This window comes from Lotus japonicus, chromosome 1, assembly GCF_012489685.1.
Source record: "Lotus japonicus ecotype B-129 chromosome 1, LjGifu_v1.2".
Classification (NCBI taxonomy): Eukaryota; Viridiplantae; Streptophyta; class Magnoliopsida; order Fabales; family Fabaceae; genus Lotus; species Lotus japonicus.
This window is the reverse complement of record NC_080041.1, coordinates 33,133,457-33,256,769: the sequence shown is the minus strand read 5'-3', so window position 1 is coordinate 33,256,769 and position 123,313 is coordinate 33,133,457. Positions and strand designations below refer to the sequence as shown.

The window sequence follows — 123,313 nt, the reverse complement described above, 5'->3', positions numbered from 1 at the left end:
CTTGGGAGATCTACTCTGTATAACTGTTGAGGAGATCTAATACTAAATGAGTTTGATCTATTCATTCTTAAAGTGAGATTTGCTCCTTCTTGAAACAATTCTCTTACTTGAGTAGTATGAATTTTTGGTTGAGGCAGGGAATTCTTGAATACCCATTCCTCAGGGACTTTACTCATAACTTCTTCATGAGTAAGTTTCTTTGAACTTGTACTGAAGATCTTTTAAGGTTTGCTTCTAGCATAATGGTTTCTTGTTTGGGTGAAGATCTTAAAGCTTTAAAATTATAATTTATTTTTGAAACTTTATAATATACTCTATATATTATTGAGAAAGGATCACTTCTTTCTTCAAAAATATCATTGTTTGCTAATAGATCTAATTGTATGGCATTTTTGGTCCAACTATTCTGAAGATTCATAGCATAGTTTGGATAGCAGTTAAAGAAAACAGGACCATCATGAAGGTTTGATTCTAAGACTGCAATTAACGAATCTTGTGGCTTTAATAGCCTCATATCTCTTAACATTACTATTATAGGAGAATTGATTCCTAAACGAAAGTTAGGTTTTGCAGCTACTTGTATTAAACCTACATGGATGAAGTTAAAAACCATCTTTAATGTGTTGATCTAGAACATCTTCATTTAATAATTTTATAGTACTTGTGTGATCAGAACTATGTTGACAACATTCTATTGTAAAAATAGAATCATCTGCTCTATTGAATAAAGTGTGTTGTTTATATATTTCTTTCTTTTTAACTATAGGGATTGACCAATTTTGAAGTGCTCTTTCTATTGAAGCTATTTCTAACTCTGTTGGGCTACCCTAGAGAGTTCTTGATCTTGGTTACTAGAACCAGAGTTGGATGTTGATGGAATCATGATCTGTTTGTTCTTTCCTAAACTCATTTCACTTAGGGTTTTGATTAATCTAGCCATGTTATTTGCTTAAGTAACTTAAGAAGGATAACGCTTCTTCCCAATCTAGCTAAACCAACGGTCTCACAACCTCTCAGGCTTTACTGCCGGGACCACTAGACTCCAGGATACCTCACACTAAGTCTTAAGGACTTGAAGATAATAACAAGGTGATTAATGAAAACAGTAAGAAGAAATAAAGTTGCAGAAAAAACAAAAGATTGAATCCAACAAAAACTACTGAGAATAGGCTCTGATACCAGAGAGTGCGAAGCTAAAAACATGATGGAAAAGTACTTACAGAAAAGCTTTTATTCAAAGAACTGCAGGGATTACACACATAGAGAGAGAGGTAGGTAAGAGAGAGAGAGAGGTAGGTCAAAAAACCCGATGCCTCTTACTCTTACTAAGCTACCTATTTATACAAGTTTTGACCATGGTTACTTTTCGAAAGTAACTCTGGTTTACATAAAAGTAACTACAGAAACTTTAATAACGAAAGTGGATAGTAACTTTAATAATGAAAGTGGATTCTTTGTCGGCCAATATTAGAAAGCAGATTCTTTCTTGATCATGATGAGAAGGGCTGATAATGACCTTTTGTCCTTAAGTGTATGGATGATAGTTGATGCCTAAACAGTCATCTTCATTTTCTTGAAGGTAGTTCTGGCTGTTGACTGATGAAGTATCTGAGCCAGACTTCTGACTCATCATATCTATCTTCTTTTGAAATTCTTGGGGAGAGCTTGCTGCGGCTAATTCGGCTATGAGCCTTGATCTTTCTTGAAGAAATGAACTTTCTTGATTGAGACGAGAAACAGGGGTAGTTGACAGCTGTTTCTTGCTTTGTTGAGTAAGCTGATAAGTCTTTATCCAAGCTTCAAGTTTTCTGTTGAATTAGAGAGATATTGAATTTTGCCCACCATTTTATTTTAAAAATGCGATAGAGCTGATAGAGTTCTGTATCCTCATAAATTTCTACAGTTCTCCAATCCCAGGTTAAAATCCAAGATATGGCTTGCGAAGCTGTGAACATGAGGAGTTTGTCTTCCATAATGAAATTTGACTTTTGAGCAAAGTACTTGAATAATGGTTTTACTTCTTCGGGAAAGATAGACTCATCGAGTCCTACCTTGCAAAACCAAACTTTAAACCATTGAGGGAACTTTAAAGAGATTCCCTTTTTGAACCAAATGAACCAGGGTGTTGATAAGGATAAAGATACAAGGCGTAATACCAGGCATCTGTATAATCAAAGTAGTTATAACTAGGAGGGTCGAACTGTCTAGAAAACTGCTTAAAATAATGAAGAGGAGCATTCCAATCCTGGGGTGTAAGGACTTTAAGGATTTTGATTTTGGAGAACGCTATTTCTCCTTGTTTATCTTGGTTATGTGTGACTTCTATGGAGTCAGAGTCTACTAGAATGAATTCATAAAATAATCTGGTCTTCTTGGGTGTCCAGGGACATAATGAAAGTTGGTAGGGAATAATTGAGTGGCTATTTCTCTAGGACTTAAAGAGAAATGTTCTCTTTCTATAATGAGAGATGGCTCACCTTCTGGTTTTTCCAGATATTCGGTTGGCTCGGGTTTGGCAGGGGATTTTGAAGGGCTTTGAGCTAATACTGTATATTTATTGGTTAATGGGACTAATGAGGTTTTCTGGTGAGGTGTTTTGACAATTTGAGCTGTTGTGAGTTTTTGAGAAGGCTTTGAAGGGGTGGTTGGTATTAAAGATTCAGCAACCTTGATAGGGGTTACTACTATTGCTTTTGATCCTGATGGTGATGATGATGCTGACGAACCCAGTGGGGGTCCATATTGATCCTTTGATTTGGGTTTTGTATCACTCATGTTTTCCCTGTAAAAATTCTCTGGTTAGAAAATCTGGAAGGGAGTTACTATCTCCTTTAATATGAGTTATTTCAAAATCAAAGCAAGAAAGTAAAGATTGCCATCTGGCAAAAATGTGTTTTGAAACTAGGTTTTGAACATCCTTTGTAAAACTGAAGGTGCTGCTTTGCAATCAGTTTTTATCAAAAATTTTTTATTAAAAACATCATCTTGAAATTTTTGAACACATAGAACTATTGAAAGAACTTCTTTTTTGACTGTGGAATATTTCTGTTGAGCTGGGTGCCAAATACCTGAATGGTACCTAACTATTTGTTCTTTTGAAGACTGAGGTTTTACCTGCTTAAGTATCCCACCATATCCTAATTCTGATGCATCGGTTTCTATAATTAATGAAGCATCCGGATCTGGTATTCCTAAACAAGTAGGCTTTGAACTAATCTTTTGACTTCTCTAACACTATGGCTCATTTCTTCAGACCATGGCGGGAGAGTTTTTTCTAAGTCTTTTGAACAAAGGGCACAAATTATCCTTATGTTGGGATAAAATCTGCTACATAATTAACAACCTAGAAATCTTTGTAATTGAGTTTTCTCTTTTAATTCATTTGGAAAGTTTTTGGCGAATTCTAAACGATCTTTGTATTGGGTAATTTGTCCCTGATGAATTCATATCCTAAAAATCTGGTTTTGGTTTCAAAGATTTTATTTTTTTGCTGAAACTACTAATCCATTTTTTCTTAATGATTTCTATAAATTTTTCTAAATGTTGAACATGCTGATCTATGCCTTTTGAGAATACTAAGACATCATCTAGATATACAATGGTAAAGTCCATGTATGGATAGAATATATCATTCATGATGTTTGATATTCACTAGGTGCATTTTTCAAACCTTGTGGCATTACATTCCATTCATAATGACCAAAAGGGACAACGAAGCGGTTTTATATCGATCCTCCTCCCTTGACCGAAATTTGATAATATCCTGACTTCATATCAAATTTTGAGAATATTGTTGCCTTATGTAATCTTTTAATGAGATCTGTTTTATTAGGCAATGGATATCTATCCATTTTAATACTTTGTTTAAGGGTTTGTAGTTAATGACTAATCTAGGGGCTCCTCTTTCTAACTCAGAAGCATTCATGACATAAAACCCTGTGCAACTCAAGGAGATTTGGAGTGCGAATCAGGCCCTTGTTGAGATATTCTCCTATTTCTTCTCTACAATATTTTAAATATTGTTCATTCATTTGAATGGGCCGGGCTTTGGTAGGGATGTCTTTCTCATTAAACCCGTCTATGTATGGTAATGTTATGTATGTATTTTTCTATGATGAAAGGCCATGGGATTTAGATCACATAGATCCTTTTCTATCCGATCTTGAAAATCCTTAATAATCTTTGAATATTGGATCTCTTGAGTTGTTCTTCTAATTTATAATATTTTATTTCTTTTTGTAAAGAATTGATATGATTCTTTTTCTAGAGATTATATTTATTTTGGAGGTGGAGATTTCCTTTAATAAATTTAATTCTTTTACCTGAGGAGGTTTTATAAATGGAAAAGTAATAGTCTTTCCTAAGACTGTTGTGACTATTCCTTTTTCATCTATTTTATCAATAGGGTATAGAAGACAAATGAATGGAGTTCCTAAAATGATTTTTTCTGTCATGTTTTGACTAGGACAAATGAAGATCTAAAACAAACTTGGCTTTTGCAAAATCTTTGCATTTGATAGTTTGTATTGAATATTCATTTTGGATCCATTTGCACTATTGACTCCTTCTTTGGTTTTCTCATAAAATTGAGTGGGACTAAGCCTTCCTGAATACAATTGATATCTGCGCCACTATCAATGAGGGCTATATATTGATTCGAAATCATTATTAATGACTAAAGTTATTTCAGAGTGCCATTTGTGGGTTATAACCAAGTTGAGGAGATTAAGATAACTTTCACTGGGTTTTCTTCTTCTTCATTATGTATTTTCTTTAATCCTGAGGTACTGGCTAGGGTTTCTTGAGATTCTATAATTTTTATCCCAGCTATTTCCATTAATCTGAACTCTAAGCTAAGATCATTTTGCTTTAATTGGTTAACTTCTTCCTTTAATATTTTCACTTCTTCTTGAAGATCTGATAAGGTTATGGTTGGTTTAGGACGAAATCTATTAAAAATTTCATTCATGCTATTTATTGGAGGACTAATTTCCTTTTTCAAGGTTTCTTCCTTCTTGACCAAAGATTTAGTTGTTGTAGAAATTCGTCCCTTAAGGGAGATTCCTCCATTTTGTCTATTATAGAGATTAAACTCATAGTTTGATCTTGGGTTAGCATATTGACGTTTTGTCCTAAGCATCCTGCACAATCACAGAATCCTGAACTATCTTTAACACATTCTCTTTCTTCTTCTGAAGAGGAATGAGAATCAGATGAGTATTCGACCAGATTTACATCTTGGTCTTCATCTCCTTCATATTCATTTTCTGAAGGGTAGTGAGGATCTTCACTATTAATGAGAACACTGATTAGACTATCTTTGAGTTTTGGTCTAAATCTAATTCATTAATTTTTTGTTGAGTTTTGCATTTGTTTGCATAATGTCCTGGCTTTCCACATTTCCAGCAGACATTTTTCTTTTTATTAGGATTTACGGCCTTTTTGTTTATAGGTTTTTGAGTAGTAGGACTTTGTTCATAAGGTTTCTTTTGAAATGGTTTTCTCTTTTTATATCCCTGAGAAGGCTTTGTTTTGGATCTATTAATCCTTCTAGCTTTTGAACTAGGAGCTTGTAAAGGTTCTACTCCATATTGTTCACAAAAGCTACCTACTTCTTTTCTTGAGATTTGCATATCTTTTTGCATTTTGTTTTGAAGTTTGAAGTCAGTACAAACTTGTATTCCTGTGTGTACTACAGTGTTATGCAATTGTCCAAATGATAGTGAACCAAAATTTACTGGATTTCCTTGATTAAAAAGTGATAAATTATCTAATACCTTTGATTGCATTAATCTAGGTAATCCTGCAATAAAGCGTTCTTTCCAGAAGGCGCTGTTGCCATCTTCTCTTAAGGTTACCTTCGAGAAGAAGGTGTCCTTATACCATCTGTAATCGGACATGGTGGGACAATAGAGATTAGCGAGCTGGCTTGAAGCTCTTTCTCTAAATATGCTAGGATCTCCTATGAAATGAAGTATAATAGTATATATTATGTTGCTACAGCATCTTCTTCTCCATTTTCTTTTTTCTTTTCTAGTATAGTTGACTTATCTTCAGGGTCATGATGTTGTCCCACCAGCCTCGTAACTGACCAGTGAAGCCATGAGTAATCATTAATGCTGCATTTCTATCGGTGTTATTATGGACTTTATAGGCTGTGGCAGCCATAATCATTTGATGCGTAATGTCTAATATATTTTGTTCACTAAAGCCATCGATATTCCATTCATCAAGGCTAGTTCCACTAAAGGTATTTTGAATAAATTCTTTTCTTTCTTCAAACCTCATATCAGAATAGGAAGGTCTTGGATAGTAGGCTCTTGTGTTGTTATCTGGCCCAAACTTTCTAATTTTATTGATATTTAAATCTTTATCCAAATGATTTATTGAAAGCTTGTTTAATTTTTCTTTTAATTTTTCTACACTTCCCGAGAGATTAAAGGAATTAAATTCTTCTTTAGTGTATTGAGGAATTTTGAAAATAGGAGTTTGCAAAGGGTTTCCTAAGGTAAATGATGAAGAAGCTTCTTTGGTTGTAATAGAGGGTTTTTGAACCTCTATTCTTTCTAGCTGCTTTGACATGACTGTTAGCATAGTATTTGCAAAATTTAATTGTTGATGAACTTTGTTAGCTTCTGCCATATAAGGAGATGCTTCGATTTCATGACCATCTTTTATGACTATTTTCACTCCAGTTTGTGGAGGGTATTCTGAAGTAATAGTGTTATTATCAGGAGTTTTCCCAGTGGTATTTATTTTTGTGATTGGATTGACGTTTTTTCCAGAAAGGATAATTAAGATTATTTTTAATACAATGGTTTTCGAACCAATCAAAAAATAGATGTTTGTTTCAGAAACTTCCATTTCTTCATAATAAAAGGCCCTAAGAGTTTCAGTTTCTTGTTTACTGTAATTCTTGAAGTACCATAATCTTTTATCTTTATTGTATTCAGCCATAAAATCTTTTTTAATGAAATCTTTGTCTATATTAAAACTAGGTTTTACCCTACTTAGCATGTTGATTTGCGAAGGGGTTGGAGAATAATTACTAGATTCTTCATCTTGATATATAGGTGTTGCTATACTAGGACTAGACGTTGTATCTAATCCTTTAAGTTTTGATGATACAGAAGATCTTGGGAGATCTACTCTGTATAACTGTTGAGGAGATCTAATACTAAATGAGTTTGATCTATTCATTCTTAAAGTGAGATTTGCTCCTTCTTGAAACAATTCTCTTACTTGAGTAGTATGAATTTTTGGTTGAGGCAGGGAATTCTTGAATACCCATTCCTCAGGGACTTTACTCATAACTTCTTCATGAGTAGTTTCTTTGGAACTTGTACTGAAGATCTTTTAAGGTTTGCTTCTAGCATAATGGTTTCTTGTTTGGGTGAAGATCTTAAAGCTTTAAAATTATAATTTATTTTTGAAACTTTATAATATACTCTATATATTATTGAGAAAGGATCACTTTCTTCTTCAAAAATATCATTGTTTGCTAATAGATCTAATTGTATGGCATTTTTGGTCCAACTATTCTGAAGATTCATAGCATAGTTTGGATAGCAGTTAAAGAAAACAGGACCATCATGAAGGTTTGATTCTAAGACTGCAATTAACGAATCTTGTGGCTTTAATAGCCTCATATCTCTTAACATTACTATTATAGGAGAATTGATTCCTAAACGAAAGTTAGGTTTTGCAGCTACTTGTATTAAACCTACATGGATGAAGTTAAAACCATCTTTAATGTGTTGATCTAGAACATCTTCATTTAATAATTTTATAGTACTTGTGTGATCAGAACTATGTTGACAACATTCTATTGTAAAAATAGAATCATCTGCTCTATTGAATAAAGTGTGTTGTTTATATATTTCTTTCTTTTTAACTATAGGGATTGACCAATTTTGAAGTGCTCTTTCTATTGAAGCTATTTCTAACTCTTGTTGGGCTACCCTAGAGAGTTCTTGATCTTGGTTACTAGAACCAGAGTTGGATGTTGATGGAATCATGATCTGTTTGTTCTTTCCTAAACTCATTTCACTTAGGGTTTTGATTAATCTAGCCATGTTATTTGCTTAAGTAACTTAAGAAGGATAACGCTTCTTCCCAATCTAGCTAAACCAACGGTCTCACAACCTCTCAGGCTTTACTGCCGGGACCACTAGACTCCAGGGATACCTCACACTAAGTCTTAAGGACTTGAAGATAATAACAAGGTGATTAATGAAAACAGTAAGAAGAATAAAGTTGCAGAAAAAAACAAAAGATTGAATCCAACAAAAACTAACTACTGATTCCAGAACCCTTCCCTCACGGGAATAGGCTCTGATACCAGAGAGTGCGGAAGCTAAAAAACATGATGGAAAAGTACTTACAGAAAAGTTTTTATTCAAAGAACTGCAGGGATTACACACATAGAGAGAGAGAGGTAGGTAAGAGAGAGAGAGAGGTAGGTCAAAAAACCCGATCCCTCTTACTCTTACTAAGCTACCTATTTATACAAGTTTTGACCATGGTTACTTTTCGAAAGTAACTCTGGTTTACATAAAAGTAACTACAGAAACTTTAATAACGAAAGTGGATAGTAACTTTAATAATGAAAGTGGATTCTTTGTCGGCCAATATTAGAAAGCAGATTCTTTCTTGATCATGATGAGAAGGGCTGATAATGACCTTTTGTCCTTAAGTGTATGGATGATAGTTGATGCCTAAACAGTCATCTTCATTTTCTTGAAGGTAGTTCTGGCTGTTGACTGATGAAGTATCTGAGCCAGACTTCTGACTCATCATATCTATCTTCTTTTGAAATTCTTGGGGAGAGCTTGCTGCGGCTAATTCGGCTATGAGCCTTGATCTTTCTTGAAGAAATGAACTTTCTTGATTGAGACGAGAAACAGGGGTAGTTGACAGCTGTTTCTTGCTTTGTTGAGTAAGCTGATAAGTCTTTATCCAAGCTTCAAGTTTTGTCTGTTGAATTAGAGAGATATTGAATTTTGCCCACCATTTTATTTTAAAAATGCGATAGAGCTGATAGAGTTCTGTATCCTCATAAATTTCTACAGTTCTCCAATCCCAGGTTAAAATCCAAGATATGGCTTGCGAAGCTGTGAACATGAGGAGTTTGTCTTCCATAATGAAATTTGACTTTTGAGCAAAGTACTTGAATAATGGTTTTACTTCTTCGGGAAAGATAGACTCATCGAGTCCTACCTTGCAAAACCAAACTTTAAACCATTGAGGGAACTTTAAAGAGATTCCCTTTTTGAACCAAATGAACCAGGAGTGTTGATAAGGATAAAGATACAAGGCGTAATACCAGGCATCTGTATAATCAAAGTAGTTATAACTAGGAGGGTCGAACTGTCTAGAAAACTGCTTAAAATAATGAAGAGGAGCATTCCAATCCTGGGGTGTAAGGACTTTAAGGATTTTGATTTTGGAGAACGCTATTTCTCCTTGTTTATCTTGGTTATGTGTGACTTCTATGGAGTCAGAGTCTACTAGAATGAATTCATAAAATAATCTGGTCTTCTTGGGGTGTCCAGGGACATAATGAAAGTTGGTAGGGAATAATTGAGTGGCTATTTCTCTAGGACTTAAAGAGAAATGTTCTCTTTCTATAATGAGAGATGGCTCACCTTCTGGTTTTTCCAGATATTCGGTTGGCTCGGGTTTGGCAGGGGATTTTGAAGGGCTTTGAGCTAATACTGTATATTTATTGGTTAATGGGACTAATGAGGTTTTCTGGTGAGGTGTTTTGACAATTTGAGCTGTTGTGAGTTTTTGAGAAGGCTTTGAAGGGGTGGTTGGTATTAAAGATTCAGCAACCTTGATAGGGGTTACTACTATTGCTTTTGATCCTGATGGTGATGATGATGCTGACGAACCCAGTGGGGGTCCATATTGATCCTTTGATTTGGGTTTTGTATCACTCATGTTTTCCCTGTAAAAATTCTCTGGTTAGAAAATCTGGAAGGGAGTTACTATCTCCTTTAATATGAGTTATTTCAAAATCAAAGCAAGAAAGTAAAGATTGCCATCTGGCAAAAATGTGTTTTGAAACTAGGTTTTGAACATCCTTTTGTAAAACTGAAGGTGCTGCTTTGCAATCAGTTTTTATCAAAATTTTTTTATTAAAAACATCATCTTGAAATTTTTGAACACATAGAACTATTGAAAGAACTTCTTTTTTGACTGTGGAATATTTCTGTTGAGCTGGGTGCCAAATACCTGAATGGTACCTAACTATTTGTTCTTTTGAAGACTGAGGTTTTACCTGCTTAAGTATCCCACCATATCCTAATTCTGATGCATCGGTTTCTATAATTAATGAAGCATCCGGATCTGGTATTCCTAAACAAGGTAGGCTTTGAACTAATCTTTTGACTTCTCTAACACTATGGCTCATTTCTTCAGACCATGGCGGAGAGTTTTTTCTAAGTCTTTTGAACAAAGGGGCACAAATTATCCTTATGTTGGGGATAAAATCTGCTACATAATTAACACAACCTAGAAATCTTTGTAATTGAGTTTTCTCTTTTAATTCATTTGGAAAGTTTTTGGCGAATTCTAACGATCTTTGTATTGGGGTAATTTGTCCCTGATGAATTTCATATCCTAAAAATCTGGTTTTGGTTTCAAAGATTTTCATCTTTTTTGCTGAAACTACTAATCCATTTTTCTTAATGATTTCTATAAATTTTTCTAAATGTTGAACATGCTGATCTATGCCTTTTGAGAATACTAAGACATCATCTAGATATACAATGGTAAAGTCCATGTATGGATAGAATATATCATTCATGATGTTTTGATATTCACTAGGTGCATTTTTCAAACCTTGTGGCATTACATTCCATTCATAATGACCAAAAGGGACAACGAAGGCGGTTTTATATCGATCCTCCTCCTTGACCGAAATTTGATAATATCCTGACTTCATATCAAATTTTGAGAATATTGTTGCCTTATGTAATCTTTTAATGAGATCTGTTTTATTAGGCAATGGATATCTTATCCATTTTAATACTTTGTTTAAGGGTTTGTAGTTAATGACTAATCTAGGGGCTCCTCTTTCTAACTCAGAAGCATTCATGACATAAAACCCTGTGCAACTCCAAGGAGATTTGGAGTGGCGAATCAGGCCCTTGTTGAGATATTCTCCTATTTCTTCTCTACAATATTTTAAATATTGTTCATTCATTTGAATGGGCCGGGCTTTGGTAGGGATGTCTTTCTCATTAAACCCGTCTATGTATGGTAATGTTATGGTATGTATTTTTCTATGATGAAAGGCCATGGGATTTAGATCACATAGATCCTTTTCTATCCGATCTTGAAAATCCTTAATAATCTTTTGAATATTGGATCTCTTGAGTTGTTCTTCTAATTTATAATATTTTATTTCTTTTTGTAAAGAATTGATATGATTCTTTTTTCTAGAGATTATATTTATTTTGGAGGTGGAGATTTCCTTTAATAAATTTAATTCTTTTACCTGAGGAGGTTTTATAAATGGAAAAGTAATAGTCTTTCCTAAGACTGTTGTGACTATTCCTTTTTCATCTATTTTATCAATAGGGTATAGAAGACAAATGAATGGAGTTCCTAAAATGATTTTTTCTGTCATGTTTTTGACTAGGACAAATGAAGATCTAAAACAAACTTGGCTTTTGCAAATCTTTGCATTTGATAGTTTGTATTGAATATTCATTTTGGATCCATTTGCACTATTGACTCCTTCTTTGGTTTTCTCATAAAATTGAGTGGGGACTAAGCCTTCCTGAATACAATTGATATCTGCGCCACTATCAATGAGGGCTATTATATTGATTCGAAAATCATTATTAATGACTAAAGTTATTTCAGAGTGCCATTTGTGGGTTATAACCAAGTTGAGGAGATTAAGATAACTTTCACTGGGTTCTTCTTCTTCTTCATTATGTATTTTCTTTAATCCTGAGGTACTGGCTAGGGTTTCTTGAGATTCTATAATTTTTATCCCAGCTATTTCCATTAATCTGAACTCTAAGCTAAGATCATTTTGCTTTAATTGGTTAACTTCTTCCTTTAATATTTTCACTTCTTCTTGAAGATCTGATAAGGTTATGGTTGGTTTAGGACGAAATCTATTAAAAATTTCATTCATGCTATTTATTGGAGGACTAATTTCCTTTTTCAAGGTTTCTTCCTTCTTGACCAAAAGATTTAGTTGTTGTAGAAATTCGTCCCTTAAGGGAGATTCCTCCATTTTGTCTATTATAGAGATTAAACTCATAGTTTGATCTTGGGTTAGCATATTGACGTTTTGTCCTAAGCATCCTGCACAATCACAGAATCCTGAACTATCTTTAACACATTCTCTTTCTTCTTCTGAAGAGGAATGAGAATCAGATGAGTATTCGACCAGATTTACATCTTGGTCTTCATCTCCTTCATATTCATTTTCTGAAGGGTAGTGAGGATCTTCACTATTAATGAGAACACTGATTAGACTATCTTTGAGTTTTTGGTCTAAATCTAATTCATTAATTTTTTGTTGAGTTTTGCATTTGTTTGCATAATGTCCTGGCTTTCCACATTTCCAGCAGACATTTTTCTTTTTATTAGGATTTACGGCCTTTTTGTTTATAGGTTTTTGAGTAGTAGGACTTTGTTCATAAGGTTTCTTTTGAAATGGTTTTCTCTTTTTATATCCCTGAGAAGGCTTTGTTTTGGATCTATTAATCCTTCTAGCTTTTGAACTAGGAGCTTGTAAAGGTTCTACTCCATATTGTTCACAAAAGCTACCTACTTCTTTTCTTGAGATTTGCATATCTTTTTGCATTTTGTTTTGAAGTTTGAAGTCAGTACAAACTTGTATTCCTGTGTGTACTACAGTGTTATGCAATTGTCCAAATGATAGTGAACCAAAATTTACTGGATTTCCTTGATTAAAAAGTGATAAATTATCTAATACCTTTGATTGCATTAATCTAGGTAATCCTGCAATAAAGCGTTCTTTCCAGAAGGCGCTGTTGCCATCTTCTCTTAAGGTTACCTTCGAGAAGAAGGTGTCCTTATACCATCTGTAATCGGACATGGTGGGACAATAGAGATTAGCGAGCTGGCTTGAAGCTCTTTCTCTAAATATGCTAGGATCTCCTATGAAATGAAGTATAATAGTATATATTAATGTTGCTACAGCATCTTCTTCTCCATTTTCTTTTTTCTTTTCTAGTATAGTTGACTTATCTTCAGGGGTCATGATGTTGTCCCACCAGCCTCGTAACTGACCAGTGAAGCCATGAGTAATCATTAATGCTGCATTTCTATCGGTGTTATTATGGACTTTATAGGCTGTGGCAGCCATAATCATTTGATGCGTAATGTCTAATATATTTTGTTCACTAAAGCCATCGATATTCCATTCATCAAGGCTAGTTCCACTAAAGGTATTTTGAATAAATTCTTTTCTTTCTTCAAACCTCATATCAGAATAGGAAGGTCTTGGATAGTAGGCTCTTGTGTTGTTATCTGGCCCAAACTTTCTAATTTTATTGATATTTAAATCTTTATCCAAATGATTTATTGAAAGCTTGTTTAATTTTTCTTTTAATTTTTCTACACTTCCCGAGAGATTAAAGGAATTAAATTCTTCTTTAGTGTATTGAGGAATTTTGAAAATAGGAGTTTGCAAAGGGTTTCCTAAGGTAAATGATGAAGAAGCTTCTTTGGTTGTAATAGAGGGTTTTTGAACCTCTATTCTTTCTAGCTGCTTTGACATGACTGTTAGCATAGTATTTGCAAAATTTAATTGTTGATGAACTTTGTTAGCTTCTGCCTTATAAGGAGATGCTTCGATTTCATGACCATCTTTTATGACTATTTTCACTCCAGTTTGTGGAGGGTATTCTGAAGTAATAGTGTTATTATCAGGAGTTTTCCAAGTGGTATTTATTTTTGTGATTGGATTGACGTTTTTCCAGAAAGGATAATTAAGATTATTTTTAATACAATGGTTTTCGAACCAATCAAAAAAATAGATGTTTGTTTCAGAAACTTCCATTTCTTCATAATAAAAGGCCCTAAGAGTTTCAGTTTCTTGTTTACTGTAATTCTTGAAGTACCATAATCTTTTATCTTTATTGTATTCAGCCATAAAATCTTTTTTAATGAAATCTTTGTCTATATTAAAACTAGGTTTTACCCTACTTAGCATGTTGATTTGCGAAGGGGTTGGAGAATAATTACTAGATTCTTCATCTTGATATATAGGTGTTGCTATACTAGGACTAGACGTTGTATCTAATCCTTTAAGTTTTGATGATACAGAAGATCTTGGGAGATCTACTCTGTATAACTGTTGAGGAGATCTAATACTAAATGAGTTTGATCTATTCATTCTTAAAGTGAGATTTGCTCCTTCTTGAAACAATTCTCTTACTTGAGTAGTATGAATTTTTGGTTGAGGCAGGGAATTCTTGAATACCCATTCCTCAGGGACTTTACTCATAACTTCTTCATGAGTAAGTTTCTTTGGAACTTGTACTGAAGATCTTTTAAGGTTTGCTTCTAGCATAATGGTTTCTTGTTTGGGTGAAGATCTTAAAGCTTTAAAATTATAATTTATTTTTGAAACTTTATAATATACTCTATATATTATTGAGAAAGGATCACTTTCTTCTTCAAAAATATCATTGTTTGCTAATAGATCTAATTGTATGGCATTTTTGGTCCAACTATTCTGAAGATTCATAGCATAGTTTGGATAGCAGTTAAAGAAAACAGGACCATCATGAAGGTTTGATTCTAAGACTGCAATTAACGAATCTTGTGGCTTTAATAGCCTCATATCTCTTAACATTACTATTATAGGAGAATTGATTCCTAAACGAAAGTTAGGTTTTGCAGCTACTTGTATTAAACCTACATGGATGAAGTTAAAACCATCTTTAATGTGTTGATCTAGAACATCTTCATTTAATAATTTTATAGTACTTGTGTGATCAGAACTATGTTGACAACATTCTATTGTAAAAATAGAATCATCTGCTCTATTGAATAAAGTGTGTTGTTTATATATTTCTTTCTTTTTAACTATAGGGATTGACCAATTTTGAAGTGCTCTTTCTATTGAAGCTATTTCTAACTCTTGTTGGGCTACCCTAGAGAGTTCTTGATCTTGGTTACTAGAACCAGAGTTGGATGTTGATGGAATCATGATCTGTTTGTTCTTTCCTAAACTCATTTCACTTAGGGTTTTGATTAATCTAGCCATGTTATTTGCTTAAGTAACTTAAGAAGGATAACGCTTCTTCCCAATCTAGCTAAACCAACGGTCTCACAACCTCTCAGGCTTTACTGCCGGGACCACTAGACTCCAGGGATACCTCACACTAAGTCTTAAGGACTTGAAGATAATAACAAGGTGATTAATGAAAACAGTAAGAAGAAATAAAGTTGCAGAAAAAAACAAAAGATTGAATCCAACAAAAACTAACTACTGATTCCAGAACCCTTCCCTCACGGGAATAGGCTCTGATACCAGAGAGTGCGGAAGCTAAAAAACATGATGGAAAAGTACTTACAGAAAAGCTTTTATTCAAAGAACTGCAGGGATTACACACATAGAGAGAGAGAGGTAGGTAAGAGAGAGAGAGAGGTAGGTCAAAAAACTAACTACTTGATATGCTCCATATATATATATATGGAGCATATCAGGTGAGAGGAGTTGTTTATTGTGAGAGATGAGATTATTTAATAATAGCCCTTTGATCAATATCAACGGTTAAAATTTAATTTGAGTTCAAACACTTATATGTTCCTCTTCTGTATGCTAATTTTTCAACCCACTGAGTTAACTTATCCCCTCATCCCAATTCCTCAGATCTGCTTACATGTCACCCCAAAAGCTTCTCCACTGTGTGCGCCGCCGATGGCGAGATCGAGGCGGGGGCTATCGTCGATGACGGAGAGCGGGATGCCGAGGGATCGCGCCTCTCCTCGGTGCGCTTGGAGGTGGGGACGCTGATGATGTTGGTGACTTGGTTTGGGGGTGGTGGTGCGTAGGATAGCATTGTGGTGTGCGGAGGAGAGAGATGGTGGATTGGTGGTGATGAGAGGGATAAGGACGCCATTGACATTCAAGTTCAGTAAACACGAACAAAATTGATTCAATTAAGATCTCCTATGTATGAATTCTGATGATTATGATATGAACCTATTCCTATCTATCTTGTTTGTTTGGTTGGTGCAGAAACTGAGCAATTCATGAAGTTTGATGCACCAATTCATGACCAGAAGTTGCTGGGAGGCTGCTGCGGTGGAGAATCAGAAGCAGTGGTGGAGAAGGATTGAAGCGCAGTGTAGAGAGTGCGGGAGAGAGAAGAGGAGAACAGGGAAGGGCCCGTGAACTTTTTTATAAAATAACAAATCTGGACCGTTGATTTCAATCCAATGCATACTATTTAATGCTCTCATCTCTCATAATAGACATCTCCTCTCACCTGATACGCTCCCTATATATATATATATATATATATATATATATATATATATATATATATATATATATATGTATTGTAACTACCTAAATCTGCTTCCGAACCATCTGAAAATGGTTTGGAAGAGACTAATTTTTTATCGGGAAAGAGCAAGACCATTTTTCTTAATAGTGGAAATGAAAATCCTGATATGCTTGAAATGTTGATCAATGGATTGGGAGAAGACCAGAACATCATCAATGTAGACAATTGTAAATTTTGGTTTTTAATGACATTAAAATAGTTAGTAAAAGTCAACTGTGACTTTTACACTATTAAGATGTATGCTGACAAAGTTTTTTTTTAATGATTACAGTTATTTTTTATATAACAAATAAAAGTTGAATGGAATATCTTACATTCAAATTGATATCAATTATGTCATGAAAAATTGATATCAAATAGTTTTAAAGGATTGATTTGGAAATAACTCGAATTTTTTGTATTTTGTGTTTTCGTATATACATCTAAAAGATTAAAATAATTTTGTTATATTCATTCAAAGCATAACAAATAAGAAAAAAAGGAATTAGAATGAAACTAGGATTATAAAAAAAAACTTACATAGGTGATATACGTATTTAAAAAAGAAAAGCGAGAGAGAGAAAATATTAAAAGGTCTGATGTGTGCCGACAAAGTACTCTCATTCCATCCGTGCCTTGCGTCGAATCAATTTTTATGTTACTTTAATTTTTATGATTTATGATGCATAGAAAGCAGGCTCTAAAAACAATAGCATGAAATAGAGAATATCATATTTGTCAAACCAAGTAATTATTTAAAGGGAATAAGGGGCTTACTCGGTTGAAGTCAACTCCAGTATATGAGCTTTTCTCTGGATCGCAGCAAACAAAGAATGCCGCAAGCTTTACTCTGTGTCATAACAAACAAAGAACGCAGCAACCCAAATTATAAGTGCTATTAAGCTTTTGGATTGATGAGAAAATACACAAAAAAATTCTGTGCAACCAGTAAAAAGAAAAGGCACGTGATATACAGGGAATTAGAGAGACAATAAGTTGTTAAAAAAGACAAATGTGACTATTTGTGAGAGAGTCAATTATTTGGGTGTCTTGCCCTTCAATGCATGGTAGATTTAAAAGTCAGCCATGTGATTGCAAGCATCAACATAGGAAAAAAGATTGACAGATAATTTAATGATTTTCAAACTTCTTCTCATCAAGTTCCCAACCTCTGCAGAATTCTTAGACAGATAATTGAATGTATCACTTGTTACAGTAAATACTAATTCCAATCCTACAACTTGCAACTAAACAAAATCAAGTAAATAGTAAAGACTATTGATTACATATAGGTATCTTATATAAGTTTAGTCATACTACTAAACTGTTGTAAAATCTTGTCAAACATGAATTTTTAAAGTAAAAAAAAGACTTGCTTTGCTTATAAAGAAGAGAATAAAACAAAAATACTAAAAAAAGTACATACTTTGTTAAGTTCACAACACCAGTTATTGTGATAATATCAGTAGCCAATAGCCAATTTGGATGGTATATACCTGCAAAAATATGGAAAAGAATTGATTTGCTTATGAAGAAGATAAAATAATAGAAGAACAAAGTATACTATGTGCAGACACAACACTTAAGCAAAGATGCAATAAAGCTACTAACACCCAAAGCAAAAAACAAAGCATAATAAATACCCCTTGATTACAATCCGTGCTATAACCAAAACCCAAAAAAAAAAATACCATGTGACAACCCATACCATATCAGCTAGCATCCAATCTCCAGCCAAGTCCAAGAACCACAGCATGTATACTTAGACAAAAATCCCAACATGAGCCAAAACAATATTAAGAGTCTTAAGAACCGCAAGCATCCCCCAAAAGCAAAAATCCCATTGTCCAACATTCCATAGCTAAATCATATAAGCAAATAAAACTGATATATATATATATATATATATATATATATATATATATATATATATATATATAGCAGATTATGAAACCTAAGATAACGCATACCCATTCACAGTTCCAATATTCATAAAGTAATTGAGTGTCACTGGAATCAGATATTACCTAAGTTCTTGACCTTCGCACAAGTCAACGGCTGCGGAATCTAGCAAGGCGCGCGAGAGAAGGGTTTTCAATGGCTGGAGGTTGTGACAACCCAAAACGGATGATTATGAAACCCGTAAGCTTTCCCCTTAAAAAGCCCCAATTTTTTCCCCAAGGCGCTGGATTTTCGAAATTGAAATTGAGAGTCAATTTGAAATCCATTATATCTGAAATGGGAGAACGTGAGGAATAACAGATTCGGAAGTGCAGAAATTTCAGGGATTTGAGAGGAGTGAATCAGAAAGAGAGCGGTTTCAATTGGAAGTGGAGAATGTGAAGACTGTAATGCATACTTGCAGAGTTCAGCGTGTGAGAAACACGAGTGTACAATTGAAGAGAGAGAGTGAATATTTTTTAGAAATGATGACGTGGAATTTTGCGGAGGAGGGTGTGGTTTTTGAGTGCCTCACTTTCTAGAGTGAGGTCTCAAGATTATTAGATAACAAGGTGGATGTGACACGACATATAGATGTTGGCACCGACATCAATTTATCCATCCTTCGTTCCACGTTTTTCTTCATTGCGTTTCTCGTACGAGTTTTCTGATCTTTCCCCTATCTTCCAAAAATGGCCACCTCTTTCCCTCGCTGGCTCTCCTCCGTAGCTAACCCTGCTCTTACCCGCACGGGATCCGAGCAGCTAACTCGGTCTGTTTCCAACTCAGTGACGCGGTTCCTTTGCTCCTCCTCGACTCAGCACCACACCGAGAACCCCGTTACGGAACAAGCGCAGGAACCTCGAGAATCGCTTCCCGATGAGAATAAACAAACCCAAGAGGGAGAAGAAGACGACGACGACGTCGACGTGAACAAAGAAACTGGTGAGGTCGGTGGTCCCAAAGGGCCTGAACCAACTAGGTACGGCGATTGGGAACGAAACGGTCGCTGCTCTGATTTTTGAGGTTCTCCTTCACATAAATTGCACTTATATTATGTGATTTTGCCTATTTGGTTCTTATTTTATAATAATTTGGAAGTTATGATTATGTGACTTCGTTTTTCTTTTGTTTTTCAAGTTTTTATGAATTACTTAAGTGAATGCGTTTAGTTATGGTTCTTTATCATCATCATTATACAATTAAGATTGCCTGAAGTGGAACAGATCAATTTGTTGCCTATATAATCGCGAAGAAGGTGTTGATAGCTGTGATTCTAATGGTGTTCATACCCCATGATTTGATAGTGCCTTATATAGGTTTCCTTTCAGCCGGTTTGGATGCAGGCTTGTTTAGGTACGGGCTTATTTATCTGCTAGAAAATGCACTATAGGCTCCGATAAGTGCTATTTGGTTTGCATTCAACCGGGTACTTTATGTAACGTCTAGATATCTAGGCGCTGATGGGTTATATTAGATGAAGTTTCATTTACTTGAGATTGAGATATTGTGAGAGTTTCTCCCGGTTTTTGGGCATGATATTGTTTAGCTCCCTATTGGGTTTAATAGAGTAGTGTAATTAGTTACCAACTAATACCTTTCTGTTATTGTTAGTTTTCATTGAGTTAGTAGCTATCTGTTGCAGTCTTGCAGATATAGTTAGTTATGGTGTTTCTCTCTTGTATTCTATATTATAGATGCTACAGCTGTAATCTAACCATCAAATCAATATAACAGTTACTATTTTTCTTTCCCTAGCATATTTTCTACATGGTATCAGGAGCGCTGTGATCCGTGGGTCCTGGCTTCTTAACAGTGAGGAGACCATTCATGAAAACCCACACCACCCCCACCGTGCCACCTCCGCCCCTTTTCTCCTCGCTATTTTCTGTTTCGGTAAAACTCACGGATAAGAACTTTTTGCTTTGGAAACAGCAGGCCAAACGTGTTATCAAGGGTCATCGTCTTCTCTCTTTTGTCGAGAATTCCTCAATTCTGCCCATGTTCTGTACTGATGCCGATGGCATCGTCGGAAAGGTTAATGTTGCAGACACTGCTTGGGAAACCCAAGATCATTTTCTACGTTTCTGGTTGCAGTTGTCCCTCATAGCGCTCATTCTTATGCAAATGGTTGAGTGTGTTCATTGGTACGAGCTTTGGGAAAAGATTCATGGTTTCTTTCACAGTCAACCCAGGTGAACTCTGCTCAGCTTTGCATTGAATAGCGTACACTCCAGCTTGGTAATTAGCCGATATCTGATTTTCCTCTTCGACTGAAGGCTATAGTTGATTCTTTATTTGCAATTGGTGATCCAATCTCTCCACGAGAACACCTTGATATCATAATTCAAGGTTTGCCTTCTGAGTTTGAGGACCTTATCACTTTAATTAGTAGGAAGTTCAATAGCCTGTCTACTTAGCCAAAGCAACTCGTATTGATTGTTAGAAAACACCAGTTTCCGCTGAGAGTGTTACTGTTAATCTTGCACAGAAAAATCCTCAAGATTCACGAAATCAAGATTCTTCCTATTTTCAGTATGGTGCTTCTCATCCTGGCAGATTTTTTTTTATCGTGGAGGCAGAGGAGGTCGAGGACATTTTGGGCTTTCTCCATGCAGCTCTACTCCTTTGTGCCTGTCAACTTTGCTTCAAGATTGATCATGATGCATGGCAGTGTTTCCACAGATTTAACAAATCTTTTGTGCCTCCACATCCTCCTCAGCCATGGAAACAAACTTTACAATGGCAATCACAACCACCTTCACAGTGGCAGTCTCAACAGCCTTCTCAGTGGCTGTCACAACTCTCTTTTCGTTTTCCATCTCCTCCCTTATTCTGTGGTTCGAGTTTCAGTCAAGGTCAGAGTAATCCTGCCTTTTGTGGGAAGCTTCGTGAGAATAATAGCTCACATTTTGGAGACTCCAACCCTCAGGCTCAGCTTGTGCATCATCAAGGCTCTGATAGTTTTGTTTCACAGCCTTCATCTTAAAGTACCTCATCTTTTCATCAAGCTTGGTGTCCTGATTCGGAAGCTTCCCACCATGTTACTTCAGTGTTCAAAATCTGCACCAAATGCATGCTTTTGAGGTTCATCTTTTTTGTTGGAAATGGGCAGGGCTTGTCCATAAATGGTATTTATTCTTCCTTTTCCTTGCATACTTTCCATAGGGCTCAATGAACTGAGTTCATGTTTCAGCCATTATGTCTTGGCCTGTATATCTTGGAGGTTACCAACACCCACCATTACTTTTTCTTATGAAGCCCCCTTCTTGTGTGTAGTGACTTTAGCTAGTGCATTCTCCTTTTCAATACATATCGAGGACCGATGTAAGGGACGGGTAGTAAATGGGAATAGGTTTTCTGAACACTAGAAAATTGTGAGCATTTAACTTTATCTATATGGTGGCGGTTTTATGCATTTTTGCATGATATTTATATTGTAAAAGGTATTTAATAATGCTGCATCTGGAAAGAAAAAACACTTCATTATGTTAATCATAATCTGATCACTGTGATTTCTTGGCATAGTACCTTACAATCTCAGGATGGTATGTTCTGGGTAGGTGAGGAGTTATGCATCAGTTACACTTGTTTATTTCTTTATCCTTGGTCACAAATTTTGTCGAGCCACGTGGATCTGCTATGTAAAACAGATTGTCATTTGATTAACGTAGTGTAGTGAATGATATATAGTGAGTGAAAAGAATAGCTTTTAGTTTGTTACAAACTGAAGGGTGTAGAATGAATTATAAGCAGTGTAAATCTTAAGAAGAATGAAATCATAGAAGAGAATATAGTGTCTCTGTTTTTACAAATGTAATCACATAAGAAGGAGGAAATCATAGAAGATGTTAGTGTATATGACATGGTTGTTATATTAGCTTGCAAGTTTGCTATGTGTAATTTCAGTTTGTTACGCCTGGCAAAGTCTGTTAGAGTTAGTTAGTGTAGATTCGTAACAGATCAACTAATATAGCTTCTCTTGTAAGCTAAGCATTAAGCTCTTCTATGTAAGAGCTGCACCTATCATATACACTAACAAAGAGAATATATTGTCTCTGTTTTAACTTTCATATCTTATTTATTCAAAGACTTACTTACTTCAAAGTAAAGAATCCATTTCTTTCTCTACTACAGGTGCTCATAACCCATCCCATCTCTTTGAAGTATTTAAACCGTAGATTTTTGTACTTTTGGGTCTGTTGTTTAAAAATAACTTTATTCAACTTGTCTTCTTTGTTTTACGATGTGAATTTTATGTGATGCAGAATAGCACATATAGGCTTGTGTGAATTACATTTTGTGAACTACATTTTGATTCTGTTTTTGGCTATTATGAGTGGACATAAAACTATTGTAATGTAAGAAACCTCTTGGACTGATGTGATCACTAATGCTTGAAGCACCTAGAGTTTAAATAGGTGGTTATGAATTAAGCTTCACATAAAATTTCTTCATTTCCTATATCTCAATTTGACTACTGATTTGGTGATTATTATACTAGTTAATGTTATAGATTGAAAAACATTTCTTGTATAATGATATAATTATCAAGGGATGAATTTAGCTGAAAGTATGTGTCTATGGCTTCATCAGTATGCATTTTCAGGTTATTCATCTTTGCTGATTTTGTTAGTTTGATCTTTTCCTGGTGATCTTGTCTGGGAAATCAATGGTTCAAATATTTGTTGTTATTTAAGGCTCTAGCTAGCCTATGGTTTTTATGGTATGTTTTATTTTATCTGTTGCACGATATCTTCGATTAAGCATGATGAATAAGATGTTTGATTATTCATCATTAATGGTGTACGAAAAGGATTTAACAGATGAATTATTCTCTTATTTAAAAAAATATGATAAGCATAGAAAAAAATGGTTTATATCTATAAGTCTTTAATTTTTCATTTTGATCTACTTGGTATAGAGATCTGTATTTTCACTATTTTGCATCAAGTTTTGAAATACTTAGAAATAATTTTTTTTAAAAACAAACTTTCTGTGGTTGTTGAGAGAATGTCCATCATCCCTTGCAAGGAGTTGTCTAAATCACTAATGTGGGCTTCTGGACATTAAACCTGAGTCACGACATCGATGCTAAGTCGACGCTAAATTGACTCTAGTTTCTACTTTTGTCATATTAGCGTGGGCTTTTTTCTGATGCTCATGATGACAACTTTTCTTGTACCGTACTCACCTCCGGTGTCCATCTAAACAATTGTATACGACCAGAAGGAAACAGTAGAGACATAAAATCCTTATCGATGTCAGCTTAATCAAGTTCAAAAATCTATACTAATAATTAGAAGTTAAAACTATCCTAGGAACTAAATTAAAACATAAAGCATACTGTAGGAGTTTTAAAATTTATGATTTAATAAACTATGGGGTAACATGTCCCACACAATAACAAGTATTTAAAAAAATCCGATTTTTTCTGTCCTCAAATAACAAGCATCTAAAATAAGTGAATAGTACCATATGGATTCGAGCAGCATGCATTTTTAACATGAATACATATTTAAGGATAAAATCTTAAATTTGGTTACCAATTTTTCTAGCCTTCGTAGACTACAATAAGAAAGACGTAATTAAATATAAAATTATAGAAGGACAAATAATTACGAACATGCAATGTCAAGCTATACCTGCTACCTGACTATCAGCTACAATTTCCACGGGATCAATAGAAGAACTAATGAAATCACTCAGCGTTGTCTGTTCAGAGTTGCTTCCTTGATCCCCTGCAATTGTTTCATGTGGATACAAAGAAGGCTTCGGAGGCATTTCAAGGTTTTCAACATCTCCTTCAAGCATCTCCACTACTTCCTTCATTGAAGGGCAATCATCGGGCTTCAATTGTATGCACCAAAGCGCGACCATGATCATCTTCTTCGCTATTTTCATTTCTTCCTCTTTAACATCTTCCAATTCTATGTCATTCTGTTTTCCAAGCTGATCATAAATCCAGAAGGGGAAGTAAAGTTGGCTTGAATGCTCCACATGGGGATTCAGATTTTTCCTATTGCTTGCCATCTCCATCAAAAGCATTCCAAAGCTATAGACATCAGCCTTATAAGACACACCACCAATATTTTTGTAGAACAATTCCGGAGCCATGTACCCAATTGTTCCTCTTGCTGCAGTCATTGTGACAATGCTATTATCTACTGGATATAGCTTGGCCAATCCAAAGTCAGAGATCTTCGGGGTGAAGTTCTCATCTAGTAAGATGTTGTGGGGCTTGATATCAAAATGCAAAATCTTCATCTCACACCCATGGTGAAGATAAGCAATCCCACGAGCTACTCCAATTGCTATACTACATATTTTTTCAAGGCTTAAATGTATACTTCCTTCTTTGCAGAAAATAAATTTATCAAGAGATCCATTGGACATGAATTCATAAACAAGAGCCTGTTTTGATCCCTCAATACAAAATCCAATTAGTTGTACCACATTCAAATGATGCACCCTTCCAATGGTTGCTACTTCATTGATGAAGTCTTCCCCTTTACCTTTTGATTTTGCCAACATTTTTAGGGCCACACATGGCCCGCTACGAAGGTTCCCCTTGAACACAGTGCCAAAGCCACCTTCACCCAACTTTTCTTTGAAACCTTTGGCCATCTTTTTTATTTCATTGTGTGAGTATCGAATAGGCACAAGGTGACTTTGTTGTAGATATACTTCAATATTTTCAAACATTGACAAATGTCTTTTTTTCCATTTATGTATCAAAAGTGCCAAAAAAAATGTCACCCCAAAAAGAAATCTTGCAGCCAAAATTGATGGTAAAACATAGTGTCCCGTGGTCAATCCTAATTTGTAGTTCGTAAAACCTTCATAATCGTTGTTTCGTCCTTTTATTGTTTCAAGAATTCCTGCAAGTTGACATAAAAAAAATAACAATTTACAATATCAAAGAGAAAAGCAAGAAGATATATGTGTTGGGAATTAATTAAAGAGTAAGTTTGGAGTTCAAAATTTGCTACTTGTTAGTGATGGATTAGATAAACATCATATATTAATATTAGAAACCAGATACCGAATGCTCTATGGTTGATTGAAGGTGTGGTGATGTTGACTCTTATAGTTTTTACTGTACACTATAGCCTCGAGTCTCGACCAGTCTTGACCCGTGTTTCCGGACCATGCATCCAATAAATTAAAGATTAAATTCATACAATCTATTTTATGTTATTTTACATAAATGTATGAGTTGAATAAGTTATTATATGAATGAGCTGAATGGATGATGAACACATGGATTCAACTGCAGAGTGACGAATTCATAAATTATACGTTGTGGGGCAGTACAAATATAAATAAAGGTAAGTTTTATTCCAATATAAAAGAGAAATTAACATTATCAAGAGGTTTAAAATCCAGTATTATGTGTTAATAATTTTGTGTTTTTTTTTAACGTTAAAAAATATCGTGTTTTTAAACCCATATTGTTTAGGGTTGTTTATTCCGGGTTTTAAAACCCGGAATTCTTCAATTTACAAACGAAGTATTTGCCTTCTGGGTTTAGAACCCAAAAGTACAAACACTAATATAATGCATCTTGGAAGTTTCTTCACAACCGAATAAAAGAAAGTGAGGTAGTGAGGAAGATAAGGAGAAGTGATGTGCCTAATAAATAGTGGGCAATGAAATATATGCAACAATGGGTTAGGAAGGAAGAATATGAGGAGAGGAAGTGAGGTAGTGAGGAGGCAAAAGATAAAGATGAAGTAGAGAGGGACATATGTGCGGTTATGGGGAAAGAATGACGTGAGTTATGCCTTTTAAAGGGAGGGTAGTTTTGAAAGTTATAAAAGTGAGAGGGGGCGAGAGTTTTTGGTCAATGGAAAGATGTTGGCTTTCTTTTGGTAAACGCCCTTCATTTTTTTGGTAAATGGTTCGTTCATTCAAATCAAATGAGGGGGCTAAGCCAGAACAAACACCGGCCTAGTGGAACTGGGAAATAAAGCAGCATTACAACGGACCCAAAAAATACATCAATAGAAATAGGCCGCTTGCTGACTATAGACGAAATAAAATCTAAGAAACCCTACTAAAAGGGAAAGACACCAAAAGGAGTGAGAGAGAGAGAGATAGAGAGAGAGAGAGAGAGAGAAGGTGTTCAGCAGAGTTAGTCAAAAGGTAAGAAGAAGATCCAATCCGGGAAACCGAGGGAGCTGAGGAGAGTTCCTTATGTTTCCCTTCTACATCAACTTAGTGGTTGTTGATGGTGCTTGTCGTGCCAAGGGTCTTGTCTCTGTCGATTTCTGAAGTTATTGGGAGAGGTGGGGCTGTGACCCAATCAAGGGGGAGCGCGCGGTGGAGGGTGAGTTGTGCCACTGCATGGGCAACTCGATTACCTTCTCTTTTTGCTCAGTAGAATTCAAACTCCATCTTTGTGTTTATAAAGTGTATATCTTCTATGATACTCGAGATCTCCCCAATTTTTGTCTCTTTCGTGCAAGCTCTGATCAAGTCCAAGTTATCCGACTCAAGGTTCCGGGCAAGGGGGACTCTGAATCTCAGAGCTTCTGCTTCTGCTAGAGAATAAAACCTCCAAGTTTTATACATTTCCACTTCAGATTGAATTCCATCTCGCCTCATCTTTTCGATCTCGGAGAACTAGGCAGTGTAATCCTCATTCTGCCTCTATAGATCATCACGCTTGTTCAAGCTAGCTAAGCTCCTCTCGATTCACCTGGCCTAACCTAAGCCTCTCTTCTACATCTACCAGGGACATACCTATAGCTCCATATGCTTAGCGTTCAATGTCTGTTATCACCCCCTTGAGCTTGGCCTAGTTTTGTTAGAGAGCCATGCAGAATAGCGATGGCCCGAGGACTAGAAGGAAAGTCGTCGGTGAGGTACTAATCTACCTAGACCTGATACTCGCCAACGTATTGATGAGCTTCCTTATGTAAGTGGTTATACCACTACAAGAAAAACAGCATTTAGAGGCGGCCATTCTGCGGCGGTTCCAGGAAAACCGCCGCAAAGTGTAACACTGCGGCAGTCCTGTGGCGGTTTAGCTAAGTGCCGCAGTTTGAGTCAATTAGTGGCAGTCTACTTTCAAATTCTGGCGGTTTTTAAGTATTTTGCAGCGGTTTAACCAGGGGCGGTTGGGGAAGGCGCCGCAAGTTGATTAAGAATTTTAAAAAATCAAAATGGGTCACGTGAACCCTATTTCTCTTGCTTCGCGTTTCATTCTTGTTCTGCTCTGAAATTCATCAACTTTTTTCGCGATCTAGAAACTCATCTTCGTTATGGCTTCGACTGCAGAGTGACGAATTCAATGTCTAGACCTGATACTCGCCAACGTATTGATGAGCTTCCTTATGTAAGTGGTTATACCACTACAAGAAAAACAACATTTAGAGGCGGCCATTCTGCGGCGGTTCCAGGAAAACCGCCGCAAAGTGTAACACTGCGGCAGTCCTGTGGCGGTTTAGCTAAGTGCCGCAGTTTGAGTCAATTAGTGGCGGTCTACTTTCAAATTCTGGCGGTTTTTAAGTATTTTGCAACGGTTTAACCAGGGGCGGTTGGGGAAGGCGCCGCAAGTTGATTAATAATTTTATAAAATCAAAATGGGTCACGTGAACCCTATTTCTCTTGCTTCGCGTTTCATTCAAGTTCTGCTCTGAAATTCATCAACTTTTCTCGCGATCTAGAAACTCATCTTCGTTATGGCTTCGCTCCCCAACTGGTCCTCGCTTTTCCTCACCCATCGGAGCTCGTTACAGAGACTTAAGATCCCGGAGATGAGTTGCGCGGCCTAGGCGAGGTTGTGTTTTTCCGTCGCGGCGGCGACCATGAGGTCACTGAGCTTCTTTCAGGCGGAGGATGCATCTCAGCTTCTTTCAGTTGAGGGGGAAATGAAGAAGATAACTCGCCGATCGAAGCAATCGAGCCCCGTCGTCGTCGACGCCGCAGCAAACGAAAAGCAACTTCAAGAGGAGAGAATTCGTGAGACCAAAGCGTATCAGGTCAATGTTTCTGTATTTTCTCAACTGTTGTTTGTTTCGTGATCTGGATTCTGACCTATCGAAGACAATTGCAAGTCATGGATCTGATTTCTCAAGTTGAATTAAGGTTAACCTTAATTTGCATTTGGTTTGATAATGTGTTTACAAGAGGATCATGCATTTCTAAGAATTTATGTTAAGCTAGCTTCACATCAGGATCATTCATTTAGGGTTTGATACGGAAAGTGCTAATTTCGAAATATTGGAAAATTATATGAAGTGATTTTTCTTCTTGGTTTTGACAATTTGTTAACCGATTGAGCTTGTTGATGTGAGAAAAATCTACATGAATCATTAATTATTAGTAAGAATTTATAAATTGGATTATTATTTCAGATTGTTGTTCTGTGAAGCATCGAAAACGAGTCAGGGGAAGTTATTTCTTACTTCTGGTGCTGTGCAATTTTGGCAGATGGAGATTGCAGAACAAGGAGTGGCGCTGTCGGTAATTTCAATCCCTAATTCCTGCTTTTCTGATTCCTCAACATTAGTAACTATTCCTTATCACATCACAAATTTGTCCCTAGTAAGTTTGTGAACTAGTAGTTTTCTGTCTTCGAATTGTTTGTTATTTATGGTTATAGAAGTATGAAAAACTCATGGTTCTCATAGCTTTAAATTATCAAACAAGGGAATCTTGAATCTTCCATATGTCATGTTTCACACCATAGGAGTTCGGTGATAGGTTTCAAAGAATCCAATAAAAACAAAATTTAGGTTAAAAACTAATTTAGACAAGGGGATTCAAGGTGATTGTGCAGACTTGGTATCAAAATGTCCAACATATTTTCATGCTTTATACAGATTGGTCCTTCATTGTTTGATAGCATCACTTGCTAGTTACTAGTACTACTTGACTTATTATGTCTTCAGGAAGTATATTTTTGTGTAATTGGGTTGTAGCTGATTTCACTTTGTGTTTTCTTGTGAATTATTTAGTTTTTGAAAATGTAAGATTATCTCAACTCATTTGACTCTACACTATTGCCTAATTGCATTTTGCAGTCATTGGTTATAAGATTATCCTTTCCCCCTTACTCTTCTTATCCCCTTTATATGCAGATCTGGTGCCCGCTTCACCCATGTTTAGAGACAATTACTCCAAGCATCTGTACCTGAGGCAAGCTTATGCTTCTTCTCTCATTGAAAGAACTGCAGAAAATGGGGTCGCTAGCTCCAGCATACTGCATGGCGCCTACGAAGAAGTTGATATGTTCCTTCGGGTCGGTATCTCCCTCGTAGATTTTTATCTTGGGACGGGACCAACCCGGGGGAAAAGGATGCATCATGATTTCTGGAGATAGAGGTCCAGTCATGGGTGGTGGTAGGGCCACTAGAGCACCTATATTCATCCGGGTCGGGGAGACGCTTCTTCGTCGGGAGACACTCCGCTGAGGGAAGATTTGGCGTTGGTTTCTCGTTACATGCACCTGTCGTCGGTTATCTTGGTGATGTGAAGGTTCATCTCGGATTGAAGGTGTGCGCCGGTCCCTTCCCGTTTCTCGATCTGGGGACCTTTGGGTTTGTTGTCTGGAACCTTCATCTCGGCCCTCCAGCTGCATGATTTGGTCCCGGAGAAATTGGATCTCCAATTGAGAGTCTTGAAAACGGTACTGTCGTTCCTGTTCGTCTACTGCGACCTGATCCTGCTCCATGGCTCGAATGCGTCCTTCGAGGCGTTGAAGAGCCTCGAGGGTGGCATTCGGGACGATGGTCTGTTGCTCTGCGACCCGATTCCGCGGCGGAGTTGGAGGAGTTGCTCCCACTGGTCCCGGGGGAGCTGGAGGGTGCTGTTGACCTTCGTCAAGTGGCTCGACGTGGCCCTCTGGGGTATTCTGTCGTCTGGAAGTGGCGCGGGTCTCTACCATGTTTGGCGGAAGGAAAAGCAGATGGCTTTTAGACACGATGGGTAGGAAGAAATTTCACCGTTCCCCACAGACGGCGCCAATGATCAGGGAGAACCCTTGATCGTACGGAGAAGAGGTGGTGAGACTGGTTGAGAAAGGTTGGGTTGAGGTCACCGTCCCAGGAGGGGGTCCTACAAAGCACTCTGAAGCTTAAGTTAGTTGAGAGCAACCTTGGATATATTTTGTGTGTGAAGATAGTGAGAGATAGATACCTTGACTTCTGGAAACTTGAGGCCTTTTATACTCTTGGAGTTCTGAAGGGAGGGTCCCAGCCTGCGAAGGGACGTTATGAGTGCCTCGGGCATTTGGGTTTCCCCTCGTTCTACCACCGTTGGATCCACCTGTGGCGCCTGTCACCTCAGAGATCCTACGGCTCAGAGCTCCTCGTAACCCACTACCTGACCTCGAGATGTGACCTTAGCCCCCAAAGTACGGGTTGTGGAGCCCGCGATGGGATAGTTGACTAGATCTTTCTCAAAGTGCTACAGAGTCACTTGTTCTTCGATCGGCCCGTCTCGGTCGGGTGGGGGACCCATCGTCCCCAGATGCGGTCTCGTCCTTGGTGGCCTAATCGTCCCAAGGGGTGTTCTTCACCTTGCTCGTATCTGACCATTACTCGGTATGTTCTTTAGATGATCGTCCCTGTTTGTGTAGTGGCAGTCGTCTCTGTAATCGGTCGTGCGGGATTGTCGATCTTGCGGAGTGGTCTGTACACCTCTCGTGGGACGGGGGTCGTCCTGGGTGTTCGTACCGGGGAGGGTTTCTCCTTGCCCAGAACAAAAATCAACATCGATGCGAGATGGAAAGGGGAGAGCTCAACTGCCTTTAGATTCGTGGCTCGTTCTCATAGAGGAAATTTACTAGTAGCAAGTTCCTACTATAAAGCCAATGTCCCAACCCATATTTTAGCATCTGTAGCTTGCATTTAGCAGTCTAAGGTTTGGTGGAATGAGGCTCGAGCTGACATTGAGTAAGCTTTGTTTGTGAGCTCTACTTTATGTAATTAATATATGGTGCATTGAACAAAAAATAAAAGATGGGGTCAGTGTAACATGATCACCAAAAAGCTAAAAACTGAAGCCAAAGAATGTTTCACGTGGGGTAAGAAAAATATGTTCTAGAGAAGAGTTGAATGATTGGTTTACGTAAATGAAAATATAGTCCGTTGGAATGACCATCGTGCATGCAGTCGTAGAAGGAAGGAGACATACATAGTTTGTGAAAGAGATGAGTGACACTTGAAGTGTGTATGAGAGAATAAAACTGGTGGTATTTTTGTTGGTATAAAATATTTTAATAGAGTGTTTTGCTTCGTTCCCACTGTTCCACCTTTCTTTAGGGACCAAAGTGTACTGTTTGAGGAGCTATTTGTTTTGTTTCATTTCATCTTAAAACATGATAAACATGGAAACTATGTACATGTCTCGCTCCATTCTTACTTGTCTACTAAACGCTCCTATAATTTTCGGGTTTCTGAATGCCCGTGGTATAAATCCCCTTTTATATGTTCAAGGTTTAGTATTCGAGGAACACAAAACTAAACATTACTGAAAAGTTGAAAACTCGATATTGTGTGTTAACAATAACATGTTTTTAAATATCTATTGTTTAGGGTGTTTATTCTAGGTTTCCAAACCCGGAATTCTTCGATTTACACACAAAATATTTATCTTCCTGGTTTTAGTACCTGATATTATTAAATTATTGACAGAATGCACCCCAAAAGTTTCAAAGCAAAGGAATGATAGAAAGTGAGATAGTGAGAAAGATAAGAAGAAGTGATATGCCTAATAAATAGTGGGGAAGGAAGTATGAGCAACAATGGATTGAGAAAGGAAGAAGATGAGGAGAGGAAGTGAAGTAGAGGAGGAAGAAGATGAAGAGAGAGATTGTGTGAGTGAGTGAGTGAGAAAGAAGAAGATGAGGATGAAGGAAATTAAGATGGGGGTGTGCGGTGGTGGAAAAAAGAGAGGTGTAGTGAGTTTTATTTTTATTTTTTAAGGGGGGAGGGGGGTAGTTTTGAAAGTTTCAAAGTAACAAAAGGGTGTGAATTATTGTGATGTGGGTGCCAAAATCACAGCCCTTCATTTGTCATGGCTACTTTTGGGGATTTTGGCTTTCTATATACCTTATGCTCATCTAAGGTGAGAAAGACCTTAATGAGAGCCTAGGGATCTTCCTTAATAGCCCAATGATTCAAGGATGGGAAAGACCAACCACAGTGTATCAAAATACTTGATACTTAAAGTTAGATAGCAGAACATATTTTAAAGTTCCTATACATATATAGTGCGAAACTACTTTTTCGTAAAGTAATTCTATAAATACAATGTGTCCACACATTATATGTGCGGAATTACTTTATGAAAAAGTAGTTCCACACTTTAGTTTGCGGATTGTAAAGATCACAGATGACATTTATAAATATAAGATGGATAAAGATGAAAGGGGTAACACCAAAATTAATATTCAATAAGAAGTGAACATACTTGATACAAAACCTAAGACATTGGCTAATGAGTGTATTTTTTAACATTATCTTTTTGTACTATATGGTAACTAATCCATATGAGGCTTTAACTCACAATTTAATTTCAAATGATATGAATAGGGTGTAAGATCAAGTTTTGATCTAGTAGTACAACTCTATGTTTTGACGATTACATGTTAACCTTTTGATATGAACAATTGTGGTACTCTAACGTGTTTTTCTGAGTGTGCTATTTGCAGGCTCTGACCTCAACTCAATCTCACACAAATCAGAAGCACTGTGTATAAAGAGCGACCCAAGCAACGCTTTCGCATTCACCATGTTCAGTATGAACAGTGGAAAAGCTTCAGAAGTTCTGAAGATTATACAAACTCTGATGTGGACTCAGTCACTAGAAGTTCTGAAGATCCAGAAAGTCTGATAACCAAGAAACACTGAAGGCTCAGATATTCTGATGGTGTAGAAGACTCTGAAGATCCAGAAGCTGATTAGTGAAATTCTGTTGTCCAGAAGCTAGATACTCTGAAGGCCATGTTCTTCCCTCTGAGTTCAGAATCAGAAGAAACATTGATCAGAGGATCTGGGCTTTCCCTCTGACTCTGATCAACCGGCTTCACAAGTTCCAACATGAAGCATTCCCCTGATCAGAAGTCTCCTAGGTTTAAAGGTCAAGTCGCTATCCAAGTACAAAAGCAACTGTACCTTCCTGACGACCTACCTAACAGTCTCAGACATAGCAGAAGCTGGATTTTCCAGAACTGTCCTCCAACGGTAGCATTTTCCATGCAACGCTCAACCCTAATCCTTGGAGTATATAAAGAGGATGAAGACTGAAAGAAGTGGCTAGAAGCATTCACATACGCGCAAGACAAACTCAAATTCTTCTAAGCTTTCTTTCATCTGAAATTCATTGAGTTTACTATTAGCTTTTTAGAAGCAAATCTCTTGTAAACAATTCTTTGATAAACAGTTTGTTTAGTTCCTTTAGGAGATCAAGGCTGATCGGATCCTAGAGAAGACTAAGAGAGTGAATCTTAGTGTGAGCTAAGTCAGTGTAATTGTTAGTCACTTGTAGGTTTCAAGTGCAGTTGTAACTCTTACCTGATTAGTGGATTGCCTTCATTCTAAGAAGGAAGAAATCACCTTAACGGGTGGACTGGAGTAGCTTGAGTGATTTATCAAGTGAACCAGGATAAAATCCTTGTGTGCCTTTCTATCTCTTATCTTTAGCACTTAAAGTTCTCGGAAGATTTGTCAAAATCTTTAAGGTAGAAGCTTTATACTGAAAACGTTATTCAAACCCCCCCCCCCTTTCTACCGTTTTTCATACCTTCAATTGGTATCAGAGCGCAAGTTCTGATTACCACACCTAACAGTGTTCAGTGATCCGGGCCGGTGTGAAAAACAATGGCTGCCACCACCAGTGAAACTCAAAGAGATGGTTACAATGCAAAGCCTCCTATGTTCGACGGTCAAAGGTTCGAATATTGGAAAGATAGACTGGAAAGTTTCTTTCTGGGTTTCGATGCAGATCTCTGGGATATTATTGTGGATGGCTACGAGCGTCCAGTTGATGCAGATGGCAAGAAGATCCCAAGGTCAGAGATGACTGCAAATCAAAAGAAGCTGTACTCACAACATCACAAAGCAAGAGCAATTCTTCTAAGTGCTATTTCCTATTAAGAGTACCAGAAGATTACAGATCGTGAGTTTGCGAAAGGCATTTTCGAATCTCTGAAGATGTCTCATGAAGGAAACAAGAAAGTCAAAGAATCAAAGGCATTGTCTTTGATCCAAAAGTATGAATCCTTCATCATGGAGCCAAATGAGTCCATTGAAGAAATGTTCTCCAGATTTCAGTTGCTTGTAGCTGGCATACGACCTCTCAACAAGAGCTACACAACAAAAGATCATGTCATAAGGGTCATCAGGTGTCTTCCTGAAAGTTGGATGCCTTTAGTGACTTCAATAGAGCTCACGAGAGACGTTGAGAATATGAGTTTAGAAGAACTCATCAGCATTTTGAAATGCCATGAGCTGAAGCGCTCAGAGATGCAAGATCTGAGGAAAAAGTCCATAGCCTTGAAATCTAAATCTGAAAAGGCTAAGGTTGAGAAGTCAAAAGCTCTTCAAGCTGAAGAAGAGGAATCTGAAGAAGCATCAGAAGATTCTGATGAAGATGAGCTGACTCTGATCTCCAAGAGACTCAATCGCATCTGGAAGCACAGGCAGAGCAAATACAAAGGCTCTGGAAAGGCAAAAGGAAAGTCTGGATCCTCAGGTCAGAAGAAGTCCTCACTTAAGGAAGTCACATGCTTTGAGTGCAAAGAATCAGGGCACTACAAAAGTGACTGTCCAAAATTGAAGAAGGACAAGAAGCCAAAGAAGCACTTCAAGACAAAGAAGAGTCTGATGGTGACATTTGATGAATCAGAGTCAGAGGATGTTGACTCTGATGGTGAAGTCCAAGGACTCATGGCTATTGTCAAAGACAAGGAAGCAGAGTCAAAGGGAGTTGTTGACTCTGACTCAGAATCAGAAGGAAATCCTAACTCAGACGATGAAAATGAGGTATTCGCTTCTTTCTCTACCTCTGAACTGAAACATGCATTGTCTGATATCATGGATAAGTATAACTCCTTATTGTCTAAGCATAAGAAGCTGAAAAAGAACTTATCTGCTGTTTCCAAGACTCCTTCTGAACATGAGAAAATTATTTCTGATTTGAAAAATGATAATCATGCCTTGATCAATTCTAACTCTGTGCTTAAGAACCAGATTGCTAAGTTAGAAGAAATTGTTGCCTGTGATGCCTCTGATTGTAGAAATGAATCTAAGTATGAAAAGTCTTTTCAAAGATTCCTAGCTAAAAGCGTGGATAGAAGCTTAATGGCTTCAATGATCTATGGCGTAAGCAGAAATGGAATGCATGGCATTGGCTATTCTAAACCAATTAGAAATGAGCCCTCTGTGTCTAAAGCTAAATCCTTGTATGAATGCTTTGTTCCCTCTGGTACCATATTGCCTGATCCTGTACCTGCTAAAGTTGCTAAAAACCCTCTTAAAAAGGGATCCTTCTCTATGACTAAATATCATGCAAATATTCCTTTAAAATATCATGTTGAGACACCCAAGGTGATCAGAACCTCTGGGGTAACTAACAAGAGAGGACCCAGAAAGTGGGTACCTAAGGACAAGATTATCTATGTTGCAGATATCCTTGATAGCTCCACTGAAACACCAATCATGGTATCTGGACAGTGGATGCTCGCGTCACATGACGGGAGAAAGGCGTATGTTCCGAGAGCTGAAACTTAAGCCTGGAGGCGAAGTTGGCTTTGGAGGAAATGAAAAAGGTAAAATTGTTGGTACTGGTACTATTTGTGTAGATAGTAGTCCATGCATTGATAATGTGTTATTGGTAGACGGCTTAACACATAACTTATTGTCTATAAGTCAATTAGCTGACAAGGGTTATGATGTTATATTCAATCAAAAGTCCTGCCGGGCTGTAAGTCAAATCGATGGCTCTGTTCTGTTTAACAGCAAGAGGAAGAACAACATTTATAAGATCAGATTATCTGAGTTGGAGGCTCAGAATGTGAAGTGCCTTCTGTCTGTTAATGAAGAGCAGTGGGTATGGCATAGACGGTTAGGGCATGCCAGTATGAGAAAGATTTCTCAGCTGAGCAAGCTAAACCTTATCAGGGGCTTACCCAATCTGAAGTTCGCTTCAGACGCTCTTTCTGAAGCATGTCAGAAAGGCAAATTCACAAAAGTACCTTTCAAGGCAAAGAATGTTGTCTCAACCTCAAGGCCGTTGGAACTTCTGCATATCGACCTTTTTGGACCAGTGAAAAATGAGTCTATAGGTGGCAAGAGATATGGGATGGTTATCGTTGATGACTATAGCCGCTGGACATGGGTAAAGTTTCTAACCCGCAAGGATGAGTCTCATGCTGTGTTCTCTACCTTCATTGCTCAAGAGCAAAACGAGAAGGCTTGTAGGATTGTGCGTGTCAGAAGTGACCATGGTGGAGAGTTTGAGAATGACAAGTTTGAGAGTCTGTTTGATTCCTATGGAATTACACATGATTTCTCTTGTCCCAGAACTCCTCAACAAAATGGTGTTGTTGAGAGGAAGAACAAAACTCTTCAGGAGATGGCTAGAACCATGCTCCAAGAAACTGGCATGGCTAAGCACTTTTGGGCAGAGGCAGTAAATACAGCATGTTACATTCAGAACAGAATCTCTGTGAGACCAATTCTGAATAAAACTCCTTATGAATTGTGGAAGAACATAAAACCCAACATTTCTTATTTTCATCCTTTTGGCTGTGTTTGTTATGTTCTCAATACTAAGGATAGATTGCATAAATTTGATGCTAAGTCTTCTAAGTGTCTATTACTTGGTTACTCTGAGAGATCTAAAGGTTTTAGATTTTATAATACTGATGCTAAGACTATTGAAGAATCTATTCATGTTAGATTTGACGATAAGCTTGACTCTGACCAGTCAAAGCTAGTTGAAAAGTTTGCAGATTTAAGCATTAATGTTTCTGACAAAGGCAAAGCTCCAGAGGAAGTTGAGCCAGAGGAAGATGAACCAGAGGAAGAAGCTGGTCCCTCTAACTCACAAACTCTGAAGAAGAGCAGAATCACTGCAGCTCACCCTAAGGAATTGATTTTGGGCAACAAAGACGAACCAGTCAGAACCAGATCTGCCTTCAGACCCTCTGAAGAGACCTTGCTCAGTCTGAAAGGATTGGTGTCCTTAATTGAACCCAAGTCCATAGATGAAGCTCTTCAGGACAAGGATTGGATTCTGGCCATGGAAGAAGAATTGAATCAATTCTCCAAGAACGATGTTTGGAGCTTAGTGAAGAAGCCTGAGAGTGTCCATGTAATTGGAACGAAATGGGTATTCAGAAACAAGCTGAATGAGAAAGGAGATGTAGTCAGAAACAAGGCAAGGCTAGTTGCTCAAGGCTACAGCCAGCAGGAAGGAATAGACTACACTGAAACATTTGCTCCAGTAGCAAGACTGGAGGCAATCAGATTGTTGATCTCTTTCTCAGTAAATCACAACATAGTTCTACATCAGATGGACGTGAAGAGTTCCTTCCTAAATGGTTATATTTCAGAGGAAGTCTATGTTCATCAACCCCCAGGTTTTGAAGATGAGAAGAAACCAGACCATGTGTTCAAATTGAAGAAATCACTCTATGGTCTGAAGCAAGCTCCCAGAGCATGGTATGAGAGACTCAGCTCATTCCTTCTGGAGAATGAGTTTGTAAGGGGTAAAGTAGATACAACTCTTTTCTGCAAGACTTATAAAGATGATATCTTAATTGTGCAAATTTATGTTGATGATATTATATTTGGTTCTGCTAATCAATCTCTATGCAAAGAATTTTCTGAGATGATGCAGGCTGAATTTGAGATGAGTATGATGGGAGAATTAAAGTACTTTCTGGGAATACAAGTTGATCAAACACCAGAAGGAACATATATCCATCAGAGCAAGTACACTAAAGAACTTCTGAAGAAGTTCAATATGCTGGAATCTACAGTGGCCAAGACTCCAATGCATCCTACATGCATTCTGGAGAAAGAAGATAAAAGTGGTAAAGTATGTCAGAAGCTCTATCGTGGCATGATAGGTTCACTTCTATACTTAACTGCATCTAGGCCAGACATACTATTTAGTGTTCATTTATGTGCTCGGTTCCAATCAGATCCAAGGGAAACCCACTTAACTGCTGTTAAGAGGATCCTAAGGTATCTGAAAGGCACCACTAACCTTGGCTTGATGTATAAGAAAACATCAGAGTATAAGCTTTCAGGTTATTGTGATGCTGATTATGCTGGAGATAGAACAGAGAGAAAAAGTACTTCTGGAAATTGTCAATTTCTGGGAAGCAATCTAGTCTCATGGGCAAGCAAGAGGCAATCAACCATTGCACTATCAACTGCAGAGGCAGAATATATCTCAGCAGCAATATGCAGCACTCAGATGCTCTGGATGAAACATCAGCTGGAGGATTATCAGATCCTTGAGAGCAATATCCCAATCTATTGTGATAACACTGCTGCAATCTCATTGAGTAAGAATCCTATCTTGCATTCAAGGGCAAAGCACATTGAGGTAAAGTATCACTTTATTAGAGATTATGTACAGAAGGGCGTACTTCTTCTGAAGTTTGTTGATACTGACCATCAATGGGCAGATATCTTTACAAAGCCCTTAGCAGAGGATAGATTTAATTTTATTCTGAAAAATCTGAACATGGATTTTTGTCCAGAGTGAAGATGGATCAGAACCTCTGACTATGATACTTCTTGATCAGAAGATGTCTAGTCCAGAAGGTAACTCAATCAGAGTGTGTGTACCCATTGGTACTGACTCTGAAGCTGAGACAGCAACACGTGTATCAGTATTTCTGATGCATAGTTCCTTGTGCCCGCGTGACAGTCTGTTATGATTGCGTGTAGATGTGCTTCTCTCCTATGTGTGATTTGTGTATTTACTGTTACTATCTATCTTTAATTTTCAACCGTTGATTTTAAATTGCTTTTTGAATCAACAACGGTTATTTGTCAAAACCCACTATACACACACGATCTCTTTCACTTCCGGTTATCCTCGTTTTTACTCTCTCTCTCTCTGCTATTTCAAAACCGCTTATCCTCGTTTTCTCTCTCGATCTCTCTTCATCTTTCAACCTTCATCTTCTACCTAAACCTTCAACCGCTTCAAAAATGGTGAGTCAAACCAGAAGAGCTACTGCAGATGCAACCCAGTTCCCTCATATGGTAGTTGGTCTAGCAACAGGTCAAAGGGATCCGGAGAATCCGACTCAAGATCTAGGTCAAGCTCAAGAGCAGATAATTCCGATTGCAGAACGGGGCTGTGCCGTTCACTGCGTATATGCTCCTGAGGAACTTCAAGTCCTGGCAGAATGGAGATTCGACCTCGACAACCTGGCTACAAATGGGTATGATCTTCGTCCTGAAGTCCAAGTTCAAGGTTGGGGAAATTACTTCAACAGGCTTCGAGGACCGGTGTATGATAAACTGATCAAGGAATTCTGGAAGCACGCCGACTGCGATGATACTCAGGTGGTATCTCACATTCTTGGAAGAAAGATCATCATCACAGAGAAGTCTTTCGTGAATTTGCTGGGTGCAGACATTGCTTTTGGGTATCGTTTCCAATTCACGGAATCGAAGCTGAAACCCAAGACGAAGGATGAGACCAACAAGGCCCTGTACACCAATTACAAACCGGGCAAGACGAATTACAAGGTAATGGACCTTCATCCCAAGCTCAGGATCTGGCACAAGATTTTGCTCCACTGCATAAACCAGAGACCAAAGGGCAGTTCCCCAGACTACATCAACTTCAACCAGAAGGCGATGTTGTTCTTCATCCAAGACCAGAAGAAGATCTGCCTTCCCTATTTCATGTTCTCCTACTTGAAGGAATGTATCCGGAAGTCTCGTACCACTGCCTCCATCAAGTCAGCGATCAAGTATATTCCCTTCGGGAGACTTTTGTCTGATCTCTTCATTGAGAGTGGCCTCATTCAAGATCTGATAAATGCTGGATGCACAGAGGATCTGACCACCATTGTTAGTGATGTCTTCACGGCAAATTCTCTAAAGAAGATGGGCCTAATCAAGAAGAAGATTGCTCCTGCCCATGAAGACACATCTTCTGAGATCAGAAGTAGAAGGATGCCTCTGAATGACTACCCTCTGTGGACACAGGCAGACAATCCTGAAGCCATTAGGTGCTATGTTGAAGACCTAAGGGCTCAAGGATTCGAAATTGATCTCGATGATTTCTTCAGCAGACTGCCGCCAGCTCCAGAGTTTCCTTCTCCTCCCAAGAAGAAAGTTCAGAGGAAGATGATCCTAGAAGAATCTTCTGAGGAATCAGATGTCCCTCTGATCAAAAAGAAGAAGGCTGGTCAATCCAAGAGAAAGCAAGATGAAACCAGCAAGCCTGATGATGGTGATGATGGTGATAATGAGGATGGTCCTCCTCAGAAGAAGAAGAAGCAGGTTAGAATTGTGGTGAAGCCTACTCAGGTGGAACCAGCTGCTGCAGTGATCAGAAGGACTGAACCTCCTGCCAGAGTGACAAGATCATCAGCACATTCAAGTAAGTCTGCAATTGCTTCTGATGATGATTTGAATTTATTTGATGCACTCCCCATATCTGCCATGCTCAAACACTCTTCAAATCTCCTCACTCCTATTCCTGAATCCCAACCAGCTGCACAAACCACCTCTCCACCACATTCCCCAAGGTCTTCATTTTTTCAACCTTCTCCTACTGAAGCACCTCTCTGGAATTTGCTCCAGAACCAACCCTCTAGGTCAGATGAACCAACCTCTCCCATTACCATTCCATACAACCCATTAACTTCTGAACCCATCATTCTTGAACAACCAGAGCTTACCCAAACAGAACCTAGACCCAGAACCTCTGATCACTCTGTCCAAAGAGCATCAGAACGTCGGGCTCTCAGACCCACGGATACAGACTCTTCCACAGCCCTTACACCTGTATCCTTCCCAACCAATGTTGCTGACTCTTCTCCCTCCAATAACTCTGAATCCATTAGAAAATTCATGGAGGTCAGAAAAGAAAAGGTGTCTACTTTAGAAGAGTATTATCTCACTTGTCCAAGCCCTAGGAGATATCCTGGCCCTAGACCTGAACGTCTAGTTGACCCAGATGAACCTATCTTGGCCAATCCTTTACATGAGGCAGACCCTTTGGCTCAACAAGCTCACCCTACCCCAGACCAACAAGAGCCTATTCAACCAGAACCTGAACCAGAACAATCTGTGTCTAACCAATCCTCGGTTAGATCACCCCATCCTCTGGTTGAAACTTCAGAACCTCACCTTGGAACCTCTGAACCCAATGCTCAAATGTTTAACATTGGCTCTCCACAAGGTGCCTCTGAAGCTCACAGCAGCAATCACCCAGCCTCTCCTGAAACCAACCTCTCCATAATTCCTTACACTCACCTCCGACCCACATCTCTCTCTGAGTGCATCAATATTTTCTATCATGAAGCCTCTTTGATGCTACGCAATGTGCACTGTCAGACTGACCTAAGTGAGAATGCTGAACATGTGGCTGATGAGTGGAACAATCTGGGCACTTGGCTAGTGGCTCAAGTTCCAATTATGATGCAGCTCCTGCATGCAGAGGGAAGTCAGAGGATTGAGGCTGCAAAGCAAAGGTTTGCTAGAAGGGTGGCTCTTCATGAACAAGAACAGAGACATAAGCTTCTTGAAGCTATTGAAGAAGCTCAGAGAAAGAAAGAACAAGCAGAAGAAGCTGCACGTCAAGCAGCAGCTCAAGCTGAACAAGCCAGATTAGAGGCAGAACGACTTGAAGCTGAGGCTGAAGCCCTTAGATGCCAAGCACTTGCACCAGTAGTGTTTACTCCTGCTGCTTCCATTCCAGCTCCTCAATCTGCTCAGAATGTTCCTTCCGGTTCTACTCAGTCAAGCTCGTCCAGACTCGACATCATGGAACAGCGTCTTGACACTCATGAATCCATGCTAATTGAAATGAAGCACATGATGATGGAACTTCTGCGTCGAACTGATAAACCCTAGTTTTAGGATCTCTTCGCTTTTCTTTTTCTTTAACGTTGTTTTATTTTTGTTAACTTCTGTTTCTTTTTATTTATTTATTCTACTTTGTTCGTTTGTGATTATCTATGCATATCTATATATATTTTTGTCACATATGTTTGCAAAAATCTTTTTATTCATAATCTCTTTATGTTTACATCATACATTCTTTCCATAAAGTCTAGAATGGAGAATCCCTCCTCATTCTTCTGCACTCCTGGCGCTGCTCTGACCTATCCTTCTCCAGACGCTCCAGTGCATGCTGGATGTTGTTGAGCCTGTCCTTTAGCTCATCCCTCTCCAGAATCTCTTATGCAGTCTTGAGCTTCTCTTCCAAACTCTCTTTTTCTTCCAGCAGCTTGAGTTCAAGCCGGCTGAGTTCTTGCACCTCCTCCACGAAGGCAAGAAATTCCCTCAAGTCTCTCTTCAACTCTGGACGCAGGTCCTCCTCCAGCAGTGTCCGTGTTAGCTCCGAGATGGTCATTGTACCCTCTGGATGCCTGATGTTAAGGAACAAGTCCTCCTCGAAGGCCTTCTTCCTCAGCTCTCCTAGTGCTACGATGTATGATGCCATTTTTTTTCTGAAACTTATTCGAGGTGTGAAGCTTACCTTTCTCTCCATCGCATTATATAGGGTTCACTTTCTCTCTGAAAGTTAATGCTCCTACAGTTTCTCGAGGTTAAGTTCTTGGTAACTGACCCTTCTCTTTACTCCCTTGACCGGTGGTAAACGTTCTTCTCTTGCATTAACTCTTCTATTCATTTCGCCTAACTCTGATTCTTGCATCGTTTTCATTTTCTTTAAACTTAGACCTTCTCTAAGGGGGAGTACCCTGTACTTCAAACTAAGTTTTTCACACCCCAAGCTTTTTGCTTATGCCAAAAAGGGGGAGTAAACCCAGTTTTTGATGTGTAAGATGTGTTAGTGTGATTTATTTTTTTCTTTTGGAGAATTTAAGAGTTCCACCTTCATGACCATAGATGTGTCACTGGGCAAATACAAGGAATACATTTCACTTCTTCTGAAGTGATTCCAAGTTGACTCTGATACCCAAGACTCTGATACCTTGTCCGTGACTCTGATTACTTATGCGCTCTGATTACTCGATTTTCATCTATGTCATAAGTTTTTCACTCTGAACTCTTATATCATTTAGCTCAGAATCTAGACCTTACTAATGTTTTCATCAAGTATTAGATTCAGGGGGAGCTAAGCTTAGAATCAAGCAGTGACTTGAATTCAGAATGAGCAAGATAAACTATTCACATCAGGATAAGTCTTATTCTATATCCCTAAACTCTGAGTGAATTCAGTTTAATGTTTAAGAATTGTTCATCAAAAATCTTAGTTTTGTCATCATCAAAAAGGGGGAGATTGTAAGATCAAGTTTTGATCTAGTAGTACAACTCTATGTTTTGACGATTACATGTTAACCTTTTGATATGAACAATTGTGGTACTCTAACGTGTTTTTCTGAGTGTGCTATTTGCAGGCTTTGACCTCAACTCAATCTCACACAAATCAGAAGCACTGTGTATAAAGAGCGACCCAAGCAACGCTTTCGCATTCACCATGTTCAGTATGAACAGTGGAAAAGCTTCAGAAGTTCTGAAGATTATACAAACTCTGATGTGGACTCAGTCACTAGAAGTTCTGAAGATCCAGAAAGTCTGATAACCAAGAAACACTGAAGGCTCAGATATTCTGATGGTGTAGAAGACTCTGAAGATCCAGAAGCTGATTAGTGAAATTCTGTTGTCCAGAAGCTAGATACTCTGAAGGCCATGTTCTTCCCTCTGAGTTCAGAATCAGAAGAAACATTGATCAGAGGATCTGGGCTTTCCCTCTGACTCTGATCAACCGGCTTCACAAGTTCCAACATGAAGCATTCCCCTGATCAGAAGTCTCCTAGGTTTAAAGGTCAAGTCGCTATCCAAGTACAAAAGCAACTGTACCTTCCTGACGACCTACCTAACAGTCTCAGACATAGCAGAAGCTGGATTTTCCAGAACTGCCGTCCAACGGTAGCATTTTCCATGCAACGCTCAACCCTAATCCTTGGAGTATATAAAGAGGCTGAAGACTGAAAGAAGTGGCTAGAAGCATTCACATACGCGCAAGACAAACTCAAATTCTTCTAAGCTTTCTTTCATCTGAAATTCATTGAGTTTACTATTAGCTTTTTAGAAGCAAATCTCTTGTAAACAATTCTTTGATAAACAGTTTGTTTAGTTCCTTTAGGAGATCAAGGCTGATCGGATCCTAGAGAAGACTAAGAGAGTGAATCTTAGTGTGAGCTAAGTCAGTGTAATTGTTAGTCACTTGTAGGTTTCAAGTGCAGTTGTAACTCTTACCTGATTAGTGGATTGCCTTCATTCTAAGAAGGAAGAAATCACCTTAACGGGTGGACTGGAGTAGCTTGAGTGATTTATCAAGTGAACCAGGATAAAATCCTTGTGTGCCTTTCTATCTCTTATCTTTAGCACTTAAAGTTCTCGGAAGATTTGTCAAAATCTTTAAGGTAGAAGCTTTATACTGAAAACGTTATTCAAACCCCCCCTTTCTACCGTTTTTCATACCTTCATAGGGGTGGAAATGGGCTGGGCTAGGCTGGGCATTGCGAGGCTTAGGCCTGGCCTGTATTCGGAACTTGCAGCCCAAGCTTTGGCTTGTGGCCTTTCGTAGGCCAAATTTTAAAGCTCAGCCTGGCCTTCTAGGAGGTCTTGCCTAGCCTAAGAGCCAGTTCGAAAGCCTACTTACCTAAAAATATAATCTTAAAGAAGCTTATACGCTTAAAGGCCACAAACTTATAGCCATATGACAACAAACTTATCTGAGGCCATTAACAAAGTGTTGAAGGGTGCAAGAAACATGCCTATAACTGCTTCTGAGGGTGGGCGTCGATATGGCCATATGACAACAAACTTATCTGAGGCCATTAACAAAGTGTTGAAGGGTGCAAGAAACATGCCTATAACTGTGATGAGGGTGGGCGTCGATATGGCCATATGACAACAAACTTATCTGAGGCCATTAACAAAGTGTTGAAGGGTGCAAGAAACATGCCTATAACTGAGGGTGAAATGCACGTACGGGAGGATGGTGGATTACTTTGTTCAGAGAGGTCAGGCAGCAGCTCGTGAAAAGGCCGCTGGCCACATATTCTGTAAAAAGGTCATTGTAGCCATAGAAAAGAATGTTCTACTCGCAGGTGCTCATATCGTGCGCACGTACAGCATCTATAGGACAAGGTTTGAGGTGGAGGAAGGTTTTAACCAGCGAAGGCATCGCAATGGGTATGTATGGTCTCTGCGGTTGGACAATAGAACATGCGAATGTGGGCGCTTTCAAACATTCAAGTATCCATGTGACCACGCAATCGCTGCCTGTATGCATCAAAGTTTAGACTATTGGAGTTTGGTGGACCCTGTTTATACGCTTCAGAGCATATTGGATGCGTATCAAGGACAGTGGTATCCCATTGGCAATGATCTGAACATGCCACCAAGGGAAGGGGATCGAATTGTTCCAGATCCGTCCACGGCTAGGGCGAAGGGTCGTCCTAGGTCAACCCGAATAAGAAATGAGATGGACTTGACGGAGCCTCAATCAAGTCGAAGATCTGTTTCGCTACAGAGATAGATGTTGTTCTTGTGTGTGAGGGATGTTCTTGTGTTTGAGGGTTGTTTTTATGTTTGGTTGCTTGTGTTTGTTGTGTGTTTGTTGATTTTGTGTTTGCCCCAATAATGTGGTGGAAGTACACAACTATTATGAGGTTGTATTAATTATGATGATCAAGATGAGAAATGAGTTTATGATTAAACTAATGTTTTTCCCTTCTATTCATTAATTAACAAAAACAATACAATAGATCAATGATGAGTTCGGTGGGATCCTGTTCCGCAATCAGGCCAAGGTGTGTCTCTCGCTACTCGATATGGCCTACCCTCCAGTTCTGCTTGGTTCTCATGTTGGCTACCTTGGCCATAAGAGAGTCCATGTTGGATGTTGGACTCTTTGTCTCCTACTCTAGATGCTTGGTTCAAGTCAAACACAAAGCTAGCCTGTGCATGGCTGATCGCATCTGGGTTTGCAACATTCCAGAATGATGGTCGGGGATTCAACACGTCAGAAGCTCGGGGGATATCCAACACTTCACTTACACCACCGCCTCCCCATCCAGGTATAGGGCTCCATCCTTGGGGATGAATGTGCTGCATTACCCGTGTCCTGAACTGGTCATAAATCGAATGAGGGTCCTGTTGAAAATATTGTTGTGACTGTGATTCACCGAAATGCATGTCCGGAATGTATGGCCTCCAGACAAACTACACATCCAAATTAGACGAAAAAAATTAAGAACATAAACATAAAATGATTGAGACAAGATATCAAAATAATATAATATTAGCGTAATATAATATTAGCATAACTAACTCACGTCTTCAGCTCTCAGTTCGTCGAGCTTGATCCGCCACAAATCAATTTGATTCGTTTGACGACCAACATCAACACGATTTGGGTTTCTTCCCCACCTGAAATAAAATTTATTAAGGATTTATTAACGGCTTATTTTGTCGCATTTATGTGAACAAATAAATATAACTACTTGTAAATTACGTGCATACCTTCCTGCGAGGGGGCAGCCGAGTGACAATATCGGTATGGTTTCAGGGGCAGTCATTGGAATCCTTTCCCAAGCCCAGATTTGGAGCAAATAAGTACAACCACCGATTTCTTGTCGTTCATAACCGGTTGCATGGCATAACTCATGATAGAGAGTTGCAAGCACGGCCGAACCCCAACTGTACGTGGAGGCCAGATCTAAATTCTCTATTAGTAGTAGATATCTTAGAGGCACATGTGATCCCGAGTGGTCGGGTAATAAGAAAGTGCCAATCAGGCGCAAAATGAATGCTCTTGCAGCAAATTCAGCTTCTGCCGGCTCAAGTGCACCTAGGTTTTGAAAATCAAAACACTGGTTTAACCATCTCATGTTTAAAAAACTTCCTCTAATAGCACGTCGCGGTGGAGTGACTCCTAGCGCACGATTAACGAGATCAGACCAGTCACACCATGTCACCCCGGTAACAGGTTGCCCATCAATATTTAGTCCCAGCTGAACGGCAACATCTTGAAGAGTGATGGTGCACTCTCCAAACGGCATATGAAAGGTGTGCGTCTCGGGCCGCCAACGCTCCACCAGTGCTGATATCAACACTTTGTCTTGTTTGATAGAACCACATAGAGCGGCCTCGTAAAATCCAGCCAGTCGAACATATTGTTCGATTTGTGGAGGGACAACATTCAAAGGAATGTGGGGTAATCTCAGCTTCAAGACTTTCTTATTTGTTTGGTTCCAAACATATCCGACACATGTTTGTTTTGTTTCACCAACAACGTCGGATTTTTTGGACCGAGAGTTAGCACTGCTTCATCCGCCATTTACAAAACCTTCATGAAGTAATAACATGCAACCGAAAATTAGGCATCAAAGAAAGTTTGAGACTCAAAAACAAATGATAAACTAAAATATTTGAAAGGTAAGAATGAGAGATAGAGTTAGAAATAATTACCAACAATATAGAGACTTTTACACTTGAGAGAGTTTGAGGGTAGGTAGAGCTTGAGAGGTATCAAACTTATCACTTGAGAGTTCAGAAATGAGGCTTGAAAGTTGAGAATTGAGAGAGTTGGAGAGGTGAAGTCGAGCATGCATGGAAAATAACTTCAACATTTATGGGGGTCCTTTTATAGGGGTTTCAGACCGCCAGAAATGCTCAATATGGCCGACAAGCCATTCGCGAGATCAGTTGCGAATGCATGATCGTGGCCGACAAGCCATTCGCGTGGCAAGCTGCGAAATCCTTTGCATGCCTCTGCAACTCTGCACCGTCCCATCCATGTCAGCCATTCGCGAGCATTGTTGCGTATGCCTCCTGTTTCTCAGTCAAAACACAAGACTGCATCGGGAAGGAGGAGAATCTCTCCTGGCGCACCAGATTCTCCTTCTCTTATTAGGATTCGCAAGGTACCTTACGAATGGCTGCCGTTCAACCTGACAAAGATGCCGTTCATGTCATTCAGTTCTGGAAAAGTTGTTTGTCCTATTACCATTCGCATGGAATCTCTCGAATGCTTACAGAAACTACCCCAGACAGCTAATTTTGTTTTTTTTCACCCCCTTTCTCCAATTAATAATTTTTTTTACGCCATTCAGAAAAAAAAAAGCCAAACTTTGGGGTTGCTGAGAAAATGTTCGTCATCCCTTACCAATTAATGTGGGTTCATGACATTAGACTTTAATGTCTACTTTTGTCATATTAGCGTGGATTTTTTGCCGAATGTCAATTTTCTTATATCGTACTCATTTCTGGTGTCCATCTAAACAATTGTATACGGTAAGAAGGAGAGCGTCTGCAAAGAGAAACATCGGAGAGACACAACCCTTATCGACGTCGCCTTAATCAAGTTCGAAAAATCTATACTCTAATAAATATAAATTGAAAGACTAAACAACATCAGGTTAATCTCTTCATGTTTAATTTTAAAACTATCCTAGTAACTAAATTAAAACATAAAGCATGTTGTATAAGTTAAAATTTATGATTTAATATACTATGGGGTAACATGTCCCACACAATAACAAGCTGCATCTAAAAAAACCCCATTATTTCTGTACTCAAATATGTATGAACAAAACGGGAGACTTTCCTAGATCAAAATAAAACAATGATATATACACACCTCATGTTTTAAACACTTCATTTCCACCTATTTTTATTTCTATCTCTCTCTTTTTATCATCTATCACATCTCATATTTTCTTTCTTTTACTTTTTTTTTTCTTCCTATCTCTCACCTCCTCCACCTCTTTCCACCTCATTTTAGAGGTGTGAACACATTATTCTAAGTTAATAGTAACATATGGATTCGAGAAACATGCATTTTTAACATGAATACATATTTAAGGATAAAATCTTAAATTTGGTTACCAATTTTTCTAGCCTTCATAGACTACAATAAGAAAGACATAGTGACATAGTTAAATATAAGATTACAGAAGGACAAATACAAATAATTACTAACATGCAATGTCAAGCTATACCTGCTACCTGACTATACGCTACAATTTCCATGGGATCAATAGAAGAACTAATGAAATCACTCGACATTGTCTGTTCAGAGTTGCTTCCTTGATCCCCTGCAATTGTTTCATGTGGATACAAAGAAGGCTTCGGAGGCATTCCAATGTTTTCAACATCTCCTTCAAGCATCTCTACTACTTCCCTCATTGAAGGGCGATCATCAGGCTTCAATTGTATACACCAAAGCGCGACAATGATCATCTTCGCGATTTTCATTTCCTCCTCTTCAACACCTTCCAATTCTAGGTCATTCTGTTTTCCAAGCTGATCATGAATCCAGAAGAGAAAGTAAAGCTGGCTTGAATGCTCCACATGGGGATTCAGATTTTTCCTATTGCTTGCCATCTCCATCAAAAGCATTCCAAAGCTATAGATCAGCCTTATAAGACACACCACCAATATTTTTGTAGAACAATTCCGGAGCCATGTACCCAATTGTTCCTCTTGCAGCAGTCATTGTGACAATGCTATTATCAACCGGATACAGCTTGACCAATCCAAAGTCAGAGATCTTTGGGGTGAAGTTCTCATTTAGTAGGATGTTGTGGGGCTTAATATCAAAATGCAAAATCTTCATCTCACATCCATGGTGGAGATAAGAAATCCCACGAGCTACTCCAATTGCTATACTATATGTTTTTTCAAGGCTTAAATGTATACTTCCTTCTTTAGAGAAAATGAATTTATCAAGAGATCCATTGGGCATGAATTCATAAATCAGAGCATGCTTTGGTCCTTCAATACAAAATCCAATTAGTTGCACAACATTTAAATGATGCACCCTTCCAATGGTTGCTACTTCATTAATGAAGTCTTCCCCCTTTCCTTTTGATTTAGTCAACATCTTTAGGGCCACACATGGCCCGCTACGAAGGTTCCCCTTGAACACAGTGCCATAGCCTCCTTCACCCAACTTGTCTTTGAAACCTTTGGCCATCTTTTTTATTTCATTGTGTGAGTATCTGATAGGCACTAGGTGACTTTGTTGTAGATATACTTCAATATTTTCATACATTGAAAAATGTCTTTTTCTCCATTTGTGTATCAAAAGTGCTAAAATAAATGTCACCCCAAAAAGAAATCTTCCAGCCAAAATTGATGGTAAAACATAGTGGCCCGTGGTCAATCCTAATTTGTAGTATGTAAATCCTTCATAATTGTTGTTTCGTCCTTTTATTATTTCAGAGATTCCTGTAAGTTCACATAAAAAAATAACAATTTTACAATATCAAACAGAAAAGCAAGAATATATATATGTATATATGTGTGTGTGCGCGCGCCTTTTGTTGGGAATTAATTAAACAATAAGTTTGGAGTTCAAAATTTACAACTAGTTAGACCATCTCTAATGGTGGGATTTTATTTTGGGACATAACTCACTTTTTCTGGGGTCACATTGCCACATAAGATTTAAGACACTCATAAGGTCCCCATGCACATTTCACTCTAGTGGTTGAGATCTTATTTTACTTTTGACTGGACCCACGGTACCCAATATATTTATATTATTTATTTCCCTCCTTATTTTTCACTTTGATTTTGTTATTGAAAGAGAGAGAAACAAATATTATTTTATTTAAGATCCCAGATTTGAGAGTCGCTGAGCTAAGGCACGACACTTAGCAAAAACTAAAATTTCATGCCATGTAGGATAACCCCATTGGTGGAATCTAATAAGATCCGAATCTTATTTTAAGATATCAAACTAAAGACTTATGCTCTTAGTGATGGTCTAGATAAACATATTATAAAAAGCCAGATTTCGATGCTCTATGGTTGAGTGAATGTGTGGTTGGTAATTGTTATAATTTATAGCCTCAAACCGTTGTAGGTATTGGCACCCAAAAATCCATAACCATTACTAGAGCAGCCGAAACCTCTTGCCAGCCAACGTGACATATTAGTCGTTGAGGAGTATTAGGCTGGCAAGCTCAAAGCTTTTTCACCCTTGTTGAAGGCAAGGAATGCAAAGAAGTTCACTTTGGTGACAGAGGAGGAAGAAGCATTCAAAAAAATTAAAGAAGCTTGGTAAAAAACTCTTGTTCTTATCCTACCTCAGGCAGGGAAGCCATTGGAGTTATATCTGGCCGCGATAACTGTGTCAGTCATGGGATGCAGAGGATTTAGAGCAACAAGCTCATCATAGACTTGCTTTGCTGATTTTGTGGCATTTGGGTTCTAGGTTTTCATTTTAAAAGCTTGGGCGAGGTGATCCTTAAGATCATACGGTCTCTCCCCCACAAGAAGATTTTTAATGATTAGCTTCTTTTCATTCAGAGCATCCAAATATTTTTCTAACCATGAAGATTGCTAGTACAATTCATAGCGCTTCATAGTGTGTTCGTGGATTTATTGGGTGAGGGTCTCATACTAAGACTTTAAGGAGGCGATCTCCTTCCAGATCATCTCTAGCTCAGCGGTTAAAACCTTCTTGCAATTAGGCATTTCAACTTCAACTTGAAAGCCATCCCACCTCATCTTGTCGATCTCAGAGAACTGTGGAGTGTAATCATCTTTCTTCCTATTGAGATCAGCTCGCCGGTTGAAGCTAGCTAGGCAGGCTCCTCTCGATTCACTACTGGCCCAACCTGATCCTACTACTAGTAAGAGCCCACCACTTCATCATGTTGTTCATCATATCGTCCCTTAATTTATGTAGGAAAATAAAATATACAGTACCTCTGGGTAAGAGAGAAAGAAAGCAAAGAGAGACAAAGTGAAAATGGAAAACACAAAGATATAAAAATCAACATAGTGTGAAGTGTACGTCTGATATTAAAAAAATTGATACGGTGAGATGAGAGAGAGAGACTAGAGAGAGAGAGAGAGAAAGAGAGAGAGGCGAGAGCGGGAGCGGCGCTGGAGGGTGAAGTTTGATGGCAGAGGACCATGGCGGATTAGACATGATGGCTATGCTGCGACAGAAGGGAACTTGAGAAGCAAAGCCGATAACATAAACATTACCTCGTTCTTGTTCTCTAACTTCCCTGAAGAAGTGGGAGAAACAGAGCTTTGGAAACACTTCCAGAGATGGGGGAGAGTCTAGGAGATTTACATCCCGAACAAGAAGGACAAGCTAGGAAGGAGGTTTGGGTTTGTTAGGTTCCTTAATGTTCCTAACCCAGCACTACTGGAAAAACAGCTAGACAAACTCTTTGTGGGAGGGAGGAAGCTTTACGTGAACCACCCCAGATTTGAAAAAGGGACTAGCGTTTCTTTGAGGGAGACTGGACAGAAAGGAGGGGAGACGGGATTCGGGGGTCGTGGATACCATAATGGGAAAGCTTCATATGCAGAAGTCCTCTTACAGGGAGGAAAGACACAAACAAAAGGATCGGTGGAAAGTAAAGATCCTGAGAGGAGTAAACAGAAGGCGGAACAGAGTGGGTGTGACATAGAACTCAAGCTGGAGGACCCCCAATGGATTGGTTGAAGCAGAGCTATGTTGGGAGGATTCGTGATGTCACTAAACTACAGCTGATCAAAGAGAACTTCCTTGTGGGATCCTGTCCTGTTCAAGCTAGGTTCATGGGCGACAACTTAATTCTCCTTACAGGGAATTCCGAAGCAGATTTGTGTGTCTTTTTGAAGGAAGAAAAGGAATGGTTGCTTGAGATCTTTGAAAGCATAGAACAATGGAACCCCTCCATTGCTATTTGCGCAAGACAAGTCTGGATACGCTGCGATGGAGTCCCCTTCCACGCCTGGAATCGTCCTAGCTTTGAAACCCTTGTCCAGAGTTTTGGTAGCCTGCTGCAGATTGATGAACGAATTGTTAACTTCTCCAAGTTAGATTTTGCAAGGCTGCTGATAAGAACTCAACAAGTTGAACATGTCTCATTAATTAAACGAATTCGAATCAACAGTCTGGACTTCGTTGTGAGATTTGTGGAAGAACCTGATCCCCAACAGACCAATTTGTGGGGATTGCTGTTAGAGAAAATTCTCTGAGGCGGCGTCGGAGTCGACAGATTGGTCCTCAAAGGATTTGGCTTCTTCTGCCGCCGGTGAAGAGATGGAAGGAGGTGATTGGAGGGAGAACGATTTCGTCGATGGTGGCGCCGGGGAGGAGTGCGGCGTAGCATTGGTGGCCATTCCGAGTGGCACTTTTGAGGTCGTTGAAAGGGACTACCAAGTTGCTAAGTCTGTTGATTCAGAGCAGCATCACAAAAAGGGAAAGGTTGGTACCTCAGTTGTCAGGGGAAACCAGGACCCAGAGTAAGAGATGGAAGTCAACCTGTGTTCTGAACATAGTTTTGTTGCTGCCTGCTGCTGGCTTGTCAGACACAAACGGTGATAAGGATGAGGAGAATTTAAACCTAGGAAAGTTGGGAGCACCGGGGGGCCCACTACAAATTGTAAAAAGATTATTAAGAAGGGTTAATTCACTTGGGCAAGGCCCAGAGTCTACCTCAATTACAAAAAGGCTTGGCAACCATATCTCTTCAACAAACGAAACAGAAGACTTTATTTCGGAGTGGGGCTCACAAGATAAAGAGGATGGGGAGAAAAGTTGTCCATCGTTCAGGAAAATCGTTGACACAGTGGTCATTCAGGATAATTCAGATCGAAGAACGGAGGTGAACCAAATTAACAAGAGTCTGAAGGTGATTGAGAGCGAGGTGAACCAATTAATTCGAAGCAATCCTTCGCCCTCAAGCCAGGCGTCGTCAGTGAGAAAATAGGTTAGCTTTCAGGTTCATTCACAGTGTTCTTCTTTATCTGATACTGCAATTTCAAATTGCAATCGTTTATTCTTGGCCAATAATCGAGAGGGTGAAGCAATAAAATTATGGGGATTGGCTAAGGAGTTGGGAGTTACATATCAAGGGGATGAAAACAATATTATTGAGAGATTGATATCCATGGAATAGAGGGATGATGAGTGTGCAGTCCCTGGTAGCAGCAATGGGGCAGAAGGGGTTGTTGAGGGTAATCCATGATTATCCTAATTAAGCTACAATACTAGAGGGCAAGGGAGTCGAATTAAGTGGAGGCTTATTCGAAACCTCATCACCAAAGAGAGGGTGGAGTTTGCTTGCTTTCAGGAAATTAAATTGGAAAGCATTGACATTAATCTTTGTAAGGCACTTTGGGGAGACTCGGAGCTTGATTAGAAATTTTGTCCTTTGATTAATAGAGGGGGTGGGCTTCTATGTGTTTGGCAAGCAAATTTGTTTAAGCTGGAGGATGTTATCTTGGTAACGGATTCATGAGTCTTCGTGGGCTGTGGGGAGAAAGTGAAATTCCCTGTGTTATAACTAATATGTATGCCCCCCTGCAATTTGGAGGAAAAAAGGTCACAATGGCGGGAGGTGCTAGAGTGGAGATCCTCTTGTAATGTTAGAGTTTGGTGCTTGATTGGTGACTTTAATTCAGTTAGGACAGCGGAGGAACGACGGGGAATTAACACTCATTCTGGTTCTGGAACTGACTCACTTCGTAGGGAAATGGCAGAATTTAATGACTTTATTAATTCCTTAGAGCTGGCTCATATTCCGTTGACGGGGCGGAGCTTCACATGGTTTCAACCAAACGGCCAAGCAATGAGCCGCCTTGATAGGGCTCTTGTTTTTGCTGATTGGATGGGGGTCTGGCCAAACACGTACCAACAGATTATGGGAAGAGACTTCGCCGATCATTGTCCCCTTATCCTCTGGAATTCAAACATTAATTGGGGCCCAAAACCCTTCCGTACTGTAAATTGCTGGCTTGAGGACCCTAGACTGAAAGTGTTCGTTGAGGATGCGTGGGCTAGCTTTCAAGTCGAAGGGTGGGGATCGTTTGTTCTTAAGGAAAAATAGAAAACTCTCAAGGCTCGTTTAAAATCTTGGAACCTTGAGGAGTTTGGTGACTTGAATCTAAAAGGGAAGGAAATAGCTCTTAAACTAGAAGATCTTGATAGAAAAGCGGAGGAGGATGGATTGACTCACGATGATATTCTTGTGAAGAAAAATGTGCAGGCTGAATTTTGGAGGGTGGGGAAACTTAATGAGTCTCTCTTATATTTGAAATCTCGCTCTAGGTGGGTTAAGGATGAGGATGCAAACACTAAGTACTTCCATTCAATCATCAATTGGAAGCGAAGGAAAAATGCACTAATTGGCTTGTCTGTTAATGGCACTTGGGTTGATGAGCCAACAAAAGTGAAGGAGCATGTTTTTAATTTCTTCAGGAGCAGATTTGATAGTGACCAGCAGGAGGCCCCAAGGATGGATGGTGTCCCTTTTAGCCAACTTTCTTCCGACAACAATGTTCTCCTTACGGCTAGCTTGGACTTGGAAGAAATTAGAGAAGCGATTTGGGATTGTGAAGGTGATAGAAGCCCAGGTCCGGATGGGTTTAATTTTAAATTCATCAAGTCCTTCTGGTATCTTTTACAACATGATATCAAGAAACTACTTGACGATTTTCATGCAAACAGGATCTGGTCTAAGGGGAGTAATGCATCCTTCGTTGCCCTTGTTCCAAAAAAAGGTTTCTCCTTTGAGTCTCAATGATTTCAGACCTATTTCATTGGTGGGGTGCATGTACAAAATTGTCTCTAAAATCCTTGCTAAGAGATTAAAGGAGGTTCTACCTAAGCTGATTGACTCCAATCAATTTGCTTTTATTAGGGGGAGGAAGATGCTAGATAGTGTTCTAATTGCTAATGAAGTTATTTCGGAAGCCAAGCAAAGGAGAAAACCAACTTTTGTCTTCAAGGTGGATTATGAGAAAGCTTATGACTCGGTTAGGTGGGATTTTCTCCTCTATGTGTTACACCGGATGAACTTTTGCCCCAAATGGATACGGTGGATCCAAGGCTGTTTGGAATCCAATTCTTTTTCTGTCATGGTGAATGGAAGTCCGACTATGGAGTTCAAAATGAAGAAAGGCCTTAGACAAGGTGATCCTATGACGCCTTTCCTCTTTCTCATTGTTGCGAAACGGTTGAATGGACTCCTTAGAAGGGCGGTGGAGCTTGACAAATTCACTGGCTTCAGTTCAGGACATCTTGATGAGGTGACTGTCTCGATGCTCCAGTTTGCGGATGATACCTTGTTTATTGGAGAAGCCTCGTTCCAGAATGTGTTTACTCTTAAGTGCATTCTCCGCTGTTTTGAGTTGGTATCCGGTTTGAAGGTGAATTTGCACAAGAGCAATCTTATCGGAGTAGCTGTGGAGATCTCTAGGCTTGGAACTCTTGCTTCTCTTCTCCATTGTAGGATTGCGTCAACACCATTTAAGTACCTTGGACTCATGGTTGGGGGCAACCAAAGGAGAGTTTCTTTTTGGGATCCCGTTGTTAATAGGGTCAAGAAGAAACTTTCAGCTTGGAAAAATAAGACGGTATCATTTGGAGGGAGGATATATGCCTGATTAAAAGTGTCCTATCTGCAATACCTCTACATTACCTTTCGTTCTACAAAGCTCCAGTGGGTGTTATCAAAACTTGCCATAAGATAATGTGAAACTTTTTGTGGGGAGGTGTGGATGGAGGTGCTAAAATTGTGTGGGTAAGGTGGGAGAAAGTGCGTAGATCAAAAACTGAAGGAGGGTTAGGAATCAAAGATTGGGGGAAGTTTAACTTGGCACTCTTAGGCAAATGGAAGTGGCGGTTCTTAAAGGAGAGGGAGAGTATGTGGTGTAAGGTGCTCAAAGCTAAGTATTGTGGGATTGGAAATAACTCCAAACACTCTGCTTGGTGGCAGGATCTTTCCATTTTATGTCCAACGGAGGTTCAAGGTAGATGGTTCAGTGATAACATCAAAAGGAGAATTGGGGAAGGCAACGAAGTGTCCTTCTGGAAGGACGATTGGCTTCACCAAGGGAAGCTTATTGACAGGTTTCCTAGACTGTTTTACCTTTCAACCTAAGGAAATTGTTGTGTGAAGGATGTGGGGAGTTGGGAAAATGGAACTTGGAGATGGGATCTTAAGTGGAGGAGAGAACTTAGGGATCCACAAATCAGATTGAAGGAGAATTTGATGTCGATTGTGAATCACATTGGCTTGCGGCAGGGAATTCTTGATGGCTGGACTTGGAGTGCAACGGAAGATGGATCTATTCTGTGAGTTCAGCTTATTTGATTTTACATGGGGGTCTGATGGAAGATAGAGGGAGCACTTTCCAGAATTTATGGGAGATTCCTACACCTTCTAATGTGTTAGCTTTTGGATGGAGGGTCATTCACGATAGGATTCAATCCAAGGTGAATTTGAGAAGAAGGAATGTTCTGCAGCAAGAGGAGGTGACCTGTCCTATGTGCTTAAGGGAGGAAGAGTCTTCCACTCATCTTCTTTTTTCCTGTCCATTCGCTTGGAACGTTGGATGTCCTGTTATAAATGGCTAGGCCTCTCGACCGTTTTATCAAACGAGGGAGAAGCACACTTTCTTCAACATATATACAGCTGTTGGTCTAAGGGACAGAAGTTAGGAACCTGGGTTATATGGCTCTCCATCTGGAAAATGAGAGAAGCGGTGGAGATAATGTAGAACTTGAAAAAAAATATGTTCTCTTTCAAGTTTGCAGCAACTAGAGGCAAATATCTGATATTGAAAGGCTAACCTTGGACCTTCAATAGACATCCTATCGCTCTCTAAGAAATTATAGGGGAAGAGCAACCATCTGAAATATACCCTCATACATGTCCTATGTGGGTCAGGATCAACAACCTCCCTTGAATTTGAGAGATTAAGGAAACCTAAGCAAGACTGATGGTAGCTTAGGTGAGCTTATGGAATACGATAAAACAAAGGGGTACCTATCAGGAAATTATGCTAGAGTGAGGCTCACCGTAGATCTTCATAGGTGACTTGAGAGGCGGGGGGGGTGAAATCGCTCAAACAAGAAAGATAAGATCTTTTTCAAATATGACAAATTACCAGATTTCTTCTTTGAGTATGGGCTGTTGGGACATTCTTTTAAAGCATGTCTAGACAAGGACTACGAATACGAGGAACATGAAAAACAGGGATTCCCCAACGGAAAGTGGATAAGGACATCACCAAAAGAGGTCACTCTTGTTCACAAGGACGGTTATGCGGAGATAGGAAAGAGCTTAAAAAATCCATTCCAAACTCGAGAAGGAGACTAATGAAAATGAAATCAAGAAAGAGACTAATGAAAATGAAAAAGGGTGAATATAAATTAGAAGACATATGATCTAGTGAAGCTGCCAATAATTGAAACGAGAAGGAAGGTGCCATTAGCGAGGATGCAGCAGGAGAGCCCCAAAACCTTGATAAGGTAGCTGAAGTCTTCCATAATTTAGCATTAGCAAGGAGAAATAACATGAGGCTAAGGAAGAGGAGGAAGAGCAGGATGCACAAGAGTTGGAATGATGGAATAGAATTGCAAGAGTTGACTCGGTGGCTGAACAACATATACAAGGTGCCAATGTTGGAGAGAAAAAAGACTAAAATGAGAAGAAGAACATAACAACAATGGTAATTGATGAGAAATTGGCGGTGGTGAAAACCAGCATTGCCTGAAGCAATGAAAACGACAAGTTGGAACTATCCAAGGCTTGGGAACCACCATGCAGTTTGAGCCTTGCAAAGGCTCTAATAAATAAAGATTATGGTTTAGTCTTCCTGACGAAGACTCGTATAGGTGGATAAATGAAAAAAGATTGTGGAAAATACATGTTCTAAAAATTCTCGCGAAGTATATTACAAGGGAGAAGGAAGGATTAAGGAAGGCGATTTATCTATGAAATGGAAAGAAAAAACAACATTGAAATTCTCACATATTACCTCAACCACATTTTTGAAAAGCATTAACATTATGAGAAAAGAATTAGCTTCCTAAATGGATTCTATGGATTCCCATAGGAACACATCAAGGTGAGATCGTGGGAGCTCCTATTGCGCTTAAAACCAAAAGTCAGTGCCCTTTGATTTGTGTTGGCGATTTCAACTCTATCACATCCAATATAGAAAATATGGTAGGGGTTGACAAAATAATTGAACAAATGTAAATCTTAATTCAAAGCCTAGAACAAGCTGGTTTGGAGGACATAAAGTGTCTAGGGTATCCTTTCACATGGTGCAATGGTAGGAAAGACATGGAAAACATTGAGGCAAGATTGGACATATGTGTGACATCTAAATTTTGTCTAAAAGAATGAGATACATGTCTGATCATAACCCTTTATTTATCATAACCTAAAACTAACCATTAGAAGTAAGCAAAAAGAAACAAAATACTTTCAAGCTTGAAGAACATATTATCCTTGTGAATGATTTAGGCTACCACTTGAGAAACGCATGGAGAAAGAAAGGACATGGTATGGAAAGTGTACTGTTAGTGGGCTTACAGCCTTTGTATTATTGGGCTTACCGAATTTGTACTATTGGGCCAGGCGACCCATGACCCGAACGGGTCAAAACTTCATAATATATAAAGAGAACACCGCCCATACGGTAGTGGATCCAATATTTTTTACTCATTTTGTTACTTTGCCTTGTTTTACTTTTGTTGCTTAATTGCTTAGCCCTGACCGGAGTTCTAGATCGGAACATTGGCGCCCACCGTGGGGCCGAGGAATTCAATCCTAGGCTTCAAACTCACTAAAAATGGTGAATCGATCTGGAGCAAATGGAAGGGACAATCATGTTAACCATGAAAATGTTCCGCCCGACATTTTGCAACAGATCATGGCGGATCTAACTGATCTCCGCCAACACAATCAACAACTCCAAACTCAACTTGCTGAGATCAATCAAGATCGGGGCTTGCATGAAGACGATCGTAGAATGGCAGAGATGGTGGTAGATTTCCAACCGTTTACAGAAGACATTGCAAACACAACCGTCCCAGATAACTTGAAGACTTTGGTTCTTGATTCTTATTACGGAGATTCTGACCCTAAGGATCATTTGATGTATTTCAACACCAAAATGGTTATTGTGGGCGCTTCAGATGCTCTGAAGTGTAAAATGCTTCCTTCAACTCTTAAGAAGTCAGCGATGACTTGGTTTACAACGCTCCCACCGCGTTCAATTGCAGGGTTCGTGGATTTATCGGCGAAATTTTTGTCCCAATTTTCAACTAGTCGTGCCCAGAAAGTGACTCCAGCAGCTTTGTTTAATTTGCAACAGAGGCATAATGAAAGCCTTCAATCCTTCATGGGGCGTTTCAATCAATTGTCAGTGCATTTGGAAGATAAAATGCCTGAAATTTGTATTGCAGCTTTTGAGTTGGGTCTTCAGTCAGGAAGTTTGAACAGCAGTTTAAGTCGTAAGCCCGTGGAGACAATGGCGGAGTTGCGAAGCAGGGTACAGGGTTTCATTCGGGAGGAGCAAAGTGATCGCATAAAGAGAAACCGTAAGAGTGCAGCGGTGGTTGGCCAACAACAACAGTCAGATTCGAAAAAGGCGGCGGTTAACGATCAGCGTTCGGGCGGAGTAGTTACAAAAGAAGAGAGAGGTTACAATAATTCAAGTCGTTTTGATAACCGCTATAATTTTCAAAATCGTGCTCAGCCTTACGGAAATCGTGGTTATGGACAGTCGATGATGTGGACCAGAAACCAACAAGACAGGTCGACCCCACTTGCGGTTAATTTAACTGAAGCATTGCACATGTGTCTGGAGGCGAACACAATTCGTTTTCCTAAACAACCAAAACGCCCACCAGGCAACGTGGACAGAAGTAAGTGGTGTGAGTATCACCGAATCGCGGGACACAATACAGACGATTGTTTTACCCTAAAGAAAGAAATTGATTCTTTGATAAAGGCAGGTTACATGCGTCAACTGGAGGGGCGAAAGGAGTCAGAGGGAGCTGGAACCTCAACGAAACGTGATGACACAGGGAAGGAGATTGAAGAGTCTGAACCAAGGAAGCAAGCTGGAGGTGAAACTAAAGGGCGTATTCATTCTATATTTGGAGGATTCCGAGGAGGCGGAATGACTAATTCTTCAAGGAAAAGGTATGTTCATTCCATTAATGATGTCTATACAAATGATTGGGGAAGCTGGGGAATCAATCAGCCCGATATCACATTTACTGTTAGAGATTTTGAGGGAGTTCAGCCTCATGAAGATGATCCCATTGTGGTGATGTTGAAAGTCGCTGATTATGAAATTGAGAGGGTATTGTTGGATCAAGGGAGTTCTGCAGATTTGATATATGGCGATGCATTCGAAAAGTTAGGGCTTACGGAAACTAATCTGTTACCGTATGATGGGGCGTTAGTTGGTTTTTCAGGTGAGAAAGTATTTGTTAGAGGGTATGTGGAGCTAAACACTGTGTTTGGTGAAGGTAAGAATGAGAAAGCTTTTTCCATTAAGTTTCTTATGGTACAGTGTACATCGCCGTATAATGTGCTTATTGGAAGACCATCGCTCAACAAGCTCGGGGCGATAATTTCAACAAGACATTTAACAGTTAAGTATCCATTGGATAAGGGCGGAGTTGGAACTTTGAAGGCTGATCAGGTGGTTGCTAGGAAGTGTTATTCTGACAGTTTCAAGCAGTATGGTCACATGGGAAAAAGAGCAGTGAAGGAGGGACATAGAGTTTTTGGAGTTGATGTTGATCAAGGTGAGGTTAGTTTCGATCCAAGAGAGGGCTTTTCAGATTTTAAGATGACTCCAGAAGAAGAAACAAAGACAGTAAAAGTGGGCGAAAGGAATCTGAAAGTTGGGGTTAACTTGACTCAAATCCAAGAAAGCAGACTGATGAAATTGTTAGCTGAGAACATGGATTTATTTGCTTGGAGTGCACGAGATCTTCCAGGAATTGATCCAGAGTTCATTTGCCACAAATTGGCATTGAACCCTGGTGTGAAGCCGATCGCCCAGTTGAAGCGTAAAATGGGCGAAGAGAAAGCACTGGCGGTGAAAACAGAAACTAACAAGCTAATTGATGCAGGTTTTATAAGGGAGGTGAAGTATCCTACTTGGTTGGCTAACGTTGTCATGGTCAAGAAGAGTAATGGAAAATGGCGAATGTGCACAGATTATACGGATTTAAATAAGCACTGTCCAAAAGATTCATATCCACTGCCAAACATAGATAAGTTGGTAGATCGGGCGTCGGGATTTGGCATGTTGCTTGATGGACGCGTATTTGGGCAATCATCAAATTCGAATGTATGCGCCAGATGAAGAAAAAACAGCATTTATGACAAACCAAGCAAATTATTGCTATCAAACCATGCCGTTTGGGCTTAAGAATGCAGGGGCGACTTATCAGCGATTGATGGACAGAGTCTTTGAAAAGCATGTAGGGCGTAACATGGAGATTTATATGGATGATATGGTGGTCAAATCAGAGGAAATGAGCGTTCATTGTATGGATTTGGCTGAGGCTTTTGGAGAAATCAGGAAGCATAACATGCGTTTGAATCCGGAAAAATGCTCTTTTGGAATTCAGAGTGGAAAAATTTGGGATTTATGATTACTAGAAGAGGAATTGAAGTTAATCCCGATAAGTGCAAGGCAATCCTAGAAATGCAGAGCCCAACATCAGTTAAAGAAGTACAGAAGCTAACAGGAAGGATTGCGGCTTTGTCACGATTTTTACCATGCTCAGGGAGTAAGGCAGCTCCGTTCTTTCAATGTTTGAGGAAGAACAAAGCTTTTCAGTGGACAGATGAGTGCGAACAGGCTTTCCAAACTCTAAAGGAGCATCTAGCTAAGCCTCCCATATTGTCAAAACCAATTCCAGGTATTCCGTTGTCAATTTTCATTTCCATATCAGATAATGCTGTGAGTTCTGTCTTATTGCAAGAATGTAAAGAGGAGTTGAGAATTATATATTTTGTGAGCCATGCTTTACAAGGGGCTGAGATAAGGTATCAAAAAATAGAAAAAGCTGCACTAGCTTTGATTATCACCGCCCGGAAGTTGAGGCCTTATTTTCAAGGTTTTCAAATCAAAGTCAAAATTGACTTTCCCCTACGCCAAGTACTTCAAAAGCCTGATTTAGCAGGGCGTATGGTTTCTTGGGCTGTCGAATTGTCAGAATTTGGTATAGTATTTGAGAAGAAAGGACAAATAAAGGCGCATGGCTTGATAGATTTTGTGAATGAGATGTCTCCGGAAGAAAAAGTACCAGAAGAAGTGGAATGGTTTTTGTCTGTTGATGGGTCATCAAATCTGAAAGGAAGTGGAGCTGGTATAGTCTTGGAGGGACCAGGTGGAGTAATTATTGAGCAATCTCTCAAGTTTGACTTCAAGGCGAGCAACAATCAAGCAGAATATGAAGCAATAATAGCAGGGTTGAGGCTTGCTTTGGAGATGAATGTACGTTGTATTGTAATAAAAACTGATTCTCAGCTTGTGGTAAATCAGATAAAGGGAGATTATCAGGCGAAGGATGTTCAGTTGGCTAAGTATTTGGTAAAGGTTCAAGAATTGTTGAAGCAGATGGACAAGTTTCAGGTAAATCATGTTCCGAGGGAGGAAAATACAAGGGCTGACATACTATCCAAACTTGCAAGCACGAAGAAACCAGGTAACAACAAGTCTGTGATTCAAGAGACTTTGAAGGGTCCAAGTGTGAAGGAGGATGATGTTAAGATGGTAACGGGCGGAACAACTTTAGATTGGATGGATAGAATTCGAATGTGCCTGGAAGCGGATGGATCAGATTTAGCTCTGTTTTCAAAGGACCAGATACGAGAGGCGAGTCGTTATACTATGATGGGTGGACAACTTTACAGGAGGGGCGTAGGAGTACCATTGTTAAGGTGTGTTAGCAAAGAGGATGCAGAAAGGATTATGTTTGAAGTGCATGAGGGGGTCTGTGCCAGTCATATAGGAGGAAGATCTATGGCTTCGAAGGTGTTGAGGGCAGGATTTTATTGGCCAACTTTAAAGGGCGATTGTATGGAATATGTTAAGAAATGTGAAAAGTGCCAAGTTTTTGCTGATCTTCACAGGGCACCTCCTGAAGTTTTAAGTTCAATGAGTTCTTCATGGCCATTTGCAATGTGGGGCGTAGATATTCTGGGTCCATTCGCTCCTGCAGGGGCGCAAGTCAAGTTTGTTTTGGTGGCCGTGGATTATTTCACAAAGTGGATTGAAGCAGAGTCAATGGCGAAGATTACAGCTGAGAAGGTTAAAAAATTTTATTGGAGGAAGATAATCTGCAGGTTTGGAGTGCCAGCAACCATTGTTTCTGACAATGGAACACAGTTTACAAGCAGGAAGGTCAGAGATTTTTGTGCAGAGATGGGAATTGAAAACAGGTTCGCCTCAGTGGAACACCCGCAATCTAATGGGCAGGTTGAAGCAGCAAACAAGGTGATTTTGAATGGCGTGAAGAAGAGATTGGGCGAAGCAAAAGGATTATGGGCAGATGAATTGATCACAGTGGTTTGGGCTTACAACACAACACCCCAATCCACTACTGGAGAAACACCTTTCAAGCTTGCTTACGGAGTTGATGCAATGATTCCAGTGGAGATACAGGACATGACTTTTCGAGTGGCTACATATGAAGAAAACCAGAATCGGGAAAATGTTCTAGTGGACTTGAACTTGGCAGATGAGGTAAAAGCAGAAGTTCGTTTAAGGGAGGCTGCAGTCAAACAAAGGTCAGAAAGGCGTTATGTTCTGTACTAGAGAGATCTGACAGAAAGTAAACCCTAGCAGAGTACTAAAAATATCACAAAAGGAATATTCTCATTAAATGTTTGAAAGGTTAAGTTGTACAAGCTGATGACCTTCCATTTTATAGAGGGTGAAGTCATGACATGGACTTTTCCTAAATTTGGGCCTGACAATCAGGGCCTAAATCCCTGTACATATAAGACAAATCCAAAGGAATCTTCCAGCTGGCTTGTGGGTCCATCATCTAAGGGAGGACGAAGAAGCTCGTTGTGTCGCATTTCCCGCCATGGCTATCTTCAATGGTTTATTGTTCATTTTGGGCGGGACATAATCTTCTTTATGTCCCGCCCAGTCCACATGCCCCCAAGACATGAGACTCGAGTAATGAGTCGAAATGTCTTCATCATGTTACCTAGTAGTTCGCCTCTATTGTTTATTCGTTCATCGCCATTTCAGTGTTCATTGATACGACGCCACTTTCGTGCGTCGCCACTTTTGTTGCCGTTTTGTAGATAGGCCGCCATTTGTCATAACCGTCAATCACGTCTTTTCAACTGACGCACGTAATCCTTGTTTTCCGGGATTTCGTCATCATTTGCCATGAATGCGGTTGTGCGTCTCGAGGAGTTACACCTTTTCAGTTCATGCCTTTTCAAATTTCAAATCCCACGTCCTTTCACGATCTTCCCCCACTCATTCTCTCTCCTCATTTTCTCTCTATAAAAACCCCTTTTCACATTTCATTTTTCACTTTCCTGAAACTTTCGTTCTGAAAACTTTTCACCGCAGCTTTCACTTTCTCTTCTTTGAACTCCGGTGAACCTTTCTTACTCCGGTCGTCGTCATTGCGCGGTGCTCCCCCATTGCCGACGTTCTCCTTTCTCAAATCCACAGTTCTTCCCCTGGTTAGTTCTTCCTCTTTCTTGAGACTCTTCGTTTACTTCTTTTTTCTGACTCTGTTCATCTTCTTTCTTCTTTTGACTCTGTTCATCTTCTTTCTTCTTTTAGTTTGTTTATCTTCTTTCTTCTTTTTATGAAACTGCCTCGCATGTCGTTGCCAAACGCCAGCTTTTCTTCCCTAGAACTTTCTTCGCCCTCTACGGAGGAGGAAGTTGTTGCCCACACCATAATTGAAATTCACTCCTCGCCTTCTACCCACGACGATTCCGGTCCCGCCGGCTCTGTAGATTCAATTCTCTCCTCCAATGGAGAGTTGTCTTCACCTGAATGGCGCTCAAACGCGCATTTAGTTGACGATAAGTGTCTCTTGCGTTCTATCTGGAGCAGTGTTGGGAGCATTAATTCGCTTCGAATATCTGCCCAAGGGTTCACGAAGATAAACCCCGCCACCTCCACTAATGAAGACCTTCAGTTGAATGTTCTTCCATGTGGCGAGGATGACTGCGTTCTTTTGCGCAAAGAGCCAACCGATGAATCGCCTGATTTCTTTTTTGTTTATGGTTATTTCTTTTTAGACTTGAATATCAAACTTCCCTTCTCGCCTTTTATATGTCACGTTCTTTCTTTTCTGAATGTGGCGCCTTGCCAACTCCAGCCCAACGCCTGGGGTTTTATCCGCTGCTTTGAAATTCTTTGTGAACACTTGAGTTTCACTCCAACCTATCCTTTGTTCTTCCTTTTCTATAAGTCAGTCACCACTAAACCTACTTCTGTGAAATGGGTTCCACTTTTAGCCCGTAAGAACATGAGTCGGTTCACCGCCCTTAAAAGCCATTACAAAGTATGGCAGAAAAAATATTTTAAAGTTATGGAGTCGCCCGAAATAAAGAACTTGTTCCGAGATTCCGACAATAACCCTCTCTTCCCTTTTTACTGGACAAAAAACCCTCGCCGAAAAATATCCGTTTCATACGACGCCTTGGATGAATCTGAACAAGGCGTCGCCGATTACCTCTGCACACTACCAGTAATTTCTAGTCACGACTTGATTGAGGCGTCGAAATCCGGCACTTTAAATCAATTTTTTAGTAAGTTTATATTCTTTGCACGTAACTTGTTTTTCTTTTTGTTCATGTATCTCGTCTAATTGGTGTTTTCCATGCAGCTACGATGGGAAAAAGCAAGGTTGACGCGAACCCAATCAAGATGAAGGAATACCTCGCCCAGTCTGCTGCGGCGGCGAAGAAGAGGGCCGCCGAAACTGAGCAAAAGAAGAAGAATGAAGGTACTTCGGGTTCTGACAACGTCAGGGACCCTAAGCGTCAAAAAACTTCAGGCGCTGCTGGTGGTAAGCCTCTCCACCAATCGACTCTCGATCCAAAAGGTCATCCGGCTGAGAAAAAGAAGGGACATGACAATGTCCCGCCCCCTCAACAAGATTCAAGCGCGCTAATCAACCGCCCACCAACTCCATTTAACCAAGCTGGCCCTAGCTCAGCCATTGGTGGCGAGGCTCCTCCCCCCTTGCTGAACTTGTCAGATCCTCACTTCAATGGGCTGGAATTCATGACCCGTACTTTTGACAACCGGATTCACAAGGACATTTTCGGTCAAGGCCCCCCCAACATTGCTTCCGTGGCGATCCATCACGCGCTTTCTGCCGCCAGTACTGTGGCGGGAATGGCTCAGTGCGTGAAGGAGTTGATATCAGCCAAGAACCGTTATGAAAAGAAGGCGGCTGATTATAAGACTGCACATGAGCGAGCGAAGGCCGATGCTGAAACCGCCAACAAGAAGCTGAAGGCCGCCGAGGAGAAGTGTGCTAAGTTAGCTGATGACTTGGCTGCTTCTGACTTGCTCCTTCAGAAGACCAAGTCCCTAAAGGAAACCATCAACGACAAACACACTGCTGTTCAGGCCAAGTGTCAAAAACTGGAAAAGAAGTACGAACGCCTAAGTGCTTCCATCTTGGGGCGTGCTTCTCTCCAGTTTGCTCAAGGCTTTCTGGCGGCCAAAGAGCAAATTAGTGTGGTTGAGCCGGGCTTTGATCTTTCCCGTATTGGGTGGCTGAAGGAGATCAAGGATGGTCAAGTAGTTGGTGATGATGACATTAGCCTCGACCTCCTTCCCCAATTCGATGATGAAAGTGAGCCTGAAGAAGATGGCGAGGATGGGAATGAGCAGCACAAGAACGAGGATCACGAGAAGGAAGACCCTCAAGCTGGGACAAGCCAGGGCAACAACGCCAACAATGAGAATCTGGCTTGAATTTGTAATTTGTTTTTATTTTGTTGAGTCATATTTATCTTTGGGGCCTTGCCTTTTTGTTCTTTTATCATTCCAAATCTTGTACGGGCTTCGCCCCTTTTTCTTGCTTTTAATGAAGACCGTTTTAAATTTATTCGTTGTTACCTTGAGTTGTTATCAATTATTGTTGTTACTTAGGTCTATATACCTTAGTCGATTTTTCGACGAGGCTTGGTTTCTAGTGGCCACTAGAATTGCCAAGGCTTGCAATATTGGATGGCGATACTTTCTTATTCCGAAAGGTTTATTCGCGGTATTATATACCTTGATACGATTTATTTTGCATAAACTCGTAATATAAATTAAAAAATGAAAAAGCAACTTTTGTTGAAATAATCTTCATTTCTCTTTCATACATGAGAACAATTGTCTCCATTCTTTTTACATGCCGCCTTATTAAAAACCTCTCCAAAGAAAGGAAAAAAGAGTGCGGCTTCATTCACCTGTGGTTGTTTCTATTAACTAAAATACTGCTTTAGATGAGAGGCGTTCCATGTTCGTGGAACCTTTTGACCATTTAGTTGTTCCAACTTATAAGCTCCTCCTCCAACATCGCCTATAATCCTGTAAGGCCCGCCCCAGTTGGGTGAAAGTTTGTTATGTTTATCGGGTATTGTATTTTTTCGGAGCACTAAGTCTCCTACCCTCATTTTTCTTGGCACTACTTTCGTTGAGAATTTTCTTGCGACCTTCACTTTTCCCGCCTCATTCCTTATGTGAGCTTCACGTTGTTCCTCGGGCAGCATGACTAGATTTGCTATCAAATTTTCCCCGTTGTCATTCTCATTAAACCGAGCCACTCGCCAATTTTGGTTTTCAATTTCCACTGGGAGCATGGCGTCAGTCCCATAAGTTAAATGATACGGGGTTTCCTTTGTGCTTGTCTGTTCAGTGGTGTTGTATGCCCAAAGAACGCCTGGTAGTTCCTCCGCCCAAAGCCCTTTTGCTTCATCCAGTTTCTTCTTTAAACCTTTCAGGATAAGCTTGTTAGCCGATTCAGCCTGCCCATTTGTTTGTGGATGTTCTACAGAGGCAAATCGCATCTCGATTCCCATTTCTGTACAAAATTCCCGGGTAACACTACTTGTGAATTGTGTTCCGTTATCCATTACTAATGCCATGGGGACCCCAAATCTACAAACAATCCTTCGCCATAAGAAGCTCCTGACCTTGGCGGCCGTGATAGTTGCCGCTGCCTCAGCTTCTATCCACTTAGTGAAGTAATCAACCGCCACGATGATATATTTCATTTGTGCCTTCGCTACTGGGAATGGTCCCAAAATGTCTACCCCCCACATAGCAAATGGCCAAGGCGCCATCATGGTTGTTAACTCTTCTGGCGGAGCCTTGTGCAAGTCAGAGAAGACTTGGCATTTTTCACATTTCTTAACATACTCAAGACAGTCCTTCTTCATTGTCGGCCAATAAAATCCAGCTCTCACAATTTTCACCGCCAAGGATTTCCCGCCTATATGGCTTGAACAAACGCCTTCATGGACTTCCGCCATTATTCCATGGGTGTCCTTGGTGTCAACGCATTTGAGCATAGGGGACATAATTCCCCGCCGATACAACTCACCATCCACCACTGTGTAAAAACTGGCTTCCCTTCGTTTCGCTCTTGTGTTCACATCGTCATCCTTTGGAGGGTTTTCTAGGAAGATTTTGATTGACTCCATCCAAGAAGGCTCGCCTTCAATTACTGACTTGACTGCTTTCAACTTTATTTCTACCAAATCAATGCTCGGGCGAGGCAGGGTTTCCTGAATGACTGTTTGGTAATTGCCCAATCTCCCTGTGCTCGCCAATTTTGCTAACACATCTGCCCTCTCATTTTGGCCCCTTGGGACATGTTCTATCTTAATTTCTTTGACCTCCATCATCAATCTGTGTACCACTTCCAAGTATTTGGAAAGTTGCGGATCCTTTACTTGGTACTCGCCTTTCACCTGTTTAACCACTAACTGCGAATCTCCCTTGATAAATAACTTTTGGACCCCCAGCTCAATGGCTAGCCTTAAGCCGGCAATCAAAGCCTCATACTCAGATTGATTGTTGCTCGCCTTGAACTCGAACTTCAGAGACTGTTCAATGATCATTTTGTCTGGACTTTCAATTGTTATCCCAGCCCCACTTCCAGTCTTATTAGAGGATCCATCCACAGATAGGACCCATTCTCCTCGAGTCTTCTCGCCTTCCGTGGGTGTTAATTCCGCCACGAAGTCGATCAAACTTTGAATTGTGACTTGGCCCCTTGGCTCATATTGTATATCATATTCTGACAATTCCACTGACCAGCTAACCAATCGCCCTGACAAATCGGGCTTCTGAAGTACTTGTCTTAAGGGGACATCAGTTTTAACTTTAACTTGGAAACTTTGGAAGTAAGGCCTAAGGCGCCTTGCAGTTTTCAAAATCGCCAATGCAGCCTTTTCAATTTTTTGGTACCGCAACTCTGCCCCCTGTAAAGTATGGCTCACGAAATATATAACTTTCTGCTTTTTTCCCTCTTCCTGGAGCAACACTGTACTCACCGCCTTGTCAGTAACTGCTAGATAGAGCACTAATGGAAAGCCTGGTGTTGGCTTGGAAAGTACTGGCAATGTGGCCAATGATTCCTTTAATTTGGTAAAAGCTTGTTCGCATTCCTCTGTCCACTGAAACTTTGAATTCTTTTTTAAGCATGTGAAGAATGGGGCCGCTTTGTCACCCGCCATTGGCAAGAAACGTGACAAGGCGGCCATTCGTCCTGTCAAACGCTGAAGTTCTTTGACACTTGTTGGGCTTTTCATCTCTAAGATCGCCCTTCCCTTATCAGGATTCACTTCTATTCCTCTCGATGTCAACATGAATCCCAAGAACTTTCCTCCCTGGATCCCAAAAGAACACTTCTCAGGATTCAACTTCATTTGATACGTTCTTAATTGAGTAAACGCTTCCTTAAGATCGCCGCCATGATCACTAGCCCTGGCGGACTTTACGATCATGTCGTCCACATATACCTCCATATTCCTGCCCACTTGTTTTGAAAAGATTTTATCCATGAGCCGTTGGTACGTAGCTCCTGCATTCTTCAATCCAAAAGGCATTGTCTTGTAACAGTAATTCGCCTGATTGGTCATAAACGCTGTACTCTCTTCATCCGATGGATGCATCATGATTTGATTGTAGCCCGAATAAGCATCCATGAGACTTAAAAGTTCATTCCCCGACGCTCCATCCACAAGCTTATCGACATTGGGAAGTGGATATGAATCTTTAGGACACACTTTGTTCAAGCTTGTGTAGTCCGTGCACATTCGCCACTTCCCATTGGATTTTTTGACCATCACAACATTGGCGAGCCATGTCGGGTAATGTACCTCACGGATGAAGCGGGCCTTGATTAGTTTCTCAGTCTCTAATTGTACTGCCTTATTCTTTTCATCACTCATTCTCCGCCTTGGCTGGATGACTGGGGTCGCCCCTGGTCGAATAGCCAATTTGTGAGTGATCACATTGGGGTTAATCCCTGGTACATCATTGATGGTCCATGCAAAGAGATCCAAATTATCACCCAGCAGGGTGATCAACCTTTCCTCTTGCTCCTTTGTCAAACTGCTGCCAATCTTTAAAATTTTATCCTTAATTTGCACTTGCTTGGTTTCTTCCAGAGGTTGTGGGCGGAAATCATCAGCATCGTCTCTTGGATCCAAACTGAATCCCTCTTGCGGAAAGATTTCTGTGATTCTGTGACTTTCTTTGGCGGCCTTACGCCCATAAAGCGCCACACTTCTTAGATAACATTCTCTTGCTGCATTTTGGTCCACATGTAATACCCCAACCTTTCCATTGCAGGCTGGATATTTAACAGTCAAATGAGCTGTCGAAACGACCGCACATAGCTTGTTGAGGGTGTCTCGTCCTAAGAGTACATTGTAGTTGGCTCTGCACGCCAGGACTAAGTACTTCACTTGAAATTTCTTTACAAACTCTCCTTCGCCAAAAGCAGTTGGTATTTCCACATATCCTCGAACAGTGACACGGTCCCCTGTAAACCCTACCAAGGTTCCTTTATACGGCCTCAAGTCTGACTCTCTTAGCCCCAGACGATCAAAGGCATCTCCATAAATGATATCCGCCGAAGACCCCTGGTCTAAAAATACTTTCTTCGTGACATAATTGTTAACCCTGATTGTTACCACAATTGGGTCGTTGTCATGGGGAATCACGTGCGCAAAATCCTGAGGAGTGAATATGATAGGGGAGTGATTCACCCAACACTCGCTTTCGCTTGCCTCATGTACTGAGTGTACTGCCGCCACATAGCGCTTTCTAGCCTTACTTGAAATTGCACCCCCGCCAAATCCTCCTGCAATAGATGAACATTCCCCAACAGGATCGCCCAACTCCTCCACTATCTCCTTGCCTTTGCCTTTGTCTCCTTGGGTGATCCTAGCGACTTCTGGCGTTGCTGTGTCTTTAACGAAGTTTGCCAGATGACCAGCCTTAATCAATCGATCAATTTCCCGCCTCAAATTCCAACAATTATCCGTCGTATGCCCCAACGCTTTGTGGTACTCGCACCACCTATTGGTATCTACATTAGCTGGCGGTCGCCGAGGTGGTGGCGGGTACTGCACAACATTTGTCTGCCCAACGACCCTTAAAATGGTGCTTAAGGGCGCATTTAACTTTGTAAGTGGAACTGGAGCTGGCGTAGTACCATGTTGACCATTTGTGGCTGCAGCGGGACCTTGAGAATTACGGTGCCATGTATTTTGAAATCCTGGTTTGGAGTGTTGATATGGTCCCGGTCTTGGTACACGGGGGGTTTGTGCTACCCTGGTTTCCTTCCCTGCCTTAGGTTTATCCTGCGAAACCCCGCCGGAATGGGCTTGCTTGCGTCCTTCCTCTCTTTCTTGTTTTTTCTGATCATCCTGCTCAATTAATATGAATTCCTGAACACGAGCACGAAGGTCCATCATGTCCTTTGCTGGTCGCCTCGTCAAGTCCCGATTCAAGTCACCCGCACGAAGACCATTTTTGAAAGACGCCAAGCAAACATCCGGATTGTCCTCCTCCAGTTGAACCGCCATTTTACTAAATCGCGCCATGTAGCTCTTGAGCTTCTCCCCTGGCTGTTGATGTATGCTGATAAGATCAAACATGGTTGCCTTGGTAGTTTTATTGGCGGAGAATTGAGTTAAGAACTTTGTGGACAAATCAGTAAAATTGTCAATGGAGAAGGGCGGTTGACGGATGAACCACTGCATCGCCATCCCCTTGAATGTTGATGGTAAAAACCTACACTTCACCTCATCTGTTGCTCCTCCAATAACCATTTTCGTGTTAAAATAACGCAAGTGTTCCATGGGGTCTGAGTCGCCTGAAAAGGCGTCCAACGCCATCGTTTGCAGATGTTTTGGTATGCCCACCCGTGTGATGGCGGGAACAAAAGGCTGGAATTCAACAACGTCTTCGGCCTCGAGCCGTTGTTCTTGCTTATAGTCTTGTCGCTGAGTTAAGTACTGCACCTGGGCTTGCAACTGCTCGTTCTGGCTTTGTACTTTTTGCAAAGTGTCCAACATTTGTTGCAAGGCCGCCGGAGTGATTCCCGTCACCACCTCTGGCGCTTTTCTCGGAACGCTGGTTTTGAGGTCATCCAGATTTACATACTCAGGCGGCGCTGATCGTCGCCTGACTCCTGGATCTGATCTAGCTATCAGATCTGAAGGTCTTCCTGGAGCTGCATTCACCAACGAGACCGGTGACTGCGCCACCGAGTGAACCCCCGCAGAAGAAGCCTCCTGCTCCGGCTCTTGAGGTACTTCGCGGTTGTTGTACCGTCCACCGCCGCGGCCGCCGTGACGACCACCCCTCCGGCGATGATCGCGGCGGCCCACACCACATGAACGAGTTTCCATGGATCGTAAAACGCACCCTCTATGTCAAGTAGTAGATCAAAGTAAGCCCACAGACGGCGCCAATGTTCCGTACTAGGGAGATCTGACAGAAAGTAAACCCTAGCAGAGTACTAAAAATATCACAAAATGAATATTCTCATTAAATGTTTGAAAGGTTAAGTTGTACAAGCTGATGACCGTCCCTTTTATAGAGGGTGAAGTCATGACATGGACTTTTCCTAAATTTGGGCCTGACAATCAAGGCCCAAATCCTTGTACATATAAGACAAATCCAAAGGAATCTTCCAGCTGGCTTGTGGGTCCATCATCTAAGGGAGGACGAAGAAGCTCGTTGTGTCGCATTTCCCGCCATGGCTATCTTCAATGGTTTATTGTTCATTTTGGGCGGGACATAATCTTCTTTATGTCCCGCCCAGTCCACGTTATAATACACGAGTGGTGCCTAGGAGCATGAAAGTGGGCGATTTGGTATTACGTAGAAAGGCAAAAAGTCCAACTGATTCAAAGCTGACACCTAATTGGGAAGGTCCATATAGAATTCTGCGAGATTTGGGGCAAGGGGCTTACCACTTGGAGGAGTTGTCTGGGCGCAGGGTTCTAAGAGCCTGGAACGCCCAACACTTGCGCTACTACTACAGTTAAAGTTGTGTTCTGTTCATTTCGTTTCAGTGTGTTCTATTCTGTCCAAAGACTACGTCGTGTTTATTTGTTTGGTGGTTCCTGTACTTGTTTAAGTGCCAAGACTATGTGGTTGTTTAGTAAGACTCAGTAGCATGCACTCTTTTCTCTACCCATTAGAGGGAGTTTTTAACGAGGCATGATGTTAAATTTTAATGAAAAAAACAGGTATGCACTCTTTTCTCTACCCCAGGCGGGAGAGTTTTTAACGAGGCATAACCTTTAAAAAATTCTTGAGTGCTTTGTTAGCATTTAAGTTACTTTTCAACTTAGGTCTATCAATTGGGCGATTCCAGACAATTGAGAAAGAGTAAGTCTCTTAAAACTAGAGCGTTTGGCAACGAATTCATAAGCATAGCCTTAACTTGGATTAAGCTTGTCCAACTTAAGCACAAAGTCTCCAAGCGAGCAAATTTCTATATCAGAACAAATTGCGCTTCTGATCTCTTTATTTTTGATTCAATTCAAAATTACAAAGGCCTTATGAATTCAAAGAATAGTTGTTAAAGAAATATCAAAGTTTTCCTTTTGTGCAAAACTATGAAAGTTTCCTTTGCGTGGAAAGCTTGAATGAACCCATCGTTCTGTGATTAAAAGGAATCCGGGTGAAAGGTATATGGGCTGTGATTTATTTTCATTTGTTCATATTATTGATGTGTTGTTTAGGGATTTTTCATTTGTTCATATTATTGATACGTTACTTTGGAGTTAATCATATTATCATAAGTGGAAGTGATGAGTCTAGGTGAGGAAGGGCGATGCAGAGTTAAGGTTTAGCAATAACAATGAGATTTTCAACATAAGAACGCTTGTATTAAAATAAAGGAGAGGCGGTACGCCTTAAACAGACCAGAGATAATTGAAAAGCAGGAAAGCAAGAAACTACATCATCCACTTGGTATAAGACCAAGTAGGAAACAAAACATCATTCTCTATTGTTCGGGCGAAGGATCAGTGGTTTTCTCCTGCACCCTCCTTGTCATTGGCGTCTTCACCTTTGTCGTCATTTCTTTCTCCTTCATTTTCTTCTTCTTCTTCTTCATCTTCTTCTTCTTCTTCCTCGAAGTTGGGCAGAACCAACTTTCCATCAATGATCCTTGCATAAGGATCAATACCATCAGTGTTCATGGGCAGGTTTGGGTTGAGGAACAGAATTTGCTCTTTGGCCTTGTTAAAGCCAGCTTCAAGTTGGGAGAGGATGGAGGCCTTCAAGGAGGTGGTTTCGGTGGAAAGATTGGTGACAGATTCCTTCAAATCTGTATTCTCAGAGACGAAAAGGCTTGCCTCTTCCTTCATCTTCTTATTCTCTTCTTCTTTCGCCTTCATCAAGGCTTTGTTTTCTTCAAAGGTCTTCTTCAATTTCTCAAGTTCCAAAGCCAGGTCTGCGGCTTTTTTCTCATTGACTTTGTTAGATTTTTCCAACAGTTTCATGGTCGATTTCAATTGGGCGTTCTCTTTTTCCTTGTCTTCAAGCTTCTTGGTCGTAGAAAGCCCATCGAAGCTACTGGATTCAAGTTCTATCATTTTTGAAATTGCAGCAATTTCCAGGCTCTTGGTCATAACAGCTTGACAGGCTTCCTGAAGCCCAATTTTTCTTATTTTCTCTCTGTCAGCCTCGAACACAAGGTTCGTATCCACCAGGGTATTGAAGTTGATACGGGAATCCCATAAAGAAGTGACTTCTTCTGCAGTCATGTCTTCAAACTCTTTAAGTTCATACTTCCATGAAGGGGGCAGGGCGCTGGAAGATCCATTTTGGTTGGCACCTTTGGATACAAACTTTTTCATTGAAGACTGAATGCTAGCCTTCTCCGTAGGCTTCTCAGAATCTTGATTTCTTTTCCTTCTTTTCGGGGCGGGATTCTTGTTAGTTTCAGAGTGGCTTCCTTCAGGTTCAGTCAAAGTCTTGGCAGGAGAAGGTTTGTTTTTCAATTCTTGCTGTTCACGACGGAAGCGAAGAATGTCATCTTCAGAGAGGCGTGCCATTCTAGCTGCAATGAAATGAAGAAGCAGAAAGTCATAAATCTTTGGGCGAAAGAGATGGGTAGGAGAGATATAAAAGGAGATTCTTACCAACAAAGCTGGCTAAGTCCCTCTTTTTAAACGCTTCGTAAAAGTCATACAGGTTTAAGTTAATTGTTGACAAGAAATCAACTTCATGTTTCTCATCAATTGTTAAGGAAGATTCAGGTATTTTGTAAATAAGTTCGGGCTTATCAGTCCAGTAATATGGGAACCGAGGAGTGCCGTCATCATAATAGAAAACGTCTTTACTTTTTTCAGATTCCCTCAGTTTGAAAAATTTTGCTTTCCAGTGTTTGTAGTTGCTCCTAAACAGAGTGAAAAGCCCACTTCCTCTAGCGGAAGATAGAGAAATGTACTCACCCTTCACTTTCATCCCAGAGGTTTCAAAAAAGGAGAAAAATTTCTTACAGTTAGGAACTATGTTCAGGCAGATGCATAACAATTCAAAGGCCCTAAGATAAGCCCAACCATTTGCAGATAGTTGAGTTGGGGCGATATTCATTAAGGATAGGCTGGAACAGGTGAAGTCTGAAAGGGGAAGTTTATATTCAAGGTCAAGAAATATGGTTTGGAAGAAATACGTGTAGTTTCTTCCGCTAGAGTCAGGTTTTCCAAAACAACAAGGTTCATCAGGGGCGCATGCGATTATGTCTAAGTAGGCATCATTTCCGTCAGCCCTAAAAGTGTATTTGGTTAGCAGATCCATTACTTTAGGAATGGTATGGAAATGACTGAATCTAGTTGTGATTTTTCGTGAAACCCATAGGGAATCAGCAGCCGTGGGGTTCTTACGATTCTTAGGTGCCTTACGGGAATTTTTTGCAACCATTTTTGAGAACCTACCTGAAATTAAAAGGAAAAGGGGTTATCAGGGTGGGGAAGTTTTGTGAAAGAGCCGTTTATGGATATATTAGGCAGATAGGTCTCAGCATTCTGGGTAAAAGAGTTTGTGTGCAAGAAATTTGATGTGATATTTGATTTTGAGTTCAAGAGGAGAAATATGAGAAGAGGGGATGTGAACATTAAAGCTGATAAACAAATAGTTGAAGGGGATGAGGGTTTACCAGGAGGAAAAGAGTAGAGCTTTGAAGAAGATGCGGAATGTTCTTGTAAAATTCTTAGAGGCCCTTTTGTTTCCCGAGAGTAAGCAGCAAGCACCTGTTAGGATTTTGTGAGGAAATTACTGGGGAGGTTGAAAGTAGTGAGAAGTGAAGAGAGGTGGTGCTTTTATAATTGTAAATAGGAGTAGTCGCGTGGTTTCATATACATTTTTAGGCTTTAGGAGAGGAGACGTGTCCTTTGTTGAACCGGTAAAATTTCTCTGGTGAAACGTCTTGGGGAAGTAAACAGTCGCGTTTCTTCAGGTTTGAATGTAATAATTACTTTTTTACTAGTGCCGTTTGAAAGGATTCGGATAGTGGGTATTAAATGCTGAGTGGAAATGAATTATGAGAATTGTCAGGTTTTGTGCCATCACGTGTTAGGGAAGGTAGATTCAAATTTCAAAATATTTGCATATCTTATTTGTGATTATGACAGGAATTTGACAGTGAAGTGATGGGAAGAGATCTCAGTCAGAATCTTAGAAACGAGAGCAGGTGGAGTAATTTCAGTAATCGACAAGGGCGAAGCTTCTTTTTGCTTATTGAAAAAGGCGAAGCTTCCTTTGCTTGTTACAAGGGCGAGGCTTATGCTGTTTATTATGTGACATCTTTGCATGTAACAGTTATCTAAGTTTAGCGTTACTGACTTTATATGTTTAGGGGCTTCGAGTATTGTATTGTGGGCTTACTTAAAAGACACGCTGCACCTTAAAATGGCTTTTAAGCTTAGGTGTCTTGTGGGCTTGTGTACTGTTAGTGGGCTTACAGCCTTTGTATTATTGGGCTTACCGAATTTGTACTATTGGACCAGGCGACCCATGACCCGAACGGGTCAAAACTTCATAATATATAAAGAGGACACCGCCCATACGGTAGTGGATCCAATATTTTTTACTCATTTTGTTACTTTGCCTTGTTTTACTTTTGTTGCTTAATTGCTTAGCCCTGACCGGAGTTCTAGACCGGAACAGAAAGCAAAATGAAAGGTGCCGAGGACACTATCACTACACTAGAAACTAAATTTGGCTGCATCAGGAAGAATCTACAAAAGCTGGAACAATAATTAAATTCAGCTCAAAAGTGGAACCCAACAAAATACAATGTATTGAAGAGAAAGGAGATAAAGCAGAAATATGTAGATATACTTGAGAAGAGGAACTATATTGGAGGTGTAGATCAGCCGTCAGGGGCTATGTAGCTTAAGGAAGGAGACAAGAACACGAAGTTCTTTCACGGAAAAGAAACTGAAAGTAACAACCGAAACAGAACACGCATGATTAGAAATCAACAAGGGGATTGGGTCTACAAGCATGATCAGATTGCAAATTTACTGAAAAATCACTTTGAAAACATATGTGAAAGCATCCAGCCTCAGTATTTTAATTTTGTATGCCAGAAAGTCAAGAGCTGGCTACACCAAGACATGAAGAAAGAGTTGGAAGACGAGTTTACTGCCGACGAGGTAAAGGATTCATTGTACCAAATTTACCCTCTAAATTAAAGCGTCAAGACAAGATGGATTCCAAACCTTTTTTCACGAGAGCTCTTAGTGGATTGTAGGAGATGATGTTGTTGCAAAGTTGCTGGCCATCCTTAATGGAGGGGAGGGTCCATCAAATTTAATTTAGACTTTCATATACCTTATACCCTAGACAAAAGCCCATGAAACCCCAAATGAATTCTGAACAATTAGCTTATGCAATGTCATGATGTAACTTGTGACAAAATTCATAGCTAATAGGATCAAAGGTTTTCTTAGTGTGGTGGTTGGTGAGCATCCAAGTGCTCTCATTCTAATAGCGGACAATTCTCTAACGGGTTTTAAAGTCTTCTACTATATGAAGAAGAAGAGGAAAAGGAAGAAAGACTACATGGCGTTGAAACTAGATATTTCTAAAGCATACAATACAATTGAGTGGTTTTTATGAAAAATGTCTTAGTTACTATGGGCTTTCTAGCTGCATTCACATAGTTGATTATCAAGTGTGTCTCTTCAATATCTTATGTTTAACTAGTGAATGAGGAACCCACACCTTACTTTACACAATGGTGGGGCCTTGGGAAAAGGTGATCCACTATCTCCATACTTGTTTTTCCTATGTGTGGAAGCCTTCTCAGGCCATATAACAGATCAAATGCAACAAATGAGACTCCACGGGCTACAAGTGGTAAGGGACCCCCTCCTAGATTAGCTATTTGTTCTTTGCATACGACTACTTGATTTTTAGTAGAGCCACACAAGAAGAGGCAGATTGCATGCTACATGTGATAAGAAAGTATTAACTTGTGTAGAGACAACTTTTAAACTTGGACAAGACAAAATTCTCCTTCAGCCGAAGCGTACCTCAAACCAGTAGCGATATGGTCCATAATAGGATAGGTGTAAAGGAGGTTATTGTCCATGACAAGTTCCTATGCTTGCCTACAGTTATTGGACATTCAAAGAAAATGAATCTTTTGAAAGATCCATGAAAGGTATGGAGAAAACTACAAGGATGGAAGGAGAAGACACTTTCAAAAGCAGGAAAGGAAATTCTCATTATATCAGTAGCCCAGGAAATCTCGAACTACGTTATGACTTGCTTTGGAATCCCCTTCGGCATCTGTTCAAAAATTGAAATACTTCTAGCAAATTTCTGGTATGGCCAAAAATAAAATGAAAGGAAAATGCAGTGGGTGACTTGAAAACATTTGTTCAAACCCAAGAAGAGAGGCAAGATTGGATTTAGAGATCTTGAGACAAATCCGTACTAGATAAGAAAACTTGAGGATCCTAAACTCTAAAAACTTTCTACTTTACAAGGTTTAGAAGGCTAAATACTTTCCAAAATAAATTTTCTTAGTGAAAGAGCTACCAACCTAGCTTTGTTTGGAGCAACATATGGGGCGTTATGAACTTCATCAAAGATGGCATAAAGTAGAGGATTGGGAACGGAAAAAGAATTCGAATGTGGAAAGATCCTTGGCTCCCAAGGCCTGACAGGAGATATGTTCTTTTAGAAACCAACCCAAAATTGGAATAAGGATAGATGAGGACCTAAGAATAGGGGATGGAGGAGGACCAGACCATCACAAGACTAATCAACTGTTTAATCCAGCTGAAGCACAAATTAGAAAACCCCTTCCTTTAAGATGGGGTGGCGCAAAGGTCAAAATTATTTGGATGTGGAGCAAAAGTGGTTATTTTTTAGTGAAGTCAGCACACTACTAGATACAAAGCTCCAAAATTGAAGCTACTGCAAGTGGATCGAGGAACCCAAGTTTTCCATGGAAAAATTTGTGGGCTCCAAAAGTGCCGAACAAGGTAAAACATTTCATATACAAGGCAGCATACAATATCACACTGTGCAGAGAAAATTTAGCAAGAAGTGGAATCCAGGTGGAAGAACAATGTGTCTTCTGGGGTCAAGACGTACCTGAATCCCAATTTTACATTTTTCTCTACTGTGTCTAGGCTAGTGCTGCTTGGTTTCACCATCCTCTGAGTGTGCGTATAGACCAGATCGAAACCAGTTTTGCTGATTGGCTAAAAACATTTGCTCAAACAAGACAGAGGACCTCGCGACACAAATTTTACATAACACCTGCGCAATTTGGATGGCACGCAACGATCTCTTATTCAAGAACTCATAGCCTGAACCAACCTTTGTGATAGACGATGCTGTGAAAGCTCTCATAGGGTGTACAAATGCTTAGGAAAAACGAAGCCAAGATGTGGAGGTAAACAAGGATGAAAATCAACATAGATGCGGGATGGACAGGGGAGAGCTCAACGAGCTTTGGAGTCGTGGCTCGTTCTCATAGAGGAAATTTACTAGTAGCAAGTTCCCACTATATAGCTCAAAGAATGGATCCTCTGATTGCAGAAGCAATGGCTGTGGGATGGAGCTTACTTATGGAAAATGAGTGAGGTATGGATATTGTGATTTTTTATTCAGACTTTCTCTCTGTGATAAATGCAATGAGAACTAATTCACTTGTATGGACTATCCACACTATCATTTAATATTTTAAAGCTTTAGCTAGCACCTTCCCCTCTATTGCTTTCTCACATGTGAGGTGTAAATCCAATGTCCCAGCTCATATTTTAGCCTATGTTGCTTGCAATTAGGTGTCTAAAGTTTTGGTGGAATGAGGCTCGAGCTGACATTGAGTAAGCTTTGTGTGTGAGCTCTTCTTTATCTAATTAATATATGGTGCATGGGACTTAAAATAAAGGCTTAAATAAGTTTTTGGTCCCTAACTTTACCAAATGCTTGGTTTTCATCCCTCGTCGGAGCAAAGGTGGGTTTTAGTCCCTAACCTTTGCCAAAATGTTTGGTTTTCATCCCTCCGGAGCTTTTGGTCAACGTCGAAGCTCAGGTGGCACATGTGGCATTGCCACATGGGATTAATGAGGCCACGTGTTATTTATTTATTTATATTTTTTAAAAATAGAAAATTAACTCAGTAATTAAAAACTCTTTACTCATTAATTAAAAACCCCAATTAACCTAAAATAATCCAACAAATAGAAGAAGCACAAGGAGTGCCAAATAATTACAAGAACAGATTCAGTAACAAGATAAGAATAAGAGAAAAGCAGGGAAACGGTTACAAGGAGAACAGGGGAAACACAAAACAGAGGGAGAAAAGAAGGGAATAAAATAAAAGAACATGATAATACTACAGATCAAAAGGCAAAAAGAGTGTAGCAAGCAGCAGCAGGTCAAACTTTTGCGCAGCACATTGCGATCCACCAGGTGAAAAGCTATGGAATTAACACGTACTGCCAATGCACAGAATGGGCTGGACCCACCAACCCCACCTCCATCATAGCAACCGTTTAACAGATAGTGTAATTGAACAAACAAAAAATCCCAAAATTGAACCGTTCTAGAAGCTTCTCGATCAATCATGGAATCAGCATCAGCATCATGGAGCTTCTGCTATACCGACAGCCACGACACCACCACCACCGGAGGGATCATCACCGGCGCCGAGCCATTACGAGTCGCAGAAGCGGCGAGACTGGAATGAGTTCCAGCAGAACCACAAGCCGCCATTGACGCTGGCGCGGAGTAGTACCGCTGAGGCAAATTACAGAGACAGAATCGAAATTGGTCGAATCCTTGAAGGCCTGAGAATACCCTGAAACAAAGTCCAAAGAAATTTGGGAGAAGATCCATTCGAAACTCCACGCATCCGACCCTCGAAACTCCCGGATCCAACGACAAAGATCCAGATTTCCACATGCATCCCAGATCCAGATTTCCACCGGCGATGATTTTGATGGTTTGACTTTTCAGGGTTGAGATCTGGAGGTTTGCGAGGTTATGTTTTGGGAGAAAGAGAGGAGGTTGGAGTTTCTGGCATGTGTGGGGGCTAATTTAGAAGGTTGATGGCCGTTGATGGTGACCGCGAGCGGCAGAGGTCACAGTTGTTCACGATGGTTGGCGGTTTAAGCTCTCTTGCATTCTGGAAATCTTTATTTTGTTTCTTTTTTTCCTCCTTTTTTTTTTCCTGTATTGAGAATAACAACAAAGGGGGAGAGGGGGTGGGGTTGGGTTGATGATTACTGGGTTTTGTGAGAAAGATTATGAAGATGATGATGAATCTTCTATGAAGAAGATGAACATTCATTATTACTGGGTTTTCTGGAATTGGAAGATGAACATCATGAATTAAAAAAAAAAGATTTATTTACTTAGGATTTATTAAAATTTTATTTTTTTAAATGAAAAAAAAAACCAGCTAGGCACATTAATTGACGTGGCATTGCCACGTGGGCCACCGGAGTTCCGGCGTTGACCAAAAGCTCCGAAGGGATGAAAACCAAATATTTTGGCAAAGGTTAGGGACTGAAACTCATCTTTGCTCCGGCGAGGGACGAAAACCAAACATTTGGTAAAGGTTACGGACAAAAAACTTATTTAAGCCTAAAATAAAAGATGGGGTCATTGTAATATGATCACCAAAAGTTAAAAATTTAAGGCAAAGAAGGTTTCACGTGGACTAAGAAAAATATACTCTAGAGAAGAGTTGAATGATTGGTTTACATAAATGAAAATATAGTCTGTTCACTCTGTTGGAATGACCATCGTGCGCGCAGTCGCAGAAGGAAGGAGACAAACATGGTTTGTGAAAGAGATGAGTGAAGCTTGAAGTGTGTATGAGAGAATAAATTGATCGTAATTTTGTTGGTATAAAATATTTTAATAGAGTGTTTTGCTTCGTTCCCACCATTCCACCTTTCTTTAGGGCCAAAGTGTACTGTTTGAGAAGCTATTTGTTTTGTTCTGTTTCATCTTAAAATATGATAATATGGAAATTATCTATATGTCTCGTCCCCTTCTCACATATCTACTAAACGTTACCAAAGTTTTCGGGTTTCTGAATACCCATGGTATAAATCCCCTTTTATATGTTTTGAGTTTAGTATTCGAGGAACAGAAAACTAAACATTACCAAGAAGTTGAAAACTCGATATTGTGTGTTAACAATACCATGTTTTTAAATCTCTATTGTTTAGGGTGATTTATTCTAGGTTTCAAACCGAAATTCTTCAATTGGCACACAAAGTATTTACCTTCCTGATTTTAGTACCTGATATTATTAAATTATTGACAGAATGCACCCCAGAAGTTTCAAAGGACTGAATGATAGAAAGTGAGATAGTGAGAAATAAAAGGAGAAGTGATATGCCTAATAAATAGTGGGGAAACAAGTATGAGGAACAATGGATTGAGAAAGGAAGAAGATGAGGAGAGGAAGTGAAGTAATGAGGAGGAAGACGATGAAGAGAGAGTGTGAGTGAGTGAGAAAGAAGAAGAAGATGAGGAGGACGGAGAGATGGAGGTGTGCGGTGGTGGGGAAAAGTGATGTCAGTAGGGTGAAATTTATTGTGATGTGGGTGCCAAAATCACCCCCCTTCATATTTCATGGCTACTTTTGTGGATGTTATGTTTGGGGATGTTGGCTTTCTATATACCTTATGCTCATCTAAGGTAAGAAAGACCTTAGAGCCTAGGGATTTTTCCTAAAGGCCCAATGATTCAAGGATGGGAAAAGACCAACCACACTGTCTCGAAATACCTGATACTTAAATTAGATAGAAGAACATATTTTAAAGTTCCTACAAATAAAATCGGGAAGGCGGTGTTGGCTTTACGAAACGGTGGCTTATAGGGTGGAAGTGCACTTTAGGTCTTGCACCATACAAGAGAGAAAATAACCTATGACAATAAGTATGGACGACCGGTTGATAAAAAAAACTAGACTACAGAGATACCCTTTACATTATCCCTTCTCTCTCTGCCTCATCCCATGACAATTTTGCCTTCTCGTTGGACCATTCCCAAACCACCATCTCCCACACCATCTAAACTTTACCGTCTTCATTCCCAAAGCCACCAAGATCCTGGTCGTCGTCGCTCCAGCATCTAGTAAGGATCCACCACGACTGAAGTTTCCTCCGATCTCCCCCTTTTTTCTCTCGCAACCCAATCAGTCAGTGATTCACAACGGAGTTACTCGGATCTACGGAATATCTGCGGCGGTGGGCTCGCCTACTTTCATATGCTGCAAGTTGAGCTTTAAAATAGTTTTTCTGAATCTGATTTTTAGGGAGATTTAAGGTTCAGAGTTTGGTTGTCTTCAACACCCCAATGGTTCAAAGCTTGGGTTTTTCCTCATCACCGCCATGTAGTCTTCGCAGATCTGGATGAAATCAGACTCAGGGTTGGGTGTTATGCAACTCGGTGGGCCGTTGGAGTTGATGTTTGGGCTATGGTGGTTGTTTCCGGTAAGCAAATGCAATCACCGTCTTTGTTGGAAAGATCAACCCTTTTATGGAATCTGTCCAACAACAATATCATCTTTAGTCTCAATATATCCAATGGAAAGATCATGACTTTGGGACTAAAGAGGAGTGCATTTTTTTTTTGCAAGATCTAGACTTTGGGTGTTGGGGCTTTTTTCAGTTGGTTAAATTTTAGAGGGAGAGGGTTTGGTTGTTCAATTAGATCAAGATAACATATTAATTTTTAATTTATTTGTTCATTGTTTTGGTTGCTCTAAAGATGATGATGTTTGAACTCTAAAGCTACTCTTGGGATGTTGCGGAATACTGGAAGTGGCTAGCCTTTTGGTACACATCTAGGTTTTACTGGTGATGAGGTTGAAGAAGGTTGAGAGAAAGAGGAGACACTCACTAAAAGGGCTTAACGCTAATCAACTAATTGAAATTGTAATAAATTATAAAAAATAAAAAACAGGTAAAACCGGTTTCCCATTCCACCTCTTCCCAGGTGGTAAATTCCCACTGTCCCTAAGCTGTTTGGCTCCCGTGCAAGACCTAACATGTGTTGCATCTTATAACCCACCTTACGAAACTACTTTTTCATAAAGAAATTCTACAAATACAATGTAACCACGCATTATATTTGCGGAACTAATTTATGAAAAAGTAGTTCTGGACTTTAGTTTGCAAATTGTAGAGATCAAAGGTGACATTTGTAAATATACGATGGATAAAGATGAAAAGAGTAACACCAAAATTAATATTCAATAGGAGTGAACATACTTGACAAAAAGCCTAAGGCATCAACGAATGAGTATATTTTTTAACATTATCTTTTTGTACTATATGATGGCTGATCAATATGGGGTTTTAACTCACAATTGAATTTCAAATGATATGAAAAGGGGTAGAAACGGGCAGGGCTAGGCTAGACATTGCGAGGCTTAGGTCTTGCCTGTATTCGGAACTCGCGACCCAAACCTTGGCTTGTGGCCTTTCGTAGGCCAAATTTTAAGGCTCGGCCTAGCCTTGTTTTTTTTTTTTTTGAAAAGCCAAAGGAAAAAGAATGAATTAATGTTAGCAAGAAGGGCTGCAAGGATCCGTGTACAAGAGGTACAAAAATAGAGACCAAAAGAAGAACAGAGGGGAAAAATACATAACCCAACTCTGGAAACAAAAACCTAAACTAATTTAACTAGCTTCCGGCCAGGGGAAGGCAACAATGCTACACCCAACTAGTAACAACAAAAGACACTCTTCCAAGTGCCAGCACACTGCATACTAAGAGAAAGAGTCGTCCACCAAATAAGATTAGACACTTTTTCAGTGATGGCTTACTCCCAAGCAGCTACTAGGATTGCAGTTCCATTCAACTGAAGAGTATTTGAAGTCCTTCTTTTTATAGTACAACCATTTTCAGGATCTGAACTTGATCAAATCCATTACCTTTTCCTCACTTGTTTTCCCTCCATTAAACACCACATCATTTCTATGTATCCATATAGACCATATAGTAGCAATCCACACAGTCCACCACTCCAGGGAAGAGTCTCGAAACACCAATTGACCATGTCGTTCAAAATGGACTTTTGCATCCTGCTAAAACACGGTTACCACTCCCAGCCAGCGATAAACCATCATCCATGTTTTTTAGGAACAGGGACAAGAGAAGAAGAGATGGATTGAGTTTTCCTCTTCACCTTGGCAGAGCACACAAACACAAGGGAGACCAAGAAGAAGAACACCTTTTTTCTTTAAATTGGATTTAGACTGAATCCTATCCAGGAAGGTTCGCCATGAAAAAGAGATAGCATTCGAAGGAGCACACACCTTCCTGATTTTTTTGAAAATCGAAAGGTCCTCTGAAGGAATGGATCCCAGGAGAGTTTCGTAGGCCAATTTAACGGTGAAAACGCTATAAGCTGCGGACTCCTTGACCCAAGAATCTCTTTCCCCTTGCTTAAACCTTGTTGTGCCAATATCCCTGTGCAGGTTCTGTAACAATTTCTCTTCCACATTAGATTCCAATTCTAGTTTCTGCCATCCCACTCTCCTAATTGATCAATCGTGCACGAGTGCTGTGTAGAGACATCATAAAGTCTCTTATATTTATGTTTGAGAGCCACCTCCCCACTCAACCACCTTTCTTCCCATAACTTAGTTTTGCCTATATTGCCAATACTTTCTCTAACAGCACCTTCGAACCATTCCTCTTCATTGCCACATGCCTACCATAAATCCCTCCATCACGATGATCCACAAATTGTCACTTTCTCACCAAAATCCCAGTCACAAACCCCATATTTTGCATGCAAGGCTCTTCGCCAAATTCCATCCGATCTTCCTAGGTGTCTCCATCTCCACTTTGCTGAGAGAGACTTATTGGATTTGTCAAGGTATTTAACGCCTAACCCCCCTTCATCCATTGGGCAACAAACAGTGCTCCATTTTACCCAAGCAATCTTCCGAGAGCCATCTTCACTTTCCCATAGAAATTGCTTGATAATCTTGTTGCATAAGTAGTAAACACACTTCGGAAAACGGAAGAATAAGAGGTAGAACAATGGGATGGACAACAACACACTTCTAATGAGGAAAATTTCCCCTCCAAAGGAAAGCGATTTGTTCTTCCAAGTAGCCAACTTACTACGTAGTTTGGCTAAGACTGGCTCCCAAGTCGTCTTCTTCCTCGGATTTGCTCCCACCGGCATACCTAGGTAGGTAAACAGTGTCTTCATAGTTTTGCAATTGAGTAAGCTAGCAAAGTAGTTAAGATTTTCCCTGGCCAATGAGACTCCCGCGAGTTTGCTTTTGCAAAAATTAATTCTGAGCCCAGACATGAGCTCAAAGCAACGCAACATACTTTTTGTGACAAACACGTTTTGAGTGGACGTCTCTCCTACAAATAGAGTATCGTCTGCGAACTGAAGGAGGGAAATCTCCACGCCTTCTCCCAAACCTTTAAGCCATTGAACAAGTTCTGCATCCTTGCTTGTCTCATCATTCCGCTAAGTCCTTTAGCCACCGTGAGAAACAGGAAATGAGCTAAGGGGTCTCCTGGTCTAAGTCCTCTCTCCATCCGGAATTCCTCCGTAGGGCTTCCATAAACAAATACAGATAAATCAGCCGATTGGACACACCCTTTGATCCACCCTATCCAGTTGGTGTTAAAGCCTAGGCGCCTAATCATGTAAAAGAGAAAAAGCCAATTCACAAAATCATAAGCTTATTCATAGTTTACTTTGAACACTAGGCAAGGTTTCTTCTTGTATTTGGCCTCATCAATCACTTCATTTGCAACCATAACTGAATCTAGTAGTTGTCTCCCCTCCAAAAAAGCTGATTGGTTTTCATCAATTATGTGCCCCATGACCTTGCGAAGCCGGTTAGCAAGGATTTTAGATACAATTTTGTACATACATCCGATCAAAGAAATGGGGCGGTACTCATTTAGAGAAGTAGGGTTATCCACCTTGGGGATGAGGGTGATAAAGGACGAATTCCCTCCCTTATGCCACACATCGTTTCTATGGAAGTCCTCAAGAATTTTCAGAATGTCATTCTTTATCACATGCCAACAAGACTTAAAGAAATGGAAGTTATACCCATTCGGCCCCAGGCTTCGATCACCTTCACACTCTCAAATGGAACTCCTAATCTCTTCCGTATCAAAGCTACTTGTGAGGTCAACATTGTCTTCCGCTGATATTGAAGCAAAACTCGCTCCCTCCAAGAACATCCCAAGGCTAGGATTACTTTTGAATCTAGATTCAAAGAAGTCCTTCACTTTCCCTTTAACCACTCGGGGATCCTCCACCCACTCTCCTTCCAAAGTTAAGCCTCTAATTGTGTTGATTCTCCTCCTCCAATAAACTAAATAGTAAAAGTACTTAGTGTTAGCATCCCCCTCCTTAATCCATTTGTCCCTAGATTTCTGAAAAAGTAAGGAGTCATTCAATTTCGCACTTTCCAGAATTCCGCGAAAATGAGCATCTATGTTGCTGCTCCTGGATAGAAAGTGTAAGACCCAGGATTTTAGAATTAAATAAATAATTAATTTCCAACTCACGCATAGGATTTTGTGTCAGCGTGATAGGAACTTGACTCGTGTTTAATGTTTGGATTAGCGTTATGAAGACGAAAGTTCGCAGTATGTTTAAGGATGACACTTTAGTCATTTTGATTGATAGCATGAGTCATATTCGCACCCGACTAAGGTCGAGAGTGTCCGAAAAAGGCTATATCCGCTCCTAGAGCATTGTTTAAGAGAATTTTAGAATTAAAGAGAGAATAAGAACCTCTGAGTATTTTTCCCATGACTAGCTTTCCGATACGAAACCCTGGACTGTACGCTTGTTAGGTTTCGCTTCCCGGAAGTCCGCCGAAGCCAGACTTTAACGTCTAGGGAACTTTAACTAAGACCTTGAATGAAGGGTTTTTCTATTCGGAGCTTCTAACGAAGTTTCCATCCGCGTAGCCTCATTTCTTTCGACGTTTGTGATCTTTTTCCTGAAAGAAGTTTCCTCATCCGACGTCGACTGCAAAAAGTAGTTTTTCGGTATAAATCGACTCACACCGTCTTTGAGACGTTTTCCTCAATTAAATGAACCTTGATTTGAGTTTCGACATTCTGTCGCCGAATACTCAATTTTTATCAGCAGACGAAAGTACCAAAACGACCGGAACCGCAAAATATCGATTTTTCGGATTTTCCCCTCTACTATAAAAAGGGAAAAAATGAGAAAATATCTCATTTTCTCCCAAAGTGGCTGAGAGTTAGAGAGAGAAAGAGAGGGGTGCAGAGCTTTTTTCGATTCTTGCCCGATCGTCCTAATTTCAGAAGCTACGCGTAGGCACAGAGGTAAGGATGCTTAATCTTACTTCTATTTCTGCTTTCTGTCGGCTTATTCTAGCTATTTCTGTGCTCAAAGTTTAGGGCTTTTTGTAAAAATGTCTGATTACCTCGATTTTTCTTTCCAACTATCTTCTACTGCAACCCAACATGCTATAATCACTGTTGGATCGTTCGGATTTTCATCGAGTCGCCGTAGATCTGAAAAACTGACTAAAAACCCATTTTATGCTGAGGTTCCGCTTTTTGAGTCAAAAACTCTCGACTGAGCTTAGCGTCAGTAGGATTAGTCGTCATAATCGTCGTTGGTATCGAACCCATCTAATTTGTTTTTCGAAATTCTGATTTTGAGTTTCCGAGCTAAAAATATTGACCAAAATACCCCTGTGACAGTTTTCGACCTGATAATTTTTCTGAGAGTTTCCCTGGCCTAGATATCGCCTAAGAATACCTAGGAATTGATTTAGATCGAAGAAAAAGTTCGGAAACCCTATTTTCTAAAGTGGCCGAAACCTGTTTGTTAGGGTACCGTGTCCTAAAATAATTTTTGGGTCTCTATGACCTGAGCCATTGCGTAGCTCTTTCAATTGTCGAAATTTTGGCGTTGGTTTCGAGTCATTCCGAGTTCTGTAGCTCGAGTTATGCGCATTTTAGCGAAAACCTGTCTTATTGTCCATTCGTGCCTAAATGTCGAACTCTAGAGCTTCGAAAGCTTCTTTTTGAGTTTTGATAGTGTTATTAGTTGTTTTGTTTCTTAGCGACTAAGCAATGATACTTTGCTTAAGGTTTGGAACGAGTTGAGCTAAGGAAAGAGATTTTGGAGCAATTGGTGAGGTTTCACAACTGAGGAGGACGCACGGGGAACTTGCTGGGTTCGGGAGCTTTATTTTGGATTGGACTGAGATGTTGAGCTTGGATGGAGAAATTGGCTAAGGTAAGGGTAACTCAGTTTTAGCGCGTCTTTGAGTCTTGCATGCTTTTATTGCATTGCATGCGTTTGAGATGAAGGTGTTTAACTTGATTGGCAATTGATTGAAATGTTGGCATGTTTTGCAATGTTGTATGCTTGCTTATGTTGAATGTTTTCTAAGGCTTGTGCCAAATGTTTTCTTGAGGCTTCAGCCGAATGAACTTATTGAGACGTGTGTCTCCGTTTTCTGAGAGGCTTCGGCCGTTTACTGGTTTCTGTCATTACTTCTTTCTAGTGGATAAGACATGGTTATTGTTGATACCTTGATTGTTGTTATGTTGAAATAGGGAGCTGAGTTAGTATGCATTTTGATGAGACGTATGTTTGTTGATAATATGAATAACATGTGATTTTGTTGATTTGATTATTAAATTTGAGATTATTGTTTGAGTGACCACTGAGTTGGATGAGATTTTTTGGTTTGCTTGAAGTGGCAATGAGGTGGGTTTGTCCCACGGGATTGTCCCGTCTTTCGAGGCGTTATAAAGTGACATTCAGGGGAGTCTGTTCTCCGTCTGTCCCGTCTTTCATGGGTGTTATTAAGTGGCAGTGTAGTGGTTTCATTCCACATGATTGTCCCGTCTTTCATGGGCGTTATTAAGTGGCAGTGGAGTGGATATTTTCACATGACTGTCCCGTCTTTCATGGGCGTTATTAAGTGGCATTCAGGGGAGTCAGTTCTCCGTCTGTCCCGTCTTTCATGGGCGCTATTTGGTGATAGTTCAGGGGAGTCTGTTCCTCGCTCTGTCCCGTCTTGCGAGACATTATTGATCGATCCATTTTGGTTGCAGCATATAGTTGCATTATAGGGCAATAATATTTGCTTCTGATGTTTTGGTTGATAACTGATTTGATGTTATATTGTTAAGGTTGTTGATATCTGATTTGATGTGATTTTGTTTATATCTGATTTGATGATATGTTGTGATATCGTTTATATCTGATTTGAGGTTATTGTCACATGATTTGATTCTATATTGTTGAAGTTGTTTATATCTAGTCTAATTTTATGTTGCTCCTTCTATTGATATCTATCTTGGATTATATTGTTAGCTTATCTATTTGTGGTATATATGTTGTTAAGTTGTTGATATCTGAGTTAAAAACCATGTCGTTGATTTTGCTGATGTATGATTTGATTTCATGTTGTTGTATATATGTTGTCATCTATCTTGAACTAAGTTGCTAGCTTATGTGCCATGTATGCACTTAAATTTGAATAGCATGATTTTCTCTTTTATATGTGGTAGTTGTATGGAGTTAACCCTTTCTATTTACTATTTGTTGTTTGGGCGCTTAACGCTATTAGGCGATGGAGAATCTTCAAAGGAGCTTAACCTTTGTGCGAGTGGAGATGAGGACTTGAAGAACTGTGAAAGACTCGAAGAATAGAGTCGGGTGTAGGGCTAGAGCCTTGGATTAGAAAGCTAACCATTATTGGTTTAAGCTTGCATAACGATTTTAGAAATTTATATTTGGGGTTTCGGGTACTCGCCTTGTTCAAGGTTTGATGTAAATCCCTTTGTAGTTGGGAGTATGCATGACATGTTTTGGAAATACATTTGAAAAGAAAAAAAATATACTCGTGTTTATATATCCTTTTGGAAAACATTGCATATTTATTTTATCAGATTGTTACTGTAACCCCTGAAATTCGGGGCGTTACAGAAAGGTTCCCCTCCTCCTCCTTAGTATCCAGAGCATTAATGTTACTAACCAACTCCTTTCACCTTTTGTCCAAATCCCCTACATTCTCCTTTTCCCATTCTCTCTTGAGGACGTACTGTGCACTATTCGGCCATAAATTTCACCAATCGTGAGACAACAAAAATCTGTCCAATCTACTTCTTGCACTCCCGTTCGGTCTATACCATGTGAATTTCTTACCCGCCATAGGAATGTCCTCCACCTCCATCTCTTCTATGAATCCATTGATATCCCCCACACCAAACCTTGTTGTCTCGTGCACTCCTTTTCTCTCCTCGAGTCTTCGCACCGAGTTGAAGTCCCCTGCAACACACCAAAGGAGCTCTGCATACCTCTATCTTAGAGCAATTAACTCCTCCCAAAGCCTCCTTTTTTCCGCAAGCAAACATGGGGAGTAAACATTACAGATAACACACTCTATGTCTATCCATTTACCTCTCAAGCCAATGAAACCATCCCTCGTGAAGCAATCAATTAAACTGAAAATTCCTTTCTTCCAAATGTAGAGGAGACCTCCAGCTCTATTAACAGTAGGAACATCCCTCCATTCCATGTCTTGATCACCCCAAATAGCAGCACAGGTAGGATTAGAAACAGTACCTGATTTGGTTTCCTGCAATAAAATCATCTCAGCATCTTCAACCTGAATCAACCGTTGCAGTGAGCGTCTTTTAATCCTCCCTCCCATTCCTCTAATATTGAAACAAAGTAGCTTCATAATGCACTTGATTTTAGCCCTTCTTTGAGAGCTTTGCTGGCTTCCACAATTCAATTTCGTCCCTGATTTCCAATTCCATGAGCTTCTTCACGATATCCTCCTCACAACCATTGAAAGATACCCCGATTTGTTTCCCCAGAGCCCACAACTTTGCTGCCTTTGTCTCCTCATTCTTCAACCAGAAGAGCTTATTGTAGTTCCTGACTCCAGCATCAGAGATTGAATTGCACTATGAGTGCATAAAGTGACGCACTTCTTGCCTGTGGTTGAGATTTTGGGAGCAATCAGGAATCTTGGGTCTCGATCCCTTTCTACCCTCTAAGGGTGACGGCGCATGATTTTGGAGTGTTTTTGGACTTCCTCGAGTACCTTCTTCGGGGTCTCTTCCAGAATCTGACTCGATTTCGTCGATTGTCTCCTCACCATGAGCTGCTCGCGTAGTTGGAGAAAAAGGGGTCGTGGGTCTTTGAACATGACTACCAGAGCCAGGAGTTCCAGATTCTCCGGGGAAAAGAATAGGTTGTCTGCACCCTGAGCCCATCGAGTCCCTAACCAAAGACCGGGCCTCTTGGTTTATTGATTGAGCAGACCAGCCCAAGCCCAAGGGAGAGAGTCCCTGTTTGGAGTGGCATTCGTGATCATAAAAAGACTTTGGGCTCTGGTCAGCTTGTGGCCCAAAAGCAAGAACTTTCGATTTGTGCACGTGACAACGCTCCTCGGAATCACGTGTCCCACAAAAATTAAATGCCCCCATTGACTTTGGGCTTTCACATACCTCCTTATCAAGGTCAACCCCATCAGGGCAGTCTGACTCTGTGCTTGTCCCCTGCTCCCCGTGCCTCACAAAAGCTATACGAGGTAAGATCCTTGCCTCCTAACACTCCACAGGAAGCACTAGGGTAGGGTTAGGTACTAAAATTAAGGCCCCTACCTTGCCTTTACCTGGATCACTTCTGACTTCTTTCCTTAAAAGGAAACTGCCAGCGCCAACATCCTGACAGCTCAATCCCTCTTCCCAAATTGTCTGAAGAGCCAACTCTCCTGCTCCGATCAATCTGCCGCAGCACTCTGTGTCGTCAAGAGCACTAATTCCTTCTGGGTTACCGCCTTTTGCAGAGACATCTGATCTAGGGCTCATGCGAGTATCTTGTAGGAGTCCTTGCCTAGCCTGCGTGACTGTTCGAAATTCTACTTACCTAAAAATATCATCTTAAATAGGCTAATAGGCTAATAGGCCTTGGGGCTAATAGGTCGCAAGCTAATATGTCAGCGAGCTAATAGGCCTCGGGCCTTGACGGCGATTGCTTTAGGCCTTGAAGAGTTGAGCGGCTGCTGGGTGAGAAGCTCGAAGAGTAACAGACTGATTGAAAGACAAAAGGAGAGAACGTCTCTAATTTAGGTTTTCATCTTAAGATTTATTCTCTTTTAGTTTTTAGTATTTTTTAGACATGATATTAAATTTATTAGTATTTTTGGTTACAATTAAAAAAATTAATATATTAGTATTAATACATGAAGTTTTAAAAAAAGTTCAAACCTAATCTTTTAGCAAATAAATCCGGCCTAAACCCGACTTTTAGTAGGTTAGGTCATAGATCCCAATGAGCTAGCCGGCCGGTTCATTTCCACCTTTAGATATGAATATATATAAGGAATTTTTTGTTAAGATCACACATATCAAGAAACAATAACAACACCACTTTATTATAACGAATATGATACGTACGTTCAAAAGAAAAAAACGAATATATATGATGGGATAAAGTTCCCGTTATCATAGTAGAAAGCTTAAGTAACTCACCTATGAAGATAGCGACAATAGTGTCTGCAAATACAATTATATTCAAGTGAATCAATTGTGAGATAAAAGAGTGATTCAAAATGATGTGGTAAGGGGTAACATAAAGTGGATGGGAGTAAGACTGTAAGAGTATTATTAAAGCACAGAAGTTAATTAAGGTGATAATATGCTTACCTTTGACATAAAAACGCAGCTGAGTCCATCTCCCTAGATGAGAAAAAATGGAACAAAATATCAATATATAGAATTACTTGCATGTGACGATGGCAACAAAATAAAAGACCAAAAGAGTGATCAGTGGAATGTAAATAAAATAATTTTTATTCCTTCGTCGAATCATGAATTTTCTATTGAATACCAATTCATGGGATATGAATGCAAATTAATTAACAATAATACTTCAATTTCACTCTGTCATACTATCAAAAGAAATAAATAAATAATATGATATATAATGTGATTAAAAATGAAGAAAGAGATGAAAAAAAAAGTGAAAATTAGATGAATAAATAGTTAAAAGTAAATTTGTCATTCCTATTTTTATTTTCAGAAATAGCAGAAAAAAAAACGGGAAACATATTTTGTTTATATTTAATAATGTTTCATTTGAGTTTCAAAAAAAAAAATTAATGTTTCATTTGAAAATATTTGTTAAAATACGATTTAAAAAAAGAAATCTTTTCATTTTTATTGAAAATGATAACAATCCAATGAGCTGAACAGTGGTGGTGAATTTGGTGGAAGCCATGGCTTCGCTAGTGTTGATGGTGAAAATGAAAACAAAGTTCAAAAACTAACATGTTTTAAAATTTTAACAATTTGAACATAAAAACTGTTTTTCGAAAATGGAAAATGCAAAGTGAAAATATTTTCCAAACCAAATAAGGCAAATGCAAATGCAAATGAAGTATAAAATAAGTTTAGAGTTGTGTAAATGACCCATGATAAAGTTTGGGTTAAATAACGCATTATCCAATCACATTGGAGATAAATGAGTTGGAAATAAATTAATAAATAAAATCTAGAAATTCCAACTCACTTGTTTCTAATGTGATTGGATGATGAGTTATCTAACGCAAACTTTATCATGTGTCATTTAGACAACCCCTTTAAATAATTTAAATGACTTTACGCAAAGTTTAGATTGAACCACTGTAATTCTCGACCAATAACATTTAAGATGAGAGTTAGAAATATTTTTAGTCCACTTAGCACGATTTTTCATTTAAACAACACCTAATTAAACAATAATCTATACTTCCTTTACCGCATCTATCAGGGGTCCAATATCCCAGAAAAGAAGAGCAGATGTGCGAACAGTGAAGTTTCTGGCCGGAAGAGTTGAAAAAGCAGTAACTTGAACCCCTGCAAGTTTCCTCACAGGAAAGATGCATCCATGAAATCTCGAATCCATAGACCAGAGCCCTGTGAATCAAAGCATAGGAAATTTTGTTTCCGTCCAGACCCCACCAAGATGTGGGAGAAACCAGCTTCACACGGCAGTCAACTTCAAAATTCCCCCCTGTTAAGTCACCTGCGATGGCGTAAACGTAACCTCCGGAATACCAGTTCACCCAAGGAACAGTATCCACATATGTAGGATTGTGAGTTACTGGATGAGTACAGTTGACGTAAACAACATGCTTAAAAAGAAGTTGATCATATTCCAGAGGAGTCATTAGGGCAACGGCATGATATGGATCCGCGCAGCTGAGACCGTTATCATACGTAGCGCAGAAATTGGATTGAAACAAAAAATAGTGAGGAATGGAGGAGAGAATGGCCTGCTGAATTCCTGGATCAGCCACTCAGATCGTGTAATTGTTGTAGTTGATAGCCTGCAGCCCTGCACATGATATTTTGCTGAGTACAGAGACAACACTGTCACGTTGTCTTCACAAGCTAGCTCGTACTGTTTGTGGCCGCAGTGTTGTGGGTCACTTTTCAACCGAAAAGGATGACTTATGTCCAGGATTTTGCCGCAGGATGAAGGGGGACATGCCTGGTTTTGCTCTCTGTTACTGCAACCTCGTGGGAGTGAAAGGGTGAACAGCAAGACCACCAGTAACGCTCGCACGCTGCACATTAGGCAGAAACTGTTTTTCTTCGTTCAAAATGACCGAGGGGAGAGACAGTCTTTTCCGTGTTTTAATTATAACTAATAACCGCATATATAGGAAATAGGAGTACTAGATGGCATGAGATCTGATTTTTTTTTTTATACATCGGAAAATCATGAGATCTGATTCTGGTGCCGCACACAATTTACACTTTTTTTTGACAATTTTTAACCTTGGAAAAATGTTAGTTTTTTTATTTAATTAAACTACACTTTTTTTTTTTTGCCGTTTTAAACCACCAAAAGAGTAAATCGTCCGTGGTACGAGAACCAATGCTCGTGTCATCTACCATTTCTGATATAAGAATAGCTCAGGGTTATTAAACTTGACTCACTCTTCAACTTTTTAAGTGTATTGGATCAATTAATTGCTGGTTAGATCATCTAATCCTTAGGTGAATTGGTTGACTTAGTTTACATTAAGAAACGAATAAAAAAGTTCCTAATACTAAATTAGTAGCTATCATTATTTTTATATTCTAAATTTATAAATACTACTATACATACAAGTATTTTAGTATAATTAGAGATAAGTGAGAAATATGATCCATGACCATGATGTGATGGGAGAAAAAAAAAAGAAGAGAAGAAGAGTAAAAAATGAGATGGTAGAGAAAATGATGTATGAATATATATATTAGGGGTGTAATTAGACCGGATTCGTTTATATTTAGAGTGTTTAAATGTCCGAATCAATCAAACATATTCAGTTTGGGTTGGTCCGGATTTCCTGATTTTTACTTCTAAATTCATCGGATTTGTTCGGTTCGGATGATTGGATTTGAAATAAAAAATAAGTGCCTTGCACGAAAATTATTCTAAAAACGTGAAAAATTATGAAAAAATTGGAAAAATTCAACAATTTCAAAGAACACAACATTCAACAATGACATAATCCATATAATACAAATAAAACCAACATCTCTAATACAAATATAAATATGCAATGTAATGAGTTAGAGTGTTTTGATTGAATGTGGAAAAAATCTCAATTCATTGGGTTGATTTGGATTGATCGGTTCTTCAATCCCTAAATTTGATACCTGCGCGAATCGATGGTGATTAGATGTAGTAAAAAAAAATTGAACTGAACTAATGATTATTCAATCCAATTCACCATAGTGTATTTGGGAAATCGGATCTTACTCGCTTACACCCCTAGAATCAGAACTCCAAATTTGCAATAGTCAATGTTATATATGTTTTAGATTTGTATTTGTTGTCAAATTTCATTAACGGGTTTGGCAAACAAGAGGCCTAGTTCACTTTTTATCTCCGATTTGCATCTTCTCTATTTTTTCTTGATCTGAATACTAGATGGTGACGATCGGCTCAACTGAATTCGAACCGAACTAATTATTCAATCTAACTCACCATAATGTATTCGGTTTGAATCAGTTCAATCGGATTTGGAAAATCGGACCTTAATCGCTTACACCCCTAGAATCATAACTCCAAATTTGCTATAGTCATTGTTATATATGTTTTAGATTGGTATTTGTTGTTAAATTTTATTAACTGGTTTAGCAAACAAGAGGCCTAGTTCACTTTTTATCTCCGATTTGCGTCTTCTTTATTTTTTCTGGATCTGAATACTATAAGATGGTGATGATCGGCTCAACCAACAACACCAATTTTGTGTAAAACTTACCAGCTACAGTCGAGTCATCAGTTTTCTATAAAATCGGCCAATTTGTACAATTCATGCCGGTTTTATGAGAATTCTGATTAATTTACGTCTTATTTTTTTTTTCAATTAATTCTCACTCATTTCTATTTCCATCTATCTTTTCTTTTCTATCACATCATTATCTCTCATTTTTCTCATTATTTTCATTTTATTCATATTCTTATGAGGTGGTGGTGATTTTTAACTGGGTATGAAATTTAATTAAAAAAAGTATGACAAGTCCAATATAGTATGAGTTTAATTTCTATGCACCGACGGTGTAAAGATTTTTTACACCGTCAACCAATCAAATTTTAAGGATGTGAGAAAATCTCTCATTTTATTTAATTTCATTAATTGACGTGGCACATCCTTAAAATCTGATTGGTTGACGGTGTAAAAAAACTTTACACCGTCGGTGCATCAAACTTTTTCTCATATAGTATTTTGATTTGGATAACATTATTAGAACCAAAGTGCCACACATGACCCGCTATGTTGGTTCCCCTTCAACACCGTTGGCAGTTAAAATAAATTGTCTTTATTGAAAGAGATGCTATGAGAAGTAAAATAACACTAAAAGTATTTATATGGGAAATATAATGATACACTCAAACACTTTGTCTTTTGTTGGTACACAATTTACACACTCAAAACACTACCCACAACACCTCACAAGAGCTCGTTAGCCTCTCTAATTTTTCTCACAAACTTGTGCTTCCTACTCACTTTTTTTTTTAACATGCTTCCTACTCACTTACTCGTTGTTCAATTACATGATTTTTTTTAACATGATCCCTACTTATACGGTGCATATATTTGTCAAAAGTCGAGTTCCTATGATTTTGACAATTCAATGACTTAACCGTTACGACTATAATAGATAGTTATTTAAAGAGACTCCAACATCTTCTAGGAAATTTTAGGAGAATGATGATGCAAGTTTAATTATCTAACAAACACAGACAAAGCCTCCTTATCTCGTGGGAGGAACATAAATTTATGGAAAGAAAAAAAAGTTTGACAAGTTCAACAAAGTCTAGTCAAGTTCAGAAAAATTTAGGTTAAATCACTCTAATTTTTGTGGATGAATGTTATTTAAAATAGATTAAATTAAATTTCTTATTAATTGATGCTAAATATCATTAGTCCACTAAACTATGGTGATTTAACTCAAATTTTTCCATAGATCATTACACAAACTCATATTTTATATTTTATGAATGGAAAGAAAAAAAAAGGTTTGACAAGTTCAATATAGTATTATGACAATATAGTTGATCAACAATGATATAATTATACTTCACTTTCACTTCAATCTTATTTTTACATGTTTTTCTTTTTATCCCTCACTTCTTTCCTATCACATCACATATTATATTTCTTAATTCTGATCTTCTCATAATTTCTCTCTTAATCTCTCAATTAACTAGCTGAAGATGAAAATGTGTTATCATATCTTTCTTGGATGACAGAGTCTCGAGGTCTTTCCATAGTGATCACCCTAGTGTTCGTGCTTATTATCAGAAGTAGCAGCAGCACTCATGAATATGACCAGTGCGGAGAATCATCTTGTGGCCCTGACCAACCGCTTATTAGATTCCCGTTTCAACTCATCAAGGGGACGAAAGATCATAGTTGTAGTGATCCCATGTTTTGCCTATACTGTAGTAAAAATTCTGAGACAACTTTTGTACTCCCTACCTCTTCAGGACCAATTCAATTCCTTGTCAGGCACATAGACTACGATATCCAGGAAATTGATGTCTCTGACCCTGAAAATTGCCTCCCCAGCAAGTTTCTAAAACTCAACAATTCATCTTTCCAACCTTACCGATTGGACATGCACTCCTCAGAAACAAAAACCTCCTTCTTCAACTGCTCTTCACAAGATATGATCTCCTGCCCCATTTACGCTTCTGGTTATTTCGACAGTGTCCTCAAATTGGACCTTGTATCCTGTACCAAGATGTTTGATGTCACTGCTTCAGTCAACTCAGTTTACCTGCAGTTTAATTTATTGAGAATGATGTGGTCCAAGCCAAATTGTACCAAGTGCGAAGCAATGGGAAAAAAATGCAGATGGAAGAACAACAGCACAGACGGCGAAATTTGTTTTCACTGTAATGGCAAATCAATCCAGATTCCAAGATCTTTTATTTTCTCTGCTACAGGTGAGAGTGAGACTCATTCATACTTCACACTTGTTTTTTCCTTTTGCCCAGGCAATTCAATTTAACGGTTTAACCCTTAATCTGCAATGTTAGGTTCAATTGCTTCGGGTCTGGTGTTAATTGTGGCCTTTAAGATCCACCGTTGTTATAGAAAGAAGGAAGAGGATCAAGCAAGAGTGGAGAAATTTTTAGAGGATTACAGGGCAGAGAAGCCTGCGAGATTCTCCTATGCTGATATAAAAAGAATCACCAATGGTTTTAAGGAAAAGCTAGGGGATGGAGCTCATGGAACAGTATTCCAAGGAAAACTCTCCAATGAAATTCCGGTGGCGGTGAAGAAGCTCAACAACAATTCAATGAAAGAAGAAGGGAAAGAGTTCATCAGTGAAGTGGAAATCATGGGCAAAATCCACCACATCAATGTCGCGTGTTTGCTCGGCTTCTGTGCAGAGGGAGTTCACCGTGCTCTCATCTACAACTTGTTTCCAAATGGTTCCTTACAGAATTTCATATTCCCACCTGATGATAAAGATCATTTCCTTGGCTGGGAAAAGCTGCAACATATCGGTCTCGGTATAGCGAAAGGGATTGAGTATCTCCATCATGGTTGCCATCATCCAATCCTTCACTTTGACATCAACCCTCACAATGTTTTGCTAGATGACAAGTTCACTCCAAAAATTACTGATTTTGGTCTAGCAAAATTGTGTTCCAAGAATGTTAGCGCGGTGTCCATGACAGCTGCAAGGGGAACATTGGGATACATGGCACCCGAAGTTTTCTCCAGAAACTTCGGAAATGTGTCTTTTAAGTCTGATGTTTACAGTTATGGGATGTTGTTGCTGGAAATGGTAGGAGGGAGGAAGAACATAGACACTTTATCTACGGAAACTTTCCAAGTTCTGTATCCAGAATGGATCCATAGGTTATTGGAAGGAGATATTCATATCCATATTGAGGAGGATTGCGATGTGAAAATTGCAAAGAAACTTGCTATTGTTGGACTATGGTGCATTCAGTGGCAGCCGACAAATCGTCCATCCATAAAAGCAGTCATACAAATGCTGGAGACCAGAGAGGAAGACCAGCTAACAGTGCCTCCTAATCCATTTCATTCAACTACTTCCACCCCTACTAGCACTTCCGCAACACGACCTTTTCAAATGGAAGTGATTCAGGAATGAGAGATACGGATTAATATTATGTTGTGTAGGGGCTGATTCAGTTGAAGAAGTTATGAAAGCATTGTGTTGTTACTTTGATAGAGGACTGCCAATTATATATGTCTAAATGCTTCATTATATGGTTTTCATTTGTGGAGTTTGTGAGTATTTTATTCAGTCATTTGTAATCATTGTACATTTTCATTTCACATGTATCATGAGGGTTTTAATTAAGATTTTGAATGGATAAAACCATGGAGATTTATAATGGAATTGGTTAGGTGAAAGTTGGAAAGAGAGGGGGAAATTGGCAGAGAAAGTGAATATTGAGGAAAGAATTATATGTTTGCAGCGGAGGCCTAGCCGAAGCAACCGAAAAACCACCTTCAATTCAATACCCATCCACATAACGAATAGCTCCAAAGCCTCCTTCCTAGAGGCAAATCTAACGAACACAAACCGAAACTTACGACCGTGTTTCCTCGCCCGTTGAACAAAAACATTCGTGTTGAGCCAAGATTTCTAATGCTACAATTATCGACACCGGTGGTAGAAGGATGATTCCTCGACAGGAAGAACCGTGACGGAGCTCAAAGCCCATCAGGCAATACTCCCCCCAAAGTCAGGGGAGTAAAGGAAAACTCGACAAACCAGCAAACGCGACGAAGGAGACAGTTACTAGTGGGCAATTATCAGCACGTGTGCATACCCACGATGCCACAAACAGCGGTGGTTACCCACGACTCAAGGCTACCCACGTCGCAAACGAACCAATCAAAGTCACGTGCGCAAAGCCACCGGCTAAACGTGGGGTAAGGCGCCAAAATTCAAACCCACGAAGCCATCATGCATGGAAGAAAAACCGCCAAGAACGTGGAGAAAGAAACAGCACTATAAATAGAAAAAGCAGCAGCAGGAAAAGGGGTTCCCAACTCAAACTCTGAAAATTCACCAAAAAGCTCTAAATGTCCGCATCAATGAGACTCAAGGAGCAAAACGTGATAGTGGAGGAGTATGTTGCAGAACCAACACTTTAGTTTTCTTGCATTAAGCTTGTTAAATTCCAGTTTCTTTATGCATTTTCCTGTCGAAATCCACATTTCTTGTAGCTTTTGTGTTATTTTGATGTATGTGACCTCTTTGTAATTAATCCGTGCTTAATGAAATCCAGTTTCACCTGGATTGTTTGTTGTTGTCGAAAAAGCACTCGCTCACACACAACACTTTGGCAAAGCGTTTTCTCAAAAGGACCCTGAATCTAAACTTCCTTTAGTCGAACTAAGAGGATATTTGTTTACCAAAAATCAGCGTAAACAATTCGTCAACTTTTCCAAATTTTTTAAAAGACCACGAACATAATGATACCCAATCGAATCTGAAATTTCGTCCACAAACAGAGAAAAGTACATGGTTTTGGCTCATGTTTTTTACAAGTCCAATGAATAAAGGGGTACTCTTTTTCCTTCACTTTCCCAAACGGGTTTTTCCTAGTAAGGTTTTAATGAGGTCTTTTTTCTAAAGTCTTTTTCCAAGAAGATGTTGGGTTATCTTGGGTAGTAGTTGGATTTCTGTTTATGTAAATGCTATTACACTTAGTTGTATTTCTTTTTTCCTTTGTATTGGGTTGAAGTACCCCTTTTACTTCATTTCAATATATTTTTCATTGCTTATAAAAAAAAAACAAGTCCAATAATAGTATTACAGTAAATATCTATATTTATATTCTAAACACACTCATACTAAGTAAGAGATGGTAAAAGAAATATAGAAATGAAGAATATGAAGCATGACGTGATAGAAAAAAATGAAAGAAATAAAAATAAAGTTTAAGTAAAAATAGAAGTACTAGAAAGTTAAGTGTGAATTAATAAAAATGCTCATAGAGTATTTACTTTTTTGCCACTTTGTAAATGTTATTGAAAGTTTCTGGCTTAATATTGACTAGGTGTGGCGTGGTGGACTCGTGATCAAAGGGGGTTCAGTCTTTGGACCCATGTTATTTTTTATATAATAATTACTTCATTCACTAGAGTTTGAACCCTGATCTCTTCATGTTTAACTCTTCCTCCATCCTTATATTCATATCTCTTACCACTTGAACTAACCAATTGGAACCATGTAGTAGTTGGTGGTTCATAGTTTTATGTGAAGTAATGGTTGAGTTGTTAAAATTAGGGGTGTCCATCAGCCGGTTTTGGTCGGTTTCGGGCTGACGGCGTCGGTTTCCACCAGGTGAACAACACTAAACCTCCAGCCCACCTCCGACCGTACTGAGGCTGCGGGTTCCTCGGGTTCGGTTAGTGCGTGCCACGGTTAACGGGTCGAGTATAACGGGTTGAGAAGCCAAAAAAGAAATTGCAGAAAAAAGAAGATGAAGACTGAGATCAAGCAAATAATCTAGAAAAATAAACCCTAACAAACAATTGATGACTAAACCTTTCAATCCATTACAAAGATGAACAAGTTTCAACATAATAAAAAGGTTTTGGGTCGAAACCCTAGCAGAGGTAGAAGAGGAGATCAGAGGGTTGACTGGAACCACTTCTTCTTTAGCCTGATTTGAGCCGTCAATGTCGTCCCCATCGTCATATGCGTTCTCTTCCAGACCCAGGCCACCGCTGGGAGTAAGGCATGCCAAGATTTGGGGCTGAAATAGTAGAGGGGAAAGGAGAGAAACACGACATATATATTTCCTTCGGTGGTGAGATGGTCGTGGTGACTGGTTGTGGGATCTGTCTCGATGGTGAGAGTGGAGGATGATGGAAGAGGCGCGACGTTTAGAGGATGGAGGCAGTGGTGGGGTGGCAGCCAGGGTTGAGTGGAAGCGGCGACGACGCTGGGTTGAGAGAAAGAGAAGAAAGGAGAAGATGGTGGTAGTCGGCTAGGGTTTAGAGAGAGTGAAGATAGGAATGAGTGGCGGCTAGGGTTAGGATGAAGTGAAGAAAGGAGAGTTTTTATATGGTCTGGAGTCTGGGCTGAAGGAGAAGCTTGGGTTGTGGCCGTTTTTTTTTTTCTTTTAAAGACCTGGTTCGGTCGAATCGGTCGGACTGGAGCCCAAATCGAAACCGACCGGTTGAACCCAAACGAACTCATAAACGCAAATCGGCCAAACCCGCGACTGAACCGAACCGGCTCGTTTTTTAAAAAAACTGTCGGTTTGCTCGGGTCCGGTTCAGACCAGTGTGGACAACCCTAGTTTAAATGATCATAGATAAAGTTTGGGTTAAATCTTCATTATCTTAGATGAACCAATAATATTTAAGATAAATAAATAAATAATTATAAAATTTCTAGTCCACTTATAGTCATCAGTCCACTTCTTTCATGCGTTAACACCCAAGTTTGTTCATATTTCATTTTCATCTAATTTCAATTTCCATTTAATTTTTTCTCATGTTCCTCTCACATATCTCTGGTTTTTATTCAATTTCTCTTTAAAGGTTAAGGTGGGATAGTGGTATGTAAAAGTTAAGTGCAAGAAAAGAAAATGAAAAGAAAGAAAAGAACTAGAACATGACATGATTTTTAGATTGTTAAGCCAAGTGATTATCATGGTGTGGTGGGGTAATGTATTGGGTGTAGAATATATGGAGGCTTAATTTGTGTCCTGAAGTTGATACAAGTTTGTTGGTGGTGGGTTTCTTTAGGCAATATAGAGTTTGTGTACTCTTTTTCCTTCACTAGGGTTTTTCCCAATGAATTTTTTCTAGTAAGGTTTTAATGAGGCACATCTCTATGTTTTGGCCTTTAGGGTGGTTGTTTAGGTGTTAATTTGTTTGGCCTTTATTGAGGGGTTGTCCTCATGTCCAGTTTCCAATCAATAATACATATATCCTTTTGTTTTCAAAATAAGAAAAAGAAAAGGAGAGAAAAAAATGAATGTTTGTTAAATAACAAATACTCCACAAAATAGATAATTAAAGTTTTTTTAAGAAGAATTTTTGAAAAGAATTTTTGTGGGTCCCACCACAATTCATATTTTGTGGATCCCAGGTGGTGTTTGCCTACTTTGGAACGATGATACTAATGTCCAAATAGCTCATGGTTCTCTAAATCATATTCTTTGTGTGGCTGAGCATCCACAGTCACATAGTCCAATGCAAATTCTTGCGGTGTATGGCTTTCCGGAAGCGCAAAACAAGCGTCGTACCTGGGAACTAATTCAGAGATTGAAACCCCCTGATAATAAACCTTGGGTTTGTATTGGGGACTTTAATGATGTGTTGACCCTTCTGACAAGTTGGGTGGTGATCCAGTTAATGTGGCACATTTGCAGTTTATTGATCAAACTTTGTTGGATTGTGGTTTACAGGATGCAGGTTATTCAGGTTATCGCTTCACTTGGTCAAACAAGAGGAGCATACCGAGGTCTATTGAGGAGAGGTTGGATTATGTTTTGGTAAGCGAAAGTTGGAAGGCCTTATGGCCGGTGGTGGAAATTTTTCATTTGACTCGGCTCAGCTCCGATCATAACGCCATTTTGTTAGCTTGTGGCTCTCACAAGCGGGAAATGTTCAAGAAGCAGAAGCGTATGTTTCGATTTGAGGAGGTGTGGCTCCAAGATAGTGAGGAGTGTGCAGAGATAGTGGTCGAGGTATGGTCAAATGGACAGCTATATGTTAATGGCAAAATTGCGAATGTGGGGTGTGCTCTTCAAGGATGGGGACGAGAAAAATATGGAGCTATCCCGAAGAAGGTTTCAGATATGAAAGAGAAGCTACAAACTCTTCAGAGGAGCCCCCAAACTGAGGAAGTGGTGGCGGCTATTAGGAGCACTGAGAGTGAGCTTGAGGTTTTGTTGAAACAGGAGGAGATTTTGTGGTCCCAGCGCTCCAGGGCCTCTTGGCTCAAACATGGGGATAGTAACACAAAATTTTGTCATCAGAAAGCTACATAAAGAAGAAAGAGGAATAGGATTGAGGAGTTATTTGATGATGATGGAAGGAAGTGGGTGGATGACAGAAATATAGCGAGGATTCTTATAGGCTACTTTGATAAACTTTTTAGTTCATCCAACCCGACAGATATTGAGACCGCTACTTCACTTGTAGCTAGCCGTGTTACTGAGGCCCATTTGGCCATTATTAATGATCCTTTTAGTAGAGAAGAATTGGAAGATGTAATTTTCAATATGCACCCTTCCAAAGCTCCTGGCCTTGATGGCCTTCCTGCCTTCTTTTTTCAGAAATTTTGGCATATCATTGGTAATGACGTCTCTGGCTTTTGTCTTGAGGTTTTGCAAGGCAGACTACATCCAGGTATTATAAATAAGACCCTACTTGTTTTGATTCCAAAGATTAAAAAATATGTTCATGCAACACAGTTTAGGCCTATAAATTTATGTTATGTATTGTTTAAATTTATTACAAAAACAATTGCAAACAGACTTAAGTTGGTCCTCCCGGATATTATCTTAGGCCCTCAGAGTGCTTTTGTACCTGGTAGGCTAATCACAGATAATGCTTTGGTGGCATATGAGTGTTTCCATTTTATGAAGAAAAAGATGTCTGGCCGAAATGGCATGATGGCTTTAAAGCTTGATATGTCAAAAGCTTATGATAGGGTCGAGTGGCCATTCCTTTGTAGTGTGCTTATGCAGATGGGCTTCCCTATAGCTCGGGTAAATTTAATTATGGACTGTGTGATGTCAGTTCAATTTCAGGTGATGTTAAATGGTAGCCCTCAGATGTCGTTTGATCCAGGCAGAGGTTTGCGTCAGGGGGATCCCCTATCTCCATATTTATTTATACTCTGCGGAGAAGTTTTCTCGGCTTTAATTCAAAAAGAGATAGAGAACTCTACTTTGCATGGCATTAAATTAGCACGTCCTGCATCCACCCCTGTTATCTCACATCTTCTTTTTGCAGATGACAGTATTGTCTTTGCTCGAGCAACGCCGGAGGAAGCTACTACGGTTTTGAACGTGCTTGCTTCTTACGAGCGGGTGTCTGGTCAGGTCATAAATTTTGACAAATCTATGTTATCCTGTAGCCGAAATGTGCTTAGTCCCTGTTTTAATGAGCTAAAAACGCTATTGGGTGTAAAACCCAAATTTTCCTACCATTATTGGTAAGTCTAAAACCCAAATTTTCCAATTTGTCAAAGAAAGAGTGTGGAAAAAATTAAAGGGTTGGAAGGAGCGCTCTCTTTCTCGTGCAGGAAGGGAGGTGCTAATAAAGGCGGTTGCCCAAGCTATCCCTTCTTATATTATGTCCTGTTTTTTATTACCTAATGGTTTATGTGCAGATATTGAGAGAATGATCAGTAAATTTTATTGGAGTGGTGATGCATCCTGCCGGAGTATTCATTGGCTCAAGTGGGACTCTCTTTATAGGTCCAAACTTGATGGTGGTATTGGGTTTCGTGATTTCAAAGCTTTCAATATGGCTTTGGTTGGGAAAACTTGGTTGAGAATTTTAAAGCAACCTGACTCCCTGCTGGGTAAAGTTTTCAAATCTGGATACTTTCCTCAATCCACTATTTTTGCAGCAAAGAAGCATGGGCGTCCAAGCTATGCATGGACAAGCATCTTCCGCACTAAGTGGATTTTTGAGGAAGGAGCTAGATGGAGGGTAGGTAACGGGAGAAGTATTGATTTGTGGCGGGACAAATGGCTTCCGAGCGGAGTCCCAAATGTTTATAGCGAGGAACAGGGACCTGGTTGAGTTGGTTTTTTAGCCTTCGACGGCGCATGAGATTTTACAAATCCCTCTCCCTATGCGGCCGGCTGGTGATGTTCTCTTTTGGCCTTTAACTAGTGATGGTGGCTACACTACAAAGTCCGCCTATGGATTTATTCGTCAGCGGCGCATTCGAACGGAGGCTTCCTCATCTTCAGGACAGCAACCCCATGCTCGTTTCTGGAAAACTTTATGGGTCGTTGATTCTCTCCCTCGATGTAGGGAAGTAGCTTGGAGGGTGGCGAAGAAGATTGTCCCAGTGAGACGTGCTCTCCGTGTTCGGGGGATGCAAGTTGAGGAAGAATGTCCATTCTGTGGTATGCATCCAGAAACCATAGTTCATGTTCTCTTGTGCCCGGTCGTTGCAAGATGGTGGTTTGCTTCACCCATGGGCGTGCGGTTTCGGTCGAGCGACATCCCTGCATATTTTTTGCAGCAAATTTTCGACCAGCAGGATGACCATCTGACGGGGTTATGCGTCACCTTTCTGTATGTGATTTGGGATCTCCGTAATGCCATGATTTATCAACAGAAGGTACCGGAGTTCACAGGCATTATGGCACAGTTCAGCAGCTTGCTCTCGATAGCGGAGGAAGGCGCTTTGGTGCGGCCACCGGTGGAGAATGGATTGCTAGCACGGAACTCTTGGACCAGACCTGGTGAGGAATGTATTAAAATTAATTTTGATGCTTCATGGGTTCATAGTGCTCCTACAGGCCTTGGTTTTATTGCGAGGAACAATTTAGCTCAAGTTATGGCCGCTGCCGTGGCGTTTCCTATCGATGCTACATCACCAATCATTGCAAAGGCTTTAGCTTTCCGTTGGTCGCTCTCTTTGGCCAAGGATCTTGGATTCCGAACGGTGTGTCTTGAAACGGATTGTTTACAACTTTTTGATACTTGGATGAAGGCAAAGGGTGGTGATTCCTATTTATTTTCTGTCATTAGTGATTGTAGAGACTTGGTCTCATCGTTTTTGAACTTTAGTTTGTCTTTTGTACGTCGTACCGGCAATTCTGTAGCCGATCACTTGGCTAAGAACTCCTCAAAATTCCATAACTCGGTTTGGATTGAGGAGGTGCCGCCGGAGTTGGAGTCTTTAATTCATGCAGATGTAATAGCGTCTATGGCAACTTGATTTTTTTTAATATATTATCCAGTTTTTTTTTTTTAAAAAAAGGAGGAAAAAACTTTAAAAGTTGTGTTTCTTTTGATGCATTTTCTTTTCTTGCTATAAGGGTGATGCTAGTTTGATAATCTCCATAAACTTGAAGAAAAGATTCTACAATTTTTTTGTGGTGGTTGCGTTACCTCATCTATTTGTGTCCCTATGTAATTTTAATCATGCATTTTGTATGAGAACTACAAACTAACCAAAGATTATCTTTCTAATTATTTCCATGGAATATAAGACACTAGCTTTCGTCATTATCATCAACAGGCTTCTGTATCTATTTTTAGGTTTTGGATTGTTTTTATTTTCTACATTTGTCTCTATTATTTGACCCTTTAATTTTGATCCTTTGATGGTCTAGTTGCATTTCACTACATATTGATCTCTCAATTTTTTGTTAAAAATGAAACTCTCAATTTAATTTGGTGGCCAACACGAAAAAAGATGTATTAATTGATGCTTCATCATAGTGAGGATACTTTCATTGGTATCGTGCATTTTGGGCCAGAACACTTGTCTTTTTCTAACGTTGGCCTAAGGGAAGACTTGACTTGAAGTCTTGGAACCTTGTCTCTTTAGTAGACCCTGAAAGTTTGTGTACTTCAATTTATTTCAAATATGTATTTAACTAGTATTGATCTGATCACATAATGTACGGATGAAATAAGAGAATAAATAAATAGATAAAATGATAAATTAAACTCAAATATAAGTCAGTAAGTTAGCAAGTGTTGATAAACTATTGGTAAAATCATTCTTATAAACCATATTCATTGTTGCTGAACACACATTTTCTTTACTATCAATCATAAGAATATTCAACTTTTTTCTATTTGTAACAATTGGTCATGGTCTTGTAATAAAAGCTGCTTTAACTGTATAAAATATTTTAATACAGTTGAATTAAAATTGATTTAAATTATTAAATGTATTAAATATAAATAACTTATTTTGCTACTTGATACTTATTTTCAAATTTTAAACTGTAATAATAAATGAATTTAAAATGCTAGTAATTGTTTACAAACTGAAATTTTAGTTTAAGAATATGTAATAAATGTGAAAATATTCAAAATAAGTACATTAAAATTCAAGTAGCAAAGTTTAATGGTTTCTCATATTCAATTATTTGGGTGTCTGTATAAGATAGTAACAAAGATTTTGGCTTCAAGAATCAAGAAGGTGCTCCCAAATGTAATTGATATGAATCAGTTTGCGTTTCTTGGTGGGCGTAGCATGCTTGACAGTGTGGTTGTGGCAAATGAATCAGTGCATGAAGCCAAATCTAAGAAGCTGCCTACAATGATCTTTAAGGTAGATTTCGAAAAAGCTTACGACTCTGTGAGGTGGTGTTTTTTGGAATATATGATGAGGAGATTCAACTTCAATGAGAGGTGGGTGTCTTGGGTGATGGGCTGTTTGAAGTTTTCATATGTATCTGTGCTTGTGAATGGTAGCCCCACAGGAGAATTCAAAATGGAAAAAGGGATTAGACAAGGAGATCCATTAGCTCCTTTCCTATTTCTAATGGTAGCTGAAGGGCTTAGAGGGATCATGAGGAGGGCGATGTTCACAGATCACTTTGCTCCCCTGAAGGTGGGCTCTAGAGATAAGGTGGATGTTGCTCTATTACAATTCGCAGACGATGCTCTATTTTTTGGAGAGGCAACTTTGCAGAATATTTTAACTTTGAAATGCATACTGAGGTGTTTTGAGCTGACTTCCGGGTTAAAGGTTAATTTTGCAAAGAGTAAATTGGCAGGAGTTTCGATTACAGCTACGGAGACCAATCGTTTTGCTGCTCTATTACATTGTAGGGTCATGGAATTGCCGTTTGTTTATTTGGGTCTCCCAATTGGTGGGAGCCCTAGGCGGCTTACCTTCTGGGAGCCTGTCATTCAAAAGTTAAGGAAAAGACTCTCCTCTTGGAAAAGCAAGAATTTATCTTTTGGAGGGAGAGTGTGCCTGGTGAAGAGTGTGCTATCTGCCTTACCATTATACTTTATCTCTTGTTACAGGATGCCCAAAGGGGTGATCAAGAAGTGCAACCAAATAATGATGCGATTTCTCTGGGGAGGTTCGGAGGAAGATAGGAAGATAGCTTGGGTTAGTTGGACACAATTGTGTAAAACAAAGGCGGAGGGTGGCCTTGGCATTAAGGACCTGGACAGCTTTAATGTTGCACTTCTTGGAAAATGGCGATGGAGATTACTGCAGAACCAGAACCTTCTCTGGTGTCGGGTTTTACTCGCTAAGTATGGGCCAGGATCGAAGTCAAAGAAATCTAGCTGGTGGGTGGATTTGTATGCTTGCTGTGGAGAAAATTCTTTGGGAAACTGGTTTGATAATGGCATCTGCAGGAGAATAGGGGAAGGGGATGACACTTCCTTCTGGGAAGATAATTGGCATGGAACTGGAAAATTTCAGGAACAATTTGTGGATCTGTACGGAGTGTCATGTCAACAGAACAAGAAAATAGCTGAGATGGGGCAATGGATTAATGGAAGCTGGACCTGGTCTCTTCAATGGAATGGATCTGTGGATGGGGAACTGCAGGTACAACTGAATGAAGTTATGAGAATTGTTTCTTCATTCTCTCTAATCCAAGGTAAGAAAGATTGCTGGTTCTGGACTCGGGAAAGAGAAGGTATATTCACAGTAAAATCTGCCTATGAAGCGATTTTCTTTAAAGAAATTGGAGACACAGAAGAGTGTTTTTCTCTTCTTTGGAAACTGTTGGCTCCGTCTAATTGTTTAGCCTTTGGCTGGAGGGTTCTTCTGAACAGAGTACAGACGAAAGACAACTTAATTCGCAGACATGTTCAACTTAGTGACTGTTTATGCCCCCTTTGCAGTTCAAACGAAGAAACGGTGATGCATCTACTTTTCTTTTGTCAGCATGCTTGGCTGGTTTGGTCCCATGTGTTTAAGTGGCTGGGAATCAATTTTGTTCAACCCAGCTCTTGCAAGGAGCATTTTGTACAATTTGGTGGCCTGCTTGTAGGTATCAAGAAGGTGGGATTTATGTCTATTTGGGTATCCGTGATCTGGCATATTTGGCAGAGTAGGAATGAAGCAGTCTTCCGAGGGGGGTCGCTCACTCCAGAAGAAATATTTGACAACTGCAGAATGAGGTCGTGGGAATGGCTGAGGGCGAAGTGTAAAACGTTCTCCTATTCTATTTATGAATGGTTTAACGAGCCTGTATCTTGCCTTAGCTCTTTCTGAGGAATTCTGTTTTATATCCAAATGTATTTTTTGTAAGTAACAACCTGAGTTTGTTATCTGGTTGTGCTATCTTTTAGTTTTCAAACTTTGTATCGGTTATGGGTTTGTGGTACCCCTTGTACCCCTTTAATACAACATTGCTTATCGAAAAAAAAAAAGTAGACCCTGAAAGTTTGTGTACTTCAATTTATTTCAAATATGAATTTAATATGTGCCAATACAGTACATGCAATGTCCATTTGATGCTTTATCTTATGGTCTGCTTTCCTCAATGTCATCCCTAATCTCTTCTTTCCATTCTTATTTAAGGATTACTTCTATTTTTCAAAAAAAAAAAAAAATTCAACGGACTTGGTCTGCGTCTAACTTATGTCGTGGACTCACATGTTGTCTAGCAGTGGTGGTTCATGTTAATTTTTTACAAGTCCAATAGTATTATAATAAGCTAGGGTTTTAGCCCGTCTCCGTGCGATGCACGGACGAGCAATTCTTCAATTTATCATATTTATTCAAACTCCATCTATTTAAATCACATACCAATTATTGTAACCTTTATTAATCACAACACAAAATATGGCTTAATCGAAACATATACATTAATGACTAATTATAAGCATTAATATGTATAACAAAAATTGTATTTTCACTTATTTTTGTCAAAATAACTTGAACACAATTACAATGTTGAAGTTTTTTTTTGAAAGGAACATGATTCTATTAAAATCAAAGTGGCATAGAAGCCAAACAATCATCCAACAACAGCGGGCTAAACCCGGCGGCCCTTCCTCCACCCAAACCTCATTGGTAAAGGTAGAGGCATTCTGCGCCATATAGTCAGCCGCATTAAGATATGGTCACAACAGGGTATGGTCAACAATATACATATATTCATAAAGAAATTGCAGTGTCAAATACACATAAAAAAACACATAAAGTACTAATTTTCTTATTGTACAAACTGACTCAAGCAATTGACTTACCTACACAAGAAAATTGCCCCACGCTAGTCATGTAAACAAATGATGATCAAGTAAAAAAATTATTTTAATCTACTTCCAAGTATGATTACCTCTGAAAGCAGTTGGAGGTGGGTATATGAAAATCATGATTACTGTTACTTTTGTACTACTAAAATCTGTCAAATACCTACTTGTCAGATGATAGAAGATATACAAAGAGGTAGAGTTGTACGTCTCTTCTCCATGTTCGGCAATTAGCAACAACAACGACGCTGACGCGAAGCCTAACTGCTGCACAAAGTGAGACGAACACAAGTTTGTCCATTGTTGAAGAGGAAACAAAACAAACCTCAGATCACAAACAATGGAAGGCTGAAAAGGGAAGGAGAGAAAGTGAATCCAAACTAAAAGGAAGAGAATAAGAAAATTAATTTTACTATAACAAATTCACGTTTATGGGAAAAGAAAAACAAAGATCATAGACCTGCCCTAACATTTAACAAAAAATTAAATTTCCTCATTCAACAAAAACTATTGGGCCGCCTAGAGTTTCAAAAAATTAATTCGCCCACAGAGCTAATTTCTAGTTAACCAAAAAAATTAAGATACTTACCCAAAAAAAATAACATAAGTTTCATAAAAAAAAAACTCTACACAATTAGGACAAATGAAAAAATCATGCCCCACTCAATCCACATGAAACAAGTGGACCGTCACAACATTCAAGTAAAACAACTATCTTACTTTTTATTAGAAATATCCTAGTTATCAAATAATGTTAATACATATTTCATCCACAAACTTCGAACCGTGTACTATTTACACTTAACCCTTGTGATCCCCTACGTCAAATTAGTCATATCACTTCGGCTAACATTCGAAGAAAAACCTAACTTTCACTTCATATTGAATTTCAAACCTAAATAATATCAACTCTAAAATACTGTGACATATAATAAGAAATATATTCCAATCTTTAAAGTGAATAAAAAATATACTCTTAATAGATCTATTTGTAACAGTGTTTCATCTACAAGCTTCAAACTCTGTACCATTCGCACTTAACCCTTTTGATCCCCTACGTCAAATTAGTCCTATCACTTCGGCTGACATTCGAAGAAAAAACTAACTTTCACTTCATATTAAATTCCAAAGCTAAATAATATCAACTCTAAAATACCATGACATATAATAAGAAGTATATTCCAATCTTCAAAGTAAATCAAAAATATACTCTTAATAAATCTTGTTTGCTTGGTTCCTGAAACATTGAGTTCAAAATCATCATGAGAAAAAGCATACAACAACCTGGAAAGGGAACCAGAGTCAGGGAAAAAGAAAGAGAAGAACAAACCAAAAAGCCTTGCTTTTAGTACCAATTATAAGCTACGAAGGGGATGGAAAGGACCAACGAACCAAAAAGCCCGCTTTTAGTACCATTGACCTCTGAACTTAAGATAGTTCTTCTCAATATAAGCCTCAATTTTTACACCCTAGACAACAAAACAACCATTCATTTTTTTTTAGGTGAAAGAGAACAATAGTCATATCACAATAAACAAAAATAGGGAAATTGTTCACCTAAAAAGCTGACATCTTGCAAACTCACGTTTTTGCTCAACAATACATAAAGGAAGGAGACTTATTTTTCACCAAGAAATAACTTGACGAGATTTGAAATAAGAATTACAGATATACGAAAAAACACAAGCTGCAAACTTGGAATGGACAAATAAATTCCAATCAAGTGAATAAAAAATATCCTTAAAAATAATACTTAAACTATTTAAATCTAATAAGTTCAAATGATAGCCTAGCTTTACAAATAACTTACTCACATCCACAAGCTTCGAACCCTGTCCCTTCACACTTAACCCTTCCCATCCCCTACGCGAAGTTAGTCCTATCACTTCGGCTAACATTCCCAAAAAACCCTAACTTTCACTTCAAATTTGAACTCCAAAGCTAAATAATATCAACTCTAAAATACTAAGACATATAATAGGAAATATATTCCAATCTTCAAAGTGAATAAAAAATATACTTAAAAATAATAGTTGATCTATTTGAATCTAATAAGTTCCCTATTTTTGTTTATTGTGATATGACTATTGTTCTCATTCACCTCAGTGGTGAATGAAAACAATATCATTGTCAAAGGAGTCTTAAGGGTGTCACTATTGAGAACTCCTAGTGAACTCAGTGGTGAATGTCCCTGAGGGGAAACTAATCAGGTAGAGTTACAAACAAGAATACTTTTTAGGCACCATCATTTTAACTTAAGTAACAAAAAAAGTAATAGTTATTTTCTCCACTTGGCTCTTATCAGTCACAACTCACAAATAAGAGCTACTCAATGATACAATTTGGGAATAATCTTTTTTCTTAAACTAATAACTTGGCATAAACCAAATCCCAGTAAACAAAACTAAGAAAAAAAAGAGAAAATAGAAATAGAAAGGTAAGAAATTCAGCAGCAACCCATAACCAAAAATCAAAGGAGAAGAAATAGGAAAGAAAACCTTCAGCTACTATCTAAAAAATTTCATTCAGAAATGAAGGATTTGACTGAAGGAATTTTTTTTTCTGCAAGATGCAAAACACAATCAAGAACAGTGTCTTTTATATTTTCATTCACAAACTCCCCAAAAGCAATTCCACCGTAAAGTCATCTGATGGAAAGTCAAAATTCAGTTTAAGCATTTGAGTGAACACATGGAGTGCATCATTACTATGATCAGAGTAAAGAAGAGCAATGAAGGCTACAAATAATACTCAAAAAAGAAAAAAGAAAAATTGAGAAGAAAGATCCCAAGGGTCACCTTAAAGATGGAAGCCTCATTTTTCACACCCTATTACAACTAAAACAATTTTCCAATAAATGATAAGTAAATTTAGAAATTGCAGAACAATGACTATAAAGTAATAACAGGAAAAAAAAAATTAACCTCTGCATCGATGAAGAAAACGAACCTTGATCTTCCATGTATCTTTGTTAGGACATAAACTGCAGAGGGTATTCACAGGGTCAACAATGGAAAACATGAGTAAATGAGTAAAACTGATCAAAGATAAGGCAACGGTAAATCTCAACAAAGTGGATCACAAATCCTGAATCATGAATAAGGAATTCAAGAACAAAGGAAGTTGCAGAATGTGAAGAAAAGACAAACAATAGCAGTATTTATAGAGATATGAGAGGAAGAAAGCTATTACTCTAACAGTAGTTGGGCATTAATGAATACACTAACTATTTGCAAGATCAATCAACTGTAGGATTTTATTGGGAAAGTGATGAATTGTAAATACGGAACAAACCTGCTACCTGACGTGATCTGACGCTTGGCCAGAATTCAATGACGAAATTGCCCATCATCTTCGCTGCTTCTTCTGATCCTCAAGAAGAAGGTGTAGATGTAAGCAATCCAGGAGGAGTAATCTGAGTTTGAACTATAGGAGAAGTAGTTGATGGCAGTGGTGGCCTCATATTCTGCACCGAAAATAGTGGTTGTTGTGGATAAGGAACAGGAGGAGGCATGGAAACAACTGGAGGTTGTGGAAATCATGGCTGAGGTCGAGGTGGAATAGCCCATGCATTAGGAGGCACAAGTACAGCGTGATTATACCTGCAGCAGAAACATATCACGTATGTAAGTGAGCAGATTTTGTGCCACTCATATAATGTTTAATAAATAAAATATACAACAGTTTAACACTTGCACTATATGCTATATAAAATATACAACAGTTTAACACTTGCACTATATGCTATATAGAACATGAATAATAGTACAATTAAAATGAACAACAATTTTAACAAACATACATTGGTGGCAATGGGCCCAAGGTTGATTGAGGAGGACATCCTGGACCCAAAGGAGGCGGCACCATTCCACCTACAAGCTGGGCTGATGGGACATCCACCTTGGCTGCCTTTGATGGAACATCATCCTCTTCATTAACCAAGAAATCATAAGATTAAACATTTCAGGTCTGGTTCAACATATTTATCATTACTAACAATATTTGTAAGAAGCATTTATCTTAATCGAACAAAGACACTTCTGTCATAAAAAATTTAAAACCAAGAACAGAAGGTTGCAGAACACGAGGTATGACCTTCCTCTCCATAATGAGCAGCCAACTCATCTGGTGGAATCCCTTGCATCCCATATATTTCAATATCTGCACTCTCTCTGCGAGGCTTCGCATTGGGCACCCTAAAGATAAAAAATAAAAAAAAAAACTCAATAAAAATTGACAGAATGATAACAACTTAAGAAAAGATCACAAAACAATTTAACATCAGCAACATGAGGCCAACTCTTACACACAAACTGCATGAATCGCTTAACATACAACCTTCCTCGTCATTGGAAATTCATTCAGGCATGGATCATAAGTAATCAAGAGAAGCCATATCATTCCTCTAAAGTCAAAAGTAACCAGCCACTATAACATTTACTGATTGTATGTTTGCCTTTCGCCTCAATGCAAAAGGGAAAACAAAGATGCCAAGACACAAATGGAGAAGCAAGATATTGCCACATTGAAGTCAACTTGGCTGGGTTGAGTACAATGGAAATCAAAACAGGCTGAATTTTCAGAATCTCAATTAGGATGTGATTATTTATCTATACATCCAAACACCTAAACAAACATGCAGAATAACACGAGGCCAACTCTTAGACACAAATCACATGAATTTCTCTCACTCCCCCAATTATTAAGATGCATAAAAGAGCAGACATACCATTCCATATTTCAACATCTTCAGGAAGCTTATGATAAACAGGAGTGGTAGACCACAAAAAAAAACCTCCAGGTCGCAATACTCTATTCAGCTCCAGAAGTAATTTCCCACCTGCAGTAGTAAAATAGTAACTGTTAAAGATGAAAAGGTAGTTGCATTTACATGTATTTCATGTCACTATAATTTATATGTTATCTTAAAGTTGAAACGCCTAAATGAATTTGATTTTAAAAATGCTATACAATGAATTCATCAAATTACCAAAATAAAAGCTATGCAAGCTCACCTTCTACATGCCATGGAACTCTACATGTTTGGTTTTGCTTTCTATTGCCATCTCATGCTATGCTTATATTTTTTATGTATCGACAATAACACATACTTATGATTATTGTAGTTCTTTCTTAGCTGATTGTAACACACATCTCTGAATGTTTTTAATTTGAGCCTTTACTTTGGACAATGAGACTATATTTATATACCCTCATTCTCACTTATCCATGTAACTTGTATCTTTAAAATATCTCTGTTTTCCTTGGTAAAGATTTTTTTTTGACACTAAAATGAATTTATTGAATGGTAACATGTAATGAGAACAACCCTCTCATAATAAGTGAAGACCTCAACACTATAACATTACAAACCAAAACACTTCCCTCACCATGAAAGAGACTGTAAGATCAAGTTTTGATCATGTAGTACAACTCTATGTTTTGATGATTACAAGTTAACGTTTTAGTATGAACAATTATGGCACTCTAACGTGTTTTCTGAGTGTGTTCATGACAGGCTCTGACCTTGATATAATTTCACACAAATCAGAAGCATTTTGCTTAAAGAGTGACCCTAGCAACGCTTTCGCAATCTCTATGTTCAAACTGAACAGTAGAAAAGCTTCAGAAGATCTGAAGATAGTCAAGCTCTGATGTGGACTCAGCTCACTTGAAGTTCTGAAGATCCAGACGTTCTGATAACCCAGACCTCAACAAGGTTAAAGGTCACGTCACTATCCAAAGTACAAAAGCAGTGTACTATCCTGACGACCTAACCCAACATTCTCAGCCACAGCAGAAGCTGGAAATCCCAGATCTGCCCTCCAACGGTAGCATTCTCATGCAATGTTCAAACCCTAATCCTTGGAGTATATATAGAGGATGAAGACTGAAAGATGCGGCTGGAAGAAACTCATACGCGCAAGCAATATTCAAATCTTCTAAGCAATCTTTCTTCATCGTATTCATTGTGTTTACTACAAGCTTTTCAGAAGCAATCTCATTGTAAACAATATCTTTTAAACAGTTGTTTATTTTTACCTTTAGGAGATCAAGGTTGATCGGATCCTAGAGAAGACTAAGAGAGTGAATCTTAGTGTGAGCTAAGTCAGTGTATTGTTAGTCACTTGTAGGTTTCAAGTGCAGTTGTAACAAATCTCTGATTAGTGAATTGTCTTCATTCTAAGAAGGAAGAAATCACCTTCACGGGTGGACTGGACTAGCTTGAGTGAACCTGCTCCTATCTGATTGCATACTGTTTATCTGGTGTTCTATGCCTGCGCTGGGGATGTTTTTTTTGCTGTTTGAGCTTCAACGGCCCATGTGTTGGCCAGCTTGGAGCATGGTTGTACCTTTTCCTTTGGAGTGCTGATGCTACAGCGAGGCGTGGAGCTGGTTTTCTTTTCCTGTTTTCTTCTACATGTGGCGTTTTCCTCTGTTTGTGTTACTGTCATCTTTGGTTTTCTAGCTAGTGTAGTTTCATTTTTTCTCCTTTTTCTTTACTGTACCTGCAGTTGTTTGTCATGTTTTTACTACTTCTTGCACCTATTTATCTGCTTGGTTTCTTGTCTTATATGTTGCTCTTTTAGCTCACTTGGAAGAGCTTTGTCTCCAAGACCTCTCTTATATCAATATATTCTCTTTTCTAAAAACGAACTTCTATAACTTATTTAGTTTTTATTAGTGCTAACTTTACAAATGGCTTAATTTCAACTTTGGTCTCCGACGTTTACCAATACCACGATTTTGGTCCCCCACCTAATTTAATTACATGGATGGTCCCCGACGTTGTAGGCCGTGTGCAACGTTAGTCCTACCGTTTATTTCTTAATGGATGAGGCTTACGTGGACGTCCAATTGGAGAGAGAAAGGAGGTATGAGGAGAGAGGGAAGCACGTGAGTATCACGTGACCCTTATCTGAACCCACTATACCCAAACCCCTGACCTCCCTAGAACGAAGAAGGTAACACGATTTAAATCCCTAGGGTTTCAGATTTGGGTATAATGGGTTCATATAAGGTTCACGTGAGTTCACGTGATACTCACGTGCTTCCCTCTCTTCTCGTACCTCCTTTTTCTCTCCAACTAGACGTTCACGTAAGTCTCCTCCATTAAGAAATAAACGGTAGGACTAACGTTGCACACGACCTACAACGTCGGGGACCATTCATGTAATTAAATTAGGTGAGGGACCAAAATCGTGGCATTGGTAAACGTCGGGGACCAAAATTGCAATTAAGCCTTTACAAATTTCAACTATTTGCATTTTTTGATTTCCTTTTAAAAAATATTTTTGCTTAAAATAATAAAATGTAGTTAAAAAATTATGAATGAAACTCTGTTTTAGAATAAAACTCATACCCTTTTTAGTAATTATACAACTTAAAAGTGTTTTACATTAATATTATCCAAACATGATTCATGATATCAAACTCTATTTCAGAATAAAAGTATCAAAACATAAATCACATTACAATCAACTCACTTTGACCCAAACTCTATTTTGCAAATCTACATTCACCCAAACTCTGTTTTGCAAACTGAAATCCAAACACACACTATGTAGCCTTCGTAGAATACAATAAGAAAGACATAGTTAAATATAAGATTATAGAAGGACAAATAATTAGTAACATGGTTTTAATTCTGATGGGTAAAAAAAAAATTACTAACATAAACTGTCAAGCTATACCTGCTACTGACTATAAGCTACAATTTCCACGGGATCACTTGAAGAACTAATGAAATCACTCACCATTGTAAGATCAAGATTTGGTCATGTGGTACAACTCTATGTTTTGATGATAACAAGTATTTATTTGTGGATGAACAACTATGATACTCTAATGTTTGTCTTGAGTGTTTTGACAAACAGGTTCTGATTCTGACACCAGAAGATATATTCGTCAGAAGTTCTGAAGATCAGAAGATCTGAAGATCAGAGGATCTGAGGATCAGAGGATCTGAAGATCAGAAGATCTGAAGATAAGAGGATCTGAGGATCAGAGGATCTGAAGATCAGAGGATCTAAGGATCAGAGGATCTGAGGATCAGAGGATCTGAGGATCTGAGGATCAGAGGATC

General features: G+C 39.3%; 6 protein-coding genes and 1 pseudogene across 8 annotated transcripts; 3 read left to right on the top strand and 4 right to left on the bottom strand.

Annotated features, from left to right (window-relative positions):
• Positions 1 to 8,380: 8,380 nt before the first annotated feature.
• Positions 8,381 to 18,997, bottom strand: LOC130734457 (uncharacterized). Of its 3 annotated transcripts, XM_057586894.1 has the most exons (4): positions 18,584 to 18,989; positions 17,983 to 18,052; positions 17,334 to 17,406; positions 8,381 to 9,952 (listed from the first exon to the last, which is right to left on the bottom strand). In XM_057586894.1, exon 4 carries the CDS (start codon positions 9,943 to 9,945, stop codon positions 8,692 to 8,694), a length of 1,254 nt encoding a protein of 417 aa, XP_057442877.1. In that variant the 5' UTR covers positions 9,946 to 9,952; positions 17,334 to 17,406; positions 17,983 to 18,052; positions 18,584 to 18,989; the 3' UTR covers positions 8,381 to 8,691. The 3 variants fall into 3 exon arrangements, with proteins under 3 accessions (XP_057442877.1, XP_057442875.1, XP_057442876.1); XM_057586892.1 differs by having other exon boundaries at positions 8,381 to 17,406; positions 18,584 to 18,997; XM_057586893.1 differs by lacking the exon at positions 18,584 to 18,989 and adding an exon at positions 18,265 to 18,440 and having other exon boundaries at positions 8,381 to 17,406.
• A 5,111-nt stretch (positions 18,998 to 24,108) lies between these two features.
• Positions 24,109 to 98,405, bottom strand: LOC130734454 (rust resistance kinase Lr10-like). The gene is made up of 4 exons (XM_057586888.1): positions 97,305 to 98,405; positions 96,212 to 96,244; positions 96,038 to 96,061; positions 24,109 to 25,378 (listed from the first exon to the last, which is right to left on the bottom strand). The coding sequence occupies exons 1-4, from the start codon at positions 97,714 to 97,716 to the stop codon at positions 24,132 to 24,134; spliced, it is 1,716 nt and encodes a 571-aa protein (XP_057442871.1). The 5' UTR covers positions 97,717 to 98,405; the 3' UTR covers positions 24,109 to 24,131.
• On the bottom strand, positions 49,531 to 54,811 carry LOC130734455 (rust resistance kinase Lr10-like; annotated as a pseudogene).
• Positions 74,661 to 82,438, bottom strand: LOC130734456 (uncharacterized). Its single transcript, XM_057586891.1, has 2 exons — positions 81,626 to 82,438; positions 74,661 to 77,072 (listed from the first exon to the last, which is right to left on the bottom strand). The coding sequence occupies exon 2, from the start codon at positions 77,065 to 77,067 to the stop codon at positions 76,033 to 76,035; it is 1,035 nt and encodes a 344-aa protein (XP_057442874.1). The 5' UTR covers positions 77,068 to 77,072; positions 81,626 to 82,438; the 3' UTR covers positions 74,661 to 76,032.
• Positions 98,406 to 101,175: 2,770 nt separating the features above from the next.
• On the top strand, positions 101,176 to 103,409 carry LOC130734453 (rust resistance kinase Lr10-like). The gene is made up of 2 exons (XM_057586887.1): positions 101,176 to 101,999; positions 102,093 to 103,409. Exons 1-2 carry the CDS (start codon positions 101,294 to 101,296, stop codon positions 103,181 to 103,183), a joined length of 1,797 nt encoding a protein of 598 aa, XP_057442870.1. The 5' UTR covers positions 101,176 to 101,293; the 3' UTR covers positions 103,184 to 103,409.
• A 3,850-nt stretch (positions 103,410 to 107,259) lies between these two features.
• On the top strand, positions 107,260 to 109,827 carry LOC130733379 (uncharacterized). Its single transcript, XM_057585540.1, has 6 exons — positions 107,260 to 107,358; positions 107,475 to 108,024; positions 108,187 to 108,420; positions 108,580 to 108,870; positions 109,030 to 109,113; positions 109,409 to 109,827. Exons 1-6 carry the CDS (start codon positions 107,260 to 107,262, stop codon positions 109,825 to 109,827), a joined length of 1,677 nt encoding a protein of 558 aa, XP_057441523.1.
• A 52-nt stretch (positions 109,828 to 109,879) lies between these two features.
• LOC130733371 (uncharacterized) lies at positions 109,880 to 110,980 on the top strand. Its single transcript, XM_057585529.1, has one exon. The coding sequence runs from the start codon at positions 109,880 to 109,882 to the stop codon at positions 110,978 to 110,980; it is 1,101 nt and encodes a 366-aa protein (XP_057441512.1).
• The last annotated feature ends 12,333 nt before the right edge of the window (positions 110,981 to 123,313 follow it).

Excerpts from the sequence above, each read along its gene's own strand:
- LOC130734457 (XM_057586892.1), bottom strand. The coding sequence starts at position 15,268 with ATGGCTAGATTAATCAAAACCCTAAGTGAAATGAGTTTAGGAAAGAAC.
- LOC130734456 (XM_057586891.1), bottom strand. The coding sequence starts at position 77,067 with ATGGCACGCCTCTCTGAAGATGACATTCTTCGCTTCCGTCGTGAACAG.
- LOC130734454 (XM_057586888.1), bottom strand. The coding sequence starts at position 97,716 with ATGACTCCTCTGGAATATGATCAACTTCTTTTTAAGCATGTTGTTTAC. Across the intron at positions 96,245-97,304 it reads TTGGACCCCTGATAGATGCG|GGAGATGGACTCAGCTGCGT; the intron begins GTAAAGGAAGTA and ends TTTCTCATCTAG. Across the intron at positions 25,379-96,037 it reads TATTGTCGCTATCTTCATAG|GAATTCTTGAAACAATAAAA; the intron begins GTGAGTTACTTA and ends GTCAACTTGCAG.
- LOC130734453 (XM_057586887.1), top strand. The coding sequence starts at position 101,294 with ATGACAGAGTCTCGAGGTCTTTCCATAGTGATCACCCTAGTGTTCGTG. Across the intron at positions 102,000-102,092 it reads TTTTATTTTCTCTGCTACAG|GTTCAATTGCTTCGGGTCTG; the intron begins GTGAGAGTGAGA and ends CTGCAATGTTAG.
- LOC130733379 (XM_057585540.1), top strand. The coding sequence starts at position 107,260 with ATGCAAATTCTTGCGGTGTATGGCTTTCCGGAAGCGCAAAACAAGCGT. Across the intron at positions 107,359-107,474 it reads CCCCTGATAATAAACCTTGG|GATGCAGGTTATTCAGGTTA; the intron begins GTTTGTATTGGG and ends TGTGGTTTACAG. Across the intron at positions 109,114-109,408 it reads TTCTTACGAGCGGGTGTCTG|ATATTGAGAGAATGATCAGT; the intron begins GTCAGGTCATAA and ends GTTTATGTGCAG.
- LOC130733371 (XM_057585529.1), top strand. The coding sequence starts at position 109,880 with ATGCGGCCGGCTGGTGATGTTCTCTTTTGGCCTTTAACTAGTGATGGT.